Source organism: Lissotriton helveticus, chromosome 10, assembly GCF_964261635.1.
Source record: "Lissotriton helveticus chromosome 10, aLisHel1.1, whole genome shotgun sequence".
Classification (NCBI taxonomy): Eukaryota; Metazoa; Chordata; class Amphibia; order Caudata; family Salamandridae; genus Lissotriton; species Lissotriton helveticus.
Window position 1 is genome coordinate 1,217,329,235 of NC_136071.1, and position 144,179 is coordinate 1,217,473,413.

A 144,179-nucleotide genomic window follows, 5' to 3' on the forward strand; every position below is an offset into this window, starting at 1 on the left:
ATATGTGTACATTTGCCGTTTTGATATGTTTAGTCCTATAATTGTTTGTACATGCATAAATATTCTCTGATATGATCTAAAATTTGAAAAGCCTAACTAGTGAAGAAAATAAAAATTTAACTAGTGACGTAAGACAAAAACGGACCGTTATGTTTCATTCATAAAGGTTAGTACCTGAATATTTTAAATCAGGTCCAGTATTGGCCACTGTATTGTTCTCTTGTGTATTCCTAAGTGCCGTGTATTTGTAAGTGCCGTGTATTCCTAAGTGCCATGTATTCCTAAGTGCTGTGTATTCCAAAATTCCATGTATTCCTAAGTGCCATGTATTGCTAAGTGCCGTGTATTCCTAAGTGCATGTATTCCTAAGTGCCGTGTATTCGTAAGTGCCATGTATTCCTAAGTGCCGTGTATTCCTAAGTGCATGTATTCCTAAATCCCCGGTATTCGTAAGTGCTGTGTATTCGTAAGTGCTGTGTATTCCTAAGTGCCGTGAATTCCTAAGTGCTGTGTATTCCTAAGTGCATGTATTCTTAAGTGCCGTGTATTCGTAAGTGCCGTGTATTCCTAAGTGCCATGAACTCGTATGTGCTGTGTATTCCTAAGTGCCGTGTATTGCTAAGTGCCGTGTATTCCTAAGTGCATATACTTCTAAGTGCCGTTTATTCATAAATGCCATGTATTTCTAATTGCTGTGTATTCCTAAGTGCCGTGTATTACTAAGTGCTGTGTATTGCTAAGTGCAGTGTATTCCTAAGTGCATGTATTCCTAAGTGCCGTGTTGTTCATAAGTGCTGTGTATTCCTAAGTGCTGTGTATTCCTAAGTGCCGTGTATTCCTAAGTGCATATATTCCTTAGTGCCGTGTATTCTTAAGTCCTGTGTATTCATAAGTACTGTGTATTCCTAGGTGCTGTGTATTCCTAAGTGCCGTGTATTCCTAAGTGCCGGGTATTGCTAAGTGCCGGGTATTGCTAAGTGCCGGGTATTGCTAAGTGCCGGGTATTGCTAAGTGCCGAGTATTCGTAAGTGCCGTGTATTCGTAAGTGCCGTGTATTGCTAAGTGCCGTGTATTTGTAAGTGCTGTGTATTCCTAAGTGCCGTGTATTGCTAAATGCCATGTATTCCTAAGTGCCGTGTATTCGTAAGTGCTGCATACTCGTAAGTGCTGTGTATTCGTAAGTGTCGTGTATTCGTAAGTGCCGTGTATTTCTAAGTGCTGTGTATTCGTAAGTGCCGTGTATTCCTAAGTGCCGTGTATTCCTAAGTGCATGTATTCCTAAGTGCCGTGTATTCATAAGTGCCATGTACTTGTAAGTGCTGTGTATTCCTAAGTGTTGTGTATTCCTAAATGCCGTGTATTTCTAAGTGCCATGTATTCGTAAGTGCCGTGTATTCCTAAGTGCCGTGTATTCCTAAGTGCATGTATTCCTAAAAGCCGTGTATTCGTAAGTGCCGTGTATTCCTAAGTGCCGTGTATTCATAAGTGCATGTATTCCTAAGTGCCGTGTATTCGTAAGTGCTGTGTATTCCTAAGTGCCGTGTATTCCTAAGTGCCATGTATTCCTAAGTGCATGTATTCCTAAGTGCTGTGTATTCGTAAGTGCCGTGTATTCCTAAGTGCCGTGAATTCGTATGTGCTGTGTATTCCTAGGTGCCGTGTATTGCTAAGTGCCGAGTATTCCTAAGTGCATGAACTCCTAAGTGCCGTTTATTCATAAGTGCCATGTATTTGTAAGTGCTGTGTATTCGTAAGTGCCGTGTATTGCTAAGTGCCGTGTATTCCTAAGTGCATGTATTCCTAAGTGCTGTGTTGTTCATAAGTGCTGTGTATTCCTAAGTACTGTGTTTTCCTAAGTGCTGTGTATTCCTAAGTGCTGTGTATTCCTAAGTGCATATATTCCTAAGTGCCGTGTATTCTTAAGTCCTGTGTATTCGTAAGTACCGTGTATTCCTAAGTGCTGTGTATTCCTAAGTGTCGTGTATTCCTAAGTGCCGGGTATTGCTAAGTGCCGTGTATTCGTAAGTGCCGTGTATTGCTAAGTGCCGTGTATTCCTAAGTGCCCACTGCAGTTGGGAGTGTACGGCAGTCATAGAACCCCCGCTGCACCGGGGGGTGCACTCGATGCACTCCTGGGGTTCCTCGGGTGTCGCTATATCAAGAGGGGCAATGGTTGCTACTCATTGGGCCCAATTTGCCGTGTATTCCTAAGTGCTGTGTATTCCTAAGTATTGCTAAGTGCCGTGTATTCCTAAGTGCATATATTCCTTAGTGCCATGTATTCTTAAGTCCTGTGTATTCATAAGTACCGTGTATTCCTAGGTGCTGTGTATTCCTAAGTGCCGTGTATTCCTAAGTGCCGGGTATTGCTAAGTGCCGTGTATTCGTAAGTGCCGTGTATTCGTAAGTGCCGTGTATTGCTAAGTGCCGTGTATTTGTAAGTGCCGTGTATTCCTAAGTGCCGTGTATTGCTAAATGCCATGTATTCCTAAGTGCCATGTATTCGTAAGTCCTGCATACTCGTAAGTGCTGTGTATTCGTAAGTGTCGTGTATTCGTAAGTGCCGTGTATTTCTAAGTGCTGTGTATTCGTAAGTGCAGTGTATTCCTATGTGCCGTGTATTCCTAAGTGCATGTATTCCTAAGTGCCGTGTATTCATAAGTGCCATGTACTCGTAAGTGCTGTGTATTCCTAAGTGTTGTGTATTCCTAAATGCCGTGTATTTCTAAGTGCCATGTATTCGTAAGTGCCGTGTATTCCTAAGTGCCGTGTATTCATAAGTGCATGTATTCCTAAGTGCCGTGTATTCGTAAGTGCTGTGTATTCCTAAGTGCCGTGTATTCCTAAGTGCATGTATTCCTAAGTGCCGTGTATTCGTAAGTGCCGTGTATTCCTAAGTGCCGTGAATTCGTATGTGCTGTGTATTCCTAGGTGATTCAGAAAAGGGGGTGGTGATGAACAGAGTGTCTGAATTAAGCAGACCACTCTTACCCAGTCCAAAGATCAGGGCTTGATCCATCACCGTTATTTATCTCACTGCCCCATCCCAGCTCAGAACCTGGCTATATGCAAATTAGTCTGTCCCTGGCCCAGTGCATCATGGGAACAGGGCAGACCAAACTACCAAGCCAATTCTTCACCAGAAAGGAGACAAGCTACCGGGGACCGGTTTCTGGCATTTCAGACTCTTCGGCCCGGCTTGCTTGAATCCTGATGGAGCAGTGAGAAAGGGACTCATGTCTGAGTATAGCATAAGCGTGGAAGGGTATACTCAGATGTGAGTCCCTTGCTCATTGCACCATCAGGATTCAAGCAAGCCGGGCCGAAGACGCCTGAAATGGCAGAAACCGGTCCCCGGAAGCTTGTTTCCTTCCCAGTGTAAGAATTGGCTTTTGTAGTCTGGTCTGCCCTGTTCCCATGATGCACTGGGCCAGGGACAGACTAATTTGCATACAGCCAGGTTCTGAAACTGGGATGGTGCAATGAGCTAAAAAACGGTGTTGGATCTAGCCCTGATCTCTTGACTGGGTGAGAGTACTCTGCTTAATTCAGAGACTCTGTCCATCACCACCCCTTGATGTAAATTAGTGTATTCCTAGGTGCCGTGTATTGCTAAGTGCCGGGTATTCCTAAGTGCATGAACTCCTAAGTGCCGTTTATTCATAAGTGCCATGTATTTGTAAGTGCTGTGTATTCGTAAGTGCCGTGTATTGCTAAGTGCCGTGTATTCCTAAGTGCATGTATTCCTAAGTGCTGTGTTGTTCATAAGTGCTGTGTATTCCTAAGTACTGTGTATTCCTACGTGCTGTGTATTCCTAAGTGCCGTGTATTCCTAAGTGCATATATTCCTAAGTGCCGTGTATTCTTAAGTCCTGTGTATTCATAAGTACCGTGTATTCCTAAGTGCTGTGTATTCCTAAGTGTCGCGTATTCCTAAGTGCCGGGTATTGCTAAGTGCCGTGTATTCGTAAGTGCCGTGTATTGCTAAGTGCCGTGTATTCCTAAGTGCCCACTGCAGTTGGGAGTGTACGGCAGTCATAGAACCCCCGCTGCACCGGGGGGTGCAGTCGATGCACTCCTGGGGTTCCTCGGGTGTCGCTATATCAAGAGGGGCAATGGTTGCTACTCATTGGGCCCAATTTGCCATGTATTCCTAAGTGCTGTGTATTCCTAAGTATTGCTAAGTGCCGTGTATTCCTAAGTGAATGTATTCCTAAGTGCCGTGTATTCATAAGTGCCATGTACTCGTAAGTGCTGTGTATTCCTAAGTGTTGTGTATTCCTAAGTGCCGTGTATTTCTAAGTGCCATGTATTCGTAAGTGCCGTGTATTCCTAAGTGCCGTGTATTCCTAAGTGCATGTATTCCTAAATGCCGTGTATTCGTAAGTGCCGTGTATTCCTAAGTGCCGTGTATTCCTAAGTGCATGTATTCCTAAGTGCCGTGTATTCGTAAGTGCTGTGTATTCCTAAGTGCTGTGTATTCCTAAGTGCCGTGTATTCCTAAGTGCATGTATTCCTAAGTGCCGTGTATTCGTAAGTGCCGTGTATTCCTAAGTGCCGTGAATTCATATGTGCTGTGTATTCCTAGGTGCCGTGTATTGCTAAGTGCCGGGTATTCCTAAGTGCATGAACTCCTAAGTGCCATTTATTCATAAGTGCCATGTATTTGTAAGTGCTGTGTATTCGTAAGTGCTGTGTATTGCTAAGTGCCGTGTATTCCTAAGTGCATGTATTCCTAAGTGCTGTGTTGTTCATAAGTGCTGTGTATTCCTAAGTACTGTGTATTCCTAAGTGCTGTGTATTCCTAAGTGCCGTGTATTCCTAAGTGCATATATTCCTAAGTGCTGTGTATTCCTAAGTGCATATATTCCTAAGTGCCGTGTATTCTTAAGTCCTGTGTATTCGCAAGTACCGTGTATTCCTAAGTGCTGTGTATTCCTAAGTGTCGTGTATTGCTAAGTGCCGGGTATTGCTAAGTGCCGTGTATTCGTAAGTGCCGTGTATTGCTAAGTGCCGTGTATTCCTAAGTGCCCACTGCAGTTGGGAGTGTACGGCAGTCATAGAGCCCCCGCTGCACCGGGGGGTGCAGTCGATGCACTCCTGGGGTTCCTCGGGTGTCGCTATATCAAGAGGGGCAATGGTTGCGACTCATTGGGCCCAATTTGCCGTGTATTCCTAAGTGCTGTGTATTCCTAAGTATTGCTAAGTGCCGTGTATTCCTAAGTGCATGTATTCCTAAGTGCTATGTATTGCTAAGTGCCGTGTAGCTTGCAGCTACATCATCCAGTGCCTAAAAAAGAGTCCATCATTAACCTTAGGACATATATATATATATATATCCGAAGAAAAGTAAAAAGAAATGAACCACACTGAAGTTTAAATTTGATTAAGGCCCTGCGCCAACAATATCCTAAGGAATACAACATTTTCTAGCTATCGCAACAAGAATTTTAGATTCTATTAAGGACACGAAGGCGAGGATTATGCTTTTTCATTTCTTTACTGCAAAACACAGCAGCCAATGAAATGAAAACTATAGTATTGAAAAACTACAATACCCGTGAGGCTTTGAACCACGCCTCTATCACAACAACCAATCACAGTGTACATTAAGCATACAAAGCAGAGAGACACTAATCTGGCCTCCTCTTTCTTTGCGCGAATCAGTCCAAGAATAAAATCCTAAACTCTCAACGGAGAGGTAAACTGTTCCAGTTATAAGTTCTCAACGGAGAACAATCCCAAACCAGCGAAGGCGTCCGCTTCCATCGTGAAGACACAGCCTCTCCATCCGGAGAAGGCACTCAAGCTTTGTTGGAATCATTTCCTACAACAGAAAAACAAAATTGAGAAAGTGAGCCCACAACTACATTTCTCCTTGGGTGGGCATAAAAGTTGTTAAACAACATAACATCCAAACAACTTCACAGTTGCATAACTGTCCCAACGGGTGGGATAATCCTCGCCTCCGTGTCCGTAATAGAATCTAAAATTCTTGTCGCGATAGCCAGAAAATGTTGTATTCTACGGCAGGACCGGAGGCTTCTGATTATGCTGGTTCAAAGCTCATCAATCACAGCATCAGAAACATGAGAATAGGTTTGTAATAAAATACTTTAAACATTGAGTCCGATGACCAATCAGCTGCTTTAAGAATGTCCTCCAAACGGGACCCTAATAAATAGGCTTTAGAAGCCATAGCTCCCCTAGTAGAGTGAGCTCCATATACCGAGACATCAATGCCAGCTTCTGACATAATCCATCGAACCCATCTATTTAGAGTAGCAGCAGCAACTGGTTTGAAAGGCTTTTGCACAGCAATCAACAACCGGCCTAAAGGATCAGCCCTGTGTGAAACAGTATGTTCTTCGTAACATTTTAAACACTGCAAAACGCATAAATTGTTATTATGTGGAAAAGCAGGGTACTCCACTGACCGATACATGGTCTTAGTCCGTCTTGTGATTACGAAAGAAACACCCTGCGGAGAAAACATCCTACCAGCCAGGTCTAAAGCTCTAACATTGTCGCAGGGTTTCTGTTCTCACACAGAACTGTGCACAGAGGAGTGGAACCTCGGCAAATTAGGGTGTCCCAAAACTCACCTTAGCAACCAACTCACCCCTTACCGAGCTAGCTACAGTGTCTCATTGGACATATCAAACTCCCAATGTTTAGACAAACCAGAACATGAACTTACAGTACGTCAGGGTACGTGGGACTCATGAACACTCTTTCGTTATATTATCATTACAAACCAGAACATGGAGTAAAGAAGACACATGTGCATTTGAAATGTTTATTTACAAATGCCGTCTTCTCAGGCGCAGTATCTTAGATAATACAAGTATACTTATTATTAGTAGCAAAATTATCAGCATAGTTACTAAGACATAAAAAGCGAATGGTGACAGCATGTTAACATACTGTAATGAATAAGAGTTAACAACACTTATATCTCACCCTCCCTAACACATATATTATATTATTAGCTAAGAAGGTCTCTTTGGGTTGTTTCAGGGCGGGCCCATACCTTAGTGTCCTAGCATGAAGGAATCACATCAGCATACACCAGCTCTCTCTGCATGTGCACCGCATCAAGTGTGTTCTATGTGCCTCGTGCAAAGCAATATCAATCCCGCCTGAAGCCAGAGTTGGCAAAGGCTGCACTTGTGTTATGACTATGAAGGCGTGGAGATCAGACCTCATAACAATTCCATATCGTGTTGTTCCTGAAACTTCAGCACTCTTCGTGCAGACATAGTTTATTAAGCAAAGCTGATATCAGAGCAATAACATATTATTCTCAAATACACCACGGCAAACTACTAGGTTGAAAGCTAAGTCAACAATTAAGTGTCGTGTGCAGAAGTTGCAAGAAAGAAAAATGGCGTTTAAACCTCAAATGTACCTATGCTAACTTAACACGATATAAGGATATACAGGAGCTATATGACACCCCCCCATGATCCGAGAACGGACTAAATATGATAACAGAAGTGCCATCTCATGAGAGCAGAACTCAACAGTAAACGAGCATGAATTGAAACTAAAGATCAAAAAGGTAATGCTAAAAAATAGCCCAAAAATATAATGTGGCTCAAGCCAATAGGCAAGAAAAATTAAAAATTCATGACAAATAAGTCAACGAAATGCTATAAATCAGCAAGTCAAATCGAAGCAGTGTCTATGACAAAACTGTATATGAAAAATAAGTAGCAACAGCCTCCAATATGAAGTCACTGTCCTCATCCGAAAACAGTTCAGCCATCCAATTTAAAAGATGAAAGGAACATACGTGTTCCTCCAGCACCGGATCCTCTATAACCATCAGAGGACAGCTCGGTGGGTTTTCAAGAAAACTCAGTTCCAAGAAATTCCGTGCTGCCGACAACACATCCCAGGGACCAATTAGTCCATGCGCCACTGCTAAGGCCATAATCCTCTCGTCAGAACAAACCAACTCGTGAGCAATGATAGGACTCATCAGTTGATTAAAATCGACGTCAGGAGAAACCGGTCCGCAGAGACACAAATCAATGGCCCACTGGAAATCACAGGTCAGGCAGTGAAATACAGGCTGGACACAGGTGAAGTAGGAGAATCGAAAAGATAATCCATATGCCGTGCTCAATGTCGCCAACGGCAGTGTGCCATAATATTCAAGCATGCGGTTGCGAAACCGCGTCAGTAGCTGTTGCGCGGGGTCTTGCACAGGATGGACATCCATATTTAAAGAGACAAAAAACCACTAGCGCGCCAACTGCTAATGCAAGTAAAAACGGGAACCCTCCAAACAAGGATGAAAAAATAGAATGGAAGAAAGCAGGGATGACTCCAAAAATCTTTTCAAAGGAAGTCACGAGACCACTGCTAACAACTTTAAAAAAATGTGCAAGGCCTTTTGTGGAGGATGCGTTAAAGATAGTTCGAACCATCGCTCCGAAATGCAAAGGCAAATCAGTATTCAAAAGAGCCTGAACCTCTGTACGGGTGTTTGCAATGTGAAGCACGAAAGTTTCACGGGCCGAGCTCAAGGCCACCTCTTTCTGGGACAAAAGAGCCCTTATTCTTGCCATGCCGCTGAATTCTGCTCCCAAGGTTGGTATCTGTGGCCAGATGGAAGACTCCCTATGTTCACGTGTGGGAGGATAAAGCACATTTCTGCAGCAAAAAACCCGCTCACTTACTGTAACTATGAAAGCTATACCTTTAATTAACCCACAACAGTTTTCATTATTGAGCATTAAATAACTACCATTCTCTAATAATTTAAACGTGGGGATGATAGCAGGAACTGGCGTGCCTTGTAAAACGCAAGCCATATTCGGTCGGTCCTTGTTGCATGAACCGTGTAACTGTATGTGTCTACACATTAAAGAATGATCTGGCGTCTCAGTGCACTCCTCCCCTGTCAGATAAACTTCCTGGTCATCCTTAAAACATCTGTATGTGTATGGGAGTGACCAGACTTCATGAAGGAAACCGCTACCTAAAGGTTCATAACGACCTATGGGTACATATTTCATGCAATTTGAAAACTTATATAAAGCAAAAGGCAGCGTTATTAAACCGTGGATAAGCCACGTTGCAGCAGTGGCTTCAGCCACGGAAAAAGGTAAAGATTCTAACCTTTCAATATGTAACATAGAAAAGGAAGCATCACGCATTGAAAGTAAGCGTTGTTTGTCAGTCAAATTAAACGGTGCAAATAAAGAAGAAACGTTCATGTACCCCCAGGGAACTTTACCCATTTTCAGTGTTTGAAGGGTCCATGCAAACTGCATGATTGATCGTAATTGATTTTGACCATGGTATAATACTGACACTTCATCATGTATAATATCGACGACTGACGACACAATATTATCCAATGTGTAAATTCTAGAGGAAAGCACATTAATGCTATTGTCAACAACTGCAAGCACTTTCTCAAGATTTGCTTGATCAATGGCCCTAAGGCGTGTAGCAGCCTCAATCTGTGATAGCTTCCAAATTTCATTGTAAACCCCATATAACCACCTTTTCGACCTGCCACTAGCCGGGCCTTTAATGAAATCATTCAAGTCCACGTCTGCATTTAGTTTAGAAAGGTGATTCTTAACCGCAGGTAAAGTTGAATGTTTCAGCCAGTTTTGACACAATTTGCCTACAGAATACGAGGTGACAGTATGACCTAAGTCAAAACGGGGATCAGATCTAACAGTTTTGAAACCGTCAGTTAAATTCAAAAATCTATGTTGGCAAGAATCAGCACTACGGTGCCAAAGCAGCCAACCCTTAGGATTCACACTGGAAATGTTAAAGGAGGAATTAAGAAGTAGAGTCTGTAAGTCTCTAATGGACAACTGAGTAAAATTACTCCAACCATCATATTCCTCCAACTCCGGGAAAGAAGGAGCGTTTAATTTTTTAGAAGTAGCCAATCCAAAGCATGTGGTCTGGGAAATTGTTTCATTCAGAAACAGCATATGATTCGGGATGAGACATGCACGGTGCAAAGCCTCAGTGCCTTGTACCTGCCAGGCCTTTGAACCCCAAACTGATTTAAGGTCTATCGTATCCTTCCATAACTCATAGCCTCCAGAAACTAATTGATCAAGGAAGGACTTGGAATACAACAATTTAGTATCGGTTAGTCTAACCCTGGACATTGGCATTTTTCGAAACCTAAAATAAAAGGACTCGGGATTGGACTGATTAAAGTCAGTGAAGTAAGAATACTTTCTCAGAAATGTTTCAGAACTCCCCTGATGAGGCGCTGGGCAATGTTCCCACTGAGTAAAGTTAACAGCATCCCTTCTGGATGATGTTTTGTGTAAGAAGTGATTGCCATAATGTTGGTAACAGAATAATTCACCATAATTAGCAGATTCTAAATATAAATCCTCAGCATCAAATGCAGCATAGTATCGCAAATCAGAAAATAAACTTTCAACAGCATTGACATCCCAGTCATCAGAACGAATGTTTTGTTTCACCACATCCCCCATATTCACTCTAAGTACATTAGGGACATTAACGACTTCCGTTGGGCCATGAATCTGACACCGAACTGCATCCCACACGATACCATCAAGGACAGGCCAAGCTGTGATGTTAACCAAAGTCAAGTCTCTTCTTAATCTATGTGTAGAATGTGAAGAGGAAAGTGGGGCCAAAGTTCCATTTAAATGAGTAATGCAAGTTCTCTCCTCGACATAGTGTCCATTCATAATTCGAAAAAAATAAAACACAAAACCAATTGACATAAAAAGGTAAACTGAAAAAAGGACCAGCCAAATGTAAGTCCAAGGGGGTATCAAAAAATGTTTTTTACACAGGCTAGCATAAACTGCAATTCGAGAGGGTTTCTTCGAGGCAAGGGAAGCAGAGTCAAATGAAAATCTGGATTCCGTGGCTAAACGAGCTTGCAGGTCAGGCATGGACAAATCAGTGGGGTAGGTATAGTCTATCTCATCAATGTTAGTTCCGGGTAAATTATTTAATAACGGACTGGAAACAGCAGGTAATTCGATGGCCACTTCAGGTTCAATATTAGAAGCAGTGGGCATAACTGAATTCCTCACAATGGAAGGACAGGAAACAGCCGGTGTCATGCTAAGAAGAATCGGCCACTCTGTGTATCTTGACATTGTCAATTGAAATAAACCTGTTTTCCTTACGTCCAGGAAGTGGTGGTAAAATGACAGTTCTTGTGCCTTTCACTCCAAGGACTGGAACCGGAGCTCGATAGGAAGGACCAAATTCTTTCTTGTTATCGATCTTCTCCCGAACCAGTTCTCCAACTTGGGGTAGCCAGCCAACTACCGGGATCTGCAACGCATCATCCGACGTGGAGGGCAAATGTTCCTTTGCAAGACTGTCTCTTGTCTTTTGTAGATTCTGTAAAACATTGCAATGTTCATCTGCGTCAAAGGAAGTGGCGCGAACCACATAGTCTAGACCGTCAAGGTCAGGGACGTACATCTTGATGCCAAAGAGCATTTTGTATGGGGTCCGCCCACCCAGAGACCTTCTAGGGAGATTATTAAGAGCACGCTGCACGCCATAGAGGTGAGCCAGCCAGTTTCTGCCAGTGCCTATAACTCGGGCTGTCAAAGATTGCTTTAAATCACGGTTCATTCGCTCAACTACACTATTACCCTCAGGTCTGTAGGGAGACGAAAACTTGACTTGGACCCCCATCGAAGTCATGGCATCCTTATACGCCTTAGAGGCGAAAGCCGGACCCTGATCCGAATGGAAAGTACCACAGGCAAAAATCCCTATAAAGACACGCAAATCTCTAATGACAGTCCGTGAATCAGCGCTGCGATGTGGCCATACCCACACAAAGCGTGTGCATGAGTCAACTGCTACTAAGATGTACTTATACGCAGTATCAGATGAAAAAGGACCGCAGTGATCTAAATAAACACAACCTAGTGGTTTATTAGAAATGTACAACTGAGTCTGTGGCGGACGCGTAGCAGTTGAAGGTTTAATCTGCTGGCATATGTCACAAAGAAGGACATAATCACGAGTCTGTTTGTACAGTCCCCGCCACCAGAAACGTTGTTGTAATTGAGTTACAGTGGCCGAGACGCCCGCATGCGCAGACGCCACACCTTCATGTGCTGCTGTAATCAAGTCTGCTCTGCGATCCGAGTTGGGAATCAGCCGTTCCCCAACGTCAGGAATTGTCACAAAAGGAACCTTATCGGGACTTAAGTGGTATTTGTACTTCGAAGGGAATCCCGCAGGATGTTTACTTCCCTTCTCAGAGGCAGCAACTGCCGCCAAGATGTCGCTATCAATCTTGGTTTTTGATCTAGTAACCGCTGCAACTAAGTATGTAGATACTGCAGATTTCGCTGCTTCATCAGCAAGCGAATTGCCAACAGCGTGTACTCCCACGCGCTGATGACCGAGAGTATGAATCACATAAACGAGTGGCAACATAGCCTTAAGCTCTGCCACTCGAACCCAGATCATTTTATGTTTTATTGCGCTACCCTTGGAATCATGAAAATCATTTTGAATCCAAAAGAACAAGTTTTCATTGTAAGACTGGACACAGTAGTAAGAATCACTTACAATCAGAGTAGTCACACTAGAATCTGCGTACCCCAACGCTAGTAAGAGAGCACGAAGCTCCGCCAATTGTGCTGTACAATCGCCCAGGGGCAAGGTGTGCACTTCCCTGGAAATGAACTCATCATTCAACATAGCACCGACCACAATGGCGCATGCGGAAACGTAGGCATGTTTAGAGCCATGCGCAACCTGCGCCGACCCATCAGTGTAAATGATGCAATGGAAGTCCTCCAAAGGTCGCATAGCCAGAGGAGCAGGATGAACAAACTCATACTGCAAGAACTCTTGCGACCGTAAGGAAGCGTCAAAAATGAACGTGACATCCGTGGATGTCAATGACGCAGCCCACTGAATCCACCGAGGGTGCAAAGCTTTAGAATTTGGTACACTGGCTTTCGTGACTGCCTCCAAATGAGGACAGGGTGTTACCACTAACATGCGTTTCCCCTGCGACAGTGCTCGTTCTTTAAGAATCGCCATCTGTACAGCAGTTAAAACTTTCTCCACAGTGGGAAACCGCAATTCAGCCGAAGTATACAAGTGTGACTTGTAAGCAATAGGTACTGTGTCACCTTCATTAAAAGTCAAGTACGTGAAACCCACCGCCCCTGGAATTATTCTTATCACCAGGTTGGTGTGGTTATCACGAGTCAGTAAGTATTTAGAAGCGAGCAGATCGGCCTGCAAAGATTGCAAAATGGCCGAATGCTCAGGCAGCCAGCATGATTTTGAAAAAGTTGGTTGTATCAAAGCATACAAAGGCTTGATACGCTGGGCATATTCCGGAACATAAGTTCTGCCGAAATTCAAGAAGCCCAGTAAAGACTGTAATTTCTTCAGTGTTGTAGGAGTGCGCAACTGTGCGCATTTCTCCAGGAAGTGAGGAGCCAATCCTCGACCTTCATTGTTCAGCTCATAGCCGAGGAACAACACTGTGTGTTCTGCAATGTGCGATTTTGCAAAATTAAACTTGTAACCCATATCAGCAAAGTTACAAATTATTGAATTCACCCGACACAGATGCATCCAAATTTCGTCGTCTGTGAGATAAATGTCATCCACATAAGAACATGCATCTGGATTGATACTCTCCAATATAGTGACTATTCTTGAGGTGAAGACTCCAGGACTATTTTTGTAGCCCATTGGAAGTCGCCGGAAGCGTTTTTGCACACCAGCGGACGTAAAACTTGTCCATTGGGAGCTGAAGCTATCCAGTCTGTGTGCATAAAAACCGTTAGATATGTCAAGCGTTGTCTTGAAACGCTTACGCACTAGACTATCCACTAGCGCAGAGCCGTGAGTATTCTGTACCGCACAGTTACGGCAATGCGAGTTCAAATGACAGTAATCCAATACCAAACGATATGATCCGTCAGGTTTGGTCACAGTAAAAAGGGGATTATTCATCGGTGACACACACGTTTCAATAACTCCCTGATATTCCAATTGTTCAAGGATTTCTGCGACGGCAGCTTTAGCTTCACGCCGCATGGGATATTGAGGCTGAGGCTGAGGCTCAGACCGCAAAGGAATTTCGTGGGAAGGAGACAATTTATCCTAACCACATTGGTTGCGGTACAGAGCCGGTGCAAGAGCCCGAGCCCACTCTTCTGCAAAATGCTGCGCATGCTCAGTCGAGACAGTGTGCGCGAAACTGGGAAGGATTACCTCCTCCCCTCGCGGCGCTGCGAGCACAAAAGGTGGGGGCCAGTCAGCCTCAGAAAGCAAAATGTCGTACGTAGACGAAAGGTTCTCCCAAAATACCCCTCTGACAGTACGCTGTATGTCACCTTCAATTAACAGGACAATTTCAAAAAGTCTTTCAGGGGGAGCCAGTCTTGTATCGGCTGTTTCAATTACAACGAACACTTCAGTCGCTGTCACCCTCAGTAGTGGACGCAGCGCCTCTCTGACTATGGTTATCTCCGCCGCGCTGTCCAGCAAGGTCAGAGCCCACGTCAGATTCCGAAGCCGCGTTGTTAGACGGACCGGGAGGGTCGGCCGAGGATAAGGGGAGAGGTCTCCGGGGAGATCCGTCTCCAGCAATCGTACAGACAAATAACTTCCCCCCCACTGACGTACACCACACAAGGATAAGGTTCAACTTTACTTTATAAGCAATTCTTTAAGTACGGTGAGGTGGTACAAGGAGGTCTGGACTCCGGGGTCCCCTCTATTCTAGTCTCTTGGTTGGGTAAGGGGGTAGCGGGACAGTCTCGTTACCACTCTGGGGGATGTGGTGGTAGATGAATTAGCTCACAATCCTCGAGCTCGGCGTTCTAGATGATCGGGCCGCAGCGGAGCCAGCAGGTCCCGGGATGGTTGAAGGTAGTGACGGTCCGCGGCGGAGCCAGCAGGTCCCGATGAAGATGGGTGCAGAGAGCCGCGGCAGCGCCAGCAGGCAGGTCGGTAGTTCGCAAGGCAGGGCTACGGCAGCGCCAGTAGTCCGTCAAGGATGAGTTCTTTACTGCGTCTCTCGACTCCAGGATACAACTGCCTTCCTGCTCTGGAGCTGCGCCAGTTATAGGTCTGGCGCCCTTTGATGTCCGGACCCTCGCACTGGGAGGTCGGGAGGTCCGGGATGAGGGAGTCCAGACACCCAGCAGGGGGGTGGAGCCAGCGCCCGGGGGAGCTGGGGGCGATCGGCACCTGGCGGGGGAGAGCCATCGACACCTCTTTCTCCCATTGACCTGCCAAGTAGTCCGTTCACCTCCTGGGTGGATGGTGGTGCCGGGATGTCGGGGCCTGGCCAGGCCCAGGGTTAGGGTTGATCGGAGGCCACGCGGCCTCGTGGTGCCGTGTCCAAGATGGCGCCCAGGCCGGGCGAGGGGGCCGGTAGGGAATCGGGCCCACGATGTGGAGATGTTCAGGGGCAGGGGCCCTATAGGAGACGGGAAACGGGTTGTTGTTGCGGGTAACGCCTGAGGAGCGGGGCTCGGGCCTGGTCGTGCGGGGAGGGAGCAAGCCTTACACGTGGCCTGTCCAACACGCGTTCTCACTATCTGTGGCATATCGATGCGCTGTTAAGGCTGCGACTTTCTTTTTCACAAACTGCGGCCTTTTAGGCGTAGAATCCTCCTGCTTCACTGCGCCGTCAGCTTGGCGGGACTGACCACGTCCCTGTTGGCCACCACGTCCACGTCCACCCCCTCCTCCACCGGTCTTCGGGGCCGATGTTTCCTGTAAGGAACGAGGAGAGCGTTGATCAGAACCCTGAAAACGATCAGGTGATTTAATCATCGCGCGATCGCGCAAATCATATACTTTCTCTGTCGGCGCAGGAGCCTGAAGCGCAGGAAAAGAATCCTGAGTCTGCTTATATTGCTTCCCCTGTGTCTGTTTTTTAGGCCAATTCTGTTTTTTGGACTTGGGCGGGACATCTGCAACTGCAGATTGTCCCTGAGGTTGTTTTTTCTCCTTTACTGCAAAATATTTCAGACCTCTACTTGTGCGGCCAATTGTCTTATAAGCGGCCACTACAATTTTTGCCAACTGACGGGGTTTGTCGGCATCGGGCAGAGCAGCCAAAGCATTCGACACCTGAAAGTTAACTGCATCTCCTTTAACATTGGAGAGAATGAGATCACATACAATCTCAAAAGAACCACACAGGCGCATACCCAATTCAACCGCTGCCTCTGGACCGTGATCATTCTGAACACGTCTAATGATGTCAGGCAGGGCAGTCATAGACGGGGTGCCGAAGCACCTTGTATAAACTGCCGCAAATGTTTTTCCCCAGCTTTCACAGTCAACAAGTTCAGGAGTTAAATCCTTCGGTAAAGTAATCGTCAACATTCTATGCTTATCAGCAGGAGTAGAATTCGGAAAAACCGCCTCCAGTTGATCAAACTTCTCTGCTAGCCAGAATGGGAAGTCATCGTTGTCAACTGGACGAGCACCAAAAACCGAATTAACCATCACTGGATTGAGACGCATTCCGCCTCGATCCATGGGAACGGCCGCACCCCCCTGGGGACCACCAGGTAGGTGGCGACCGATGTATTGCACTAATGCACGAATCACGGAAATGGAAACAACATGCAGCCTACGAATTTCCTGCAGGGTACAAGCGCCGTGATTCGGGTGCGGGGTAAAGCCACCCAACGCAGGCCAATTTGTACCTGGAATTGAGAGTGGACCTAACCTCGCAGCGGACAAAGAGTGGGGGAGGGCGCCATCAAACCAAACTCGATGCTGCCAATGATCAATAGGTATTTCCAATGCCCTGTACGGTGTATACTCAGCCGGGACAGCCGAGGCGGTGTAGGAGTGGAACAAACCAGAATTAGCGTCCACAGCCGGAAACGTAACCCAAGAGTAAAACAACTCGTAAGGGAACGCCGGATCTGCACACACCACGAAAATCACAGCCATCCCATCCACCGGTACTTGGTACGTCTGAAGATGGTTGCGCACCGCCACGCGACTATGCTGCGCAATGGCCACCGCCGCCATGACAACACTGGAAACTAGAAAACACAAAGAATACTTTGTAGCACAACTGGGTAGTAATTCAAAGAAACCGTTTAAGAAAGAATCAAGCTTGAAAAAGACCTATCTCAAAAAATAGGTAGGTTTCACCGACACCCCGCTTTCCGGAAACGGAGGTGAAGGGGTTAAGGTATGAACGATATACTACTCGAGTGTCATGATATAAGACCACCGAAACCGTTGGGCGCCATGTCGCAGGGTTTCTGTTCTCACACAGAACTGTGCATAGAGGAGTGGAACCTCGGCAAATTAGGGTGTCCCAAAACTCACCTTAGCAACCAACTCACCCCTTACCGAGCTAGCTACAGTGTCTCATTGGACATATCAAACTCCCAATGTTTAGACAAACCAGAACATGAACTTACAGTACCTCAGGGTACGTGGGACTCATGAACACTCTTTCGTTATATTATCATTACAAACCAGAACATGGAGTAAAGAAGACACATGTGCATTTGAAATGTTTATTTACTAATGCCGTCTTCTCAGGCGCAGTATCTTAGATAATACAAGTATACTTATTATTAGTAGCAAAATTATCAGCATAGTTACTAAGACATAAAAAGCGAATGGTGACAGCATGTTAACATACTGTAATGAATAAGAGTTAACAACACTTATATCTCACCCTCCCTAACACATATATTATATTATTAGCTAAGAAGGTCTCTTTGGGTTGTTTCAGGGCGGGCCCATACCTTAGTGTCCTAGCATGAAGGAATCACATCAGCATACACCAGCTCTCTCTGCATGTGCACTGCATCAAGTGTGTTCTATGTGCCTCGTGCAAAGAAATATCAATCCCGCCTGAAGCCAGAGTTGGCAAAGGCTGCACTTGTGTTATGACTATGAAGGCGTGGAGATCAGACCTCATAACAATTCCATATCGTGTTGTTCCTGAAACTTCAGCACTCTTCGTGCAGACATAGTTTATTAAGCAAAGCTGATATCAGAGCAATAACATATTATTCTCACATACACCACGGCAAACTACTAGGTTGAAAGCTAAGTCAACAATTAAGTGTCGTGTGCAGAAGTTGCAAGAAAGAAAAATGGCGTTTAAACCTCAAATGTACCTATGCTAACTTAACACGATATAAGGATATACAGGAGCTATATGACAACATCAGAAACTCTACAACATGATATGAGACAGAGCAACATTGTAAGCTAAGCAGAAAGCTGCTTTAAGGACAGATCACTGTTCTCGGGCCAGGATTCCAAAAGATTAAGGGGCATATTATCAAGGGGGTTTATCTCCGCTTTTTTGGCTTTAAAAGCCAAGAAAGCGGAGATAAAATTATCTCCCTATGACCTAGCTGTCGCTAACACCAGTTAGAGACAGCTAGTAGGAGATAGCGACCATCTTGGGCCCCACTTTGCATGTCAGTGATATTTATCACTAATGACATGCAAAGTGGGCGTGCCAAGATGTTAGCCACTGGAAACAGTCGCTAACATCGCTATCTCCTATTACCAACTTTTGGAGATATTCGCGCTAAGCGCGAATATCTCCAAAAACTAACACCTGCCCTGAGCAGTTCTTAGCCATGTTATCCAATGGGAGGTGGATAACATGGCTAAGAGCATTAGCTCGATAATGCATGAATATCGCTGATTTTTCAGCGATATTCATGCATTGCGGCCGATTTTTATCGCATTTGCGATAAACCTTGATAATAGCAAGGTTAATCTGCGACAATTTCTGACGATGCTTAGCGTTAAAAAATTCGTTGCTAAGCATCGTTAGCGATAAATATCGTTTAACGTTGGTAATATGCCCCTAAGAACCTTCGTAACATCCCATAAGGTGGAATACCTGGGCCGAGGGGGATTAGCCACACGAACCCCTTTCAGCAATTTGCAGACCAGGGGATGCATCCCCACAGGCTTACCATCGACCTGATCATGGCCAGCAGAAATAGCAGACCTGAAATTATTAACTAACCTGTAGGCACGGCCTGACTCTGCACGTTCAGACAGGAAATTCAACACATCAGTTATAGATGATCCCACGGGATCCACCTGTTTTGAAAGGCACCAACCCACCCATCCCTTCCAGGAAGCAGAATATCGTTTCCAGGTGGAAGGAGCCCACGCTTGGTGCATAAAGCTGGCAGCAGCTTGTGAAAGTCCTGCAATGCTCTCATGTCTCCTGAGAGCGTCCACACCATCAAGGTTAGTTGGTTCTGCAGGACCAGTGGGTGGCACGACCCCACTGGGTCCTGGAGAAGCGTCGGGAAAGTTGGAAGCAGGAAGGGGAGGTTGACAGACAACTCCAATAGAGTGGGAAACCATGACTGAGTTGACCAAAACGGGGTCACTAACACTAGTGAAGCCCTCTGGCGCCGGACAAAGGACGCCACCCTCGGGATCAATGCAAACGGAGGAAAAGCATAATTTCTCTGCAAGCCCCAATGTTGCAGGAACGCATCCGTCCCCTTCGCCATCGGGTCTGGTCTCCAGCTGAAGAACAGGGGAAGCTGGGCATTGAGGTGAGAAGCAAACAGATCTATCTGACATGGTCCTCGCATAACCATGATCTGAGCAAACAGCGAGGGATGGAGTCTCCAGTCGCTGTAGTCCCGAAGGAAGCGGGAGTTACAATCCGCTACTTGATTGAACTTCCCTGGGAGATATTCTGCCACTACCGAGATCTTGCGATCCAGGCAGAAATGCCAAAACTCCTTCACAATTTGAACTAACATGCGGGATCTTGTCCCCCCCCAGACGGTTGATGTATCTCACCGCTGAAACATTGTCCATTCGAAGCAGTATGCAACAATTGCTCTTCAGCGGCGAGATAGACTTGATGGCAAAGGATCCTGCCAGCAACTCCAGACAATTTATGTGTAACTTTAGTTCTTCTGCTGACCATCGTCCTCCTGTGGTAAACTCCCCACAGCAAGCGCCCCAACCCCACTGACTGGCGTCTGACTCGACAACCACATCTGGAGCGGTCCTGAAGATTGCTCATCCCTTCCAAACAGTCATGTGCTCCAGCCACCACTGAAGCTCCTCCCAAGCTTCTGGAGATAGGGGAATGAGATGGTCGTAATGAAACTTCCTCTGGAGGTAAAAGATTTTTAGCCTCTGAAGGGCCCTGTAGTGTAATGGGCTCGGGAAGATAGCCTGGATCGAGGATACCAGAAGACCCACAATCCTCGCCAGGACTCGCAAGGAAATCATCTCCTTGGACAACGTGGTTCTGATTTCCCTCTTTATGGATCTGATTTTACTCAGTGGAAGAAGGAGTTGTGCTGTCACTGAATCTATCAGGAAACCCAGAAATTCCATTTGTTGGTTCGGTAACATCACAGATTTTTTGGTATTGATAACAAACCCCAGATTCTGTAACAGGGACGTCGTCCACTCCAAATGCGCGAGGAGGAGATCCCGATCCTGTGCCAGAATTAGAATGTCGTCTAGATACACAATGAGTCGCACCCCCATCTCCCGGAGACGAGAGACCACAGGGGAGTGAGCGATACCGGTACCATTGCCCTTTCCATGGAAACTGCAAGAATTTTTGATATGAGGGGCAAATAAGGACCGTGAGGTAAGCATCCTTTAAATCTAGGCGGACCATCCAGTCCTTCTCCAGCAGGAGGTCTCGCAATAGGTGAATACCCTCCATCTTGAAGTGGCGATACACCACAAAGGGGTTGAAATCTCATAAATTGAGTACCAGGCGTTGACCGCCACCTTTTTTCTGCACCAAAAAGACGTTGCTGCCAAATCCTTCCGGAATGAAGGGTCCCACAGCAATGGCTTGTTTGGCCAACAACTCTTCCAGTTCCGAGTCTATAAAACTCTGCTCTAGATGGAAAAAAGGAGAGGATGAGGAGGACAAACCTGACGGGGGCTCTCTACCATCTCTATCTGGTAGCCTTGCACTGTCTGAAGGACCCAAGCATCGGAAGTGAGGTTTACCCAATTCACTACAAAATGCTGTAACCTTCCCCCAAGAGGAATGACAGGATGCACCAGACTTACCAGAGGATTGAGCGTCGAAATTCTTGTAACCTCTGTTGACACCCCGATTAAAGCGGCCCCTGAAGCCACGGGATCTGGACGGGTAAAAACCTGCCTGGTCAGGCTCCTGGGCGTACCCTCTGCCACGTCTGGGTGCGTATCCTCTCTGAGGACTGGTGTTGGAGAAGCGGCCGGTCGAGCGTCCTCTGCCACGCTCGGCCCTTCCAGAGACCTGATGTAAGACTCTCTTCAGTGAAGCCTGAGACTCATCAAGGGAAGCAAAGGTGCTAACGAATTTTGCAATGTCCTTAACAAATTTATCACCGAACAATTGACCTTCAGCCAAAGGTCCTGGCTCCGATGAGGCCAGCTCCACTCACTGTGGGTCGATGCAAAGAAGGACGGATTTCCTCCTCTCAGAGGCAAAGGCGCAATTAGCGTTCCCAAGTATGCAGATGGCGCGCTGCGCCCAGCCCGCCAGAACTTCGGGGTGAATGACGTCGCCAGTTTCTTGAGCTGGGAGGGCCAGTTCAATTATCTTAGCTAAAGGGCCCGAAAGGTCGAGGACCTTGTCCTGGCACGCTCTGAGCGCACGGTCAATCCCCTTTTTGGGATCCTTTTTGTATTTTTTGAGGAAGGTGGTCATGGAGGTGTCAATGTCGGGGGTAATGGCCACCTTGTGGGCTAGGTCTGGGCGTGGGCATTCGGACTTTAGGCGGGCTCTCACTTCTTTGTCAAAGGCCTTGCGCAGGTTAGATTCTAAGTAACTAGCAACTGCCGGGGGTGGAACCCAATTAGAAGATCTAGGGTGGACAATGTCCATCGGGTCAAACGTGAAGGGGGACAAGGTCACAGGTGAGGACTCATGTTTGCGCTTCTTTGCGCGTTTGCGCGCCTTGGATGACTGGGATGAATCTGTGTCTGTACCTGTAGTGGTATCAACCACAGGGACAGGAGAGGACCGGGGCAAAGGAAGGGTTTGGGCGACATCACGGGCGTCTTCTTTAGTTTTGTAAAGCTTAGCATAGGAATGTACATGAGGCCAAGGGGATCCTGAGGGGCCACTGGGCAGAGGAATCAGGGGTTGGGCAGAACCAGATGGAGGGGTATTTTTGGGACCGGACGGGACAAGCAACTCCAGTTTCTGGGTTAAGGGTAACAAGGCTGAAGATAAAGCTTTGTCTAGTTTAGCATCAAGCTTCTTACCTATAAGGTCCTCCATGGACTCATCATTGTAATACTCCTCGTCACCCTGCTCACCAACAGCGTCAACTTCCTCCTGATAGCAATCAAATTCTGCCATCTTCCAAGTAGAAATAAATTCTAATCAAAATATCCCCAGAGGGAAGCTTAATTATCAGCCCTAGAAAAAGGGCGTTGGTTGGGAGAGTGCCTGGCGCAGGAGTCAAAGAAACAGTACCAAACTGAAAGTCACAGTCTCTGCAGTCCTATTCTAGGACTAATGGAGGGTGAAAAGGCCCCAACTGCAACAGCAGGGGGACCGTCCAAATATTGAGGTAAATAGAGGTCCTGGCACCTCGAGCGTTAATTTCTGTGCATCAGCTCCGTAATCGGCATCTAACGCTGCCTGCAGTTGAAATCAGGCCCCTTAATTGACTCCTGGCCGCGCTGCGGTGTCCCCTCTTCAGCCCGGGGCAATGGCGTCTGTGATCGGCACTTCACAGGTGCTGAGCACGTCGGAGGACGCGCGGCCCCAGAGACGCACGCCGGGCAACCGGGAAGGGCCCAACGTGCTCTCACTCCCAGTGGTGGGGGCCCCTCTCCTCCGGCTCGCAGACCGCGAGCGCAGAAGCGGTGGTGCCGGCGGCCGGTGGAGAAAAACCAGGGGCAGAAAAACAAAGCGCAACACGCGCTGAGAAGGCACACAACGGGAAGCGGAGCGGGCTCGAAGAAGCCACGCTCCGATTACCGACAGGGATAAGCGCGCAGCGCAACCTGCAAGAGGAATAACAAAGCCCCTGAAAACAATCAAATGATCGTAATAAAGCACAAATATAGCGTACAGTGTATGTACATAAATCAATCAATGTAAGTGTCCAAACACCATAACTAGTGCATATAAAGTAAAGAGGCACTTATCTGGGCTGCGGAGCAGCAAAGAAAGAGGAGGCCAGATTAGTGTCTCTCTGCTTTGTATGCTTAATGTACACTGTGATTGGTTGTTGTGATAGAGGCATGGTTCAAAGCCTCATGGGTATTGTAGTTTTTCAATACTATAGTTTTCATTTCATTGGCTGCTGTGTTTTGCAGTAAAGAAATGAGAAAGCATAATCAGAAGCCTCTGGTCCTGCCATAGAATTCTGCCTCTTGGCAGGAGATTTGAATGTTTCTGCTCGGAACATCCCACACATCCTCAGAGCAGCAAGAAAAGGACAAACAATTGAATATTCCGGAGACTGTTCAGGGCCCGAGATGAACCCGGCCAGAAATGCGCCCCCTTTAAAAGCCCTGGACCTACGAACCTTAACCGGAAGTGGAAGCAAGGATCAGCGGCCGCTCAGACTCACACAACTCATCTCTCTCCAATCAGCGGCCGCGCTTCCCTTCTGTGCTCCATCCACAGAGACCTTGAAATGACCGCAGCGCCATGAAGGTCACAGAGGAGCCCCCGCGGAGGACACAGAATAAAGGGGCATATTACCAACGATTAGCGATATTTATCGCTAACGAGGCTTAGCAACAAAGTTTTTAACGCTAAGCATCGCCGGAAATTATCACAGAGATAACTTGCTATTAGGAAGGTTTATCTCAGAAGTGATAAAAATCCTCGCGCTAACTGCTAAATGAGAGATTATCGCTGGAAAACCAACGATACTCTCTCTAAATTTGGAGTTAGCTTGATGATAGGGGCTCACAAACTTAGCCATGATATCCACCTTCCATAGGATATCATGGCTAAGTCAGGAGAATACCAGGTGTAAAAAAAGCAGTGCTAACCGCGGTTAGAGTTGCTTTTTTTTATCACTAACAGGGTTAGCGAAATCCTTGATAATAGGAGAAATGTCGCTTAACAATATTTCTCCTATTATTTTTCTCTGGAACGCCCCCTTGCATCTCATTGGAGATGCCAGGGGAAGCGTAGAGAAAAAGGGTGCTAGCATGCGAATTTGCGTGTTAGCACCCTGTTGCTGACAGGGAGATCATTTTATCTCCGCTTTCTTGGCTTTTAAAGTCAAAAAAGCGGAGATAAATCCCTTGATAATATGCCCCAAAGTGTCTGCGACTCCGGCCCCGAAAGAACTGCAAAGCAAAGCATCAATACACGGAACTCCCTCGCTGAGGTGCAAACTCTGAGTAAACTACCAGCAACATGGTCACACAACCCACAACCAACAGCTAGAGCGCACTACAAAAATGAAACAACAGGCCCATATTGTGGCCCTAAAAACGTGAACTAAAAAAGGCTGATCCAAAGAGCGTGCCAACGGATGGGAGGCCAGGACGATGGGCAGACACAAAGAAAACACCAGAGAAGGCCAAGCCTGGACAGACACAAAGAAGAGACCAGAGAAGACACCAGAGAAGGCCAAGCCTGGACAGACACAAAGAAGAGACCAGAGAAGCTCAAGCCTGGACAGACACAAAGAAGAGACCAGAGAAGCTCAAGCCTGGACAGACACAAAGAAGACACCAGAGAAGCTCAAGCCAGGGCAGACACAAAGAAGACACCAGAGAAGCTCAAGCCTGGACAGACACAAAGAAGACACCAGAGAAGCTCAAGCCTGGACAGACACAAAGAAGAGACCAGAGAAGCTCAAGCCAGGGCAGACACAAAGAAGACACCAGAGAAGCTCAAGCCTGGGCAGACACAAAGAAGACACCAGAGAAGCTCAAGCCTGGACAGACACAAAGAAGAGACCAGAGAAACTCAAGCCTGGACAGACACAAAGAAGACACCAGAGAAGCTCAAGCCAGGACAGACACAAAGAAGACACCAGAGAAGCTCAAGCCTGGGCAGAAACAAAGAAGACACCAGAGAAGCTCAAGCCTGGGCAGACACAAAGAAGACACCAGAGAAGCTCAAGCCTGGACAGACACAAAGAAGACACGAGAGAAGCTCAAGCCTGGACAGACACAAAGAAGACACCAGAGAAGCTCAAGCCTGGGCAGACGCAAAGAAGACACCAGACAAGGCCAAGCCTGGACAGACACAAAGAAGACACCAGAGAAGCTCAAGCCAGGGCAGACACAAAGAAGACACCAGAGAAGCTCAAGCCAGGGCAGACACAAAGAAGACACCAGAGAAGCTCAAGCCAGGACAGAAACAAAGAAGACACCAGAGAAGCTCAAGCCTGGACAGACACAAAGAAGAGACCAGAGAAGCTCGAGCCTGGGCAGAAACAAAGAAGACACCAGAGAAGCTCAAGCCTGGGCAGACACAAAGAAGAGACCAGAGAAGGCCAAGCCAGGACAGAAACAAAGAAGACACCAGAGAAGCTCAAGCCTGGACAGACACAAAGAAGACACCAGAGAAGCTCAAGCCAGGACAGAAACAAAGAAGACACCAGAGAAGCTCAAGCCTGGGCAGACACAAAGAAGACACCAGAGAAGCTCAAGCCTGGACAGACACAAAGAAGACACCAGAGAAGCTCAAGCCAGGGCAGACACAAAGAAGAGACCAGAGAAGCTCAAGCCAGGACAGACACAAAGAAGAGACCAGAGAAGCTCAAGCCAGGGCAGACACAAAGAAGACACCAGAGAAGCTCAAGCCTGGACAGACACAAAGAAGACACCCGAGAAGCTCAAGCCTGGACAGACACAAAGAAGACACCAGAGAAGCTCAAGCCTGGACAGACACAAAGAAGACACCAGAGAAGCTCAAGCCAGGGAAGACACAAAGAAGAGACCAGAGAAGCTCAAGCCTGGACAGACACAAAGAAGACACCAGAGAAGCTCAAGCCTGGAGAGACACAAAGAAGAGACCAGAGAAGCTCAAGCCTGGACAGACACAAAGAAGACACCAGAGAAGCCCAAGCCTGGACAGACACAAAGAAGACACCAGAGAAGCTCAAGCCTGGACAGAACCAAAGAAGACACCAGAGAAGCTCAAGCCTGGACAGACACAAAGAAGACACCAGAGAAGCTCAAGCCTGGACAGACACAAAGAAGACACCAGAGAAGCTCAAGCCAGGACAGACACAAAGAAGACACCAGAGAAGCTCAAGCCAGGACAGACACAAAGAAGACACCAGAGAAGCTCAAGCCTGGGCAGACACAAAGAAGACAGCAGAGAAGCTCAAGCCTGGGCAGACACAAAGAAGACACCAGAGAAGCTCAAGCCTGGACAGACACAAAGAAGACACCAGAGAAGCTCAAGCCTGGACAGACACAAAGAAGAGACCAGAGAAGCTCAAGCCAGGACAGACACAAGGAATAGACCAGAGAAGCTCAAGCCTGGACAGAACCAAAGAAGACACCAGAGAAGCTCAAGCCTGGGCAGACACAAAGAAGACACCAGAGAAGCTCAAGCCAGGACAGACACAAAGAAGAGACCAGAGAAGCTCAAGCCAGGGCAGACACAAAGAAGAGACCAGAGAAGCTCAAGCCTGGACAGACACAAAGAAGACACCAGAGAAGCTCAAGCCTGGACAGACACAAAGAAGACACCAGAGAAGCTCAAGCCTGGACAGACACAAAGAAGACACCAGAGAAGGCCAAGCCTGGGCAGACACAAAGAAGACACCAGAGAAGGTCAAGCCTGGACAGACACAAAGAAGAGACCAGAGAAGCTCAAGCCTGGGCAGACACAAAGAAGAGACCAGAGAAGCTCAAGCCTGGACAGACACAAAGAAGACACCAGAGAAGCTCAAGCCAGGACAGACACAAAGAAGACACCAGAGAAGCTCAAGCCAGGGCAGACACAAAGAAGACACCAGAGAAGCTCAAGCCAGGACAGACACAAGGAATAGACCAGAGAAGCTCAAGCCTGGACAGAACCAAAGAAGACACCAGAGAAGCTCAAGCCTGGGCAGACACAAAGAAGACACCAGAGAAGCTCAAGCCAGGACAGACACAAAGAAGAGACCAGAGAAGCTCAAGCCAGGGCAGACACAAAGAAGAGACCAGAGAAGCTCAAGCCTGGACAGACACAAAGAAGACACCAGAGAAGCTCAAGCCTGGACAGACACAAAGAAGACACCAGAGAAGCTCAAGCCTGGACAGACACAAAGAAGACACCAGAGAAGGCCAAGCCTGGGCAGACACAAAGAAGACACCAGAGAAGGTCAAGCCTGGACAGACACAAAGAAGAGACCAGAGAAGCTCAAGCCTGGGCAGACTCAAAGAAGAGACCAGAGAAGCTCAAGCCTGGACAGACACAAAGAGGAGACCAGAGAAGCTCAAGCCTGGGCAGACACAAAGAAGACACCAGAGAAGCTCAAGCCTGGGCAGACACAAAGAAGAGACCAGAGAAGCTCAAGCCTGGGCAGAACCAAAGAAGACACCAGAGAAGCTCAAGCCAGGACAGACACAAAGAAGACACCAGAGAAGCTCAAGCCAGGGCAGACACAAAGAAGAGACCAGAGAAGCTCAAGCCTGGACAGACACAAAGAAGACACCAGAGAAGCTCAAGCCTGGACAGACACAAAGAAGACACCAGAGAAGCTCAAGCCAGGGCAGACACAAAGAAGAGACCAGAGAAGTTCAAGCCTGGGCAGACACAAAGAAGACACCAGAGAAGCTCAAGCCGGGGCAGACACAAAGAAGAGACCAGAGAAGCTCAAGCCAGGGCAGACACAAAGAAGACACCAGAGAAGGCCAAGCCAGGGCAGACACAAAGAAGAGACCAGAGAAGCTCAAGCCTGGACAGACACAAAGAAGACACCAGAGAAGCTCAAGCCTGGACAGACACAAAGAAGACACCAGAGAAGCTCAAGCCTGGACAGACACAAAGAAGACACCAGAGAAGCTCAAGCCAGGACAGACACAAAGAAGACACCAGAGAAGCTCAAGCCTGGACAGACACAAAGAGGACACCAGAGAAGCTCAAGCCTGGACAGACACAAAGAAGAGACCAGAGAAGCTCAAGCCTGGGCAGACACAAAGAAGACACCAGAGAAGCTCAAGCCTGGACAGACACAAAGAAGGCACCAGAGAAGCTCAAGCCTGGACAGACACAAAGAAGAGACCAGAGAAGCTCAAGCCTGGGCAGACACAAAGAAGACACCAGAGAAGCTCAAGCCGGGGCAGACACAAAGAAGACACCAGAGAAGCTCAAGCCTGGACAGACACAAAGAAGACACCAGAGAAGCTCAAGCCTGGACAGACACAAAGAAGAGACCAGAGAAGCTCAAGCCTGGACAGACACAAAGAAGAGACCAGAGAAGCTCAAGCCAGGACAGACACAAGGAATAGACCAGAGAAGCTCAAGCCTGGACAGAACCAAAGAAGACACCAGAGAAGCTCAAGCCTGGGCAGACACAAAGAAGACACCAGAGAAGGCCAAGCCTGGGCAGACACAAAGAAGAGACCAGAGAAGCTCAAGCCTGGACAGACACAAAGAAGAGACCAGAGAAGCTCAAGCCTGGACAGACACAAAGAAGAAACCAGAGAAGCTCAAGCCAGGACAGACACAAGGAATAGACCAGAGAAGCTCAAGCCTGGACAAAACCAAAGAAGACACCAGAGAAGCTCAAGCCTGGGCAGACACAAAGAAGACACCAGAGAAGCTCAAGCCAGGACAGACACAAAGAAGAGACCAGAGAAGCTCAAGCCTGGGCAGACACAAAGAAGAGACCAGAGAAGCTCAAGCCTGGACAGACACAAAGAAGACACCAGAGAAGCTCAAGCCAGGACAGACACAAAGAAGACACCAGAGAAGCTCAAGCCAGGGCAGACACAAAGAAGACACCAGAGAAGCTCAAGCCAGGACAGACACAAGGAATAGACCAGAGAAGCTCAAGCCTGGACAGAACCAAAGAAGACACCAGAGAAGCTCAAGCCTGGGCAGACACAAAGAAGACACCAGAGAAGCTCAAGCCAGGACAGACACAAAGAAGAGACCAGAGAAGCTCAAGCCAGGGCAGACACAAAGAAGAGACCAGAGAAGCTCAAGCCTGGACAGACACAAAGAAGACACCAGAGAAGCTCAAGCCTGGACAGACACAAAGAAGACACCAGAGAAGCTCAAGCCTGGACAGACACAAAGAAGACACCAGAGAAGGCCAAGCCTGGGCAGACACAAAGAAGACACCAGAGTAGGTCAAGCCTGGACAGACACAAAGAAGAGACCAGAGAAGCTCAAGCCTGGGCAGACTCAAAGAAGAGACCAGAGAAGCTCAAGCCTGGACAGACACAAAGAAGAGACCAAAGAAGCTCAAGCCTGGGCAGACACAAAGAAGACACCAGAGAAGCTCAAGCCTGGGCAGACACAAAGAAGAGACCAGAGAAGCTCAAGCCTGGGAAGAACCAAAGAAGACACCAGAGAAGCTCAAGCCAGGACAGACACAAAGAAGACACCAGAGAAGCTCAAGCCAGGGCAGACACAAAGAAGAGACCAGAGAAGCTCAAGCCTGGACAGACACAAAGAAGACACCAGAGAAGCTCAAGCCTGGACAGACACAAAGAAGACACCAGAGAAGCTCAAACCAGGGCAGACACAAAGAAGAGACCAGAGAAGCTCAAGCCTGGGCAGACACAAAGAAGACACCAGAGAAGCTCAAGCCGGGGCAGACACAAAGAAGAGACCAGAGAAGCTCAAGCCAGGGCAGACACAAAGAAGACACCAGAGAAGGCCAAGCCAGGGCAGACACAAAGAAGAGACCAGAGAAGCTCAAGCCTGGACAGACACAAAGAAGACACCAGAGAAGCTCAAGCCTGGACAGACACAAAGAAGACACCAGAGAAGCTCAAGCCTGGACAGACACAAAGAAGACACCAGAGAAGCTCAAGCCTGGACAGACACAAAGAAGACACCAGAGAAGCTCAAGCCTGGACAGACACAAAGAAGACACCAGAGAAGCTCAAGCCTGGGCAGACGCAAAGAAGACACCAGACAAGGCCAAGCCTGGACAGACACAAAAAAGACACCAGAGAAGCTCAAGCCAGGGCAGACACAAAGAAGACACCAGAGAAGCTCAAGCCAGGGCAGACACAAAGAAGACACCAGAGAAGCTCAAGCCAGGACAGAAACAAAGAAGACACCAGAGAAGCTCAAGCCTGGACAGACACAAAGAAGAGACCAGAGAAGCTCGAGCCTGGGTAGAAACAAAGAAGACACCAGAGAAGCTCAAGCCTGGGCAGACACAAAGAAGAGACCAGAGAAGGCCAAGCCAGGACAGAAACAAAGAAGACACCAGAGAAGCTCAAGCCTGGACAGACACAAAGAAGACACCAGAGAAGCTCAAGCCAGGACAGAAACAAAGAAGACACCAGAGAAGCTCAAGCCTGGGCAGACACAAAGAAGACACCAGAGAAGCTCAAGCCTGGACAGACACAAAGAAGACACCAGAGAAGCTCAAGCCAGGGCAGACACAAAGAAGAGACCAGAGAAGCTCAAGCCTGGACAGACACATAGAAGACACCAGAGAAGCTCAAGCCAGGGCAGACACAAAGAAGAGACCAGAGAAGCTCAAGCCTGGACAGACACAAAGAAGAGACCAGAGAAGCTCAAGCCAGGACAGACACAAGGAATAGACCAGAGAAGCTCAAGCCAGGACAGACACAAAGAAGAGACCAGAGAAGCTCAAGCCAGGGCAGACACAAAGAAGACACCAGAGAAGCTCAAGCCTGGACAGACACAAAGAAGACACCAGAGAAGCTCAAGCCTGGACAGACACAAAGAAGACACCAGAGAAGCTCAAGCCTGGACAGACACAAAGAAGACACCAGAGAAGCTCAAGCCAGGGAAGACACAAAGAAGAGACCAGAGAAGCTCAAGCCTGGACAGACACAAAGAAGACACCAGAGAAGCTCAAGCCTGGACAGACACAAAGAAGAGACCAGAGAAGCTCAAGCCTGGACAGACCCAAAGAAGACACCAGAGAAGCCCAAGCCTGGACAGACACAAAGAAGACACCAGAGAAGCTCAAGCCTGGACAGAACCAAAGAAGACACCAGAGAAGCTCAAGCCTGGACAGACACAAAGAAGACACCAGAGAAGCTCAAGCCTGGAGAGACACAAAGAAGACACCAGAGAAGCTCAAGCCAGGACAGACACAAAGAAGACACCAGAGAAGCTCAAGCCAGGACAGACACAAAGAAGACACCTGTGAAGCTCAAGCCAGGACAGACACAAAGAAGACACCAGAGAAGCTCAAGCCTGGGCAGACACAAAGAAGACACCAGAGAAGCTCAAGCCTGGGCAGACACAAAGAAGACACCAGAGAAGCTCAAGCCTGGACAGACACAAAGAAGACACCAGAGAAGCTCAAGCCTGGACAGACACAAAGAAGAGACCAGAGAAGCTCAAGCCAGGACAGACACAAGGAATAGACCAGAGAAGCTCAAGCCTGGACAGAACCAAAGAAGACACCAGAGAAGCTCAAGCCTGGGCAGACACAAAGAAGACACCAGAGAAGCTCAAGCCAGGACAGACACAAAGAAGAGACCAGAGAAGCTCAAGCCAGGGCAGACACAAAGAAGAGACCAGAGAAGCTCAAGCCTGGACAGACACAAAGAAGACACCAGAGAAGCTCAAGCCTGGACAGACACAAAGAAGACACCAGAGAAGCTCAAGCCTGGACAGACACAAAGAAGACACCAGAGAAGGCCAAGCCTGGGCAGACACAAAGAAGACACCAGAGAAGGTCAAGCCTGGACAGACACAAAGAAGAGACCAGAGAAGCTCAAGCCTGGGCAGACACAAAGAAGAGACCAGAGAAGCTCAAGCCTGGACAAACACAAAGAAGACACCAGAGAAGCTCAAGCCAGGACGGACACAAAGAAGACACCAGAGAAGCTCAAGCCAGGGCAGACACAAAGAAGACACCAGAGAAGCTCAAGCCAGGACAGACACAAGGAATAGACCAGAGAAGCTCAAGCCTGGACAGAACCAAAGAAGACACCAGAGAAGCTCAAGCCTGGGCAGACACAAAGAAGACACCAGAGAAGCTCAAGCCAGGACAGACACAAAGAAGAGACCAGAGAAGCTCAAGCCAGGGCAGACACAAAGAAGAGACCAGAGAAGCTCAAGCCTGGACAGACACAAAGAAGACACCAGAGAAGCTCAAGCCTGGACAGACACAAAGAAGACACCAGAGAAGCTCAAGCCTGGACAGACACAAAGAAGACACCAGAGAAGGCCAAGCCTGGGCAGACACAAAGAAGACACCAGAGAAGGTCAAGCCTGGACAGACACAAAGAAGAGACCAGAGAAGCTCAAGCCTGGGCAGACTCAAAGAAGAGACCAGAGAAGCTCAAGCCTGGACAGACACAAAGAAGAGACCAGAGAAGCTCAAGCCTGGGCAGACACAAAGAAGACACCAGAGAAGCTCAAGCCTGGGCAGACACAAAGAAGAGACCAGAGAAGCTCAAGCCTGGGCAGAACCAAAGAAGACACCAGAGAAGCTAAAGCCAGGACAGACACAAAGAAGACACCAGAGAAGCTCAAGCCAGGGCAGACACAAAGAAGAGACCAGAGAAGCTCAAGCCTGGACAGACACAAAGAAGACACAAGAGAAGCTCAAGCCTGGACAGACACAAAGAAGACACCAGAGAAGCTCAAGCCAGGGCAGACACAAAGAAGAGACCAGAGAAGCTCAAGCCTGGGCAGACACAAAGAAGACACCAGAGAAGCTCAAGCCGGGGCAGACACAAAGAAGAGACCAGAGAAGCTCAAGCCACGGCAGACACAAAGAAGACACCAGAGAAGGCCAAGCCAGGGCAGACACAAAGAAGAGACCAGAGAAGCTCAAGCCTGGACAGACACAAAGAAGACACCAGAGAAGCTCAAGCCTGGACAGACACAAAGAAGACACCAGAGAAGCTCAAGCCTGGACAGACACAAAGAAGACACCAGAGAAGCTCAAGCCAGGACAGACACAAAGAAGACACCAGAGAAGCTCAAGCCTGGACAGACACAAAGAAGACACCAGAGAAGCTCAAGCCTGGACAGACACAAAGAAGAGACCAGAGAAGCTCAAGCCTGGGCAGACACAAAGAAGACACCAGAGAAGCTCAAGCCTGGACAGACACAAAGAAGGCACCAGAGAAGCTCAAGCCTGGACAGACACAAAGAAGAGACCAGAGAAGCTCAAGCCTAGGCAGACACAAAGAAGACACCAGAGAAGCTCAAGCCGGGGCAGACACAAAGAAGACACCAGAGAAGCTCAAGCCTGGACAAACACAAAGAAGACACCAGAGAAGCTCAAGCCTGGACAAACACAAAGAAGACACCAGAGAAGCTCAAGCCTGGACAGACACAAAGAAGACACCAGAGAAGCTCAAGCCTGGACAGACACAAAGAAGACACCAGAGAAGGCCAAGCCTGGGCAGACACAAAGAAGACACCAGAGAAGGTCAAGCCTGGACAGACACAAAGAAGAGACCAGAGAAGCTCAAGCCTGGGCAGACACAAAGAAGAGACCAGAGAAGCTCAAGCCTGGACAGACACAAAGAAGACACCAGAGAAGCTCAAGCCAGGACGGACACAAAGAAGACACCAGAGAAGCTCAAGCCAGGGCAGACACAAAGAAGACACCAGAGAAGCTCAAGCCAGGACAGACACAAGGAATAGACCAGAGAAGCTCAAGCCTGGACAGAACCAAAGAAGACACCAGAGAAGCTCAAGCCTGGGCAGACACAAAGAAGACACCAGAGAAGCTCAAGCCAGGACAGACACAAAGAAGAGACCAGAGAAGCTCAAGCCAGGGCAGACACAAAGAAGAGACCAGAGAAGCTCAAGCCTGGACAGACACAAAGAAGACACCAGAGAAGCTCAAGCCTGGACAGACACAAAGAAGACACCAGAGAAGCTCAAGCCTGGACAGACACAAAGAAGACACCAGAGAAGGCCAAGCCTGGGCAGACACAAAGAAGACACCAGAGAAGGTCAAGCCTGGACAGACACAAAGAAGAGACCAGAGAAGCTCAAGCCTGGGCAGACTCAAAGAAGAGACCAGAGAAGCTCAAGCCTGGACAGACACAAAGAAGAGACCAGAGAAGCTCAAGCCTGGGCAGACACAAAGAAGACACCAGAGAAGCTCAAGCCTGGGCAGACACAAAGAAGAGACCAGAGAAGCTCAAGCCTGGGCAGAACCAAAGAAGACACCAGAGAAGCTAAAGCCAGGACAGACACAAAGAAGACACCAGAGAAGCTCAAGCCAGGGCAGACACAAAGAAGAGACCAGAGAAGCTCAAGCCTGGACAGACACAAAGAAGACACAAGAGAAGCTCAAGCCTGGACAGACACAAAGAAGACACCAGAGAAGCTCAAGCCAGGGCAGACACAAAGAAGAGACCAGAGAAGCTCAAGCCTGGGCAGACACAAAGAAGACACCAGAGAAGCTCAAGCCGGGGCAGACACAAAGAAGAGACCAGAGAAGCTCAAGCCACGGCAGACACAAAGAAGACACCAGAGAAGGCCAAGCCAGGGCAGACACAAAGAAGAGACCAGAGAAGCTCAAGCCTGGACAGACACAAAGAAGACACCAGAGAAGCTCAAGCCTGGACAGACACAAAGAAGACACCAGAGAAGCTCAAGCCTGGACAGACACAAAGTAGACACCAGAGAAGCTCAAGCCAGGACAGACACAAAGAAGACACCAGAGAAGCTCAAGCCTGGACAGACACAAAGAAGACACCTAAGAAGCTCAAGCCTGGACAGACACAAAGAAGAGACCAGAGAAGCTCAAGCCTGGGCAGACACAAAGAAGACACCAGAGAAGCTCAAGCCTGGACAGACACAAAGAAGGCACCAGAGAAGCTCAAGCCTGGACAGACACAAAGAAGAGACCAGAGAAGCTCAAGCCTAGGCAGACACAAAGAAGACACCAGAGAAGCTCAAGCCGGGGCAGACACAAAGAAGACACCAGAGAAGCTCAAGCCTGGACAAACACAAAGAAGACACCAGAGAAGCTCAAGCCTGGACAAACACAAAGAAGACACCAGAGAAGCTCAAGCCTGGACAGACACAAAGAAGAGACCAGAGAAGCTCAAGCCTGGACAGACACAAAGAAGAGACCAGAGAAGCTCAAGCCAGGACAGACACAAGGAATAGACCAGAGAAGCTCAAGCCTGGACAGAACCAAAGAAGACACCAGAGAAGCTCAAGCCTGGGCAGACACAAAGAAGAGACCAGAGAAGCTCAAGCCTGGACAGACACAAAGAAGAGACCAGAGAAGCTCAAGCCTGGACAGACACAAAGAAGAAACCAGAGAAGCTCAAGCCAGGACAGACACAACGAATAGACCAGAGAAGCTCAAGCCTGGACAGAACCAAAGAAGACACCAGAGAAGCTCAAGCCTGGGCAGACACAAAGAAGACACCAGAGAAGCTCAAGCCAGGACAGACACAAAGAAGAGACCAGAGAAGCTCAAGCCTGGGCAGACACAAAGAAGAGACCAGAGAAGCTCAAGCCTGGACAGACACAAAGAAGACACCAGAGAAGCTCAAGCCAGGACAGACACAAAGAAGACACCAGAGAAGCTCAAGCCAGGGCAGACACAAAGAAGACACCAGAGAAGCTCAAGCCAGGACAGACACAAGGAATAGACCAGAGAAGCTCAAGCCTGGACAGAACCAAAGAAGACACCAGAGAAGCTCAAGCCTGGGCAGACACAAAGAAGACACCAGAGAAGCTCAAGCCAGGACAGACACAAAGAAGAGACCAGAGAAGCTCAAGCCAGGGCAGACACAAAGAAGAGACCAGAGAAGCTCAAGCCTGGACAGACACAAAGAAGACACCAGAGAAGCTCAAGCCTGGACAGACACAAAGAAGACACCAGAGAAGCTCAAGCCTGGACAGACACAAAGAAGACACCAGAGAAGGCCAAGCCTGGGCAGACACAAAGAAGACACCAGAGAAGGTCAAGCCTGGACAGACACAAAGAAGAGACCAGAGAAGCTCAAGCCTGGGCAGACTCAAAGAAGAGACCAGAGAAGCTCAAGCCTGGACAGACACAAAGAAGAGACCAGAGAAGCTCAAGCCTGGGCAGACACAAAGAAGACACCAGAGAAGCTCAAGCCTGGGCAGACACAAAGAAGAGACCAGAGAAGCTCAAGCCTGGGCAGAACCAAAGAAGACACCAGAGAAGCTCAAGCCAGGACAGACACAAAGAAGACACCAGAGAAGCTCAAGCCAGGGCAGACACAAAGAAGAGACCAGAGAAGCTCAAGCCTGGACAGACACAAAGAAGACACCAGAGAAGCTCAAGCCTGGACAGACACAAAGAAGACACCAGAGAAGCTCAAGCCAGGGCAGACACAAAGAAGAGACCAGAGAAGCTCAAGCCTGGGCAGACACAAAGAAGAAACCAGAGAAGCTCAAGCTGGGGCAGACACAAAGAAGAGACCAGAGAAGCTCAAGCCAGGGCAGACACAAAGAAGACACCAGAGAAGGCCAAGCCAGGGCAGACACAAAGAAGAGACCAGAGAAGCTCAAGCCTGGACAGACACAAAGAAGACACCAGAGAAGCTCAAGCCTGGACAGACACAAAGAAGACACCAGAGAAGCTCAAGCCTGGACAGACACAAAGAAGACACCAGAGAAGCTCAAGCCAGGACAGACACAAAGAAGACACCAGAGAAGCTCAAGCCTGAACAGACACAAAGAAGACACCAGAGAAGCTCAAGCCTGGACAGACACAAAGAAGAGACCAGAGAAGCTCAAGCCTGGGCAGACACAAAGAAGACACCAGAGAAGCTCAAGCCTGGACAGACACAAAGAAGGCACCAGAGAAGCTCAAGCCTGGACAGACACAAAGAAGAGACCAGAGAAGCTCAAGCCTGGGCAGACACAAAGAAGACACCAGAGAAGCTCAAGCCGGGGCAGACACAAAGAAGACACCAGAGAAGCTCAAGCCTGGACAGACACAAAGAAGACACCAGAGAAGCTCAAGCCTGGACAGACACAAAGAAGAGACCAGAGAAGCTCAAGCCTGGACAGACACAAAGAAGAGACCAGAGAAGCTCAAGCCAGGACAGACACAAGGAATAGACCAGAGAAGCTCAAGCCTGGACAGAACCAAAGAAGACACCAGAGAAGCTCAAGCCTGGGCAGACACAAAGAAGAGACCAGAGAAGCTCAAGCCTGGACAGACACAAAGAAGAGACCAGAGAAGCTCAAGCCTGGACAGACACAAAGAAGAGACCAGAGAAGCTCAAGCCAGGACAGACACAAGGAATAGACCAGAGAAGCTCAAGCCTGGACAGAACCAAAGAAGACACCAGAGAAGCTCAAGCCTGGGCAGACACAAAGAAGACACCAGAGAAGCTCAAGCCAGGACAGACACAAAGAAGAGACCAGAGAAGCTCAAGCCAGGGCAGACACAAAGAAGAGACCAGAGAAGCTCAAGCCTGGACAGACACAAAGAAGACACCAGAGAAGCTCAAGCCTGGACAGACACAAAGAAGACACCAGAGAAGCTTAAGCCTGGACAGACACAAAGAAGACACCAGAGAAGGCCAAGCCTGGGCAGACACAAAGAAGACACCAGAGAAGGTCAAGCCTGGACAGACACAAAGAAGAGACCAGAGAAGCTCAAGCCTGGGCAGACACAAAGAAGAGACCAGAGAAGCTCAAGCCTGGACAGACACAAAGAACACACCAGAGAAGCTCAAGCCAGGACAGACACAAAGAAGACACCAGAGAAGCTCAAGCCAGGGCAGACACAAAGAAGACACCAGAGAAGCTCAAGCCAGGAGAGACACAAGGAATAGACCGGAGAAGCTCAAGCCTGGACAGAACCAAAGAAGACACCAGAGAAGCTCAAGCCTGGGCAGACACAAAGAAGACACCAGAGAAGCTCAAGCCAGGACAGACACAAAGAAGAGACCAGAGAAGCTCAAGCCAGGGCAGACACAAAGAAGAGACCAGAGAAGCTCAAGCCTGGACAGACACAAAGAAGACACCAGAGAAGCTCAAGCCTGGACAGACACAAAGAAGACACCAGAGAAGCTCAAGCCTGGACAGACACAAAGAAGACACCAGAGAAGGCCAAGCCTGGGCAGACACAAAGAAGACACCAGAGAAGGTCAAGCCTGGACAGACACAAAGAAGAGACCAGAGAAGCTCAAGCCTGGGCAGACTCAAAGAAGAGACCAGAGAAGCTCAAGCCTGGACAGACACAAAGAAGAGACCAGAGAAGCTCAAGCCTGGACAGACACAAAGAAGACACCAGAGAAGCTCAAGCCAGGACAGACACAAAGAAGACACCAGAGAAGCTCAAGCCAGGGCAGACACAAAGAAGAGACCAGAGAAGCTCAAGCCTGGACAGACTCAAAGAAGACACCAGAGAAGCTCAAGCCTGGACAGACACAAAGAAGACACCAGAGAAGCTCAAGCCTGGACAGACACAAAGAAGAGACCAGAGAAGCTCAAGCCTGGGCAGACACAAAGAAGACACCAGAGAAGGCCAAGCCTGGGCAGACACAAAGAAGAGACCAGAGAAGCTCAAGCCTGGGCAGACACAAAGAAGACACCAGAGAAGCTCAAGCCAGGACAGACACAAAGAAGACACCAGAGAAGGCCAAGCCAGGGCAGACACAGAGAAGAGACCAGAGAAGCTCAAGCCTGGGCAGACACAAAGAAGACACCAGAGAAGCTCAAGCCGGGGCAGACACAAAGAAGAGACCAGAGAAGCTCAAGCCAGGGCAGACACAAAGAAGACACCAGAGAAGCTCAAGCCTGGGCAGACACAAAGAAGACACCAGAGAAGCTCAAGCCTGGACTAACACAAAGAAGACACCAGAGAAGCTCAAGCCAGGGCAGAAACAAAGAAGACACCAGAGAAGCTCAAGCCTGGGCAGACACAAAGAAGACACCAGAGAAGCTCAAGCCTGGACAGACAAAAAGAAGACACCAGAGAAGCTCAAGCCAGGGCAGACACAAAGAAGACACCAGAGAAGCTCAAGCCTGGGCAGACACAAAGAAGACACCAGAGAAGCTCAAGCCTGGACAGACACAAAGAAGACACCAGAGAAGCTCAAGCCAGGGCAGACACAAAGAAGAGACCAGAGAAGCTCAAGCCTGGACAGACACATAGAAGACACCAGAGAAGCTCAAGCCAGGGCAGACACAAAGAAGAGACCAGAGAAGCTCAAGCCTGGACAGACACAAAGAAGAGACCAGAGAAGCTCAAGCCAGGACAGACACAAGGAATAGACCAGAGAAGCTCAAGCCAGGACAGACACAAAGAAGAGACCAGAGAAGCTCAAGCCAGGGCAGACACAAAGAAGACACCAGAGAAGCTCAAGCCTGGACAGACACAAAGAAGACACCAGAGAAGCTCAAGCCTGGACAGACACAAAGAAGACACCAGAGAAGCTCAAGCCTGGACAGACACAAAGAAGACACCAGAGAAGCTCAAGCCAGGGAAGACACAAAGAAGAGACCAGAGAAGCTCAAGCCTGGACAGACACAAAGAAGACACCAGAGAAGCTCAAGCCTGGACAGACACAAAGAAGAGACCAGAGAAGCTCAAGCCTGGACCGACACAAAGAAGACACCAGAGAAGCCCAAGCCTGGACAGACACAAAGAAGACACCAGAGAAGCTCAAGCCTGGACAGAACCAAAGAAGACACCAGAGAAGCTCAAGCCTGGACAGACACAAAGAAGACACCAGAGAAGCTCAAGCCTGGACAGACACAAAGAAGACACCAGAGAAGCTCAAGCCAGGACAGACACAAAGAAGACACCAGAGAAGCTCAAGCCAGGACAGACACAAAGAAGACACCTGTGAAGCTCAAGCCAGGACAGACACAAAGAAGACACCAGAGAAGCTCAAGCCTGGGCAGACACAAAGAAGACACCAGAGAAGCTCAAGCCTGGGCAGACACAAAGAAGACACCAGAGAAGCTCAAGCCTGGACAGACACAAAGAAGACACCAGAGAAGCTCAAGCCTGGACAGACACAAAGAAGAGACCAGAGAAGCTCAAGCCAGGACAGACACAAGGAATAGACCAGAGAAGCTCAAGCCTGGACAGAACCAAAGAAGACACCAGAGAAGCTCAAGCCTGGGCAGACACAAAGAAGACACCAGAGAAGCTCAAGCCAGGACAGACACAAAGAAGAGACCAGAGAAGCTCAAGCCAGGGCAGACACAAAGAAGAGACCAGAGAAGCTCAAGCCTGGACAGACACAAAGAAGACACCAGAGAAGCTCAAGCCTGGACAGACACAAAGAAGACACCAGAGAAGCTCAAGCCTGGACAGACACAAAGAAGACACCAGAGAAGGCCAAGCCTGGGCAGACACAAAGAAGACACCAGAGAAGGTCAAGCCTGGACAGACACAAAGAAGAGACCAGAGAAGCTCAAGCCTGGGCAGACACAAAGAAGAGACCAGAGAAGCTCAAGCCTGGACAGACACAAAGAAGACACCAGAGAAGCTCAAGCCAGGACGGACACAAAGAAGACACCAGAGAAGCTCAAGCCAGGGCAGACACAAAGAAGACACCAGAGAAGCTCAAGCCAGGACAGACACAAGGAATAGACCAGAGAAGCTCAAGCCTGGACAGAACCAAAGAAGACACCAGAGAAGCTCAAGCCTGGGCAGACACAAAGAAGACACCAGAGAAGCTCAAGCCAGGACAGACACAAAGAAGAGACCAGAGAAGCTCAAGCCAGGGCAGACACAAAGAAGAGACCAGAGAAGCTCAAGCCTGGACAGACACAAAGAAGACACCAGAGAAGCTCAAGCCTGGACAGACACAAAGAAGACACCAGAGAAGCTCAAGCCTGGACAGACACAAAGAAGACACCAGAGAAGGCCAAGCCTGGGCAGACACAAAGAAGACACCAGAGAAGGTCAAGCCTGGACAGACACAAAGAAGAGACCAGAGAAGCTCAAGCCTGGGCAGACTCAAAGAAGAGACCAGAGAAGCTCAAGCCTGGACAGACACAAAGAAGAGACCAGAGAAGCTCAAGCCTGGGCAGACACAAAGAAGACACCAGAGAAGCTCAAGCCTGGGCAGACACAAAGAAGAGACCAGAGAAGCTCAAGCCTGGGCAGAACCAAAGAAGACACCAGAGAAGCTAAAGCCAGGACAGACACAAAGAAGACACCAGAGAAGCTCAAGCCAGGGCAGACACAAAGAAGAGACCAGAGAAGCTCAAGCCTGGACAGACACAAAGAAGACACAAGAGAAGCTCAAGCCTGGACAGACACAAAGAAGACACCAGAGAAGCTCAAGCCAGGGCAGACACAAAGAAGAGACCAGAGAAGCTCAAGCCTGGGCAGACACAAAGAAGACACCAGAGAAGCTCAAGCCGGGGCAGACACAAAGAAGAGACCAGAGAAGCTCAAGCCACGGCAGACACAAAGAAGACACCAGAGAAGGCCAAGCCAGGGCAGACACAAAGAAGAGACCAGAGAAGCTCAAGCCTGGACAGACACAAAGAAGACACCAGAGAAGCTCAAGCCTGGACAGACACAAAGAAGACACCAGAGAAGCTCAAGCCTGGACAGACACAAAGAAGACACCAGAGAAGCTCAAGCCAGGACAGACACAAAGAAGACACCAGAGAAGCTCAAGCCTGGACAGACACAAAGAAGACACCAGAGAAGCTCAAGCCTGGACAGACACAAAGAAGAGACCAGAGAAGCTCAAGACTGGGCAGACACAAAGAAGACACCAGAGAAGCTCAAGCCTGGACAGACACAAAGAAGGCACCAGAGAAGCTCAAGCCTGGACAGACACAAAGAAGAGACCAGAGAAGCTCAAGCCTGGGCAGACACAAAGAAGACACCAGAGAAGCTCAAGCCGGGGCAGACACAAAGAAGACACCAGAGAAGCTCAAGCCTGGACAGACACAAAGAAGACACCAGAGAAGCTCAAGCCTGGACAGACACAAAGAAGAGACCAGAGAAGCTCAAGCCTGGACAGACACAAAGAAGAGACCAGAGAAGCTCAAGCCAGGACAGACACAAGGAATAGACCAGAGAAGCTCAAGCCTGGACAGAACCAAAGAAGACACCAGAGAAGCTCAAGCCTGGGCAGACACAAAGAAGAGACCAGAGAAGCTCAAGCCTGGACAGACACAAAGAAGAGACCAGAGAAGCTCAAGCCTGGACAGACACAAAGAAGAAACCAGAGAAGCTCAAGCCAGGACAGACACAAGGAATAGACCAGAGAAGCTCAAGCCTGGACAGACACAAAGAAGAAACCAGAGAAGCTCAAGCCAGGGCAGACACAAAGAAGAGACCAGAGACGCTCAAGCCTGGACAGACACAAAGAAGACACCAGAGAAGCTCAAGCCTGGACAGACACAAAGAAGACACCAGAGAAGCTCAAGCCTGGACAGACACAAAGAAGACACCAGAGAAGGCCAAGCCTGGGCAGACACAAAGAAGACACCAGAGAAGGTCAAGCCTGGACAGACACAAAGAAGAGACCAGAGAAGCTCAAGCCTGGGCAGACTCAAAGAAGAGACCAGAGAAGCTCAAGCCTGGACAGACACAAAGAAGAGACCAGAGAAGCTCAAGCCTGGGCAGACACAAAGAAGACACCAGAGAAGCTCAAGCCTGGGCAGACACAAAGAAGACACCAGAGAAGCTCAAGCCAGGACAGACACAAAGAAGAGACCAGAGAAGCTCAAGCCTGGGCAGACACAAAGAAGAGACCAGAGAAGCTCAAGCCTGGACAGACACAAAGAAGACACCAGAGAAGCTCAAGCCAGGACAGACACAAAGAAGACACCAGAGAAGCTCAAGCCAGGGCAGACACAAAGAAGACACCAGAGAAGCTCAAGCCAGGACAGACACAAGGAATAGACCAGAGAAGCTCAAGCCTGGACAGAACCAAAGAAGACACCAGAGAAGCTCAAGCCTGGGCAGACACAAAGAAGACACCAGAGAAGCTCAAGCCAGGACAGACACAAAGAAGAGACCAGAGAAGCTCAAGCCAGGGCAGACACAAAGAAGAGACCAGAGACGCTCAAGCCTGGACAGACACAAAGAAGACACCAGAGAAGCTCAAGCCTGGACAGACACAAAGAAGACACCAGAGAAGCTCAAGCCTGGACAGACACAAAGAAGACACCAGAGAAGGCCAAGCCTGGGCAGACACAAAGAAGACACCAGAGAAGGTCAAGCCTGGACAGACACAAAGAAGAGACCAGAGAAGCTCAAGCCTGGGCAGACTCAAAGAAGAGACCAGAGAAGCTCAAGCCTGGACAGACACAAAGAAGAGACCAGAGAAGCTCAAGCCTGGGCAGACACAAAGAAGACACCAGAGAAGCTCAAGCCTGGGCAGACACAAAGAAGAGACCAGAGAAGCTCAAGCCTGGGCAGAACCAAAGAAGACACCAGAGAAGCTCAAGCCAGGACAGACACAAAGAAGACACCAGAGAAGCTCAAGCCAGGGCAGACACAAAGAAGAGACCAGAGAAGCTCAAGCCTGGACAGACACAAAGAAGACACCAGAGAAGCTCAAGCCTGGACAGACACAAAGAAGACACCAGAGAAGCTCAAGCCAGGGCAGACACAAAGAAGAGACCAGAGAAGCTCAAGCCTGGGCAGACACAAAGAAGACACCAGAGAAGCTCAAGCCGGGGCAGACACAAAGAAGAGACCAGAGAAGCTCAAGCCAGGGCAGACACAAAGAAGACACCAGAGAAGGCCAAGCCAGGGCAGACACAAAGAAGAGACCAGAGAAGCTCAAGCCTGGACAGACACAAAGAAGACACCAGAGAAGCTCAAGCCTGGACAGACACAAAGAAGACACCAGAGAAGCTCAAGCCTGGACAGACACAAAGAAGACACCAGAGAAGCTCAAGCCAGGGCAGACACAAAGAAGAGACCAGAGAAGCTCAAGCCTGGACAGACACAAAGAAGACACCAGAGAAGCTCAAGCCTGGACAGACACAAAGAAGACACCAGAGAAGCTCAAGCCAGGGCAGACACAAAGAAGAGACCAGAGAAGCTCAAGCCTGGGCAGACACAAAGAAGACACCAGAGAAGCTCAAGCCGGGGCAGACACAAAGAAGAGACCAGAGAAGCTCAAGCCAGGGCAGACACAAAGAAGAGACCAGAGAAGCTCAAGCCTGGGCAGACACAAAGAAGACACCAGAGAAGCTCAAGCCGGGGCAGACACAAAGAAGAGACCAGAGAAGCTCAAGCCAGGGCAGACACAAAGAAGACACCAGAGAAGGCCAAGCCAGGGCAGACACAAAGAAGAGACCAGAGAAGCTCAAGCCTGGACAGACACAAAGAAGACACCAGAGAAGCTCAAGCCTGGACAGACACAAAGAAGACACCAGAGAAGCTCAAGCCAGGACAGACACAAAGAAGACACCAGAGAAGCTCAAGCCTGAACAGACACAAAGAAGACACCAGAGAAGCTCAAGCCTGGACAGACACAAAGAAGAGACCAGAGAAGCTCAAGCCTGGGCAGACACAAAGAAGACACCAGAGAAGCTCAAGCCTGGACAGACACAAAGAAGGCACCAGAGAAGCTCAAGCCTGGACAGACACAAAGAAGAGACCAGAGAAGCTCAAGCCTGGGCAGACACAAAGAAGACACCAGAGAAGCTCAAGCCGGGGCAGACACAAAGAAGACACCAGAGAAGCTCAAGCCTGGACAGACACAAAGAAGACACCAGAGAAGCTCAAGCCTGGACAGACACAAAGAAGAGACCAGAGAAGCTCAAGCCTGGACAGACACAAAGAAGAGACCAGAGAAGCTCAAGCCAGGACAGACACAAGGAATAGACCAGAGAAGCTCAAGCCTGGACAGAACCAAAGAAGACACCAGAGAAGCTCAAGCCTGGGCAGACACAAAGAAGAGACCAGAGAAGCTCAAGCCTGGACAGACACAAAGAAGAGACCAGAGAAGCTCAAGCCTGGACAGACACAAAGAAGAGACCAGAGAAGCTCAAGCCAGGACAGACACAAGGAATAGACCAGAGAAGCTCAAGCCTGGACAGAACCAAAGAAGACACCAGAGAAGCTCAAGCCTGGGCAGACACAAAGAAGACACCAGAGAAGCTCAAGCCAGGACAGACACAAAAAAGAGACCAGAGAAGCTCAAGCCAGGGCAGACACAAAGAAGAGACCAGAGAAGCTCAAGCCTGGACAGACACAAAGAAGACACCAGAGAAGCTCAAGCCTGGACAGACACAAAGAAGACACCAGAGAAGCTTAAGCCTGGACAGACACAAAGAAGACACCAGAGAAGGCCAAGCCTGGGCAGACACAAAGAAGACACCAGAGAAGGTCAAGCCTGGACAGACACAAAGAAGAGACCAGAGAAGCTCAAGCCTGGGCAGACACAAAGAAGAGACCAGAGAAGCTCAAGCCTGGACAGACACAAAGAACACACCAGAGAAGCTCAAGCCAGGACAGACACAAAGAAGACACCAGAGAAGCTCAAGCCAGGGCAGACACAAAGAAGACACCAGAGAAGCTCAAGCCAGGACAGACACAAGGAATAGACCGGAGAAGCTCAAGCCTGGACAGAACCAAAGAAGACACCAGAGAAGCTCAAGCCTGGGCAGACACAAAGAAGACACCAGAGAAGCTCAAGCCAGGACAGACACAAAGAAGAGACCAGAGAAGCTCAAGCCAGGGCAGACACAAAGAAGAGACCAGAGAAGCTCAAGCCTGGACAGACACAAAGAAGACACCAGAGAAGCTCAAGCCTGGACAGACACAAAGAAGACACCAGAGAAGCTCAAGCCTGGACAGACACAAAGAAGACACCAGAGAAGGCCAAGCCTGGGCAGACACAAAGAAGACACCAGAGAAGGTCAAGCCTGGACAGACACAAAGAAGAGACCAGAGAAGCTCAAGCCTGGGCAGACTCAAAGAAGAGACCAGAGAAGCTCAAGCCTGGACAGACACAAAGAAGAGACCAGAGAAGCTCAAGCCTGGACAGACACAAAGAAGACACCAGAGAAGCTCAAGCCAGGACAGACACAAAGAAGACACCAGAGAAGCTCAAGCCAGGGCAGACACAAAGAAGAGACCAGAGAAGCTCAAGCCTGGACAGACTCAAAGAAGACACCAGAGAAGCTCAAGCCTGGACAGACACAAAGAAGACACCAGAGAAGCTCAAGCCTGGACAGACACAAAGAAGAGACCAGAGAAGCTCAAGCCTGGGCAGACACAAAGAAGACACCAGAGAAGGCCAAGCCTGGGCAGACACAAAGAAGAGACCAGAGAAGCTCAAGCCTGGGCAGACACAAAGAAGACACCAGAGAAGCTCAAGCCAGGACAGACACAAAGAAGACACCAGAGAAGGCCAAGCCAGGGCAGACACAGAGAAGAGACCAGAGAAGCTCAAGCCTGGGCAGACACAAAGAAGACACCAGAGAAGCTCAAGCCGGGGCAGACACAAAGAAGAGACCAGAGAAGCTCAAGCCAGGGCAGACACAAAGAAGACACCAGAGAAGCTCAAGCCTGGGCAGACACAAAGAAGACACCAGAGAAGCTCAAGCCTGGACTAACACAAAGAAGACACCAGAGAAGCTCAAGCCAGGGCAGACACAAAGAAGAGACCAGAGAAGCTCAAGCCTGGGCAGACACAAAGAAGAGACCAGAGAAGCTCAAGCCAGGGCAGACACAAAGAAGACACCAGAGAAGACACCAGAGAAGCTCAAGCCTGGACAGACACAAAGAAGACACCAGAGAAGCTCAAGCCTGGGCAGACACAAAGAAGACACCATAGAAGCTCAAGCCTGGGCAGACACAAAGAAGACACCAGAGAAGCTCAAGCCTGGGCAGACACAAAGAAGACACCAGAGAAGCTCAAGCCAGGGCAGACACAAAGAAGACACCAGAGAAGCTCAAGCCTGGGCAGACACAAAGAAGACACCAGAGAAGGCCAAGCCAGGGCAGACACAAAGAAGACACCAGAGAAGCTCAAGCCAGGGCAGACACAAAGAAGAAACCAGAGAAGCTCAAGCCAGGGCAGACACAAAGAAGACACCAGAGAAGCTCAAGCCGGGGCAGACACAAAGAAGAGACCAGAGAAGCTCAAGCCAGGGCAGACACAAAGAAGACACCAGAGAAGCTCAAGCCTGGGCAGACACAAAGAAGACACCAGAGAAGCTCAAGCCTGGACAGACACAAAGAAGACACCAGAGAAGCTCAAGCCAGGGCAGACACAAAAAAGAGACAAGAGAAGCTCAAGCCTGGGCAGACACAAAGAAGAGACCAGAGAAGCTCAAGCCAGGGCAGACACAAAGAAGACACCAGAGAAGACACCAGAGAAGCTCAAGCCTGGGCAGACACAAAGAAGACACCAGAGAAGCTCAAGCCAGGGCAGACACAAAGAAGACACCAGAGAAGCTCAAGCCAGGGCAGACACAAAGAAGACACCAGAGAAGCTCAAGCCAGGGCAGACACAAAGAAGACACCAGAGAAGCTCAAGCCAGGGCAGACACAAAGAAGAGACCAGAGAAGGCCAAGCCTGGGCAGACACAAAGAAGACACCAGAGAAGCTCAAGCCTGGGCAGACACAAAGAAGACACCAGAGAAGCTCAAGCCTGGGCAGACACAAAGAAGACACCAGAGAAGCTCAAGCCTGGACAGACACAAAGAAGACACCAGAGAAGGTCAAGCCTGGACAGACACAAAGAAGACACCAGAGAAGCTCAAGCCTGGACAGACACAAAGAAGACACCAGAGAAGCTCAAGCCTGGGCAGACACAAAGAAGACACCAGAGAAGCTCAAGCCTGGACAGACACAAAGAAGACACCAGAGAAGCTCAAGCCTGGGCAGAAACAAAGAAGACACCAGAGAAGCTCAAGCCTGGGCAGACACAAAGAAGAGACCAGAGAAGGCCAAGCCAGGACAGAAACAAAGAAGACACCAGAGAAGCTCAAGCCTGGGCAGACACAAAGAAGAGACCAGAGAAGCTCAAGCCAGGACAGACACAAAGAAGACACCAGAGAAGCTCAAGCCTGGGCAGACACAAAGAAGAGACCAGAGAAGCTCAAGCCTGGACAGACACAAAGAAGAGATCAGAGAAGCTCAAGCCTGGACAGACACAAAGAAGACACCAGAGAAGCTCAAGCCTGGACAGACACAAAGAAGAGACCAGAGAAGCTCAAGCCTGGACAGAACCAAAGAAGACACCAGAGAAGCTCAAGCCAGGACAGACACAAAGAAGAGACCAGAGAAGGCCAAGCCTGGACAGAACCAAAGAAGACACCAGAGAAGCTCAAGCCAGGGCAGACACAAAGAAGACACCAGAGAAGCTCAAGCCTGGACAGACACAAAGAAGAGACCAGAGAAGGCCAAGCCTGGACAGAACCAAAGAAGACACCAGAGAAGCTCGAGCCAGGGCAGACACAAAGAAGACACCAGAGAAGCTCAAGCCAGGGCAGAACCAAAGAAGACACCAGAGAAGCTCAAGCCTGGGCAGACACAAAGAAGACACCAGAGAAGCTCAAGCCTGGACAGACACAAAGAAGACACCAGAGAAGCTCAAGCCTCGGCAGACACAAAGAAGACACCAGAGAAGCTCAAGCCTGGACAGACACAAAGAAGACACCAGAGAAGCTCAAGCCAGGACAGACACAAAGAAGAGACCAGAGAAGCTCAAGCCTGGACAGACACAAAGAAGAGACCAGAGAAGGCCGAGCCTGGACAGACACAAAGAAGAGACCAGAGAAGCTCAAGCCTGGACAGACACAAAGAAAACACCAGAGAAGCTCAAGCCTGGGCAGAAACAAAGAAGACACCAGAGAAGCTCAAACCTGGACAGACCCAAAGAAGACACCAGAGAAGCTCAAGCCAGGGCAGACACAAATAAGAGACCAGAGAAGCTCAAGCCAGGACAGACACAAAGAAGACACCAGAGAAGCTCAAGCCAGGGCAGACACAAAGAAGAGACCAGAGAAGCTCAAGCCTGGACATACACAAAGAAGACACCAGAGAAGCTCAAGCCTGGGCAGACACAAAGAAGACACCAGAGAAGCTCAAGCCAGGGCAGACACAAAGAAGAGACCAGAGAAGCTCAAGCCAGGGCAGACACAAAGAAGAGACCAGAGAAGCTCAAGCCAGGGCAGACACAAAGAAGACACCAGAGAAGCTCAAGCCAGGGCAGACACAAAGAAGACACCAGAGAAGCTCAAGCCAGGACAGACACAAAGAAGAGACCAGAGAAGCTCAAGCCACGGCAGACACAAAGAAGAGACCAGAGAAGCTCAAGCCTGGACAGACACAAAGAAGACACCAGAGAAGCTCAAGCCTGGGCAGACACAAAGAAGACACCAGAGAAGCTCAAGCCTGGGCAGACACAAAGAAGACACCAGAGAAGGCCAAGCCTGGGCAGAGTTGTACAAGGCACAAAAGCAAAGAACCGAACACAATGTGGGTCTCCTCTTGAGAAAAAGTAAATTAAAACAATGTGAAGATGTTTCCAGCGGCGTCCGCAGAGCAGTGGAACCATCACACCCATCATCGATATAACCTTGAGGCTTCTTTTGAAGAGTTTCGGAGGACACCGGCACATTTCAAAGTACATTTCACATTCACTTTGGATTCAATCAAGCGCTCCTCAGCTGCTTCAGAGCTGGGGGGCCCCTGGCCTGAACGCCCTCCCCCCCATAGATCTTCAAAGATGCAGCGGGGGCCGATCTGCTCGGGCCCCTCTTCAAAAACTGCTTCATGGAAAACACAGTCCCGGAGAACTGGAGAGGAGCCATACTCACCCCAATCCAGAACAAGCAGTGGCATAGCCAATCGGTCTCGCCTTTGGGACCCTATAAGTATTTAGTTATGCAGCACAATATCCTTGGCGCAACAACATCAAGTGTTGCATGGCTGAACACTTATAAGGTCCCAAAGGCGAGCCCTATCAATCAAGAGTATTTGTATAGCGCGCTACTCACCCGCTAGGGTCTCAAGGCACTGGGGTGGGGGGAGCTGCTACTGCTCGAAAATCCAGGTCTTGAGTTGCTTCCTGAAGGAGAGGTGGTCCTGGTTGAGTCGCAGGTGGGTGGGGGGGGTGTTCCAGGTCTTGGCCGCCAGGTAGGTGAAGGATCGTCCTCCGGTGGTGGTTCTGCGGATCCGTGGGACGGTGGCGAGGGCAAGGCTGGCGGAGCAGAGCTGGCGGGTGGGTGTGTAGAACGTGAGGCGGTTGTTGAGGTATTCGGGCCCCAAGTCGTGGAGAGCCTTGTGTGCGTGGGTGAGGAGTCTGAACGTGATCCTTTTGCTGACGGGGAGCCAGTGCAGGTCCCTCAGGTGGGCGGAGATGTGGCTGTGTCAGGGGATGTCCAGGACAAGTCGTGCTGAGGCGTTCTGGATGCGCTGGAGTCTTTTCTGTAGTTTGGCGGTGGTCCCAGCGTAGAGGGCGTTCCTGTAGTCCAGGCGGCTGGTGACGAGGGCCTGGGTGACCGTTTTCCTGGTTCCAGTGGGGATCCAGCGAAAGATCTTACGGAGCATGCGGAGTGTATTGAACCTATTGGCTATGCCAATGCTTGTTACTACATCCCAGCTCTAATTGCAGCCACATGACATCCTGCCTCCCTGCCACCATCCCTTTCCTTTCTCTCTCGCTCCCTTCCCACGCCTCACTTTCTCTTCTAACCAGTGCCCCTACCCAGGGCTCTTGAAACGATGCGGTTCTGCAGGCGCTGCTTTTTTAGCCATAGGTATACATACTTACTTACTTACTTACTTACTTACTTACTTACTTACGTATGGGTTGCCACATTTACCACATAATACATCATCTGCTGCATAAATCTGCAGATTTTAACAAAATAAAAATGTTTTCCAGCTCAAACAGATCAAAAGTGACTAAAACTGTGGCGTCCTGTCTGTGTGCAGTAGAGTGCCCTCTGCAAAGGGTAACTGGTCACCTTTCAGTTGTGTATTTCTGCATATGGGTGTTAAACTGGCACTAATTATATGACCTTTGCCCAGACAGTTTTACTAGATGTAAAAAATTAAAAATAATGAAGCAATACCACGAAAAGTGCCGCATTTTGCCCCGTAGTTTGCCTTTTCTTGCTGCATAGTTTAGTGGAACCTGCCACGTAATTCAAGTGGCCCTAACACACTGCCAACGCCCCCGACCAACCTTACTCCACTCTGGTGCCTGCCTCCTGGGGCACTGAGGGCGGCAACCTGTTGGTGTGTAAGTCCCTGAGTGGCCCCTGCCTTGCCCCGGACGCCCCCGGGCACTGCCGTTGTGACCCCCGGGCACTGCCGTTGTGACCCCTGGGCACTGCCGTTGTGACCCCCGGGCACTGCCGTTGTGACCCCTGGACACTGCCGTTGTGACCCCCGGGCACTGCCGTTGTGACCCCCGGGCACTGCCGTTGTGACCCCCGGGCACTGCCGTTGTGACCCCTGGGCACTGCCGTTGTGACCCCCGGGCACTGCCGTTGTGACCCCTGGACACTGCCGTTGTGACCCCCGGGCACTGCCGTTGTGACCCCCGGGCACTGCCGTTGTGACCCCCGGGCACTGCCGTTGTGACCCCCGGGCACTGCCGTTGTGACCCCCGGGTACTGCCGTTGTGACCCCTGGCCTCAGAGGAGGCAAAACGAGGCCAAGAACAGAAGCAAAACAGCTGCTGAGATACGCATGGGTTACTCTCTGCAGCTCCGACTGCGACACCGGCCATTAAACACTGAACTGCTCTATGCGTTTGCTGAACAAAATGAGGAAATGAAATCAAAAATAGATATGTTGAAACAGGTTTTCATTATCACAAACTCATAGAAAATGATGTGTTTGAATAGAAGTCTTACCTTTGTGCTTCAGTGAGTGATAATAAACGTAAACAACTGCTATTGTGTTGTTAACTATTTTTTTCCCATCTTGTACATTTTATGCTTGGGGTATGCACTAGGAGCAGTGCTTAATTTGTATAAAGATGTGCCAGGGCCGTCGTCAGGAGTCCATTGCACCTTGTACCACCCATTATTGATGCCAGCGCTGCCCAAGACAACCGCTGCCCATCACCTCGGACCAGTGTGACAGTCCGGTCTATTCGAGTCCATTGGATTCCATCCCGCTGCCCTTCAGACATTCCTCTGACGCTGGACAGCCTTAGCTCTCTCTCCCCCTCAGCCCCCCCCCCCTCTCGCCAATCTCAGCCTCCGACTCTTCTCCCCCACCTACCGCTCCCTACTCCTTTTTCTTTTTTTTCCTTTTTATTTCTCTTTTCAATCTGTAAATATGTGATATATACTTGTCCAAGCCGAATCGCTGCTAAAATGGAATCCTGAACAAATCTATTTGTATATATATGTATATAGAGATAACTCTAATCACTAGTATATGTGTAGACCCTTGTACTCTCTTCCATTCCTATGTGACTCTTAGAGTATATCCATTCGTATCCCTTCCCTATGTATATAGAGATAACTCTAATCACTAGTATATGCAGTAGTCCTTTGTACTCTCTACCATTCCTATGTGACTTAGAGTATATACATTCGCATCCCTTCCCTATGTATATAGAGATAACTCTAATCACTATTATATGATGTAGACCTTTGTACTCTCTACCATTTCTATGTGACTCTTAGAGTATATCCATTCGTATCCCTTCCTTATGTATATAGAGATAACTCTAATCACTAGTATATGCGTAGACCTTTGTACTCTACCATACCTATGTGACTCTTAGAGTATATCCATTCGTATCCCTTCCCTATGTATATAGAGATAACACTAATCACTAGTATATGCGTAGACCTTTGTACTCTCTACTGTTCCTATGTGACTCTTAGAGTATATCCATTCGTATCCCTTCCCTATGTATATAGAGATAACTCTAATCACTAGTATATGCAGTAGTCCTTTGTACTCTCTACTGTTCCTATGTGACTCTTAGAGTATATCCATTCGTATCCCTTCCTTATGTATATAGAAATAACTCTAATCACTAGTATATGCAGTAGACCTTTGTACTCACTACCATTCCTATGTGACTCTTAGAGTATATCCATTCGTATCCCTTCCCTGTGTATATAGAGATAACTCTAATCACTAGTATATGCGTAGACCTTTGTACTCTCTACCATTCCTATGTGACTCTTAGAGTATATCCATGTGTATCCCTTCCCTATGTATATAGAGATAACTCTAATCACTAGTATATGCGTAGACCTTTGTACTCTCTACCATTCCTATGTGACTCTTAGAGTATATCCATTCGTATCCCTTCCTTATGTATATAGAGATAACTCTAATCACTAGTATATGCAGTAGACCTTTGTACTCTCTTCCATTCCTATGTGACTCTCAGAGTATATCCGTTCGTATCCCTTCCCCATGTATATAGAGATAACTCTAATCACTAGTATATGATGTAAACCTTTGTACTCTCTACCATTCCTATGTGACTCTTAGAGTATATCCATTCGTATCCCTTCCCTATGTATATAGAGATAACTCTAATCACTAGTATATGCGTAGACCTTTGTACTCTCTACCATTCCTATGTGACTCTTCGAGTATATCCATTCGTATCCCTTCCTTATGTATATAGAGATAACTCTAATCACTAGTATATGCAGTAGACCTTTGTACTCTCTACCATTCCTATGTGACTCTTAGAGTATATCCATTCGTATCCCTTCCCTATGTATATAGAGATAACTCTAATCACTAGTATATGCGTAGACCTTTGTACTCTCTACCATTCCTATGTGACTCTCAGAGTATATCCATTCGTATCCCTTCCTTATATATATAGAGATAACTCTAATCACTAGTATATGCGTAGACCTTTGTACTCTCTACCATTCCTATGTGACTCTTAGAGTATATCCATTCGTATCCCTTCCTTATGTATATAGAGATAACTCTAATCACTAGTATATGCATAGACCTTTGTACTCTCTACCATTCCTATGTGACTCTTAGGGTATATCCATGTGTATCCCTTCCCTATGTATATAGAGATAACTCTAATCACTAGTATATGCGTAGACGTTTGTGCTCTCCACCATTCCTATGTGACTCTTAGAGTATAGCCATCCGTATCCCTTCCCTATGTATATAGAGATAACTCTAATCACTAGTATATGCAGTAGACCTTTGTACTCTCTACCATTCCTATGTGACTCTTAGAGTATATCCATGTGTATCCCTTCCCTATGTAAATATAGATAACTCTAATCACTAGTATATGCAGTAGACCTTTGTACTCTACCATACCATTCCTATGTGACTCTTAGAGTATATCCATTCGTAGCCCTTCCCTATGTATATAGTGATAACTCTAATCACTAGTATATGCAGTATATCTTTGTACTCTACCATTCCTATGTGACTCTTCCAGTATATCCATTCGTATCCCTTCCCTATGTATAGAGAGATAACTCTAATCACTAGTATATGCAGTATATCTTTGTACTCTACCATTCCTATGTGACTCTTAGAGTATATCCATTCGTATCCCTTCCTTATGTATATAGAGATAACTCTAATCACTGGTATATGCAGTATATCTTTGTACTCTACCATACCTATGTGACTCTTAGAGTATATCCATTCGTATCCCTTCCCTATGTATATAGTGATAACTCTAATCACTAGTATATGCAGTATATCTTTGTACTCTACCATTCCTATGTGACTCCTAGAGTATATCCATTCGTATCCCTTCCCTGTGTATATAGAGATAACTCTAATCACTAGTATATAAATAAATACTCTAGGTATAGAATAATCATCAGAGCAAGGCAGTTTCAACCAGCCGGCAAATTATTTAGCGCCAAGACACCCCAGGGTATAAGCTGCGCTTTACAAATGCCAATAAATAAATAAATAAATAAAATAAATATATGCGTAGACGTTTGTACTCTCTACCATTCCTATGTGACCCTTGAGTATATCCATTCGTATCCCTTCCCTATGTATATAGAGATAACTCTAATCACTAGTATATGCATAGACCTTTGTACTCTCTACCATTCCTATGTGACTCTTAGAGTATATCCATGTGTATCCCTTCCCTATGTATATAGAGATAACTCTAATCACTAGTATATGCGTAGACCTTTGTGCTCTCCACCATTCCTATGTGACTCTTAGAGTATATCCATTCGTATCCCTTCCCTATATATAGAGAGATAACTCTAATCACTAGTATATGCAGTAGACCTTTGTACTCTCTACCATTCCTATGTGACTCTTAGAGTATATCCATGTGTATCCCTTCCCTATGTAAATATAGATAACTCTAATCACTAGTATATGCAGTAGACCTTTGTACTCTACCATACCTATGTGACTCTTAGAGTATATCCATTCGTATCCCTTCCCTATGTATATAGAGATAACTCTAACCAATAGTATATGCAGTAGACCTTTGTGCTCTCTACCATTCCTGTGTGACTCTTAGAGTATATCCATTCGTATCCCTTCCCTATGTAAATATAGATAACTCTAATCACTAGTATATGCAGTAGTCCTTTGTACTCTCTACCATTCCTATGTGACTCTTAGAGTTTATCCATTCGTATCCCTTCCCTATGTATATAGATATAACTCTAATCACTAGTATATGCAGTAGACCTTTGTACTCTCTACCATTCCTATGTGACTCTTAGAGTATATCCGTTCGTATCCCTTCCCTATGTATATAGAGATAACTCTAATCACTAGTATATGCAGTAGACCCTTGTACTCTCTACCATTCCTATGTGACTCTTAGAGTATATCCATTCGTATCCCTTCCCTATGTATATAGAGATAACTCTAATCACAAGTATATGCGTAGACGTTTGTACTCTCTACCATTCCTATGTGACCCTTGAGTATATCCATTCGTATCCCTTCCCTATGTATATAGAGATAACTCTAATCACTAGTATATGCGTAGACCTTTGTACTCTCTACCATTCCTATGTGACTCTTAGAGTATATCCATGTGTATCCCTTCCCTATGTATATAGAGATAACTCTAATCACTAGTATATGCGTAGACCTTTGTGCTCTCCACCATTCCTATGTGACTCTTAGAGTATATCCATTCGTATCCCTTCCCTATATATAGAGAGATAACTCTAATCACTAGTATATGCAGTAGACCTTTGTACTCTCTACCATTCCTATGTGACTCTTAGAGTATATCCATGTGTATCCCTTCCCTATGTAAATATAGATAACTCTAATCACTAGTATATGCAGTAGACCTTTGTACTCTACCATACCTATGTGACTCTTAGAGTATATCCATTCGTATCCCTTCCCTATATATAGAGAGATAACTCTAATCACTAGTATATGCAGTAGACCTTTGTGCTCTCTACCATTCCTGTGTGACTCTTAGAGTATATCCATTCGTATCCCTTCCCTATGTAAATATAGATAACTCTAATCACTAGTATATGCAGTAGTCCTTTGTACTCTCTACCATTCCTATGTGACTCTTAGAGTATATCCATTTGTATCCCTTCCCTATGTATATAGAGATAACTCTAATCACTAGTATATGCGTAGACCTTTGTACTCTCTACCATTCCTATGTGACTCTTAGAGTATATCCATTCGTAGCCCTTCCCTATGTATATAGTGATAACTCTAATCACTAGTATATGCAGTATATCTTTGTACTCTACCATTCCTATGTGACTCTTCGAGTATATCCATTCGTATCCCTTCCCTATGTATAGAGAGATAACTCTAATCACTAGTATATGCAGTATATCTTTGTACTCTACCATTCCTATGTGACTCTTAGAGTATATCCATTCGTATCCCTTCCTTATGTATATAGAGATAACTCTAATCACTGGTATATGCAGTATATCTTTGTACTCTACCATTCCTATGTGACTCTTAGAGTATATCCATTCGTATCCCTTCCCTATGTATATAGTGATAACTCTAATCACTAGTATATGCAGTATATCTTTGTACTCTACCATTCCTATGTGACTCCTAGAGTATATCCATTCGTATCCCTTCCCTGTGTATATAGAGATAACTCTAATCACTAGTATATGCGTAGACATTTGTACTCTCTACCATTCCTAAGTGACCCTTGAGTATATCCATTCGTATCCCTTCCCTATGTATATAGAGATAACTCTAATCACTAGTATATGCATAGACCTTTGTACTCTCTACCATTCCTATGTGACTCTTAGAGTATATCCATGTGTATCCCTTCCCTATGTATATAGAGATAACTCTAATCACTAGTATATGCGTAGACCTTTGTGCTCTCCACCATTCCTATGTGACTCTTAGAGTATATCCATTCGTATCCCTTCCCTATATATAGAGAGATAACTCTAATCACTAGTATATGCAGTAGACCTTTGTACTCTCTACCATTCCTATGTGACTCTTAGAGTATATCCATGTGTATCCCTTCCCTATGTAAATATAGATAACTCTAATCACTAGTATATGCAGTAGACCTTTGTACTCTACCATACCTATGTGACTCTTAGAGTATATCCATTCGTATCCCTTCCCTATGTATATAGAGATAACTCTAACCAATAGTATATGCAGTAGACCTTTGTGCTCTCTACCATTCCTGTGTGACTCTTAGAGTATATCCATTCGTATCCCTTCCCTATGTAAATATAGATAACTCTAATCACTAGTATATGCAGTAGTCCTTTGTACTCTCTACCATTCCTATGTGACTCTTAGAGTATATCCATTTGTATCCCTTCCCTATGTATATAGAGATAACTCTAATCACTAGTATATGCGTAGACCTTTGTACTCTACCATTCCTGTGTGACTCTTAGAGTATATCCTGTGTATCCCTTCCCTGTGTATATAGAGATAACTCTAATCACTAGTATATGCGTTGACCTTTGTACTCTCTACCATTCCTATGTGACTCTTAGAGTTTATCCATTCATATCCCTTCCCTATGTATATAGATATAACTCTAATCACTAGTATATGCAGTAGACCTTTGTACTCTCTACCATTCCTATGTGACTCTTAGAGTATATCCGTTCGTATCCCTTCCCTATGTATATAGAGATAACTCTAATCACTAGTATATGCAGTAGACCCTTGTACTCTCTACCATTCCTATGTGACTCTTAGAGTATATCCATTCGTATCCCTTCCCTATGTATATAGAGATAACTCTAATCACAAGTATATGCGTAGACGTTTGTACTCTCTACCATTCCTATGTGACCCTTGAGTATATCCATTCGTATCCCTTCCCTATGTATATAGAGATAACTCTAATCACTAGTATATGCGTAGACCTTTGTACTCTCTACCATTCCTATGTGACTCTTAGAGTATATCCATGTGTATCCCTTCCCTATGTAAATATAGATAACTCTAATCACTAGTATATGCGTAGACCTTTGTGCTCTCCACCATTCCTATGTGACTCTTAGAGTATATCCATTCGTATCCCTTCCCTATATATAGAGAGATAACTCTAATCACTAGTATATGCAGTAGACCTTTGTACTCTCTACCATTCCTATGTGACTCTTAGAGTATATCCATGTGTATCCCTTCCCTATGTAAATATAGATAACTCTAATCACTAGTATATGCAGTAGACCTTTGTACTCTACCATACCTATGTGACTCTTAGAGTATATCCATTCGTATCCCTTCCCTATATATAGAGAGATAACTCTAATCACTAGTATATGCAGTAGACCTTTGTGCTCTCTACCATTCCTGTGTGACTCTTAGAGTATATCCATTCGTATCCCTTCCCTATGTAAATATAGATAACTCTAATCACTAGTATATGCAGTAGTCCTTTGTACTCTCTACCATTCCTATGTGACTCTTAGAGTATATCCATTTGTATCCCTTCCCTATGTATATAGAGATAACTCTAATCACTAGTATATGCGTAGACCTTTGTACTCTCTACCATTCCTATGTGACTCTTAGAGTATATCCATTCGTAGCCCTTCCCTATGTATATAGTGATAACTCTAATCACTAGTATATGCAGTATATCTTTGTACTCTACCATTCCTATGTGACTCTTCGAGTATATCCATTCGTATCCCTTCCCTATGTATAGAGAGATAACTCTAATCACTAGTATATGCAGTATATCTTTGTACTCTACCATTCCTATGTGACTCTTAGAGTATATCCATTCGTATCCCTTCCTTATGTATATAGAGATAACTCTAATCACTGGTATATGCAGTATATCTTTGCACTCTACCATTCCTATGTGACTCTTAGAGTATATCCATTCGTATCCCTTCCCTATGTATATAGTGATAACTCTAATCACTAGTATATGCAGTATATCTTTGTACTCTACCATTCCTATGTGACTCCTAGAGTATATCCATTCGTATCCCTTCCCTGTGTATATAGAGATAACTCTAATCACTAGTATATGCGTAGACGTTTGTACTCTCTACCATTCCTATGTGACCCTTGAGTATATCCATTCGTATCCCTTCCCTATGTATATAGAGATAACTCTAATCACTAGTATATGCATAGACCTTTGTACTCTCTACCATTCCTATGTGACTCTTAGAGTATATCCATGTGTATCCCTTCCCTATGTATATAGAGATAACTCTAATCACTAGTATATGCGTAGACCTTTGTGCTCTCCACCATTCCTATGTGACTCTTAGAGTATATCCATTCGTATCCCTTCCCTATATATAGAGAGATAACTCTAATCACTAGTATATGCAGTAGACCTTTGTACTCTCTACCATTCCTATGTGACTCTTAGAGTATATCCATGTGTATCCCTTCCCTATGTAAATATAGATAACTCTAATCACTAGTATATGCAGTAGACCTTTGTACTCTACCATACCTATGTGACTCTTAGAGTATATCCATTCGTATCCCTTCCCTATGTAAATATAGATAACTCTAATCACTAGTATATGCAGTAGTCCTTTGTACTCTCTACCATTCCTATGTGACTCTTAGAGTATATCCATTTGTATCCCTTCCCTATGTATATAGAGATAACTCTAATCACTAGTATATGCGTAGACCTTTGTACTCTACCATTCCTGTGTGACTCTTAGAGTATATCCTGTGTATCCCTTCCCTGTGTATATAGAGATAACTCTAATCACTAGTATATGCGTTGACCTTTGTACTCTCTACCATTCCTATGTGACTCTTAGAGTATATCCATTCGTAGCCCTTCCCTATGTATATAGTGATAACTCTAATCACTAGTATATGCAGTATATCTTTGTACTCTACCATTCCTATGTGACTCTTCGAGTATATCCATTCGTATCCCTTCCCTATGTATAGAGAGATAACTCTAATCACTAGTATATGCAGTATATCTTTGTTCTCTACCATTCCTATGTGACTCTTAGAGTATATCCATTCGTATCCCTTCCTTATGTATATAGAGATAACTCTAATCACTGGTATATGCAGTATATCTTTGTACTCTACCATTCCTATGTGACTCTTAGAGTATATCCATTCGTATCCCTTCCCTATGTATATAGTGATAACTCTAATCACTAGTATATGCGTAGACGTTTGTACTCTCTACCATTCCTATGTGACCCTTGAGTATATCCATTCGTATCCCTTCCCTATGTATATAGAGATAACTCTAATCACTAGTATATGCATAGACCTTTGTACTCTCTACCATTCCTATGTGACTCTTAGAGTATATCCATGTGTATCCCTTCCCTATGTATATAGAGATAACTCTAATCACTAGTATATGCGTAGACCTTTGTGCTCTCCACCATTCCTATGTGACTCTTAGAGTATATCCATTCGTATCCCTTCCCTATGTATATATAGAGATAACTCTAACCAATAGTATATGCAGTAGACCTTTGTGCTCTCTACCATTCCTGTGTGACTCTTAGAGTATATCCATTCGTATCCCTTCCCTATGTAAATATAGATAACTCTAATCACTAGTATATGCAGTAGTCCTTTGTACTCTCTACCATTCCTATGTGACTCTTAGAGTATATCCATTTGTATCCCTTCCCTATGTATATAGAGATAACTCTAATCACTAGTATATGCGTAGACCTTTGTACTCTACCATTCCTGTGTGACTCTTAGAGTATATCCTGTGTATCCCTTCCCTGTGTATATAGAGATAACTCTAATCACTAGTATATGCGTTGACCTTTGTACTCTCTACCATTCCTATGTGACTCTTAGAGTATATCCATTCGTAGCCCTTCCCTATGTATATAGTGATAACTCTAATCACTAGTATATGCAGTATATCTTTGTACTCTACCATTCCTATGTGACTCTTCGAGTATATCCATTCGTATCCCTTCCCTATGTATAGAGAGATAACTCTAATCACTAGTATATGCAGTATATCTTTGTACTCTACCATTCCTATGTGACTCTTAGAGTATATCCATTCGTATCCCTTCCTTATGTATATAGAGATAACTCTAATCACTGGTATATGCAGTATATCTTTGTACTCTACCATTCCTATGTGACTCTTAGAGTATATCCATTCGTATCCCTTCCCTATGTATATAGTGATAACTCTAATCACTAATATATGCAGTATATCTTTGTACTCTACCATTCCTATGTGACTCCTAGAGTATATCCATTCGTATCCCTTCCCTGTGTATATAGAGATAACTCTAATCACTAGTATATGCGTAGACGTTTGTACTCTCTACCATTCCTATGTGACCCTTGAGTATATCCATTCGTATCCCTTCCCTATGTATATAGAGATAACTCTAATCACTAGTATACGCATAGACCTTTGTACTCTCTACCATTCCTATGTGACTCTTAGAGTATATCCATGTGTATCCCTTCCCTATGTATATAGAGATAACTCTAATCACTAGTATATGCGTAGACCTTTGTGCTCTCCACCATTCCTATGTGACTCTTAGAGTATATCCATTCGTATCCCTTCCCTATATATAGAGAGATAACTCTAATCACTAGTATATGCAGTAGACCTTTGTACTCTCTACCATTCCTATGTGACTCTTAGAGTATATCCATGTGTATCCCTTCCCTATGTAAATATAGATAACTCTAATCACTAGTATATGCAGTAGACCTTTGTACTCTACCATACCATTCCTATGTGACTCTTAGAGTATATCCATTCGTATCCCTTCCCTATGTATATATAGAGATAACTCTAACCAATAGTATATGCAGTAGACCTTTGTGCTCTCTACCATTCCTGTGTGACTCTTAGAGTATATCCATTCGTATCCCTTCCCTATGTAAATATAGATAACTCTAATCACTAGTATATGCAGTAGTCCTTTGTACTCTCTACCATTCCTATGTGACTCTTAGAGTATATCCATTTGTATCCCTTCCCTATGTATATAGAGATAACTCTAATCACTAGTATATGCGTAGACCTTTGTACTCTACCATTCCTGTGTGACTCTTAGAGTATATCCTGTGTATCCCTTCCCTGTGTATATAGAGATAACTCTAATCACTAGTATATGCGTTGACCTTTGTACTCTCTACCATTCCTATGTGACTCTTAGAGTATATCCATTCGTAGCCCTTCCCTATGTATATAGTGATAACTCTAATCACTAGTATATGCAGTATATCTTTGTACTCTACCATTCCTATGTGACTCTTCGAGTATATCCATTCGTATCCCTTCCCTATGTATAGAGAGATAACTCTAATCACTAGTATATGCAGTATATCTTTGTACTCTACCATTCCTATGTGACTCTTAGAGTATATCCATTCGTATCCCTTCCTTATGTATATAGAGATAACTCTAATCACTGGTATATGCAGTATATCTTTGTACTCTACCATTCCTATGTGACTCTTAGAGTATATCCATTCGTATCCCTTCCCTATGTATATAGTGATAACTCTAATCACTAATATATGCAGTATATCTTTGTACTCTACCATTCCTATGTGACTTCTAGAGTATATCCATTCGTATCCCTTCCCTGTGTATATAGAGATAACTCTAATCACTAGTATATGCGTAGACGTTTGTACTCTCTACCATTCCTATGTGACCCTTGAGTATATCCATTCGTATCCCTTCCCTATGTATATAGAGATAACTCTAATCACTAGTATATGCATAGACCTTTGTACTCTCTACCATTCCTATGTGACTCTTAGAGTATATCCATGTGTATCCCTTCCCTATGTATATAGAGATAACTCTAATCACTAGTATATGCGTAGACCTTTGTGCTCTCCACCATTCCTATGTGACTCTTAGAGTATATCCATTCGTATCCCTTCCCTATATATAGAGAGATAACTCTAATCACTAGTATATGCAGTAGACCTTTGTACTCTCTACCATTCCTATGTGACTCTTAGAGTATATCCATGTGTATCCCTTCCCTATGTAAATATAGATAACTCTAATCACTAGTATATGCAGTAGACCTTTGTACTCTACCATACCTATGTGACTCTTAGAGTATATCCATTCGTATCCCTTCCCTATGTATATATAGAGATAACTCTAACCAATAGTATATGCAGTAGACCTTTGTGCTCTCTACCATTCCTGTGTGACTCTTAGAGTATATCCATTCGTATCCCTTCCCTATGTAAATATAGATAACTCTAATCACTAGTATATGCAGTAGTCCTTTGTACTCTCTACCATTCCTATGTGACTCTTAGAGTATATCCATTTGTATCCCTTCCCTATGTATATAGAGATAACTCTAATCACTAGTATATGCGTAGACCTTTGTACTCTACCATTCCTGTGTGACTCTTAGAGTATATCCTGTGTATCCCTTCCCTGTGTATATAGAGATAACTCTAATCACTAGTATATGCGTTGACCTTTGTACTCTCTACCATTCCTATGTGACTCTTAGAGTATATCCATTCGTAGCCCTTCCCTATGTATATAGTGATAACTCTAATCACTAGTATATGCAGTATATCTTTGTACTCTACCATTCCTATGTGACTCTTCGAGTATATCCATTCGTATCCCTTCCCTATGTATAGAGAGATAACTCTAATCACTAGTATATGCAGTATATCTTTGTACTCTACCATTCCTATGTGACTCTTAGAGTATATCCATTCGTATCCCTTCCTTATGTATATAGAGATAACTCTAATCACTGGTATATGCAGTATATCTTTGTACTCTACCATTCCTATGTGACTCTTAGAGTATATCCATTCGTATCCCTTCCCTATGTATATAGTGATAACTCTAATCACTAATATATGCAGTATATCTTTGTACTCTACCATTCCTATGTGACTCCTAGAGTATATCCATTCGTATCCCTTCCCTGTGTATATAGAGATAACTCTAATCACTAGTATATGCGTAGACGTTTGTACTCTCTACCATTCCTATGTGACCCTTGAGTATATCCATTCGTATCCCTTCCCTATGTATATAGAGATAACTCTAATCACTAGTATATGCATAGACCTTTGTACTCTCTACCATTCCTATGTGACTCTTAGAGTATATCCATGTGTATCCCTTCCCTATGTATATAGAGATAACTCTAATCACTAGTATATGCGTAGACCTTTGTGCTCTCCACCATTCCTATGTGACTCTTAGAGTATATCCATTCGTATCCCTTCCCTATGTATATATAGAGATAACTCTAACCAATAGTATATGCAGTAGACCTTTGTGCTCTCTACCATTCCTGTGTGACTCTTAGAGTATATCCATTCGTATCCCTTCCCTATGTAAATATAGATAACTCTAATCACTAGTATATGCAGTAGTCCTTTGTACTCTCTACCATTCCTGTGTGACTCTTAGAGTATATCCTGTGTATCCCTTCCCTGTGTATATAGAGATAACTCTAATCACTAGTATATGCGTTGACCTTTGTACTCTCTACCATTCCTATGTGACTCTTAGAGTATATCCATTCGTAGCCCTTCCCTATGTATATAGTGATAACTCTAATCACTAGTATATGCAGTATATCTTTGTACTCTACCATTCCTATGTGACTCTTCGAGTATATCCATTCGTATCCCTTCCCTATGTATAGAGAGATAACTCTAATCACTAGAATATGCAGTATATCTTTGTACTCTACCATTCCTATGTGACTCTTAGAGTATATCCATTCGTATCCCTTCCTTATGTATATAGAGATAACTCTAATCACTGGTATATGCAGTATATCTTTGTACTCTACCATTCCTATGTGACTCTTAGAGTATATCCATTCGTATCCCTTCCCTATGTATATAGTGATAACTCTAATCACTAATATATGCAGTATATCTTTGTACTCTACCATTCCTATGTGACTCCTAGAGTATATCCATTCGTATCCCTTCCCTGTGTATATAGAGATAACTCTAATCACTAGTATATGCGTAGACGTTTGTACTCTCTACCATTCCTATGTGACCCTTGAGTATATCCATTCGTATCCCTTCCCTATGTATATAGAGATAACTCTAATCACTAGTATATGCATAGACCTTTGTACTCTCTACCATTCCTATGTGACTCTTAGAGTATATCCATGTGTATCCCTTCCCTATGTATATAGAGATAACTCTAATCACTAGTATATGCGTAGACCTTTGTGCTCTCCACCATTCCTATGTGACTCTTAGAGTATATCCATTCGTATCCCTTCCCTATATATAGAGAGATAACTCTAATCACTAGTATATGCAGTAGACCTTTGTACTCTCTACCATTCCTATGTGACTCTTAGAGTATATCCATGTGTATCCCTTCCCTATGTAAATATAGATAACTCTAATCACTAGTATATGCAGTAGACCTTTGTACTCTACCATACCATTCCTATGTGACTCTTAGAGTATATCCATTCGTAGCCCTTCCCTATGTATATAGTGATAACTCTAATCACTAGTATATGCAGTATATCTTTGTACTCTACCATTCCTATGTGACTCTTCGAGTATATCCATTCGTATCCCTTCCCTATGTATAGAGAGATAACTCTAATCACTAGTATATGCAGTATATCTTTGTACTCTACCATTCCTATGTGACTCTTAGAGTATATCCATTCGTATCCCTTCCTTATGTATATAGAGATAACTCTAATCACTGGTATATGCAGTATATCTTTGTACTCTACCATACCTATGTGACTCTTAGAGTATATCCATTCGTATCCCTTCCCTATGTATATAGTGATAACTCTAATCACTAGTATATGCAGTATATCTTTGTACTCTACCATTCCTATGTGACTCCTAGAGTATATCCATTCGTATCCCTTCCCTGTGTATATAGAGATAACTCTAATCACTAGTATATAAATAAATACTCTAGGTATAGAATAATCATCAGAGCAAGGCAGTTTCAACCAGCCGGCAAATTATTTAGCGCCAAGACACCCCAGGGTATAAGCTGCGCTTTACAAATGCCAATAAATAAATAAATAAATAAAATAAATATATGCGTAGACGTTTGTACTCTCTACCATTCCTATGTGACCCTTGAGTATATCCATTCGTATCCCTTCCCTATGTATATAGAGATAACTCTAATCACTAGTATATGCATAGACCTTTGTACTCTCTACCATTCCTATGTGACTCTTAGAGTATATCCATGTGTATCCCTTCCCTATGTATATAGAGATAACTCTAATCACTAGTATATGCGTAGACCTTTGTGCTCTCCACCATTCCTATGTGACTCTTAGAGTATATCCATTCGTATCCCTTCCCTATATATAGAGAGATAACTCTAATCACTAGTATATGCAGTAGACCTTTGTACTCTCTACCATTCCTATGTGACTCTTAGAGTATATCCATGTGTATCCCTTCCCTATGTAAATATAGATAACTCTAATCACTAGTATATGCAGTAGACCTTTGTACTCTACCATACCTATGTGACTCTTAGAGTATATCCATTCGTATCCCTTCCCTATGTATATAGAGATAACTCTAACCAATAGTATATGCAGTAGACCTTTGTGCTCTCTACCATTCCTGTGTGACTCTTAGAGTATATCCATTTGTATCCCTTCCCTATGTAAATATAGATAACTCTAATCACTAGTATATGCAGTAGTCCTTTGTACTCTCTACCATTCCTATGTGACTCTTAGAGTATATCCATTTGTATCCCTTCCCTATGTATATAGAGATAACTCTAATCACTAGTATATGCGTAGACCTTTGTACTCTACCATTCCTGTGTGACTCTTAGAGTATATCCTGTGTATCCCTTCCCTGTGTATATAGAGATAACTCTAATCACTAGTATATGCGTTGACCTTTGTACTCTCTACCATTCCTATGTGACTCTTAGAGTTTATCCATTCGTATCCCTTCCCTATGTATATAGATATAACTCTAATCACTAGTATATGCAGTAGACCTTTGTACTCTCTACCATTCCTATGTGACTCTTAGAGTATATCCGTTCGTATCCCTTCCCTATGTATATAGAGATAACTCTAATCACTAGTATATGCAGTAGACCCTTGTACTCTCTACCATTCCTATGTGACTCTTAGAGTATATCCATTCGTATCCCTTCCCTATGTATATAGAGATAACTCTAATCACAAGTATATGCGTAGACGTTTGTACTCTCTACCATTCCTATGTGACCCTTGAGTATATCCATTCATATCCCTTCCCTATGTATATAGAGATAACTCTAATCACTAGTATATGCGTAGACCTTTGTACTCTCTACCATTCCTATGTGACTCTTAGAGTATATCCATGTGTATCCCTTCCCTATGTATATAGAGATAACTCTAATCACTAGTATATGCGTAGACCTTTGTGCTCTCCACCATTCCTATGTGACTCTTAGAGTATATCCATTCGTATCCCTTCCCTATATATAGAGAGATAACTCTAATCACTAGTATATGCAGTAGACCTTTGTACTCTCTACCATTCCTATGTGACTCTTAGAGTATATCCATGTGTATCCCTTCCCTATGTAAATATAGATAACTCTAATCACTAGTACATGCAGTAGACCTTTGTACTCTACCATACCTATGTGACTCTTAGAGTATATCCATTCGTATCCCTTCCCTATATATAGAGAGATAACTCTAATCACTAGTATATGCAGTAGACCTTTGTGCTCTCTACCATTCCTGTGTGACTCTTAGAGTATATCCATTCGTATCCCTTCCCTATGTAAATATAGATAACTCTAATCACTAGTATATGCAGTAGTCCTTTGTACTCTCTACCATTCCTATGTGACTCTTAGAGTATATCCATTTGTATCCCTTCCCTATGTATATAGAGATAACTCTAATCACTAGTATATGCGTAGACCTTTGTACTCTACCATTCCTGTGTGACTCTTAGAGTATATCCTGTGTATCCCTTCCCTGTGTATATAGAGATAACTCTAATCACTAGTATATGCAGTAGACCTTTGTACTCTCTACCATTCCTGTGTGACTCTTAGAGTTTATCCATTCGTATCCCTTCTCTATGTATATAGAGATAACTCTAATCACTAGTATATGCAGTAGACCTTTGTACTCTCTACCATTCCTATGTGACTCTTAGAGTATATCCATTCGTATCCCTTCCTTATGTATATAGAGATAACTCTAATCACTAGTATATGCGTAGACCTTTGTACTCTCTACCATTCCTATGTGACTCTTAGAGTTTATCCATTCGTATCCCTTCTCTATGTATATAGAGATAACTCTAATCACTAGTATATGCAGTAGACCTTTGTACACTCTACCATTCCTATGTGACTCTTAGAGTATATCCATTCGTATCCCTTCTCTATGTATATAGAGATAACTCTAATCACTAGTATATGCAGTAGACCTTTGTACTCTCTACCATTCCTATGTGACCCTTAGAGTATATCCATTTGTATCCCTTCCTTATGTATATAGAGATAACTCTAATCACTAGTATATGCAGTAGACCCTTGTACTCTCTACCATTCCTATGTGACTCTTAGAGTATATCCATTCGTATCCCTTCCCTGTGTATATAGAGATAACTCTAATCACTAGTATATGCAGTAGACCTTTGTACTCTCTACCATTCCTATGTGACTCTTAGAGTATATCCATTCGTATCCCTTTCTTATGTATATAGAGATAACTCTAATCACTAGTATATGCAGTAGACCTTTGTACTCTCTACCATTCCTATGTGACTCTTAGAGTATATCCATTCGTATCCCTTCCTTATGTATATAGAGATAACTCTAATCACTAGTATATGCAGTAGACCCTTGTACTCTCTACCATTCCTATGTGACTCTTAGAGTATATCCATTCGTATCCCTTCCCTGTGTATATAGAGATACCTCTAATCACTAGTGTATGCAGTAGACCTTTGTACTCACTACCATTCCTATGTGACCCTTAGAGTATATCCATTTGTATCCCTTCCTTATGTATATAGAGATAACTCTAATCACTAGTATATGCGTAGACCTTTGTACTCTCTACCATTCCTATGTGACTCTTAGAGTATATCCATTCGTATCCCTTCCTTATGTATATAGAGATAACTCTAATCACTAGTATATGCGTAGACCTTTGTACTCTCTACCATTCCTATGTGACTCTTAGAGTTTATCCATTCGTATCCCTTCTCTATGTATATAGAGATAACTCTAATCACTAGTATATGCAGTAGACCTTTGTACTCTCTACCATTCCTATGTGACTCTTAGAGTATATCCATTCGTATCCCTTCTCTATGTATATAGAGATAACTCTAATCACTAGTATATGCAGTAGACCTTTGTACTCTCTACCATTCCTATGTGACCCTTAGAGTATATCCATTTGTATCCCTTCCTTATGTATATAGAGATAACTCTAATCACTAGTATATGCAGTAGACCCTTGTACTCTCTACCATTCCTATGTGACTCTTAGAGTATATCCAGTCGTATCCCTTCCCTGTGTATATAGAGATAACTCTAATCACTAGTATATGCAGTAGACCTTTGTACTCTCTACCATTCCTATGTGACTCTTAGAGTATATCCATTCGTATCCCTTCCTTATGTATATAGAGATAACTCTAATCACTAGTATATGCAGTAGACCTTTGTACTCTCTACCATTCCTATGTGACTCTTAGAGTATATCCATTCGTATCCCTTCCTTATGTATATAGAGATAACTCTAATCACTAGTATATGCAGTAGACCCTTGTACTCTCTACCATTCCTATGTGACTCTTAGAGTATATCCATTCGTATCCCTTCCCTGTGTATATAGAGATACCTCTAATCACTAGTATATGCAGTAGACCTTTGTACTCTCTACCATTCCTATGTGACTCTTAGAGTATATCCATTCGTATCCCTTCCCTATGTACATAGAGATACCTCTAATCACTAGTATATGCGTAGACCTTTGTACTCTCTACCATTCCTATGTGACCCTTAGAGTATATCCATTCGTATCCCTTCCCTATATATAGAGAGATAACTCTAATCACTAGTATATGCAGTAGACCTTTGTACTCACTACCATTCCTATGTGACCCTTAGAGTATATCCATTTGTATCCCTTCCTTATGTATATAGAGATAACTCTAATCACTAGTATATGCGTAGACCTTTGTACTCTCTATCATTCCTATGTGACTCTTAGAGTATATCCACTTGTTTCTCTTCCTTGAGTGACTTTACAACTTGTACATTTGCAATTTATTCTGTTTGCATCTTTTATGTAACTCGTGTAATTCTAAATCCTTATGTATCACAACAGGTTCTTATGTAAAGCGCTCTGACACCTTCGGGTAATGTTCGCGCTATATGAAATCGCCTTAAAAAAATAAAAAAAAATAACCACCTTAATGTATATTGAATGAATAAACAACTGTCGTTGTCCTCATCTCTAAATAAGACAAACAGCGCCACCATGTGTTACACTGTCAGAAGTGTTGGTGTTGACAGCTTGTGGTATACATAATTTGGCTTCCTGGTTTTGTTTTGTGTTTTTTTTGTGGCACTATATATTCTCCTCGTACAATAAACACATTATTTTTTCATTAAAAAAGAGACGTGTAATGTTTCTAGTATTTAGCATCCTATTTAAAATGTAGGTGGTAAATAAAAAGGGACATTTATCTGTCAGCAGCTGTTTTATTACATACTGCTTAAGAGGCTCTTAACTTCTGCACTGCCAGTTACTGTGATGTCATCAGGATTAAGTTCGCATGACAACACTATCTGGGACGATTCAGTGTCAAAGATCACGTGACGTCATTTCCTGTCATGTCATTGGATCATAGGGTGGGCCTCTGATGTTATTTCTGCTGCCCAGACCATTTTAGAAAATTGTCGCCCCTGACAGCGTCTCTTTTAGGGCGCAGCAGATTGAAATTATCCTGAACAGTGAATGCAGTTTGATTTTTTTTATTTTATTCACGGGACTCCAGAATTAACACACATCGTTGGTAGGGAATTTTCCTTCCTAAATAAACAAGCATTTGCAATGCAATAGGTCTCACATTAGGAAAGTTTGAGCTATTGGTCTTGTAAATGATTATTTTTTTATTTATGTGTTGGTTTTGAAAATAGCGAAATTACCAACTTTGTCATTTACAATGCCACTAGTTATAACTTTCGCAATTGTGACACCTATAGCATTTGTAATGCAATATGTGTTGTATTTACGTGACTTGGATGTATTGATAATAACAATGGCTTTTAATTTTTTAAAATATTTTATTACTTAAATAAAAGTGATTGTAATTTATAATGGCAATAGCTTAAACTTTTATAAATATCTTTTGTGAAGATTATGTTCAGTGTATTTTATTGGGAAGAAAATCCAAGAACAGAAGTGAAATATTAACATCTTTTTGTGACATTTGCAATAAAGCTTGAAACATTGAGAGAACATATTTGAACCAGTTGTTGAATGGTTGCACAGATTGATGCTGTGGTGGTGCTGAGTGATGTTGTGGTGGCGACGAGTGATGCTGTGGCGTTCAGTGATGCTGTGGTAGCGCATAGTGATGCTGTGGTGCCCCTGAGTGATGCTGTGGTGGTGCTGAGTGATGCTGTGGTGATGCAATAGATAGAGAGAGTGAGTGCAATAGACAGATAGAGTGAGGGCGATAGAGGGAGGGCGATAGATAGATAGAGGGAGGGAGATAGATAGATAGAGGGAGGGAGATAGATAGAGTGAGGGTGAAAGATAGATAGAGTGAGGGCGGAAGATAGATAGACAGATAGAGTGAGGGCGATAGATAGATAGAGTGATGGCGATAGATAGAGTGAGTGCGATAGATAGACAGACTGAGGGCGATAGATAGATAGACAGATAGATAGAGTGAGGGCGATAGATAGAGTGAGGGTGATAGATAGATAGACAGATAGAGAGAGGGCGATAGATAGAGGGCGATAGATAGATAGAGTGATGGCGATAGATAGAGTGAGGGCGACAGACAGATAGAGTGAGGGCGACAGATAGAGTGAGGGCAATAGATAGAGTGAGGGCGACAGATAGATCGAGTGAGGGCGATAGATAGATCGAGTGAGGGCGATAGATAGATCGAGTGAGGGCGATAGATAGATAGAGTGAGGGCGATAGATAGAGTGAGGGCGATAGATAGAGTGAGGGCGATTGATAGATAGATTGAAAGAGTGAGGGCGATAGATAGAGTGAGGGTGATAGATAGATAGATTGATAGAGTGAGAGGCAATAGATAGATAGAGTGAGGGCGATAGATAGATAGATAGATAGATAGATAGATAGATAGATAGATAGATAGATAGATAGATAGATAGATAGATAGATAGATAGATAGATAGATAGATAGATAGATAGATAGATAGATAGATAGATAGATAGATAGATAGATAGATAGATAGATAGATAGATAGATAGATAGAGTGAGGGGCGATAGATAGAGTCAGGGTGATAGATAGATAGATAGATAGATAGATAGATAGATAGCTAGATAGATAGATAGATAGATAGATAGATAGATAGATAGATAGATAGATAGATAGATAGATAGATAGATAGATAGATAGATAGATAGATAGATAGATAACTAGATAGATAGATAGATAGAGTAATTATATGGCGTGTAATTATGTGGCACTGCGTGGTATTTGGAGTGTATGTTGCGTTGAGCGCAGTGTAAAGATGTAGCATATAATTATGTGGCACTGAGTGGTGTTTGAAGTGTATGTTGTATTGAGTGCAGGGTAATTATGAGCCGTGTAATTATGCGGCACTGGGTGGTATTTGGAGTGTATGTTGCATTGAGTGCAGTGTAATTATGTGGCGTGTAATTATGTGACACTGAGTGGTATTTTGAGTGTATGTTGCATTGAGTGCAGTGTAATTATGTGGCATGTAATTATGTGGCACTGAGTGGTATTTGGAGTGTATGTTACATTGAGTGCAGTTTAATTATGTGGCTTTTAATTATGTGGCACTGAGTGGTATTTGGAGTGTATGTTGCATTCAGTGCAGTGTAATTATGTAGCATATAATTATGTGGCACTGAGTGGTATTGGGTGGAATGTATGTTGTATTCAGTAGAGTGTAATTGTGTGGCGTGTAACTATGTGGCACTGAGTGGTATTGTTAGGATTGTATGTTGCATTGAGAGCAGTGTAATTACGTAGCATATAATTATGTGGCACTGAGTGGTATTGTGTGGAGTGTGTGTTGCATTCAGTGGAGTGTAATTATCTGGCGTGTAATTATGTGGCACTGAGTGTTATTTGGAGTGTATGTTGCATTGAGTGCAGTGTAATTATGAAGCGTGTAATTATGTGGCACTGAGTGGTATTTGGAGTGTACGTTGCACTGAGTGCAGGGTAATTATGTGGCGTGTAATTATGTGGCACTGAGTGGTATTTGGAGTGTATGTTGCATTCAGCGCAGTGTAATTATGTAGCATATAATTATGTGGCACTGAGTGGTATTGGGTGGAGTGTATGTTGTATTCAGTAGAGTGTAATTGTGTGGCATGTAACTATGTGGCACTGAGTGGTATTGTTTGGAGTGTATGTTGCATTGAGTGCAGTGTAATTATGTAGCATTTAATTATGTGGCACTGAGTGGTACTGTGTGGAGTGTGTGTTGCATTCAGTAGACTGTAATTATGTGGCGTGTAATTATGTGGCACTGAGTGTTATTTGGATGGTATGTTGCATTGGGTGCAGTGTAATTATGTTGCATATAAATATGTGGCACTGAGTGGTATTTGGAGTGTATGTTGCATTGAGTGCAGTGTAATTATGTGGTGTGTAATTGTGTGGCACTCAGTGGTATTTGGAGTGTATTTTGCATTGAGTGCAGTGTAATTATGTGGTGTGTAAATATGTGGCACTGAGTGCTATTTGGAGTGTATGTTGCACTGAGTGCAGTGTAATTATATGGTGTGTAATTATGTGGCACTGAGTGGTATTTGGAGTGAATGTTGCATTGAGTGCAGTGTAATTATGTGGCTCAGAGTGGTATTTGGAGTGTATGTTGCATTGAGTGCACCGTAATTATGTGGCGTGTAATTATGTGGCACTGAGTGGTATTTGGAGTGTATGTTGCGTTGAGCGCAGTGTAATTATGTAGCATATAATTATGTGGCACTGAGTGGTATTGTGTGGAGTGTATGTTGTATTCAGTAGAGTGTAATTGTGTGGTGTGTAATTATGTGGCACTGAGTGGTATTGTTTGGAGTGTATGTTGTATTGAGTGCAGTGTTCATTGCGCACACATAGCGCCGCGGTTTGGTAAAGTGAAAGTGCCAAGGAGATGTAAAAAGTCACGTACCAGGCGCACACAAACACACAATGGCGAGATGGCAAGTGTAAAGGATATATATGTGTGTTGAGCACTGGAAGATTAAGTGCCTTGTCCGAATAATTACAAATGCTTTATCAACATTGGGAGGCTGATAAACCAAGCGGACTAGCACAAATTTGAGCCTGTGACTATTGGGTGTGGCACATATTCCTGCAGTTCGTAGGCACACTAGTACGCTCAGCTATCAAACCAGAATATAAAGCGCCGCAATGTACATCATTGCGCACACATAGCGCCGTGGTTTGGTAAAGTGAAAGCGCCAAGGAGATGTAAAAAGTCACGTACCAGGCGCACACAAACACACACCTCTTTACATTGCTACCTCTAAAACATTGCAGAAGCGCCCGGGAACGATCGGGCAGATGTGGCCTCTGGCTGTTCCCCCCTGCGTGGTATGGTAATTATTGTATATATCTACACTATAGCGTAACATCATGGCGCACACCTAGCGCTGCGGTTTAATGAAGTGACCAGGGGCTTGCTCGTATTCTGTACATCTGTACCCCGTGTGCTTGTCAGAACTTGCATTCCATTTGCCTTTTTGTAGCACCCCCTAGTAAAGAGCTATAATATTTACTGGCTAGCCTATAAAAAAATAGTTGATGAATAATTCGAAAATACATTTAAGAAGAATCTCCTGAAATAGGTCGTAAATTGGCGGGGATGGGGGGCATTACGTGCCACATTTGTGGTATGACATTCGGGGTAAAGCTAGTGAAAGCGCCAAGGAGATGTAAAAAGTCACGTGCCAGAATGTAAAGCGCCGTGATGTAAATTTGTGCGCACATATACCACCGTGGTTTGGTAAAGTGAAAGCGCCAAGGAGATGTAAAAAGTCACGTACCAGGCGCACACAAACACACCACTTTACACTGCTGCCTTTAAAACATTGCAGAAGCATCCGCGAACGATCGTGCAGATGTGTCCTCTGGTCTTTCCCCCCTGCGTGGTATGGCAGTTATTTTCGAACCAAAACAAGGTGTGGCAGCCAGAAAGTGACGGAGGTAAACGGTTTGTTATTACACATTGGTGCGGCAGTGACTTCTCTGCGGAGAACACTAAGGGCCGGATGTAGGTCGGTCGGTAACGGCCGAAAATCGGTATTTTCGGCCGTTACCGACCGGTATTCACGAAATGGTATGTAGGGCCACATATTTTACAGATTCTGTAAATTTACCGATCGGTAAATTTACCGAATCTGTAAAATACCGATTCGGTATTTTTTACCTATTCGGTAAATTTGATATGTAGGTGGGACTCTTCTGAGTCCCACAACCCTTACCGAATCGGTATTTTACCATCAAATATATTTGATGGTAAAATACCGATTCCGGTGTGCATGCACATGTGTGCCTGCACACCTGTGCCATATGACAGGCAGACCTGCCCTTAGGGCAAGGATGCCTGCCACATGGCACCCGAGCCTCTTTTGGGGGTGCCAGAGGGTGTCAAAGTGACACCCCCTGCACCCTTGTGGAATTCGGTATTTACCAATTCGGTAAATACCGAATCGGTAATGCCCATTCATTCCTATGGGCTTCAAAGCCCATAGGAATGAATGGGCATTACCGGTCGGTATTTACCGAATCGGTAAATACAGATTTTCTACCGATTCGGTAAAAGGAACATCTGGATGTTCCTACATGTCCCCATTCTTATTTACCGATTTTTAATTACCGAATCGGTAAAATTCGGTAATTAAAAATCGGTAAATAAGTCCTACCTACATCTGGCCCTAAATGTTACTGCTTTACAAGAAACAGCAAGGTCAGGACATACACCAAGTGGGAAGAAGGGAACTTAATGTCGATGGGGATAACTAACTAGCTGTTTGCTGTTTGTAATTGTAATGGAAGCTTACGGGGACGGGCAACAGCGCAGCATGTGGTACATGAACCTGGGTCTGTTTTTAGAGGCTGTTTTCAGCGGCTAATTGAGGGCGACAATAGATGGTGTGGTAGATTAGGGTAAGGGATTTTTCTTGGAGACAGTAAACAGTGCTTCAGGGCATGAGTCTGCTATGCGGAAGCATATAGCTAGCTAAAGGCTTTTCCGCTAGTGCATTAGAAATTACGGAGTGCAGTGAAGGGGCTTCAGATGTCCCACAGCTCCGATGTATGACAGCCGGGTCCTTGGGGTTTAATTTTTCTTCAAAAGACACGGACGGTCATATGTTCTCGTCTGCGTCTTTCCATCCCGTGTTCATGGAGTTAGTGATGCGTGGGAGGGGGTGGGGCGGGCCCCGCCGCAGACCTCCCAGCGCGAGCCGCCTGCAGTCGACGCTCATATCTTTCAATAAACCTCCACGGATGGCATGGTATAGAAAAACATCAAGCGCGCGCTGATTATATACTTTGTGCGTCAGTCATATCAAAGTGTCTCTGGTCAATTGGAAACAAATGGCGGAGTCATGAGCGCGCGCGCGCGCACACAGGCATGTTGCTGTGAAGCCAAGCGTGATGTTTACGAAAAATAAACCATCTATTAGCAGGTAACGTCGCAGCTGTTTGAATACCTGGCCAGCCTCGTTTTGATGTCATTGTGTGTTTGTGGTTTTAGAGCTTTTTCACCACTGCAGTCGACTTTAGCGGAGAGCCTGCTTTTGCAAACGAGCCGGGCAGGTGATGGTGCTGAAGGCCGCGGCAGAAACAAGCTCTTGGCATTGCTGTGATTAGGGGGGGAGGAGAAATGTGGCTCGGGAGCAAATGGTAACGAGCGCGTGAATGGGAAGAGCGGCCGTGGGAGGTGGGAGGGGAAGTCGGAGAGTGCGAAGAGCAGGCGGGGGACGGGAAGCGGAGATTTTGAAGTGTCGGTTAGAGTTGCATCAGGAAAGCTAAAGCAGCAGGCGGATGCGCGTTCACGATCACATGCACCTGTGGAAATCCGCCGGCTGGTTTAGCTTTCCTGATTCAACACTAAAATTCTCCCCTATCCATTCCTGCGGAATGGGATAGGCTCGAGCTAAAAAGAGGGCATTCTCAGCCAAAATCTAGCACCAGAAGAACGAATTTAAAAGAAAGTTCGTACATGTATTTATTTATTTATTTATTTATTACATAAATGCCAGATCACTGAGCCGACTTTGACGGAGCTATGCATTCAAAATTGTTGCATTTTAAAAAGTCACATTTTACCAGAGGTAGGAGGTCGCTGGGCTGGAGGCGACACCCCACAAGGGCATTTCCGCCAGACAAGGGAAAATCTGCAAGACTGAACAGACTGTGCCAAGTCAGAGGCGATGCTCCACAACAGACGAGAGAAGCGATGGACCAGGACACTGCGAGTTAAAAGAGATTACTTTTTTTTTGCATAGTTTTATATAGCGCAAACTTGACCCGAAACGGGTATCAGAGCGCTTTACATAGCACCAGTTACGTTACATGAGGACACACATTCATTTTTGTTAGGCATGGGGAGATTAAGGGGCACATGCATCAACCTATTTAGGAAGTGCAAACGGTGCGAATCGGTAAATTCGGCCGTTTGCGCTTCCTAAATACGTTTTTGGGATGCATGAAACAGAGTTTCAAAATTCGCTATTTTTTGCATTTCTTAAAAATGCGAATGCATTTAAGGAATCGCATTTGTGCGATTCCTTAAATGCAATGCATCAATTTTCAAAAAATTGCGAATTTTGAAATAGGAAGTGCAAATTAACACGAGGTTGACCCTCGTGTTAATTTGCGAAAATCTTTAAAAAAGCAAAAAAATGCATTTTTTAAACTTTCATGTTACAGACACACATGTCCTTAGGATTTTGAAGTGTCGGTTAGAGTTGCATCAGGAAAGCTAAAGCAGCAGGCGGATGCGCGTTCACGATCAAATGCACCTGTGGAAATCCGCCGGCTGGTTTAGCTTTCCTGATGCAACACTAAAATTCTCCCCTATCCATTCCTGTGGAATGGGATAGGCTCGAGCTAAAAAGAGGGCATTCTCAGCCAAAATCTAGCACCAGAAGAACGAATTTAAAAGAAAGTTTGTACATGTATTTATTTATTTATTTATTTATTTATTTATTTATTTATTACATAAATGCCTTAGGACATGTGTGTGTGAAACATGAACTTTAAAATACATTTCAGGGGTGCAGGGGGGGGGGTGCTTTGGACCCCCCTCTGCACCCTTGCAATGCATCAACAAATTGCGAGTGCAAAAAAAAAAAATGCTAAACGGCATTGATTCCTATGGGCCTCTAGGCCCATAGGAATCAATGTAACGCCATTCCTTAATTGCGATTCGCAATTAAGGAATCGCAATTTCCGAAAATTAAGAAATCCTAAAAACTTTTAGGATTTCTTGATGCATAGGATTTTGCAATTCCTAAATTGCGATTCCTTAATTTTCGCAATTTAGGAAGTGCAAAATCCTACAATGATGCATGTGGGGGTAAGTGATTTGCCCAGAATCACAGGATGTTTGTTTAGCGTCGTTTCCGAGACTCGAACCCAGATCCCCAGGTCCGAGGTCGAGCGCCCTGGCCAACTCCTGCGCCAGAAGAAGGTAGACCAGTCAGCCAGGTTGATTAAATCAAGGAAAGAGTAGAGCGCCAGATTAAAGATGCTGCACAAAACAACTTCACGCTTTCGACTGAGGCAACAACTGCCCGCGTTAATCTTTTTTGCAGATTGTGCAAAATATAAGGCGCACACAGGTTTCGTTGACTCCTCCCACCGTTTTTGCACCGGCTGTGGATGCAGCTTGCATAGTTGACAAACCTTGTGCTAAAAGTGGGAGGGGTAGGGGGGTGTGGCCCAGAGCACACACAGCGTTTCCCTTGCGGGAGCGAGCCAGGGGCACCATGTATTTGCACGTTAATTACAAACATATAGGGGCCCATTAGGATGGCGGGTGGATTGCCCCTGCCAGGCTGGCGGTAGCCACCGCCAGCCTGGCGGGGGCAATCCGCCCGCCATCCTCACCTAAATGACCCCCCGCCATATTAGGATGGCGGGGGGACCGCAGCGGATGGAAAGACCGTCCGCCGCTTTCCCGCCCCGGTCGCAAGGCGACCCGGGCGGAAAAGGTCCAATATGGTGGTGGTGTCTAATAGACACCGCCAGCCATATTAACATGTGTTAGATTTGGGGGTCTCTGGTTGGCACAGGTATGCACTTGTGACAAACAGGGACCCTCTCCTCTAGTCAGGGCAAGGGACTTAATCCTGAAAATAATCCCTGCTCACCCTCTGGGTAGTGTGGCGCAAGCAGACAAGGCTAAACTTCAGGGCGTTCAATGGTTAAGCATTTATGATCATACACAGTAATCAAAATGACCCACCACAAATGGACACCAGTCTATGTTTTTATAAAAATATGCAGACTTGATATAAATATAGATTTCTTATGCAGGTTTAAGTACAAGACCATAAATAACGTTTTAAATGCATACAATACTGTTTGGGGTCAAGAGGGCTTGGCAAAAATATGCTTAATGTTAAATTCTGTACTTGAGGTTCAGTTCGGTGCGCCTCGCACTACTGGTGCGACTCTTAGATGGTTAAAAAATGAGCAACAACGAGTCAAACAATGGTGCGGATTCTCTGGTCCGAGACGTGCACCCTTTGGTGCGATGCGCACAGTACCTTTTGTGGAGGATTCGCCGTGGACAATGCGGGGGGAAGCAGCGTGTTCGGCAGTGCCTCTGAAACTGGTCCAGCTCGTGGCGGGCGTCAAGACGTACGGCGCTGGAGCGGGACCTCAGAAGGGTGCTGCGAAAGGTCCGGGTGGCTGGTGAAGTCCGGGCGTAGGCGTCCCTTCGAGGCGAAGCTGTGATGACAGAGGCGGCAATGCAGCACAGAGCGGCCTATACGCGACGTACAGCGTGGCTCTCCCTGTGCGGCGCAGCCTCTGTGGGGTGAGACACGGAGAGGTAGGATTCAGTATGCTTCCGGCGTACGGGCCGCACCTTCGTTCCTTGGAGCGGCCGCCTGGCACTTCGACTCGTAGTACGAGTCGTACTGGGCAGAGATTGAAGGCGGTGTGGCTCCGGGGGTTTCAAAGGGCAGTGCGGGTCGGTACACTTCAGGCGTATGCACCGTACCACTCTGGGCAATTGCGATGCAAGGTCGTGGGGGATGTTGGCAGTGGTGGTGTGGCTCCGGCCATAAAGGGGGCCCAAGTCAGGTGCGGGGCGATCCCGGGGTGACTGGGTGTGGGCACGGCTGCATTCAGCGGGGGCACACGGTGTCGGGCGGCAACGGCATGGACTCGGGGCAATTTAGGGACCAAACAAGAGTTAGGAGGCACACTCAGCGACGGCGTCTCAGCAGGGCACGAGTGTAGGCAGCCCAGCAGCTCGTCTATGAAGGGGGGAAAGAGCCCAATGGTCCTGGGGCTCAGTTCAGGGGGCAAGCTCGCTTCCAAGCCCTTGGAGATCGTTTTGAGCACAAGTTCTTTTTAGAAAAGTAAAAGCAAGTTTTTGAAAAGGGGTTTCTTCCTCTCCTGTGGCAGCAAGGCAACCACTGCAGGCCAGTCCCCCAGGATAGGGACAGTCTTCCTCCTTAAGCTTTCCCGGTTCCTCCTCCTCAGGCAGAGAGTTATTCTTGGTTCAAAAGCAGGATCTAATTTCTTGGGAGCAGGGCTCCTACTTTTATACACCATATCTTTTGTTCTTGCAGGCCAGGGGTGCCTTCGCCTAATCCAGTCCTGGCCCCCAGCACTTTGTTTTGCAGACTCTGGCTTCTCCTTTCAGTGAGCAGGGCAGGAACATCAGACGCTCCGCAGGAGGTGGAGCTAGCATTGTGGTGACAAGTACAGTCTAGGAGCACTCTGTTGACAGTCTTCCCCTCTCTCTTCACAAGGTGCAGGGCAGAGTCATCAGTCGCTCCCCAGGGGGCGGAGCCAGCATTGAGGTGACAGAGCACAGCCCTATTCAAGGGGCACTCCCCCACCCATCCTGGTGTAATCTCTCTATTCACCACCTGTCAGCCCCAGCCTGTCTCCTGGAATTCCCCAGCCCAGTCACACACAGAAACCAGACAGCAGATACACATCAGAGCAGGGGCGGGCTAAAATGGTTAGGCAAGCAAATACTAACTTTCTAAAAGTGGTATTTGCAAACACAGGATATTAAAATAAACTTTACTAAAAGAAGTATTTTATTATTCTGAGTTCAGGCATACTAAACTTGACTTTCTACCATGCTCTCTGAGTCTGTTAGGATTATAGAGTGTAATAATTCCAGCAGCCCATTCTGGCCAATGGAGAGCAGGTAGCCTTACAATAGTGAAAAACGAAAATCGCTGTAATTCACTATTAGGACATGCCACACACATCAGGGCTTGTCCTACCTTATGCTTACAATGCACCCTGCCCTGAGGCCTACCATAGGGGTGACTAATATGAAGTTAAGGGAAGGCTTAGGGACTGGCAAGTAGGTGCACTTGCGCAGTCAGCATGACAGTACCAGACTGCACGCAGGTTCTGCAATGCCAGACCTTAGGCACATTTTAAAAGGCTGCTTCTGTGGGTGGCACTACCAGCGCTGCAAGCCCACCAGCAGCATTTGTATTTACAAGCCCTGGCACTCCTGGTGCACTTTACTGGGGTCTGACAGTAAACCAAATAAGCCAAACATGGAATCCAATCAATGAATACACTTTTCATAGGGAGCACTTGCACAGTGGCACTGATTGGCAGTGGCACAGTGCCCTGAGCAGCTAACACCAGCAAAACACATGAGGCATATCAGCAAAGAGTGGAAGGGAGACTCATGCCACGGTGCCAGGACTAACACGTGTCCCCTCCAGCTGAAATGTGGGGAGAACTACCCTACCCCAGGGAGTTCCTGATCACTAAGGCGGAAAAATCTGGACAGACCGTCAGCATTGGCGTGATCTGTGCCAGGGCGATGTTCCACCGTGAAATCCATTCCCTGTAGGGAAATTAACCACCTCAACAGCTTTGGGTTCTCACCCCTCATTTGCATCAACCATCTGAGGGGCCTGTGGTCTGTCTGAACCCGGAAGTGAGACCCAAACAAGTAGGGTCTTAGCTTCTTCAATGCCCAGACCACTGCAAATGCTTCTCGCTCAATCGCACTCCACCTCTGTTCCTGTGGAAGTAACCTCCGACTGATGAAGGCTACAGGTTGGTCCCAGCCCTCCTCAGTCATCTGTGAGAGAACCGCCCCTACACCATGCTCTGAAGTGTCTGTCTGAACTAGGAATTCTTTGGAGAAGTCAGGAGCCAGGAGCACGGGAGCCGTGCACATGGCAGTCTTCAGGGTGTCAAAAGCTTTCTGACAGGTGTCAGTCCAGATCACTTTCCTGGGCTGCTTCTTAGAAGTCAGCTGTGTCAAGGGTGCAACAATGTTGCCATACCCCTTGACAAACCTCCTGTAGTACCCAGTAAGTCCTGGAAAGGCCCTCACCTCTGTATGGGTCTTGGGTGGCTCCCAAGCCAGGATGGTTTCAATCTTGGGTTGCAGGGGTGCCACCTGGCCGCTCCCCACTTGGTGTCCCAAGTACACCACGGAACCCTGCCCGATCAGGCACTTACTTGCCTTGATCGTGAGGCCTGCCTTGCGCAGTGCCAACACCACTTCCCAGAGGTGGTGCAGATGTTCTTCCCAGGTGACACTGAACACTGCTATGTCATCCAGGTAGGCAACACTGAATTCCTCCAGCCCAACCAACACCTGGTTGACCAACCTCTGGAAGGTGGCAGGGGCATTCTTCATCCCAAATGGCATAACCCGGAACTGGAAATGCCCATCTGGTGTGGAGAATGCGGACCTCTCCTTTGCCCCCATCAGTCAGGGCGATCTGCCAGTACCCAGACGTTAAATCAAATGTGCTGAGATACCGGGCAGCCCCTAGCCGATCAATGAGCTCATCAGCTCTGGGGATAGGGTGCGCGTCAGTCTTGGTGACTGAATTGAGTCCTCGGTAGTCCACACAGAACCGGAGTTCGGGTGTGGCACCCGGCGCTGCAGCCTTCAGGACCAAGACCACTGGGCTGGCCCAAGGACTGCTGGAGGACTCAATCACCCCAAGAACAAGCATCTTTGAGACCTCCTCTTTGATGCAGGACACCGACCCTGTCAGTTACCCTGTAAGCCTTGTGCTTCACAGGTAAGCTGTCTCCTGTGTCCACATCATCGGTTCACCAATCAGTGATACTAGGGACCAGGAAAAACAGGTCAGAGAACTGTCCCAGCAACTGGCGGCAGTCCTGCTGTTGTTCAGGGGTCAGGGTGGGTGAGAGGTTAACTCCATCCACTGACCCGTCTTGCTCTCTGGCTACCAGGAGGTCAGGAAGAGGCTCAGTCTCCTCCTCCATTCCATCATCTGTGGCCAAGAGCATGCCCACTTCGGACCTCTCCAAGTGGGGCTTAAGGAGGTTGACATGCAGGACCCTCAAGGGGTTCCTGGGAGACTGCATGTCCACCAAATAGGTAACTGGACTCTTGCGCTCCACAACCTCAAAGGGGCCTGTCCACTTATCTTGGAGCACACAAGGCTCTACGGGGGCCAAGACGTACACCTTCTGACCAGGCTGAAGCTCAACCAGAGTGGCATTCTGGTCATACCACCGCTTCATCTCCTCCTGGCTGGCTTCCAGATTTGCCTCAGCAAGTGCTCTGAAACACCTAGTCTGGTTCCTGAAGGCCAGCATGTAACTGTATACATTCTGGGGAGGTTTCCTGGGAGATTGCTCCCAGCCTTCCTTGACCAGACTTAGAGGTCCTCTGACTGGTTGACCATACAGGAGCTCAAAGGGGCTGAACCCTAGAGACTTCTGTGGCACCTCACGGTATGCAAAGAGAAGGCATGGCAAGAGGACGTCCCACTTACGCCTCATGGGTTCCTCAAAACCCATAATCATGCCTTTTAGGGTTCGGTTGAATCTCTCAACCAACCCATTTCCTTGGGGGTGGTAATGGGTGGTGAACTTGTATGTTACACCACACTCCTGCCAAAGGGATTTCATATACTTGGAAATTAAATTGGTGCCCCTGTCAAACACCACCTCTAGAGGGAATTCCACTCTGGAGAAAATTCCCATCAGTGCCCGTCTCACCACGGGGGTCATCACTGTCCTCAGAGGGATGGCTTCAGGGTACCAGATGGCATGGTCCACCAGGACAAGGATAAACCTGTTGCTCATGGCTGTCCTGGGGTCCAGTGGCCCCACAATGTCAATTCCCACTCGCTGGAATGGGGTACTGATGACGGGGAATGGCTGGAGAGGAGCCTTTTGCTTCCTCCCACTCCTACCACTTTCCTGGCAAGTCTGGCAGGTCCTACAATGAGCATCTGAGCTCCTATGCATTTGAGGCCAATAAAAGTGGGTGACAAGCCTTTCATAGGTCTTGTCCTGCCCCAAATGCCCTGCTAATGGCACATCGTGAGCCAGCCCCAGTAGGAAGGCTCTGAACTTCTGGGGTACCACCAGTGCATGGGCTGACCCAGGTTCAGCAACCTTAGGCTCTGAATACAGGAGGTCATTCTCCCAGTAAATAAAATGTGTACCGGACTGGTCACCATTGGCTTGGTCTGCAGCCTGCTGCCGCACACCCACGAGAGAAGGGCATTCTTTCTGCTCCCTGCAGAATTCCTTCCTGGAGGGGCCTCCTTCCTGCTGCCAATGGGTCAGCTCAGGCAGGTCCCCCAGTTTGGCTATCTGTTCCCCGGTAGGCTCCAGGGCATCTCCCTCAAGGTCTGCTTTCTCCTGGGCCGTGGGTACTTCAGGGGCCGGTTTCCCGCGCCCCCTGCGCCCTCCCTCTAAGGCCGGTTCCTGGGCATCTCCTTCAGGCTCCAGGATCTCTTAAGCACCCCTACTGGCTGCCATTGACCGGGTAGTCACGCACGCCCAGTCGGGTAAACCCACCATCCTCAGGTGAGTTGTCTTCTCCACCTTTTCCCAAGGGGAGCTCTCCAAATCATTTCCTAGCAAACAGTCTACAGGCATGGCGGGCCTCACAGCTACTTGCAGAGTACCAGAGACCCCCCCCACTCAAAGGGAACCTGAGCCATTGGACAACGACTCTCTGTGTTGTCAGCATTGACAACCCTACAGTAGGCATGGGGTACAAACTGCTCTTGAGACACCAGGTGCTGCCTCACTGCAGTCACACTGGCTCCTGTATCTCTAAGAGCCTCCACCCTTTGGCCATTGATGGTCACCCACTGCCCATACTTCTGAGTGTTAGGGGGCAGTTGGTTCTCAGGGACCATCTCACTGTCTCCTAAAGAGACCAGGGTCATCTGAACAGGATCCCACCCACCTTGGACTTCTACCTCCTCCCCAAAGGCTACACTAGCCATCTGCCGGGGCAGAGCACCAGTGGGTGCTGGTTTACCAAAAAGGCGATACTTGAGATCATTGGCAAAATGACCCAGTTCACCACACTTGTAACACTTTGGGGGCCCTCTTTTAACAGGATTACCTGTCGGGGCCCCGGTCGGTTTCTGGGGTGGGGGAGGCTGAGAACCTTTCCCTTGGTTCCCTGGGGGATTACTTTGGGGCCCTCTTTGGAACTCCTTCTGTTTACCCTTGTCCCCCCCACTCTTCTGCTGGGGACCCTGCCCACCCCTGGCGGAGTCTCTCACGTGACACTTGCACTGTGGCACTGATTGCCAGTGGCACAGTGCCCTGAGCAGCTAACACCAGCAAAACATATGAGGCACATCAGCAAAAAAAAAGTGGAAGGGAGACTCACACCAAGGTGCCAGGTCTAACAACATGGGCTTTTTTAGATGCCTGAGGCCGGAGTTCGTGGGCCTCACCTGTAGATCTGTCAGGAAGGCATGCGGTTTTCAGTTTGGGGGCCCCCTGTGGACCCCCATAGTCAAGGAGAGATGGGGGTGCACACGGGGGGGGTACCTGTGGTACCCCCTGCATTTGCATAAAGAAAGCAGCATGCAACGCGCGGTGCCTGCCGCTTTGTTTATACAAATGCATATGTGCATTTTTAGTATTGTGGCGGGTGGTGCTGAGAGCACCGCCCACCACAATGCTAAAAATGCAGGATGCGCCCGCCACAGTGGCGGGCGCATCATAATACCCCCCACGGGACCCCCGCCCTTATGGCGGGCGATCCCAATAACCGATAGGATGGCGGGCGGACTAAGTCCGCCCATCATCCTAATGACCCCCATAGTGTCAAAGCTCCCTCCCGCAAGGAAATCGCCAAACGTGCACGTGTTGCCATTGAAGGCAATGCAATGCTTGCACGTTTTTGGGCGAAAAAGGGAACCGATGGCTAAAGGTCTTTTTCGTAGGCGAGACCCAAAAAGGGTCCATGGGATACCCTGGCCAACTTACAACTCATTGCCCTACTGGATGCAGATGGCAAATGGTTCGCAAAAATCTTAAATAATGAACTGGAAGAATGGTCCCGCTCCAAGGCCCTTATTCCAATCACCAAAACCGGCGATAGGAGCGGACATGGAACCAAAGATAACTTGATGATTCTCGCTGCGCTCATCAAAACTGCAAACGCTGTTAGTTCTTCACCGCTATACGTGGCATCTATTGATTTTAAAACTGCCTCAGATAGAAGGGATAGAGGGAGATTATGGAAAAAGTTGTCGATGTGGGGTATATCCAAAGGCCTCCGACACATGGGTAAAAATAAAAGTAATTCCTGATTGAGCCACTACTCATAAAATTAAGACCTCCAAGGCTGCATTTTATCGCCATTGCTGTTTAATCACTATCTGGCTGAGATTAACAAAGCATTAGAGGCCGCTAATGCAGAACCCCTGTTTGCTAGGTGTGAGAAGTTGGCCTGATAGGTGATGTTTCCAATTCTGGAACCACCTATTATCAGACCAAACAATCCCTTATGGTGTCAGGTTGTAAGTCAACCTTGTTAGACAAGCTATCCTAGGGGTAGCATGGACTAAGCAGCCTAAAGGCTTAACTTAAGAGGTCGTGTTAAGCGAGCTGTTTTACCACATACAATCCTGTAATATCAAATGAAAGGTCACCACACAAGTATATATTATAAAAATATATGTATTTATTACTAAAAACAATCCCCAGTATTCTTTATGAATAAAGGGGCACAAGCGTTAAATCAAAAATTTGGGGTGACCATAGGATAGCAGACCCTACTCTCCTACACAACCCCCCCCCCCCAAACGCAGGGACATTAAAATAACCTTGACCAGATAAGTCTTCATGTTCTAAGTGGAAGTACCTGGAGAGACCATCTGCATTACCATGGTCAGTCCCTGGGCGGTGCTCCACTGTAAAGTCCATCCCCTGTAGGGAAATGGACCACCTTAGCAGTTTGGGATTTTCACCCTTCATCTGATTGAGCCACAAGAGGGGCTTATGGTCTGTCTGAACTAGGAAGTGAGTTCCAAACAAGTAGGACCTCAACTTCTTCAGGGCCCAAACCACAGCAAAGGCCTCCCTCTCAATGGCTGACCAACGTTTCTCTCTAGGGGTCAGCCTTCTGCTAATGAAAGCAATGGGCTGGTCTTGACCATCTTGATTAAGTTGTGAGAGCACAGCTCCCACCCCCAACTCAGAAGCATCTGTCTGTACAATGAACTGTTTGGAGTAGTCAGGACTCTTCAGGATAGGTGCAGAGCACATGGCCTTCTTCAGGTCATCAAATGCCTTTTGACAGCTAACTGTCCACTGAACCTTTTTTGGCATCTTCTTGGATGTCAAGTCATTTAATGGTGTCACTATAGACCCATAGTTTTTCACAAACTTTCTGTAATACCCAGTCAGGCCCAAGAAGGCTCTGACTTGTGTCTGGGTAACTGGAGGAGCCCAGTCCTGTATGGCCTGGATTTTGCTCTCCAGTGGCTGAACCTGACCTCCACCTACTAGGTGGCCCAGGTATACAACCTTACTCTGCCCTATCTGGCACTTGGTGGCCTTGATAGTCAGGCCTGCCTTTTGCAGGGCCTCCAGAACTTTCTTCAGGTGGATCAGGTGATCCTCCCAGGTGGAGCTAAAGACAGCAATATCATCTAGATATGCTGCACAAAAGTCATCCAACCCAGTAAGGACTTGGTTCACCAACCTTTGGAAAGTGGCAGGTGCATTCTTCAAACCAAAGGGCATTACCACAAACTGATAATGTCCACTAGGGGTAGAGAATGCTGTTTTGGCTTTTGAGTCCTCAGCTAGTCTGATTTGCCAGTAGCCAGCTGTCAGATCAAATGTGCTCAGAAACTTGGCAGAAGCCAATCTGTCAATGAGCTCATCTGCTCTTGGAATGGGGTGAGCATCTGTCCTAGTGACAGCATTGAGACCCCTGTAGTCCACGCAAAATCTCATTTCTCTCTTTCCATCTTGGGTATGAGGTTTTGGCACAAGGACTACTGGGCTGGCCCATGGGCTCTCTGATGGCTCAATCACTCCAAGCTCTAACATCTTTTGCACCTCAGCCTTGATGCAATCCCTGACATGGTCAGGTTGCCTGTAGATCTTATTCTTCACAGGCAGACTGTCACCAGTGTCCACTACATGGGTACACCAGTCAGTCTGGCTGGGTGTGAGTGAAAACAAATGCCTGTGGGCCTGCAAAACTTGTCTGCAGTCCACCTGTTGCTGGTCAGTGAGGCTGCCTGCCAAGGCTACTCCATCAACTGAACCATCATCAGGGTTCTGAGAAAGCAGGTCTGGGAGAGGGTCACTCTCTTCCTCCTGATCCCCATCTGTGGCCATGAGCAAGCTCATGTCCTCCCTGTCCACAAATGCTTTCAAACGATTCACATGGATTACCCTGTGAGGGCTCCTGGGTGTTCCAAAGTCAACCAAGTAAGTGACTTCTCCCTTCTTCTCAATGATAGGATAGGGTCCACTCCATTTGTCCTGGAGTGCTGCTGGGGCCACTGGCTCCAGTACCCACACCTTCTGTCCTGGTTGGAACTCTACCAGTACAGCCTTTTGGTCATGCCAAGCTTTTTGTAATTCTTGGCTGGCCTCCAGGTTTTTGGATGCTCTTTCCATGTATTCAGCCATCCTGGAGCAGAGACCAAGTACATAGTCCACTATGTCTAGCTTAGGCTTTTTGAGAGGTAACTCCCATCCTTCCTTCACCAAACACAATGGACCCCTTACAGGGTGGCCAAACAAAAGTTCAAAAGGGCTGTAGCCAACCCCCTTCTGTGGGACCTCTCTGTAAGCAAAGAGCAGGCAAGGTAAAAGAATGTCCCATTTCCGCCTGAGCTTCTCTGGTAATCCTTTTATCATGCCTTTAAGGGTCTTGTTAAATCTCTCCACAAGCCCATTGCACTGTGGATGGTAGGGGGTGGTAAACTTGTAGTTTACCCCACACTCCTTCCACATTGCTTTCAGATAGCTGGACATAAAATTGGTGCCCCTACTGATAACACCTCCTTTGGGAAGCCCACTCTTGAAAAAACTGCAATGAGGGCTTTTGCCACCACAGGTGCTGTGGTGGTCCTCAGGGGAATAGCCTCTGTATACCTGGTGGCATGATCCACTACCACCAGTATAAATCTGTTCCCAGATGCTGTTTGGGGGTCCATTGGACCCACACTATCAATTCCAACTCTTTCAAAGGGAACCCCCACCACAGGTAGTGGTATTAGGGGGGCCTTTGTTGTGCCACCTGACTTACCACTGGCTTGGCAAGTGACACAGGAGCGACAAAACTCCTTGACATTTTCTGACATATGAGGCCAGTGAAAGTGTGAAACAAGCCTGTCCCACGTCTTGTTCTGGCCTAAGTGTCCTGCAAGGGGAATATCATGGGCCAAGGTAAGGAGGAACCCCCTAAACTTCAGAGGTATAACCAACCTCCTGGTCATGCCAGGCTTGGGGTCTCTAGCCTCTGAGTAAAGGAGTCCATCATCCCAATACACAGTATGGGTACCTTGGGCATCCCCAGCAGCCTCAGCAGCAGCCTGCTGTCTGAGGGGTTCAAGGGAAGGGCAATCTAATTGAGCCTGCCTCAGGTCTGCCCTTGAGGGTCCCCCTGTCCCCAGAAACCCAACCTGGTCAGGTTCAAGTTCCTCAGAGACAGTCTCCTCTTGGACTGCAGAATCAGTTTCCTCTGAAACTTGATCCTCAACCTGGGGCAAGGTGGAAGGCTCAGCCTTTCCTCTCTTGCTCCTTCTCTTGGGTTGTGGTTGGTCTATTGTTCCAAGATCCACCACTGGTTCAGGAAGGCACTTCTTAGCCTGAGCCCTTGTCATGGCAAGGACATGCTCTGAAATCCCTAGCATTTCTGCATGAGTCCTGTACTCCACTTCTGACCAAGCTGAGCTTTCAAGATCATTGCCTAACAGACAGTCTACTGGTAGGTCTGCACTCACAACAACTTTCTTTAGGCCATCTACCCCTCCCCAGGAGAAGTTCACAACTGCCACACTATGGGAAGTAGTGGAGTTGCTTGCATTGGTCACTAGGTAACTCTCACCTAGTACAATCTGTCCAGGGTCCACAAAGTCAGGTGTCACCATTGTGACACTGGCACATGTGTCCCTGTAGGCTTGAGCCAGTTTCTCATTAATTAAGGGAGTCTGCCTATATTTTCCCAGGTTACTGGGACTTACTGCAGTGGGCAAATCTATGTCCACATCATATAAGAGAACTGCCTGTGTAGGGGTTCTGACTAGGCCAGATCCTACTTCAATACCCAGGGTCAACCCAGCTACACCCTTGGACTGTGTTCCACCACTGCTTACTGTACTAGGGGTTGCAGTTGCTTTAGGAGCTGGAGTGGTGGAGACTGGATTTGCCTTAGTGCATTCACTGCCCCAGTGTGAAACTGATTTGCAGGTATTACACCAAGGTGTCTTTGGACCTTTATTCTTCTTCTTCTTGTTTCCATTTTGGGAACCACCCTCCTTACTACTAGTTTGGGGGCCTGAAGACTTCTGGTCTTTTTCTTTATCTTTATCTTTCTGATTTCCACCCTTCTGGTCTGTTTTCTTCTGGTCACCACCTTGGTTCTGGGGTTTCTGCTTAATCCTTGTTCTGACCCATTTGTCTGCCTTCTTTCCCAATTCTTGGGGAGAGGTCAGATCAGAGTCAATAAGGTATTGATGCAACAGCTGGTTTGTACAGTTATTAAGGATCTGTTCTCTCATTATAAGATTGTACAATCCTGTATAGTCTGAAACTTTACTTCCCTGCAACCAACCCTCCAAAGCCTTAGTGGCACACTCAACGAAATCAGTCCAGTCTTGAGTCTGTGCTTTTTGGGTGTCTCTGAACAACAACCTGTATTGCTCAGTGGTTAGGCCAAACCCTTCAATAAGAGCACTCTTCAAAACAGAGTAGTTTTTGGCATCCTCAGGTCTAACTGTGAGGAGCCTGTCCCTCCCTTTCTCAGAAAAGGAGTACCATAAAATTGCAGCCCACTGATCCTGAGGAACCTGCTGTACCATGCAGGCTCTCTCCAGAGCAGTCATCCATTTGTGGATGTCATCCCCTTCCTTGTAGGGGGGCACAATTTTTGTCAGGTTTCTATTATCATAGCCCCTGTCTTTTTCTTTAGGAAGATTGCTGCCACCAGTGGCATCTAAGCCACTCAATTTCTGCTCTCTTGCCAAGGTAAGTCTAGCTTGAGCCAAGGTAAGTTTAGCTTGAGCCAGGGCTACCTCCTCCCTCTCTATCTGGAGTCTGACAGCCCTCATTCTGGCCCTATGCTCAGTCTTTTGAGAGGCAGTCATACCTCTCTCAGATTCTCTTGAGGCACTAGAAATATGAGAGTCCCCTGAGGGAGATCTCACTCTTCTGTTGCCTGGGAGAATGCTATAGGATCTGGGGAGGTGCTGGCCCTCTCCATTCCCTAGTAGGTTTAAGTTGGCCTGGCTAAGCCTGGCAACTCCAACCTGGCTACCCTCCTGACCCTGGTCTTCTGTGTCCTCAACCTCTGAGTCCTCATCCCCCTCTTCTCCTTCTTCTTCCTCCTGAGGGGTACCAGTTACAGGTGGGTTCTCTCCATTTCCTGACCCTAGGGGAATTCCCTTCGCCCTTTCTAAGTCATCCTGTTCTAGAATGGCTATCAGGATTGGACAGGTGGGGCTTCTGCCCCTTTTTAACCCTCTTGATTTGCACAAGGCAATCAAGTCCTTTCGGGTTAGTTTGTCATAGCTGGAAGTTGCCTGGGTAAGGTCAACTGTCACAGGAGTAGACCCTGAGGCTTTTCCTGTGTCAGACATGACTCTAGTGTGGTGTTAGTGATGCACCTACCTACACTAAGTGTTTTCCTACTGTACCTTACTAGTGAGTTGTAGTCAGGGTGTGCTAATCCCTTTAATCTACAACTACTAAGTTCAGTAGAACTTAATATGCTAAGCTTTTGATTTATATGTACCTAGAGGTACTTGATGTGATCTTTCAATTTGATAAAAGATTGCAATGGTAAAACAACAGCAAGCTCAAATCCGCACCGCTGCTCACCAATGTGAGAAGTTGGCCTGATAGGTGATGTTTCCAATTCTGGAACCACCTATTATCAGACCAAACAATCCCTTATGGTGTCAGGTTGTAAGTCAACCTTGTTAGACAAGCTATCCTAGGGGTAGCATGGACTAAGCAGCCTAAAGGCTTAACTTAAGAGGTCGTGTTAAGCGAGCTGTTTTACCACATACAATCCTGTAATATCAAATGAAAGGTCACCACACAAGTATATATTATAAAAATATATGTATTTATTACTAAAAACAATCCCCAGTATTCTTTATGAATAAAGGGGCACAAGCGTTAAATCAAAAGCACAGTTTAAACATACAAAGTTGCACAATTATGGATGAGGGCGGGTGGCCACTCAAACCATATACTAAACAAGTGGTATAAGAGATACCAATCGAACAGTGGTTAGGCCTAGGGCCTAGGGAATCGCTGGGAGCAGTCAGGACAAGCAGTGCTGAAGTCGGGAGAGGCCCACGGGATTCGGGAGCAGTGCGGAAAGCGCACGCATGCACCAATGTTAACCAATGGTGCGTAAAAATGACAAAGTTAGAGTTTAAGGACACTTCCGCTGAACCTAGAGGAACAAAACTTAAGACACTGACCCTAGAGGTGTGCACCAGTGTGGGAACACCGGCGGAGCAAAGTTACCTCACCCACAGGAAGCGGGTGCACAGGGTCGAAGTTGAGTCGGGTTTCGTCACGCAGGCTCTTGGTGCTTGAAGCTGAAATGGCTGCAGGCGGGGTGAAAGAGAAGTGTCCGGTGGAGTCCAAGGGTGGACTCGAGTCGAAAAGTACCTGAAAGCAGAGGGGACAGAGTCTGGGTCACTCAGCAGTGACCAGGGTGGAACCAGGACGGAACCAGGCAATGTCGGGCGCAATCAGGTGGTCGTCGAGGAGCTTCTCTCCGCTGTCACGTGGGCTCTGGGGCATCTGCGACGTCCAGGAGCAGGTCACGATCTGTCCCACGCAGGCTCTCACCGTCGGCGCTGTCGGCTTCAAGATTGGAGCAAATAACACTTGGCAAGAGCAATCCACGCGGAACCGGGAGATTGCTTCTCACTCGAACCAGGAAGGTCAGAGTGGGGGCTCCTTTTTAGGGGAGCTGGTGCGGATCTGGAGCAACCAGATTCACAAGTCGGTTTCAAGTTTTCGTCGGCATAGGGGCCACTAGCCGGCTGGCAAGTGACCGGGCCAACGCGTTGAGCCAAAAGTAGCAGAAGGGCCCCACGCAGCACTCGATGAGTGTAGAGGGGTGAGCTTCGGTGCAAGAGTGGCTCAGGGTTGGGGCTTCTCAAACCCCGGTGCACAGCTTCGAGGGTCACTCGTGGGCTGCACGGTCAGCGTCTCGTGGTCAATTCAAGATGGCGTGCCCCACGCTTCCGGTCGCCTCCACGGGTCTCAGCTCTGCAGGGACTGTGGATCGGGCTGTTGGAAGGCAGGCAAGCTTGATCTCGTTGATCTCTGTCGCTCGCGTTCCGGCGGGAACTGCAACAAAGTAGACGTCGAGGGCTGGATGGTGCCTGCTGGTGCAGGGTGGTCACTCCTTGACCACAAGGGAGATTCTTCGGGCTTCCACGTTGAGATGGAGGTCCAAGGGTCCAGAGTTTTGTTTCTTATGTTTCTTTCAGGAAATCTGATGTGCATTGGCACTGCTCCCACTCTTATTCGAATCTGGGGGGCGTGATTACCTGCTAGGTCCCCCCCTATGGGTGGGACCCAGGAAGTGGGTGGATACACCCCCTTCCTTTGATCCAGGCCGCCCTGGCACGAGGGCTGGAGTGCCCCAGAACCGGTTTGGCCGGATTATGCAAGGGGCAGCCTTGTGCGCCCCAAGCAGTGTCTGGTTTCTTTCAAACCTCCCTGCTACAATCCACTATCTCCTGTCTGGGGGGGTGGGACACCTCCCTGTGACAGGAAACCCTTTGTCCAGGCCCCATTTGGCTGAGTTTCGGTCAGCTGCAGGGGTCCAGACTCTTGTCTGTGGCAGAGGCATCCATTTTGTGGATCTAAGGTCTTTGTAGAAATTAACCGCATTTAAGTAAAGCAACATGTCCTACCCCTCTAGAGGGGTGGAATGCTATCCCCGTCGCCAGAACTGGCGAGGGGATAGTGTTCCAAATCGTATGACACCTTACACGACATGTTTTGATAAAGCCAAACCAAAGTTGCTAAATAACCGCGAGGATTATAAGGCACTTAAGAGTATATGGTATGGCATTATCCTGAAACAGCTTAGGGAGTTGTTCCCGACAGCTGCAGACAGGCTCAGCTCATGCTAGAGCTCCATCTCACATGAAACCACGCACTCTGCCTCCAGGATTGATGAGGCCTTCCATAGGAGTGGCTCACAGGTTTATATGTGTCCAGATATAGGTTTAGATATAGGTATACTATATCTAAGTAAGGGGTGATTACACCACCTTACCCCAGCTGAGTGATCAGCCAGTTGTGTCAATTTAAGAACCAGCCAGGGGTGGCAAAAGATATGCTGCAGCCCCTGGTAGGCCTTGGTGGCCCCTATGCCCTGGGCACCTATAGTGCATTATACAGGGGCTGACAAGGAGTCTATTTCCAATTGTGGTATGTGCCTATAGCACATGTATCATTAATTTAGTGAGAGAACAGCAGGCTGGGGGTCTGATCAGCAGGCCCACAGCCTCAGTAGTCGAAAACCAGTGAAGCAAAAAGCAAAAATTTGGGGTGACCATAGGATAGCAGACCCTACTCTCCTACACTAGGCATCACATACATTGTCTCCAGTATGCAGACGGCACTTTGCTTTTCGATCACACAGCCGGCGGACTGTAGCGTTCATTGGCGGCCCTCGTGGATTACTGTGTAGAGAATACGCTTGAAATCAATTATTGCAAAACAAAAATAATGGTCTGTGGTCTGAGGGAAAAAAAGGCAGGCTAAATTCAATCTCAGTATAAACAACGCAGTGCTCGAACAAGTAACCAGTTTAAAATACTTGGGCCTGTATTTCAACCCCCCCTTGGCTCACATGCTACGCAGAGAGCACCTGAAAATATGCGCCTTGTCAATGATAATGGGTTTTAAAAGGCTAGCTTCGTCACTTAATGAGCTAGATCTCACGGGCATTTGCAATATAATTAGGCTTTCCTGTTTTCAGTTTCTATTCTTGGTAAATTCTGGTGGTGTTTTTTCAGTGTTTTCCAGTGACTTCCAAACCTTAAAAAACCAGTGCTTTTCAGTGGTTACTCATTTTCGCGCCCAAAAAATCAACTGAAACAGTGTTTTACCGGTGTTTGTGGAACGCTTCACTTTTATTATTACTTTTTCGGTTTTCTTCAGAAATGGTTTACTGCTCTACATTTTAGAAGTTAATACAGTCATGAAATACTTTCCATTGTCCTTTGATTCTGCAGCTCAGATTTAACAAGCATTTACAATGCAATAGGTCTCGCATTTAAGCGAGTTTAAGCGATTGGCATTGTAAAGGACAAAGCCTTTTATTTATGTTTTAAAAACAAAAATAAAAGGCATTGTTATTTGCAATGTCAACAGCTCAAACTTGCTTAAATGCAAGACCTATTGCATTGCAAATGCTTGTATTAAATGTAAGCGTGAATTGGTCACTCAGCGTTTGTCAATAAATATACGTAGAGAATTTATTTAATTGCAATGATGAAACTGCAGTGTGGCGGAAGGGGCATATGCAAGTAAAAAAAATGGGGTTAAGAAAAAGACGTCCTCTAGCAAAAAATAATAAGTATGTGGGGCTTTGTTTTTGCACTTTATTGTTTTTGGCCAACAGTGATGGTAGCTTTTGCTTTTTTGACTGCTCTCCAACAGGATTGTGTAGCAAGTGCTGAAATGCAATAAGGTACTGTTAGGTGCACCATGCCAATAGGTCTAACCTTTGGGACCTTATTATTTAGTTATGCAGCACAATTTCCTTGGTGCAACAACATTAACTGTTGCATGGCTAAACACTTATAAGGTCCCAAAGGCCAGACCTATTGGCTATGCCAATGCTGGTTTTTAATCCATGTTCTTGTTGCTTGCCCAGTCGTTTTCTGGCTGCCGATATACGCTGAGTGTTATACATGGAGATGTTACTTTTGAGCCAAAGTCAAATGTGATGTAACACAACATACGTATACAATCCCGCTGCCTACCTCATTTGATCCCAACACTAATCAATAACACATTAATTTGTGAATCTCAGAAAGAAAAGAACGAAAATAATGTATAATTGTACGCAAATAAAACTACTTGAATGTTAAAAAAACAGCAACACTTTGCAATTTACGTGGTGCTTGTTTGTGTAATTAGCCATATTTTTAAAGCGGAAAGTAGCCAATGTAATCACATCGGCCCAACTCAACAGTGCTCATTTTTATCGACTTCAGAAGGATGAAGGGTGGAATCCGCCTTGTGGTGGTTGCTGCTGTGGCCTAACTCCGGAACCCGCGTGGGAACATTTAACTGGTTTCTTGCCTGTGTGGCAGTTTGCATTCCTATCAATAACAATTACAATCCCTTAAAATGTTAGTTACATTTAAACACTCACACTTAGTTGCAGGAGCACTGTTCGTTTGATTACAAATGTGACCATTTCTGTTCAATCATAAAGCAAACCCTCTTTATTTTTAAATCCTCTGCCCCATGGTCCCAAGACGGGAAGGAGGAAGGGAAGTGTGGCACTGTTCATCACCCCTAGGACAAGGGGAAAAGGCAGTGCTAAGGGTACCTAAAGACAAGCAAGAGTTAGCAGTTGCAACTCCTGGCCAACCATGACTATAGTGCTGCTGTTGGGGGCCTTGTACACTGAAACACGTCAAGAGGGGGCCTTGGTTAATGTTATGCAGCTAGTGAGACGTCTCGAGAGCACAGGCATCAAAGTAATACCAATACTACGAGAGAGCAGAAAAAATGTAGGATGAAGACAAAGATAACCAGCTATACAGGTGTACTGCTTTTTTAAATAAAGACGATTATGCGGCTTAAAAAAAAAGAAAACAGAAGTAGTGCAAACGTTCTTTTAAGTTAGATGGGAAAGCAGAAGTTCGCTGTATGTCCTCCACAAAAAAATAATAGATTTCAAATAGAAGCCTGGGTGGAACTAGTTGGCAGAAGCGGGAGGCTGGGAGAGGGCATCTATGGGAAGAGGGTGGGGGAGGGGAAAAAGCAGCGAAAGTCACGTCAAGGGAGATGGCACCACAGCCAAGCAACAGGACATTGGGCACAAGACGCCGTAGAATTCGTCTTCCATCACTCCCTCTCCTTCCTTCCTACCACTCCTCGAAGAACTACGTACTGAGAAAAAACTGTGGAAAAAAACAGCCACTGCCATCTTAAAAATAAAACATGCAGATCACGAAAAGGAATGAACTACATGAGGGAGAGAAACAAGCTCACGTAGCTCATCGTGTTTAATAATTTGGAATAAAAGGTGCGCTCCGTTTATCCAGCGTGGGGTCAGGGCATGCCGGCATGGGAAGCGCACACGTGCGATGGTCAGAAGTACACATGGCTAGATGCATGACACTTGAACAAATGAGAGATGGTACCAATTTTATTTCATAATGCAATAAAATTTCATTATGCACTTTTCGTGGTCGTAAACTGGTCCCAGCCAGAGGTGTTAGGGTGCTGTGGGAACAAACAGACATTGCACACTCTCTACTCCACCATGCTGTCCACTCTCTCTCACTCACGCACCTTTATTAAGAAGCCATGCGAATGTGGGCAGAGCTCTGTGGCTCCACATGCTAGAGTTTGTTTGCACGTGCAAAAGGTCTGCGCGCTTAGGGAGGATTTCCAGCTGTGATGCGGTGTCCCCTCTACAAGAAGTGGCATAGAAGGATGCCTAGGTGAAAGGGATCGGAGAGGACGCCCCCAGGGATGTCGGAGTAGGACTCAAGGCAGCAGCCGTTCATTGGCTGCGCACACACCACGATTGGTGACTGACCGGGCTTATTTCGAAATCATCTCTAAGACCGTTTGAGAAAAGTATGTCTCCATGTCGTGATAAAAGTGCCCCTATGTTTAAACTCGCCTCCTCTCACACATTGGCTGGCTTCCCACGCACCTATGGGAGCCGGTGCAAAGGGGAGAAGTGGGGGGGTGTTCTCCCCTCTCAATTACAGCCCCTGCCATCTACAGGACTGCTGCAGTAACAAAGGCCTCCTCGTAAATCAAGGCTGCGTGCAAACTCACCCTGCCCCCACCATCGAACGACCCCCCCTGGCTTGGAGCCTCCACTGCCCCCCCCCCCCTCATTCTGTCACCCGGAGACTGGGACATGACCGCAAGGTGTCTAGTCACAGAACTTAAAAATAAGGCAGGAAGGTCCTATTGTGTGAATGAAGAGCCCTCACCGAATCATCCTTTCAGCACCGGTGACCTGGTTTCAACTGTCCTATAAGAGTACGCGTCAACAGGGGAAGGAAGAGCTATATAGATGCTATTACAATGTGATACAGTAAGAAGTATGTGTAAAAGGGGCTGAACTGCGGGAAAATGCAACCTCCAAATATATGGTAATAACAGCCCCATACTTCCCCAGTGCCCACCCCTTTGCCCACTTCTTTGTTAACCACATCAAAGCCCTGCTAATTAAGTAAATGGTCTTTTTAAAGACCTGTTAAGTATTCGGGTGCGGCTGGCCCCAGTAAGACAGCCGAGCACAACAGCTCCTCTCCCCCCAAGTGAGCCAGGCAGGGGGCCTGGTGTTGCTCTGGCCCTTGGGCCATTCACACCACGGGCCATTCACACCACGGCTCCCCATGTGTGGACTGGCCCAGAAGCACTGTTTTCCCCCCACACCTCCTCGCCAGGCACCACAGTTTATATTGCTTTGGCTCCCTCAAGGGGCCAAGTGCTGCAACAGCATGAAAATCAGTGACACTCGGTTTAAACAGGGTCAGCTGATTTTCATCCTGTGGGGTATTGTCGTTTAGAATCGGTTTAAACCGAATTCCGAACAGCCTAAATATAATGAATGCCAAATTCATACCCACTCTCACGTAGGGAACCCTGATTTTTAATGACAACATTTCCGTCTGGCTGGAGAAAGCTGAACTGAGGTGAGACACACGCCTTTTTAGGTGGAGCCTAGAGCAGCGCATGCGCTGCTTGCTCGACTTTAGTAAGGGGCTTTTCAAAGTGCTACCCGCTGGCCACCAGCTTGCGGTTACATGCACACGCACGTGCGCCTGGCTCCGCCTCTCCAATCATTGCTGCGCGCGCATCACTCGCATGGGTATGCATTCTCTAATTCCTCTGGAATTCTTCTTTGTTAATTAGCTTTCCTGTGACCTCTCCTTGTCTTAGTCGTTCTTTCTTGTTTTAATTACTAAATGATAAAAAAAGCCCCCTAATGAAAGTGCTATAAATAAGGCCAGTTGTGCTCTTTCTGCGGGCAAGTTTTTATTTAGCTGCAGATTTAAAATAATCATGATAATCCGGTAGAGGGCGCCGCATCCTCACATTTGGCAACACGGCGCGGCAGATCGCTAAATCACAGATAGTCGGAATTGAAATGTTTTAAGCCCTTTCACTGTGAAAGAAAAGGAATTTTAAAATCTGTCAATCAGGGTATGCAGGACAAATACTGTCAAACAAATAGATGCCGCTGTTATTTATACATTTTCCGGTCAGACGTTTCTGTTGCAGCCAGAGCAGTGTGTAGCGGGTGTAGGAGAGTGGGGTCTGCAATCCTATGGTCACCCCAGATTTTTGCTTTTTGCTTCACTGGTTTACGACTTTCCCTGGCTGTGGGCCTGCTAATCAGACCCACAGCCTAGCTGTTCTCTCTCTAAATTGACAACCATGTACCCTAGGTGCATTTACCAATTGGTACTGGGCCACCTTATCAGTCCCTGTACAGTGTACCTTAGGTATCCAGGGCATAGGTGTACCCAGGGCCTACCCGGGGCTGAAGCATGTATTATGCCACCCCTGGCTGGCCATCTAAACACACACAACTGGCTGCACGACAGCTGGGGCAAGGTGGTGTAAACACCCTTTGCTTTAGATATAGTATACCTATATCTAACCCTAAAATGGACACATATATTCCTATCAGTCACTCCTATGGCAGGCCTTATCAATCCTGAAGGCAGAGTGCTTGGAATTATGTGAGATGGTGCTCTGGCATGAGCTGAGCCAGTTTGTAGCTTGCGGAACCAAGTCCTAATAGCTGTTCCATGATAACGCTATACCATATACTCTTAAGTGCATTATAATCCTCGCGGTTAAATGCTAACTCTGGTATAACATTATCAAAACATGTCGAGTAAGGTGTCATACGAATTGGAATACTACCCCCTCGCCAATTCTGGCGACGGAGGTAGCATTCCACCCTTCTAGAGGGACACGACATGTATGTAACTGAGAACCCCGGTTAAAGTTAACTCGAGCCTTGGCATCACAAAATGGATGCTGCCACCACAGACACAAGTCTGACCTCCTGCTGCTGGGAGTCCTTCCAGCGAGGACGGCTTGGACAAAGGGTTTCCTGCCTTGGGAGGTGCTAGCACCACCCCAGACAGGATTTTGTGTATTGGGTAGGGTAGGCTTGAAAGGAATGAGACATGCCTGGGGCACACAAGGTGCCCTGTGCATACACCGGTTCAGACCAGTTGCTGGGACACTCCAGCCCCAGCTCTGGCGGGAAACCGGACAAAGGATAGGGGGTGTAACCACCCCCCTTCCTGGTCCCACCCAGGGGAGGGACCTAGTCAGTAGTGCAGCCCCCTTTAGCAGGATAAAGGTAGGAGCTGGTCCCATTCCAAATCAGATTATCCTGAACAACTTTACAAGAAGAAACTCTGGACTTCGACGTTCTGCTCCACAGAAGACTGAAGAATCTCCCTTGTGGGCAAGTAGTGTCCACCCTGCACAAGCAGGCACCATCAAGCGTCCAGCGGCTTCCCTTTGTCGTCTTCCTTCCAGGATCCAGACTTCAGAGCCCGACGAGACCCGGATTCCCAGACCTCTCCGACCTCAACCAACATCTGCAGCAAAGCTGAGACCCGTGGGTGTGACGAGACACGTGGGACCAGCCATCTTGGAAGAAACTGCACTTCGCTTCCAGCACGACTCCCGAGGTAAACTCGACCAAGTGCTTTGGGGACTGAGAAGCCCTATCCCGGAGCAGCCCCTGCACCGAAGATCAGCCCTCCAGCGTCCACGAGATCTGCGTGGGGCCCTTCTGCTTCGTTGCTGCTCGACGCGTTGTCTGGTCACTTGCCGGCTGGCTAGTGGCCTCCTAGACGACGAACCTTTGAATCTTTGCTGCTGGTATGGTTGCTCCAGAATGGCCCTTGCTCCCTTCCAAAAGAGGGGCACCCCGGACTCTCCTAGTCCGCACCAGACGCTTTCTCCACTCACCGCGTGGGTTGCCTTTGCCAAGGCCTGTTGACGCCAATTCCGGATCCAACACCGCCGACAGCGAAAGCCTGCGTAGGACAGCTCGTGCCTCCATCCTGGTCGTCGAAGACACCTCCTGGTCCACGTGGCTGCAGAGTCAAGCGTCCACTGTTCACCTATTCGCGATGACGACATCTGGTTCCTTCCTGGTTCCACTCCAGTCACTGGCTAGTGACTGTGAATATTGTCCCCTCTGCGTTCAGGTCTCCTTCTTCAACAATCCACCCTTGGACTGCACCGGACATCTTCCTCCTGGTCGCCTGCAGCTTCTTTTCTTTCAGGCTCCATTGACTTCAACGCGAGAACCCGACGCACTTTGAACCCTATGCACCCGCGGCCCGTGGGTGAGGTAACAAGAGCATTTCGGTGCTCAAGGGTAGTTTAACTGTCCTAGTGTCCAGTTCCACAGTCGTTGTTGTCCTACCTAGTCAGGATTGTCCGTACTCACCTTTAACTTGAACTGTACTGTCCATAGACGTTGTTACGCATCTCGCGTGTGAGTTCACACTCTGCACACGCGTCCCGTGGGCCTCCTATTACTTACCTAGTGTTAGTGTAGTGTGGTCCCATCGATCCTACAGCCTCTGGACAGCTCCATTCCTTCTATTGACTTTCACATTCCACTTACTTAGTATATGGTTTGTCGTGCCCCTAGGGCACCATTGTGATTCCGTGCAACTTATCGTATTTTTCCTAAGAGATTGTCATGTGCTTAGCCCTCTGACCTCATAAAGAGTTCAGAGGAGTTGTTATTAATAAATATACTGTTTATTTTCATAACAACCTGTGTGGTGTCCTTTCATCTGGTATTCAAGGGGTTATATTGTGGTAAAACAGCTGGCTTCACATGCCAAAAGAGTTTAGCCTAAAGACTGCTTTGTCCATGCTACCATTAGGATAGCTGGTCTATAAGGTTGACTTACAACCAATCACCATAAGGGTTGTTTGGACTGATACAAGGTGATCACTAGAACTAGTGAGCATCATATATCAGGCCAACTTCTCACAGCGGGGGATTGTCACAGGGGATGTGAGAGCCACAGCACTAAATCACCCCAGCAGTGGGCCCGGGACCATCCATCTTACTTCAAATAAAGGTAGGGGGACCAGGCGTCCCCATTTTGCCAGGACAGTCCCCGTTAGCTCATGTCCCGGTTTTTAGAGGGTCGACTGAAAACGGTGAGAGGTGTTTTTTATGTTTTACAAAGTAGGGGAAGTTAGCAGTTGTTTCAAGAAAGCAATTTAATGAACAGGCAAGCTACTGGGCTTAAAAATTACATTTGATGTATGTTATGGACCCTGAGAAATGCGGCTGCCCGAGGCCACCCGGTGGCCATCCGGAGGGCGGGCCCCTGTAAATGTAAATGTGGGATACTTGTAAAGCGCACTGTTACTCTACCCGAGTGTCCTGGCGCTGTAGACCGCTGGGGAACCCGTCCTGGTTTTCCCTGTGAGATGGTCCCTTTTTTGGGTATCTCCAGGGTGAAACCAGGCATCCCCGGCGTCTGTGGGGGGCCGTTGTAGAGATGAGGCAAGCTTAATGCCCAGAGTTACCGAGTGTGTTCCCTGGTTAGAGTAGGCAATGAGGCGAGAATTATCGAGTCCGTTGACCCTGGTCCAAGATCCTGCCGCGTCGGGAATTGAACCCTGGTCCTGGGCCGTTCTCTGCTTATAGGTCTGCCGCCTCTAACCAGTGAGCCACACCTCTCCTCCTTAGTCCCAGAGGGCAAGTCCCCTTGCCTGTGGTCCTCCACTCCTCCACCGGGCAGGGGGAGCCTAGTAGGCTGTGACGCGCGTCCGGGGCAGCAGGCAAGGCGAGGGGGTATATATCTATCTCCCCCTCGCCATTTTAGCTGCCTCTTTGCTGCTCCGGACGTCACGCGTCGTGCATCAGGACACTCTTTTCGTCTGCCCTCCCGGCTGCTCTTGTCCGGTCCCTGTACCGGTCGTCCGGTGCCTGCCTGCCCCGCTGGAGTGCCCTGAAGTGCTGCTCGATTTCGGTGAGTTTGTACCCCCCCCGTGCTCGCTCCCCCCCCTTTCGGGGGTTGCAGCTGGGCCAGGCGGCCTGCTTAGCTGCGGGCCGCTGAGGCTGGGGCAGGCAGGCGGAATGCGTGAGGGCCCTATAGGCCCGCGAATCGGGTTATCAATTACCTCGCCCCCCCACATGGGCCATGCCCGGGAGGGATCCCTTCCCAATTACTGGTGCCGGCCCAGCCCCCGCTAGGCCCGGGCCAGACTGCCAGGTGTGGCTGGAGGCTTGGCATTGGGACTGGGTGCAAGGCGGGAAGGGGTGTTGTGTGTCCCGTTGGCTACTCCCTCGAGGTCTCGGGCCTCTGGTGCGTGCCGAGAAGTATGTGGAAAGAGCTTCATTTATTAACGTTTCCCACAAGAGGAAATGTGAGTCGCGAGTGAATATATAGCATCACTTCAAATGCAAAGGTGCTGAAGGCTTGCAGGCTGGGAATCTTTCTTTGCATCATGTTTTGGTTGTAGATTCACTTGCACTGCGCAGGGAAGTGAGAATGTGGTTTCGGCGTGAAATGACCCTTTGCAAGTGTTTTTCTTCTAACGCTACCGCTGCAGCTCACAAACAATTCAAAAGTGATGTTATGCCAGTCGACGTTATATCTTAATGCCCTGCTGACATCCAGCGTATTCAACATTTTAAAATGGGGCCTGCGAAGGGACACCAGGTAATCATTTGCTTAAGTTGATATAACATCTGGGGATGTATGACGTTACAACGCATACTTTTACAACGCCTACCTTTACAACGCGGTTTTTACCACACATACCATTACAACGCATAGCGCTTTGGGGTGCTGGATAGTGAATAGTTTAATTTACTATTCCAAATCCAGGCCCCGTGGATAGTAGGGAAGGTTATTGGATAGTAAATTAACATATTCCCTATCCTAGAGCGCCCCCCAGAGCAATGCGTTGTAATAGTTTACGTGGTAAAAGTTGCGTTGTAATGGTAGGTCGTTGTAAAAGTTTTGTTGTAAAGGTTACATACCAACATCGGGTAATAACCTTGGAAAGAACTTTCCGGTTGTTGGCTTAATAGTACACTGCATCTTTGGAAGCCTGAGAAGGCCAGCATGCGGCGGGGTCTGGGGCACGATCACCTCGGGCCCCACGTGGCACCTGGCAAAGAAGCATGACTATCAGGTGTGCAGTTTCCCTCGGAAGATTATCCCGGGGGTGGGGGAGAGCAGCTGCTCTGTTTAGCCCTTGTGCGTTTCCCAAGGTGGCTTTCAGGGGACTCTGGTCACCTTATTCGAAGTCCGTTAGGTGCGGTCAGCCATGGATCCCTTTCCCCTTACTTTCTGTGGCTCGCGACGGGCATTCCTCGGAGGGTAATCGCGGAGGTGAGGTATATCTCCTCATGACCTGATCCAGACTGTCCTCCCGCATGGCACACGGCGGGTGGTGCTTTCACGCGGTCATAGCGGGTGGATAGTAGTCTTTTCCGACACTTGGCAGCAGCGTTTACACAATTTGGCACGACTACTGTTTTTTCGAGGCCTGGCGTAGCTGTACGAAGCTTGTAGCTCAGTCAACGAGCGTTGGGCTTTAGTGCTCTGTCTACATTTGGTGGGGTTCGATCCTCCTATCTCTGACACGTGGCAGCATCGTTTACTTTTAAATATTTACGGTAAACTCTGGGGCATATTACCAAGCAATAGTGATAATTATCGCTATTGCTTGGTTAGAGACAAAAATTTACTGCTGAGCTGCGGCAATTTTTATCGCAAATAAACCCTGGTATTACCAAGGTTTATCGCAAATGCGATAAAAAACGGCCGCAATGCATGAATTTCGCTGAAAAGTCAGCGATATTCATGCATTACCGAGCTAATGCTCTTAGCCATGTTATCCGCCTCCCATTGGATAACATGGCTAAGAACTGCTCAGGGCAGGTGTTAGCTTTTGGAGAAATTCGCGCTTAGCGTGAATATCACCATAAGTTGGTAATAGGAGATAGCGATGTTAGCGACTGTTTCCAGTCGCTATCATCTTGGCACGCCCACTTTGCATATCATTAGTGATAAATATCACTGACATGCAAAGTGGGGCCCAAGATGGTCGCTATCTCCTACTAGCTGTCGCTAACTGGTGTTAGCGACAGCTAGGTAATAGGGAGATAATTTTATCTCCGCTTTCCTGGCTTTTAAAGCCAAAAAAGCGGAGATAAACCCCCTTGATAATATGCCCCTCTATTCCTTTGAATGACCTCAGCGCTGGCTTGAGGGACAACAACAGCAGAGTTTATATTTAAATAGTTAGCAACAGCTGGCTGAAGGAGTCCTTTATACTGATTTGCGCAAGCTGGCGGCAAATGCTTTTCAAGTAAGAACACTCAGTGCAGGTTAAATGTAAGTAACTGCGATTGACACTCTTCTGTTCAACAAATGCCAGACGCTTCTTCTTATATATGCAGCGGATCGATGAATTATACAGGCTATACCCTACCGCCACCTAGACCCGGCAAATCCGGGGTTCTGGATACACAGGCATGGAAAGAGGAAGCCATGACAGTTATAAAATTGGTGTGATTGTGCAAGGTTTCCAAAAGACATTTTGGCCTACTCTTGCTGACTTAAGTGTATCACCTTATCCGATTGAAGTTAATTTTAAGGTCCGAATTATTACTTTTCAATTTCCGCACACTGATGGTACAGCAGACAATATGTTGCACTGGTGAGCGCGCACGCGGGACGCGCGCGGGACACAGCCCGGGACACAGCCCGGGCAAAGGGCGGGCCCTCTGAGGCCCTCCGAGGACCGAAAGGACTGGACTGGCGGTAACCCCTATTGTATTATTAGACTATTGCTGTTGCCACAAAGCCGCTATATTTGTTTTGGTTGTTTTGTTTAGCTCTTGTCATTGATAGTGCATTGGTTTATCGTAGGATTATTGTGATTTATAGGGGTTAGTATCTAAGCAGTGGTCCTCCACCTTTTTTGCCTAGAGTATTACCGACAGTAAAGTGTTGGATTTATTAATGTCTTCACAGACAACTCGAAGCCAGGTGGGGGCAGGGATAAAAAATATCAAAACTAAAAAATTGACTAATACACTGGATAGTTTTATCCTACGCACTAACACTCTAATTGACGAAGGTATCATTTTGATGGAACGGAGGGTTTCCCAAGATTTGCTTCATGCCAAAAGATCGTCATTGGGTAATATAGCCCTGGCTCGTACTCCGACTAAAGACTTGCCCTTACCAGTCACGCCTCAATTAAAACCTACTCACGTGACACCAGTACTGACTATGGCCCAGCCCCAATGCATAAATAAACCTTCGGTTCCTTTATCACTAGTATCCCCAATCGAGTCTGTTACCCCCTCTACTTCACTGGTTACCGATGTTATTATACACACAGTTCCTCTAGAGTTACAAGGGCTTCCTGTAGTAGGCTTAATATCCTCCCCAAAATTAACCGCCCCTGAGGTGCTTAGTGATATTGTACCCTGTTTGGAGAATATAGCTTGCATGGGAACCGGTGCACAGGAGGGAGGGTTAGGTGTGGATGCTACAGTTGATACAGCTAGGATACATCGTGTATCGCACCCCCTGCCCCTAGAGTTGCCTGATGTAACTGTATCGGATTCTAGCATAGATAGCATTCTTAATAATGGTAGCCCTGATGTGTCTGCAGAGAGTGAAGAGGATGCGGACGCGCCCTTTTTTGATTCCCTAGCGGATCTTATTAGGTCTTTACTTTCGCCCCTTGAAGTCAGACTCCAGGGCATAGAACAACAACTTGGAATTATATCAAAGGAGTTGGAATGCAAGGGGGGGGATAAAACTCATGTAATCCAGAAGAATACACTCGGTATATCGGGAACTTTATTGCCAGTGGTCAAGAATCCTTTAATAGTACCTACCCAGCAAACCAAGACCTGTCCATCTGCCTCAATTGTAGAGAAGGTTGGTAAAGTGGTCACTAAACCAGTCTCTGCAGAAGTTAAAAAAACCCCGGTGAAAGTAGATCCTATCGCACCCAGCGCTACTCCTCTCCTACCCTCTGTAAAGACACCAAGGGCGCGGCGGAATATTAGTTTACCATCTGACGCATGCCCATTTGTGATTGTGCTAATTGGTGTCCCTGAGCTAACCCCTGACACCCCTGAAACTTTTTGGGGCCTTAAAAATAAAGTTTGTCACTGGCTGGATAGGAACTTTCCACCACCTCCAAATATTAATAAAAATATTCTTATGGTAGAGAGAGCTCCATGGGTTGGTGAAAAAAAGAAACATCTCAAAGGCGATTGTGTGGTGATCACATTTGAAGACCCTTGCATAGTAGAGTTTATTTCTTTAGGGCATCACCGTAACACTGATTCAGGGATTCTTGTCAAACCTCTGTCATATTTCTATATGCCTGCGGGTAATCACGATAATAGATGGAGTTGGCTTAGGGCTACCACGCATGAAACTGGTTGGAGGAGACCTGAAACTCAAGGGAACCAGCGCTATAACAACTGGGGAGGGGCTGCTAGCGGCGACTGGCAAGAAGTACGTAGAGGGAGAGGTAGAACTTATAATGGGGGAAATAGGTTCAAGGAGGGATGGCTGGGTCCACAGCTTGATTATCCTATCCAATGTTATAACCGCTTCAACGGCCTGGAGGAAGTCGATTGACTTACTAACGGGTCCATTGAGCGTTTGGGAAGAGGGGTGTTGCATCCCTCACTGGAAGATCAAGCAAATCTGCCTGTAGATATAGTGGCTAACGCTGGCTTTAGTTCAGACACAATTGAATCCCTGGTAGTAGCTGGTAACTGTACTCAGGATATAGTCTCCACAGGACAATTGGAAATTAAGGCACTGGGTTCTTCACTTAATATTTTATCATGGAACATTGCTGGCTTAAAGAAAAACGTAGCAAATCCTGATTGGAACATCTTTATTAACCAATATGATATTTGTATGTTTCAAGAAACATGGTGCAAACTCCCTGAATACATGAATGGTTATTCTACCTTTTATGTTCCAGCTGTTTCATTGGGGAGAGGGCGCCCTTCTGGTGGGTTACACATTTGGGTAAAAATATCTCTGAACTGTAGTGTCACCTCCAACAAGTATGTTTCTAATGACATCTTGCATATCACTTTAAAGAACAGTGTAGGAGGTCACAGTTATGAAATCTTCTGTATCTATGCTAGAGGTCTCCAGGGAGGGCTTGCCTCTCCAGTATTAGAACTGTTGGATGAGGAGTTGTCCAAACTCCCGGCCAGATCCAAAATAATAGTCGGGGGAGACTTCAATTGCACGTTCGAACCGTTAGATATGGAAGAAGAATCAGGTCCCAATGTAGTAGTAGGAAGACCATTTATACCCCCCCTAACTCTTAGCCCAATCAAGAAATGGTCATCTAGGGTCATTCAGTTGAATGCCTTGGTGTTAGATTACAATCTTTGGGCTCTTAATGGCCGTACAAACTCTGATCGCGAAGGAGCGATGACTTTTAATAGGCTGGGGTGCCCCTCTCGTATTGACTACATCCTTTTAGATGAATACTCCTGGCCTGACTTAATCGATATGGTGGTTAGGGAGTCTTCCTATAGTGACCACAACCCCTTATGTATGCAACTTAAATGGGTAAGTGGCCAGAACTCTAGACAGGAAGCGGAGATGATAACCAAAGAGGTCTTCCCTGTAAATAATAATCGGAAGCTAAAATGGAATGTGGTCAAATGCGACGAGGGGAAGCTACAAAATATCAAAGACTTGGTATCTAAAGAAATTAGTAGTTTGGCAGCCTTAGAGTCTGTTCCAGTTAATCTAGCCGATCCTAGTTTGTCGGTCTCCTATAGTAATTTAAAAGGTAAAGTGGGAGCCCCCTTTTGTAAGAAGCAACCGGAAAAATCCCGCCCTAACGGTACCAAACCAAATAGTAATCCATGGTATACGAGTAATTGTAGAAGTAAAAGGGAAGCAATTACTAAAGCAATACGTAGTAAGGACTCGGTGGCCGTCCGGTTAGCCAGGAAAGATTATGCGTGCAGTATAAAATCTGCCAAAAGAGAATGGGAGGAAGAGCATTGGCAACAGTTGAAAGAAGCAGCCCGTGGGAAAAACACTGTTGCCTTTTGGAAATTAATTAATGCTCTAGATAGAAAGGGAGTAGGTCCCATTTTAAATCATATTACGGATCAGGAATGGTATTCTCATTTTTTAAAATTATATTGTGAGGAGAATGTGGATAGCTTGACATTATTATCAGCTAATATCCCCGAAAGTATGCCTCGTGGTAATTTTATTTACAACACAGATCCATTTTCCCAGAGAGAAGTACTAGATGCTATCTCTAAATTATTGCCTGGGAAGGCCCCAGGCCAAGATGGTCTTCCAGGGGACTTGTTAAAGTACGAACCGAATGTGTGGGCTAAATACATATCTAATCTGATGAATTTGATTCAGTCTGGTCACTCTGTTCCTGACTCCTGGAAAGGTGCTGAGGTAATAACCATTTATAAAAAGGGCGATAGGGACGACCCTTCCAATTACAGACCGATAAGTCTGATAGACATTATTCAGAAGGTGGTTGGAAGGGTGATCATAAACCGTACAGAAGTATGGCTTGTGGATAAGAGTATTTTGTCCCATTTCCAGGCCGGGTTTAGAAGCAATATAGGTGCAATAGACCAGGTCTTCAGATTTTGTGCAGTCTGTTGGAAGTCAGTGTTAATTACAAAGGGCAGTCTATACCTGGCTTTCATAGACTTAAAGACAGCATTTGATGTGATTCCACGGAATAAGCTCTGGTCGGTCTTATCCGATATGGGTTTTCCTAGTTACCTCCTACAACTCATTATTAAACTCCATGAGGGGAACTATGCCAGGATCCGCTGGGGATCCCAGGGTCAACTGACGGAGAAGATTCCGGTAAATAGGGGAGTGAGACAGGGGTGTGTGATGGCTCCAACCCTGTTCTCCCTCTTTATTAATGGGGTGGTAGACCATTTGAGGGAGGACCCGGCTGATGCCCCCGTCCTTGCAGGAGAGAAAACACCCACTCTCCTCTTTGCCGATGACACTCTTCTCATGTCGAAATCCCCCATGGGTTTGCAAAAACTGCTCGATCGTTTTTGCAGTTTTTGTATAGATAGGGGGCTGTCAATAAACACTTCAAAAACAAAGCTGATGGTGTTAACCTCTAAAAAGAAACACAGGAAGGTTAACCTCTGATTGAATGGTACCTCGCTGGAGGTGGTAGAAGAATTTGATTACCTTGGGGTGAGACTTTGTAATAACTTGAGTTGGTATGCCCACATCGCTAAAATGGTTTTAAACCTCAAAAGGGTTGCAGGAGTAATTCTTAAGAACCAGCGACGATCTTTCAGTCGTCCCATAGCCCCTACCCTGGCAATTTATGAAGGGAAAGCATTGGCAGCGGCAGTTTATGGTTCAGAACTTTGGGGGGCGGAAAATACAAAAGGTTTAGCGGTGGCCGAGAATAAGTTTATTAGAGATATGGTCTCGCTACCCTTATCGTCCCCTCTGAAACCTCTTTTTCTTGACATGGGTAAAAAATCGGTTGTTGATCTAGTGCAAATTCGCCCCTTGTTATTCTGGGTTCGTCTTAGAAGGACCCCAGAACTTTATAATTATGCTCAGGTTCTGGATGAGCTGATTAGTCTAAACGTAGCAAATAAAATCAAATGGCTCAACAATTTAAAGAGGCTGGTGAAATCAATAGGTCTGGAGGAGAGTTGGATCTCGCAACTGCCACCCCCAAAAGCAATTGTCAAAAAACTTTATTGGGATTGGGTTGTTGCCAAAGAACACAGGAATCCAAACTGGGGTCATCTAACTAGTACCTTCCTTGATCACAAGCCCCTTAGGAAGTTAGAGCCCTTCTTGGATTTTATCCAGGTCCCTCGTGATAGAACATTGTTTCTGAAACTCCGATATGGTATTCGACCCCTTAACACATTCAAGGCAGGTTGGAAGGGATATAGAGGAACAGAGTACAAATGCCCAGGTTGTTCCTGCCCAAAAGAATCCTTGGGCCACTTCCTATTTGCATGTGTAGCCTACAAAATACCTAGAGGAAGGTGGTTGAAACCTGTCTGTAGGAACCTAGGGGTGAGGGATCATAGATTAGCTATGCGTATTTTTTTAACAGATGTTTCTTCAATGTATATGGTCTGTGGGGTGGCTAAATATGTGGCGAATGCTTGGCTCATTAGGTCAAAACTTGTACCCATTGTCTGAATTGTTTTATGATTTGTTTTATGTACAGTTTATTATGGATTTATTATGGATACTGCATATGTACTTTTATGAAATTTTGTTTCGAATAAAGTATTTTCAAAGGAAAGTTTCACTGGAAGGGCTGCCGGCCTGGTGCCTGAGACCAGGGTTCGAGTCTCGTGGTGGCGTCCACATCCAGTGGTTCGGGGCTAATCACTTAAACTCCCCGTGCCGGAAGGTGTCATGTAAATATGGGGCCTTATTTATGAAGGCCCTGCGCCGCCGGTGCGTCACTTTTAACATGGGAAAAAGTGACGCACCGGCGGCGCAAGGCCTTCATAAATAAGGCCCCAGGGTTCGAGTCTCGTGGTGGCGTCCACATCCAGTGATTCGGGGCTAATCACTTCAACTCCCCGTGCCGGAAGGTGTCATGTAAATATGGTACTCAGTTATGCGCTCCGATGCCTTCGGGTCAGGTTTGCGCTGTGGTTGTTTAATGTAACACGATGCTCGTGTTTGAATTACCACCCGTGATCCCGGCGGAGTTGAGGGCACAGGTCAACAAAATACACGAGGTAGCAAACAGAGCAGTACAGGAGGAAAAAGTGACGTGTGCAGGTTCAGAAGCGTACAAAGTGAACATAGTGGTATAATACTGCATTATATGGAGGACACTCACGCACAAGAGCAAACGTTACGTAGGCACTGGTGGCACTGGTGCAGATGTCAAAACTCCGAAATGTAAGAGGAGCAAACAGTGTGTGTTACAAGAGAAAGTGAGGGGCGCATGTTACTCACGAGTCCCAAACACATAGAAGGATAATACTGCAACTATGGCAGCCCCTGTAGTGGCTTCCTTTGCCCCTGCGGGTAAGGGGGGCCGCGTAGAAGCCCGTGGCAGTGGGCAGATGTGAGTTTAGTGCCTTGGGCCGCGCCAAGCACTGGAACCCCTCCCCCCTGCCTGATTGGTTGCAACCGGTGCTCAAGTTAAGCGCGGGTCGCGTCACGCTACGTCACCAACAAGTGGGGGCTACTTGGATCCAAAGCTCATTTCTTATAGCACGAATGTCGGGCTAAAGGTTGTTCGTCTCAGGGACAGTTGAAGACGTTCAACACTTATCGAACGAATACGTAAAAGGAAGCGGGAAATCAAGATATACCTGAAGGTGTAGGCAACCGGCGCTCAGAAGCGCGCCAGGACCTCCAGGCCGCGTGGCGCTACATAAATAAGGATATAGCGCGCAGGCAAATACAAGTGCCCGAATTAGCTCAGTTCAGAGAGCGTTAGACCAAAGAGTTATAGGTTCTCGGTTCCATCCTGGGCGTTAGTGACCAACACGCAGCATCAGCACCAGGGGAAACGTACGAATGGAGCTTACACTTTTCACGTGACGGAATGTGTAGGCATCTCTGCTCAGGCAAAAGCGCTCCAAGATCTTCTTTCTAATTTGCGCTATATATTTATGCAAATTGCAGAATGCTAAGCACGTAATAGCTCCATGCCTGGGGAGAGGCTCATCCCATTAATGTTTGTGTGCCTCCTGGTGTTGGTTTCTCAATAACAGCCGCCCGTTCTTTTAGGTCGCAAGGTGATCATGGGTAGTGATACCCCACTCATGACTGGCCCCATTCTTTCGGGTTGAGTTCGCGTTGGATGACTAGTGGTTTCTAGCTTCTGGGCCGCTTTCACAGGCAGGGATTTTGGCTTAATAACTTCGTTAGTGTTGAGTGCGTGCTGGATAACTAAGGGTGCGGCTGAAATAGCGGTTTCCTGTCTCAGGATCGCATTCACATGCAATGATGTGGGTCAAATCGATTCGTTTGTGCCAAGTTTGCGCTGCTTAATTATGGTTTCCTGCCGCAGGATCGCGTCACATGCAGTGAATTTGGTCAAATCAATTAGTTTGTGCTGAGTTCGCGCTACTTATTTAAGGTTCTTGTAGCAGGATCGCGTCACTTGCAGTGATTTCGGCCAAATCATCTGTTTGTGCTGAGTTTGCGCTGCTTTAATAGTGGTTCCTGACGCAGGATCGCGTTCACACGCAGTGACTTCGGTCAACCCATCTACCTTGCATGTGCCTTGGATTGATATGAATTATTGCACATAAGCGCTCCTTCTTCTGGGCGAGCTCGCACTTCCGACGCGGGGGCTAGAACCAGGTTTCGAGCTTAGGGTCGCCTCCAATTAGGTGATCCTGGACTAAGTGCGTTCACATGCATGGGTTTTCGGGCAAATCAGTTAGTTTGTGCTGAGTTGGCGCTGCTTTAATAGTGGACTTTGGCCAAATCACGTACCTTGCAGGTACCTGAATTGGTAAAGAATTACTGCTCATTTTAGCGCTCCTTATTTCTGGGCCGAGCGCGCGCTCCCGACGTGTGCTAGAACCTGGTTTCGGGCCCAAGGGTCGCGCCCAATTAGATGATTCTGGACAGAGCGCGTAACGCGCATGTGCCGGAAGGTATAATGTATAACCTGAGCACCTGTCCCTTCAAACAGAGCGCACCGCTGTTTACTTTGGCTCAGTCATAACACAGGGTTGGTCCTTCCTTGCCCGTGTAAATAGTGGCATGTTACATATTGCAGCGCTTATTCTGGGCCACGCATCCACGTGCTACCGGGCAGGCACTCATTAAGAGGCTACACACTTAATTGCAATTTCCTGGGTAAAGACCTGTCCTTGCAAACGCCTTCTCGGAGCCAAGTCTGTAGAAGAGCGCTTGAAGATTACGCGTTACATCTAGAGGCAAGCACATAGTTCCCACCTTCACTGAGTCGGGGGAGAGCACAAAAGGTTCAGACACGAGCTGTCCGAGCTAGGTGTCTGCCTCCCATTTAACCATAGGAAATGGCGACGCTTTGCATCCTCCTATTGGAGGCAGTACAGCGTCACGTGCAGCGTGTAGTTTGTGTAAATAAGCTATTGGAATTGCCTTTTCAGCTATTGTGGCACTCTTCAATTGCTGTGCGAAAATTCTCCTGGGCACCTTAACTTATACAATGTACAGATTTGCTGTCTGGGCTTACTCCTGTGGCGCTCAAGGGGGAGGGGCCCGCACTATTTTCCCCGCTTAGTTTTCGGGGGTTCTCACTGATCTATCTGGTGACCCAACATTCCTTTCCCCAATGTGAGAAGTTGGCCTGATGATGATGTCTCCTCTCTCGGGGCACCTTGTAGCAGTCAAAGCAATCCCTTAGGGTGGTGGTTGTATGTTAACCTTATAGTCAAGCTATCCTATTGGTAGCATGGGCTAAACAGCCTTGAGGCCAAACTCATGAGGGCTTTGTGAAGCCAGTGTTTTACCACTGCAATCCTGTGATATCAAATGTAGGGACTCCACACTTAGTTATTTATTATAAAATATATGTAATTTTCACTAGAATGATCCCCTGTACTCTTCGAGTATGGAAGCTCAAGCGTTTAATCAGTAGCACTTTTTACTGATTACTCGGGGGACCGCGTTACGGCAGTAGTTGAAACTTACCGGGGTGTAGTCTGCTGACGCTTTGTGTAGGTGTGTGGTTGGGTCTCAGTGGCGTGCTCTGGAGCTCCTATTGTACAGATTACAGGAAGCGCTATCAGCAATGGGGGCCCCTCCTCAGCGCTTGGTCCTTCACCTGGGGGTATGACCCCACGTACCTGGGACGGTCTACTCTAATCCTGTAGAGGCATTTAGACCCGGGGGTAATCTGCAGTAGTGACAGAGGGGCTTTGGTTCGTCAGGCATGTGTTGATTCAGGACAGGATCAGGTCACTTTGAAGTGGAAGGGGTCCAACTCTCTCCTGTCGGTTTGACTTGTTCCTATTGGACTGACGAGAAGCTCTGCAGAGCAAGGGTTGCAGGTTTCCCTAAGAAGCGAAGTAGGGGGGGCCCGGACGGCGACGGTGGCCGCCGGCGGGCTGTGGCGGAGTTACAGGGCGATCCGGAAGCGGAGAGGTGCAACACTGTACTTCAGCGGGCACATAGGGGTGCCAGAGCCTAACCTGGAACCTCATGGGAGGTCCGGGAACCCGTGTCGGCGCCCCAGTAGTCCTTCGGGCGGTTGTGGGCCTGTGCAACCGGGGGTTTGCCTAGATACGCCCCGGAAGGGGCGTGAGTAGTGTGATTACCATAATGGCGCAGCAGTTGGGTGGTTCGCCACGGTGCTGCTTGGCTCATCAGGCGGGCAGGTGGCGAGAATGTGGCCTGCCCTTGGATCGTCCGTAAAATAACCCACCGTGATTACATAACGTTGTATGTAATAAACCTGCAGCAACTTTTTCCCAATCTTAACACTTGTGTCTGTGTGTTATTTGCGGGATGTTGGGTATGTTGGGGGCGGGGGGTTCTGTTGACCTGATGGGACTAAGCCTGACGCTGTGCTCCTGAGGGGAGCGCCGCTGTGTGAGCCGCTAACCGCGTGGCGGGTTACAGTGGGTTTAGTAACAATAAACAAGTGAACTGGAAGCAGCTGAAGGCTGAAGTTCCACTGAAAGCATGTCTGCCACAGGCCTCCAGCACCGGTGCTCCTGCCAGCACCGCTGATTGAGGGAATGACCCGCTGCGGCATCCGTTGTGCATCCCTGGACAGCCCAATCCCAAAGCCGCGTGTTCTTCGTAAACGTCAGATGCTAATAGACACCGTGTGTGTGTGTGTTTGGAATTCCCGCCCTTGCAGGCTACTTGCCTGTGCTGAAATCACCGGCCAGCTGTGCAAAGTAACATGTGCCAGCGGTGACAGGGCAGCTTGTTTTTACACAAGAACTGAATGGCGTCATTGCTTGCTAATCAGACCCCAGTGATGCAAACAGCTCCCATGGGGGGGGGCCCTTGCCCCAGGTTCATTGTAACCTTTCTTCTCCACATGCAACGAGGTGTGGGGCCTGTTTGCATTGCCACAGGAGGTTTCAGGATATCTTCCTTCCTCTCCACAGACCTCCAAGGCACTCTGCCTGTAGGGTCCCCTTACTCAAGCCACCCTGGACACCCCTCTCCTACTCTGCGCTCCCTCGCGGAGCTGCTTGTGTGGCTGAAGCAGTCAAGATGCTTACCTCTGATGCTGGTACCCACGACCCACCCCCAGAGGATGCTGGCACGGCCAGTGCAGCTGTGCGGGGTCTATGCTGCTGCCCCTAGTTCACACCAGAGCACCCGGACGTTTTTGTGAGCCAAAAAATTCTTTGTTTCAGCTTTCCTGCACTAAGAAACCCTCCAACAAGTTAATGGGGAAATAAATCCACCCTTTTTAATTTAAATCTGCCTCTTCTCAGTAATCCTGTTCCATCAAAGCCTTCAGTGTCTTAGCAGCTGGGGCAGGGACAGGCAGGCAGAGAAGTCTGCACTGAGGACAGATTTCGTAGTCCAGGCCTGGTTGGCAGCTAGGAGGACCATTGCAGTCCTTCAGCAGTGCTCACTGGCACTCAGCAGTCATGGGTCATTAGATGGGGACCCCCCTGTTTCATACTGTGCATCACTTGCCATTCCTAAGACCTTACTCAACATGGACCTGTCCGTAGCCCACGCAATGCCCACCACAAGGGTGGCACCATAGTGCCATCCTTCCGCACACTGACTGCTAGCCTGTAACTAGGTTAACCAGCATGGCAAGCTCCAGGCTTCTGTCCACCGCCTGTGGCCCTCCGTAGAGCCACCCTGCAGGTGATACAGCTGTCTGCGACTGTCAGCGGATGGAGCGGGGTCTGTCATCCAATGCTGGACCTTGGACCATGGAGTACCGGAGTGTGGGGTTGGCGGTTTGCTTTAAAGGAAGAGACGCCGAGTCGGGCGGATGGGCCCCGCTGTACGGCACGTCGAATGATGGGTCCAATAGAAATACGGACAATTATTGAAATTGATCACTGAATCAGGACGTTATATTCGCGAAGTGAATTGTGTTTGGAGTGAAAATATAAAGTCAATATGTCAGAAACAAGATTACATGACACATAAGAATCACCCACTTGACATTATATCTGCGCCTGTGGAAAGTATATATGCCCTGAAGAAGTTCTGGTTTCAGAACGAAACGCGTTGGCTGAGCTTCATTGAAAAAGAACAAAAAACAATGAAGAAGAAATTTCATTTATCAGATGGACTTAATATGAACTTATTGGATAAATATATAGATTTCAAAGTGGTGCAATTTTAATATAAATTACAAATAATGTTGATCCTGAGGAAAGGGCGGTGCTCTTGGAGAGAGAGTGCTGTTGAGGTTTGCAGACAGAAACATATGCTCCATGTTAATATATTGGTAATACTTCTGACTTTGGTGCCTGTGTCAACAGATTGGTCCACTGTCCAGTCTTTGCGTATGCAATACTTCTGGTGAGGGGAGCATTATTTGGGAGGCATGCTGGCGCTTCGATAAAAGATGAATGAAGAATAACCCCTGGCCTGGTCCCTGGCTTGAGTATCTGGGACAGTTTTTTCCAGTCTTGGAAACTGAGGCAGGTGGTTCTGATAAGATCCGAGCTGTTCAAGCAGAGGAAAGTACTCAGCAATACAATAAGAGGGAAAGAGACCCCTGTTTGTCAAATGCAAGAGGTTAAGACCCACACACCCCTGGTGCAACCTTACAACCACCTCCGGCTCTGAAGACATAAGGAGAGGAGACATAAGCAGGAGTCTTGGTGGACGCGTCACTTCCTGTATCCGGGCCGAGGGCACCGGCGAGTGCTGCCTGCATCAGTTAGTTCAGGATTGTTGGAGCAGTACACTCAACAAGCATTGCTACTGGTGAAAGGTGAGGACATGAGGGCTGCAGAGCGGCCGTAGTTATAATTGATCGAAAAGGCCTCTCCCAAAAGGGAATTCGTAGGTAAATCTTACTGATGGCAGCGGATATAGGAATTGACTTCCTCCAGGCAGGACATGCTTTAAAAGATTGACAGAGCATGGGAAACCCGGCACATACATGTAAGCATTGTTTTGCTTCGCTCCAGTAAAAAAAATATAATGTTAAGGACTCAAAAGTGTTCATTTTATCAGTCCTTAGACGCAGCAAATTTTTGCATATAAAGAAGAGTTCAGGGCCTCATTTATGAAAAGTGACGCATCGCTGCGTGAAAACAGCGATGCGTCACTTTTCACTGCGCCCTCCTTGCGACACCAATGATGCGTCATATTTACAGTATGACGCCCCCCCCTGCATACATTACACCTGGTGCAGGTATAATGTACCACAGGGGTTTACAAAGTGACGCATCTACCTAGATAAAGTAAAGTCCACATTTGTAAAGCGCACAATCACCCGTAAGGGTCTCTAGGCGCTGGGGGCCGTCGGGAAGATTAAGTGAGCTATTGCCCAGAGTCACATGGTGCCGGGCTAACCTGCCGCCGGAGCCGGGGATCGAACAGAATCGAACCGTGGTCCCCAGATTCCAGCGTCAGTCGCCCTGGCCGCGGCGCCACACCTCTTCCCGAGATGCGTCACTTTGTAAATATGGTGCAAAGAGGCACATTTTTTACGCTGCTGGTGCGTCACAAAAAGTGACGCACCGGCGGCGGAAAAGTGACGCACGGCCTCATAAATGAGGCCCCTGGAATTCAAGAGCCCTGGGATCGATTAATCCCGTCTGCTCCTGTGCCTGGAATAGTCGATGAGCTCCTGGGGTCTGAGGGAAAGGGAGACATTCACACGGTCAAGACCCTTCCATAAAGACCCTGTCTCTCGCATGTCTGTGCTCTTCACAGTCCTGTCATTCAGAGCAAAACTGCCGCCATCCAGCTTAAGCTGCTCTGAATCCTTAACATTGTATTTGTGAATGGAGCTGAACCTGTCCTCTGGTGCTCAGCTGGCCAGCGGCTCGGTCTGTCCTGAGGTCATCCCTTCCGGCTAATGCAACGAGCCAATTTATCTTTATTGTGACTCAAATATATATGCTCCGTCCATCACCACCCCCTTTTGTATCAAATATATATGCGGCCTTTTCTTTGCCCCTTCTATCTTTCTTTCTAGATGTATTTAGTGATCTGTGGGAGTACTGATACTTTCAGGTGAAATAAAGGTCTGAAGGCGCGAAAGAGAGGCCGCGGCGAGGAAGGGTGGACCTCGATGTCTGGGGGAAAGGCCGCGGCGAGGAAGGGTGGACCTCGATGTCTGGGGGAAAGGCCGGGGGTGGAAAGAGCTTCTCTATTCAGTCGACCAATAGAGATTGAATGGCTGGACTCAGTGGGCCTCATTTATGAGGCCTTGCGTCAGTTTTGTGCCGCCGGTGCGTCACTTTTTGTGGGGCATCAGCAGCGTAAAAAATGTGCCTTGTTGCACCATATTTACAAAGTGACGCATCTAGGTAGATGCGTCACTTTGTAAACCCCTGCGCCACATTATACCTGCGCCAGGTATAATGTATGCAGGGGGCGTTCCAACGCAAGAAAGGGTCGTAGAAGTGACGCAGTGAAATCTGTGATATTTCACTGCATCACTTTTAGGACGCCTTTGCGTCAAAATCTTGCGCCTGCCTCACAGCAGGCGTAAGACTGATGCAGGCCCTTTCACATGGGGCTTGCCCCATGTGAAAGTACACATTGCTGGAGTTGCGTCACTTTTGTGACACACTCCAGTAATGCATCACTTTTGCGCTTACAGATACGTCAGAAATACTGACGTATCTGTAACTCCTTGCGACATGATGCGTCATACATTAAATATGACGCATCATTGGTGTCGCAAGGAGTGCGCAGTGAAAAGTGACGCATCGCTGTTTTCACCCAGCGATGAGTCACTTTTCATGAATGAGGCCCTGTGTTTGCAACTAACCTCCGAGAGCCTAGAGCGGCCCTGTCCATCGCCCTCTTACAATTACCAGAAGAAGAATCAGGTTTGCATTGTCTGGACACCTTGAAAAAAATCTAAATATTCATAACTCAAAATTTCACAAATTCTTTACATTTATTGCATTACTTGTTTTTCAAATGTATGTTATTTCCCCAAATTACAACATTAAAAAGACGATCCCTAGGCTTTAGCCTACACGTTTCACATTGTATTATTCTTCCCCAGGGCTTCTTAATGCAATTCAAGAGTTCATGTATGGACATATTACAAACAAGCATTGGCATAGCCAATAGGTCTCACTTTTATTTATTTATTTATTTAACATTTGTATGGCGCAGCGAATCATCCCCGAGGGGATCTCTCGGCGCCCAGCAAAACAGAGAAGCAGGCCCCTTGGACGGCCTAGGCTACGAAAACATCCAGGTCTTTAGGCTCTCTTTGAAGTGTGGCAGGGATGTGCAGCCACGAAGTGATTCCGGTAGCCTGTTCCAATGCAAGGGGGCTGGATAAGAGAAAGCCTGCCCGTCCATTCTCACTTTCTTGATTTTGCACGGGGCCAACAAATTTTGGTTGCTGGATCTTAGTTGACGCCCGGCACATATGCTCTTACCTTCTTTTTTAGGTAAGCCGGACCCAGGCCCTGCCTAGCCTTAAACACCGACTGCTCTCCTCTTCACGGGTAACCAATTTATTTATTTATTTATTTATTAAGAGTTTTGTATAGCGCGAACAAGACCCTTGGGTATCAGAGCGCTTCACATTACATGAGGTAGTTATAGTCCTGCATTGTTATCGTAATTTTCACAATATTCTGAGGTAGGTACATATATGATACAAAAGGCGACAATATCAGTAAAATTTCTACAAGAGTAATAGCATATAGTATGACACAAATTTTTGTAAATAGTAACATATATTGTGTAACAGAGTCGATCGATCCTAAGGGTCTATTTCCTGTGTATGTTTCAGTTCCAGTCATTGAACATGAATTCTGTCGTCCCGCGCCTCGTCTATGGGAGGAATTTACTCATTAGGAAGATCTTAGTTTCCCTCTTAAAGGATATTGTGTTTTCAATCTTTCTAACGTTTGAAGGAAGTGAATTCCAGATTCTAGGGGCTGCTCCTGAAAAAGCCCTGTCGTAAGTTTTCTTCTTCCGGAAGATGGCGGGTCTCAGCATTAGCTCTTTTGTGCTCCTGGCTGGTCTGTTACCTCCAGATAGCTTAATTTTCTGAGCTAGGTATTTGGGTGTATTGTGGTGGAGCGCCTTATGGGTTATGCATGCCATTTTCAGCTGGATTCTTGCCTCGAACGGTAGCCAGTTTAATGCCTTCAAGTGTGGTGATATATGGTCAAATTTCCTTGATCCAGTGATCATTCGCGCGGCTGCATTGAGACATGCTTTCAGGGGTGCTGTAGATATTTTTGGTAGACCTGCTAGTGTCGTGCATCCATATTCAATCCTCGCTATAACTAGTGACTGAACTGCCAGTTTGAGGTCTGCTTTGGATATGAATGGTTTCACTTTTCTGATGTAGTTCAGATGGTAGCGGGCGCTTTTTGCCATTGCGTTGATATGGGCTTTCATGTTTAGTTTCTCATCTAGAGTGATTCCTAGTAATTTCCCTGAGCCAACTAGGGTAGGGGTGCAGTTTAATGCTGTGATCATATTGGACCATTCCTTCACTTCTGTGTGTTTCTTTGGTGGAGATATTTGAAAGAATTCAGTTTTTGGTGCGTTTAGTTTTAGATGGTTGTCAGTTAGCCATCGTAATGTCAATTTTAAGGTCTCATTCATTCTCATGATGTCTTCCCTGGATGTGATCTTGATATAAATCTGGGTGTCATCCGCGTACATGTGGTAGGAAATATTTGATTTTCGAAGGATTTCAGTGAGAGGTTCGATGTAAAGGTTGAACAGTGATGGTGATACTGTAGAGCCTTGGGGGACTCCAATTGAATTAGGGCATGCTGGTGAGAGTGTTTGATTGACCAGGAATCTTTGCGTTCTATTCTGCAGGAAAGATTCAAGCCATTTTAGCACATTTCCAGCCATTCCCATCCTGTCATGAAGCCTTTTCAGTAATTTTTCATGATTTACCGTGTCGAATGCTGATGATAGGCCCAGGAGGATAAGTAGACATGTTTAATTACTGTCTAGTGCCTGTAGTGCATCATCGACAATATGCAGGATCGCTGTTTCTGTGCTATGTCCTGTCCTGAATCCTGATTGGCAGTCGTCTAGTAGTGCGAACTTCGCGATGTGTTGACTTAGTTGATTTTGTACGCATTTCTCTATTAGTTTGGCAAGTATAGGGATGTTGGTCACTGGGCGAAAGTTATTTGGATCTGCTGGGTCCGCCGTTGGTTTTTTGATGATAGGGACGACTTGACCTGTTTTTAGGCAATCTGGAAGAATCCCTTGTGATAGGGAGGCGTTTATTATTTTCGTCCAAATGGGAATCACAATATGGTTTATGTCTCTGACGCATACCAATGCAGAGACTGCAGCAGAGAGCGAGATGGAGTACGTCTCGGTTTATTCAAAACCATTCTGGCTGCAGTATTCTGCAGTACCTGGAGCCTATAGAACAGATCTTCTCTGGCCCGACTCGTAGGGAATTTCTGTAGTCCAGTCTACTCACAATCAACGCCTGAATAAGAGTCTTTCTTGCCACCACAGAGATCCAAGGAAAAACTTTCCTTAGCATTTTAAAGATGCCAAAACAAGAGCTAGACAGTTATTTTACATGCTCTTCAGAAGGTAGGTTGCTGTCCAGAAGGAGTCCCAGATTCCTGCCCTCCTCAGTGGGGCGGGGACCCTCCCCCAGTTCCGCCGGCCACCACTCCGGAGTCCATAGTTCGTCCGCCTTTCCAAACAGAAGGATCTCTGTCTTATTAGAGTTCAGCCGGAGGTAATTGTCCCTCATCCAGGCCGCAATGTTCAACATACAGGTCTTGAATTTCATTCTGGTGACCTCGGGATCCGGATCGAATGGGATAATCACCTGTGTGTCGTCTGCATTTGAGATCCTCTCGAATCCAGACGCCCTTATAATTGCAGACACTGGAGCCACATAAATGTTGAACAACGTTGGGCTCAGAATGGAACCCTGCGGCACCCCCTTGTCCACTAGGTTGGTTGCTGACAGAAATGGCTCAGGTTTGACCTGCTGAGATCTCTTTAGCAAAAAGCTTTCCAACCATGCCAGAGCTTGCCCCTCGACACCGATCTCCTGTAATCTGCAAAGCAGGATGGAATGGGAGATGGTGTCGAAAGCCGCCGATAGATCTAATAGTACCAACAAAGTAGGCGTCCCTTTATCCAGGGACATTCTGATTATGTCAGTCACTTCCATCAGGGCAGCCTCAGTACTATGTCCGGCTCGGAAGCCCGATTGGGCGGGATCTAATAATTGGTTCTGCTCCAGATAGCTGTTAATTGTTGGTTAATCAACTTTTCCATCACCGTAGCCCAGTGGTTCCCAAACTTTTTTGACCTGTGGCTCCCTTGACCTAATTGGCAGTTGGCCGTGGCTCCATACCATTTTTTACCCGCACACCGGGGTGCCGCGGCGCACCCTTTGGGAACCACTGGTCTACATGAAGAATCAAGCCTAGACGTGATGAAGGATTCAGAGAGTAGCCATCACTGTCATAAAACCTTATTTGCAATCACAACGATCTTATAAAGTACATCTCAATGCATTCAACACCACCATAGAGTAGTATAAAGCACTCCCACTAAAAGTAACCAGGCTAGAGAAAGGCTCAAGGAGCTCTGTGGCGTTACAAGAAGTTTACGTGAGGTGGGCTCTGATCATGGGCATCCGCAGAAATGTTTTCGGGGGGGGGGGGATTTTTAACTTCATCACCATCCCCCTTGCACCCTTTCCCCCTCTGCCTTACACCCATCTCCCCCTCCACCTTGCACCATTCTACCCCTTCCCCTTGTACCCTACTTCACCTCAGCCTTGCACCCTTCTCTCCTCTGCCTTCCACCCTTCTCCCCTCTGCCTTGCACCCTTCTCCCCTCTGCCTTGAACCCTTCTCCTCTCTGCCTTGCACCATTTTCCCCTCTGCCTTGCACCCTTCTCCCCTCCCCTTGCACCCTTCTCCCCTCTGCCTTGCACCCTTCTCCTCTCTGCCTTGCACCCTTCTCCCCTCTGCCTTGCAACCTTCTACCCTCTGCCTTGCACACTTCTCCCCTCTGCCTTGCACCCTTCTCCTCTCTGCCGTGCACCCTTCTCCCCTGTGCCTTGTACCCTTCTCCCCTCTGCCTTTCACCCTTCTCCTCTCTGCCTTGCACCCTTCTCCCCTCTGCCTTGCACCCTTCTCCTCTCTGCCTTGCACCCTTCTCCACTCTGCCTTGCCCCTTCTCCCCTCTGCCTTGCCCCTTCTCCCCTCTGCTTTGCACCCTTCTCCCCTCTGCCTTGCAACCTTCTACCCTCTGCCTTGCACCCTTCTCCCCTCTGCCGTGCACCCTTCTCCTCTCTGCCTTGCACCCTTCTCCCCTCTGCCTTTCACCCTTCTCCTCTCTGCCTTGCACCCTTCTCCCCTCTGCCTTGAACCCTTCTCCTCTCTGCCTTGCACCCTTCTCCCCTCTGCCTTGCACCCTTATCCTCTCTGCCTTGCACCCTTCTCCTCTCTGCCTTGCACCCTTCTCCCCTCTGCCTTGCACCCTTCTCCTCTCTGCCTTGCACCCTTCTCCTCTCTGCCTTGCACCCTTCTTCCCTCTGCCTTGCACCCTTATCCTCTCTGCCTTGCACCCTTCTCCCCTCTGCCTTGCAACCTTCTACCCTCTGCCTTGCACCCTTCTCCCCTCTGCCGTGCACCCTTCTCCTCTCTGCCTTGCACCCTTCTCCCCTCTGCCTTTCACCCTTCTCCTCTCTGCCTTGCACCCTTCTCCCCTCTGCCTTGAACCCTTCTCCTCTCTGCCTTGCACCCTTCTCCCCTCTGCCTTGCCCCTTCTCCCCTCTGCCTTTCACCCTTCTCCTCTCTGCCTTGCACCCTTCTCCCCTCTGCCTTGAACCCTTCTCCTCTCTGCCTTGCACCCTTCTCCCCTCTGCCTTGCACCCTTATCCTCTCTGCCTTGCACCCTTCTCCTCTCTGCCTTGCACCCTTATCCTCTCTGCCTTGCACCCTTCTCCTCTCTGCCTTGCACCCTTCTCCCCTCTGCCTTGCACCCTTATCCTCTCTGCCTTGCACCCTTCTCCTCTCTGCCTTGCACCCTTCTCCCCTCTGCCTTGCACCCTTCTCCTCTCTGCCTTGCACCCTTCTCCGCCTTGCATCCTACTCCCCTCTGCCTTGCACCCTTCTCCCCTCTGCCTTGCACCCTTATCCTCTCTGCCTTGCACCCTTATCCTCTCTGCCTTGCACCCTTCTCCTCTCTGCCTTGCACCAGGCCCCTGAACCTGCACCCACCCAATGCTCTCCACCAGGCCCCTGACCCCGCACCCACCCGCCCAAAGCTCTCCACCAGGCCTCTGACCCTGCACCCAGCCACCCAACGCTCTCCACCAGGCCTCTGACCCTGCACCCAGCCACCCAACGCTCTCCACCAGGCCTCTGACCCTGCACCCACCCACCCAACGCTCTCCACCAGGCCTCTGACCCTGCACCCACCCACACAACGCTCTCCACCAGGCCTCTGACCCTGCACCCAACCACACAACGCTCTCCACCAGGCCTCTGGCCCCAGCCACCTGACCCTGCAGCCACCCACCCACCCAACAGTCTCCACCAGGCCCCTAACCCTGCACCCACCCAAAGCTCTCCACCAGGCCCCTGGCCCTGCACCCACCCACCCAACACTTTCCACCAGGCTCTTTTGTACCACTGAAACTTATCTATGAAAAGCTCCCCTGTAGGAACTTCAGCAAAAACTCAAAACGTCACCGTTCATGCATTGCTCACACGTCTGTGCCCTGCTCACATGCACACAACCTTCAGCCACTCACAGTTACACCAGGGACCTCACAGTGCCCCCAACTTTCCTCTCTCCCCAAGCACAGCATGCAAGGTGCAAGTGGCAGCTGTATAATACAGCTACATGACCAGCAGATGGCAATGGAGGCCCAGGGGTGCAGCAGGCAGCTCGGGAAGGGGCAGGGAGCATTAGGACTCCCTCTCTCAGCGTGGCGACTGGGCTTGGCCACACAGGGGACAGGCCCTGAGCTGGGGACAGTCTGGGACAGACTGCCACTTGTTCATGCAGGAAACCGGGCGACCCAGAAGAGACAGGGCAGAGCCGACAGCTCATAGAGTGAAGACTGTCCGTGCCAGGGGGCAGGGCACTGCACCTCAACCATAGGTAGAGTGCAAGTGGGTACATGGCAGTGGGACATTCTGCCTACTGTGGACACGGCGCATTCAGACAGGACAGGCTCTTCTTGCAGAAAAATAGGGCAACAGCAGCCTCAGAGACTCACAGAGTGACAAGACAGGAAGACATGTACTGGAATCATTCACAGAGAATCCGGACAGTCAGCTTAACCGGGCTCACAGAAACAGGACAGGCAGCTCCACTGGGCACAGAAACAGGACAGGCAGCTTTACTGGACTCACAGAAAGAACTGCACTGGGGGCAGAGAAACAGGACAGGCAGCGCAATCGGGCTCACAGAAAAGGACAGGCTGCTCCACAGGGTCCTAGAAGCAGGACAGGCTGCTGCACCGGGCTCAGAGAAACAGTCCAGATAGGAGCGAGAAGAAAACACCGGGAGATGCGTGCCCTGGGGCAATGTCTGCCACGTGTGAGAATTAAAGGCTTTCTCTATCAATCACTAATTGAGATGCAGAGTGACCTGGCAGCACAAAGGAGGGGGAGGAATTGCGGCCGCATTTTCCACGACCCACATCCTGCGCCGCGCCGCGGCGCCCCTGGCTACTAATCACGGCGCACCAGGGCGCCGCGGTGCACACTTTCGGAACCACAGCCTTAGCCCCACATGGCAACATGGATATTGGCCTGTAGTTCTTCATTTCCAAGCGGTTAGCTGATGGCTTTTTTAAGAGCGGTCTCACCAGAGCGCTCTTCCACTTATCTGGGAAGGTGGCTGTAGATAGGGAGATGTTACAAACATCCCTCAATGAAGGAGCTAAGGTAGTGGCCAAGGCTGCCATGACAAAAGGAGGAGGGGCACAGTCTGATTCTGCTCCTGACTTGATTGCTTCCAGGGCTACTCCTATTTGCTCAGTTGTAAGAGTGGAAACGGAGTCCAACTTGGGTAGAGAGGAGACCCTCGCCCTTGGATTGGGTGGCTTTATGCTCTTTCCTCCCCCCAGAGAATTATAGATGATATCTATCTTTTCTCTGAAGTGGGTGGCCACCTTATCACATAGATCTTGCGTATGTGGGACCATTGAACTGCTAACAGAGGGGTTTGTGAATTCTTTTAATATTGCAAACAGTTCCTTAGTGGAGTTTTGGGACCTTATAGGTGTTTAGCCACGCAACAGTTGATGTTGTTGCACCAAGGATATTGGGCTGGATAACTAAACACTGATAAGGTCCCAAAGGGGAGACCTATTGGCTATGCCAATGCTTGTTAACCTTCTAATGCTGCGCCGTCGTCACACGTCGTCTGGAGCTCGCGCTTTGCAAACAGATATTAGCAAAAGCCAGATTTCTGGGATATTACGGAAAGCTGAGCACTGCAGACCCAGGGTCATGAAAGGAAAGGCTCCCTCGAGGCATCTCTCATCCATCTCGACCACGGCAATGTTACTTGAGGGAAGCAGTGACGGCTCACGCTAATTTATGCGACCCCCTATATCGAGACCCAGGAAGCTGCATATCCCAAATGAAATTACTAATTAAGAATGAGCTAATAAGACTGAGATGTGGGCTCATCCCTTTAAAGGCCTATACATTCGGAAGACTAACTGGGTCTCTCGATCAACAATGTTGATTATATAACTTTCCAAAGGAAACCCTAGCACACCTGATAAATGTCTGCCCAGTTAAAAAAAAAACCTTAGAGACGTTTTGATGTAACCGCTGTATTGTAATTTAAGCACAATAGACTGTAGCTCCGGTATTCTTGCCTTCCCGGGCGTGACATTTCTCAAAGAAAATCCAAAACGACTTTTCTATCAAATCCCCAAGTATTCTTGTGTTTTTTAAGTATGGGAAAGCTTAAGAACCAGGGGCCAGATGTAGGTATCCAAATACCGGTCGGTAACGGCCGAAAATACCGATTTTTGGCCGTTACCGACCAGTATTTGGATACTGAGATGTAGGGCCACCTAAAATACAGAATCGGTAATTTTACCGAATCGGTAAAATTACCGATTCTTGAAATTACCGAATCTGTATTTTGAGATGTAGGTAGCACTGTAATCAGTGCTACAGGGCTTTAAGAATTCGTTATTTACCATCAACTAGAAGTTGGTGGTAAATGATGAAAAGCCTTGAAAAAGCATTTTTTTGTGCTTTTCAAACGCTGCCATGTTGCAGACATACATGCCCTGAGGGCATGTATGATTGTCTGCAACATGTGCACCCATACACGATTGAGGGGTGCAACAGGGTGTCAAAGTGACACCCTGCCACCCTTCAATGTTTCCCCCAATTACCGATTCGGTAATTGGCATTCATTCCTATGGCCTCCAGGCCGATTCGGTAATTACCAAATCTTACCGATTCAGTAATTTAAAAAGAGAAATTACCTACATCCCATTTACCTACTGTTATGAATCAGTATGATTCGATATTTAAGAGTAGGTAAATCGAGATTACCTACATCTGGCCCCAGATCTTTTAGAAACCGCTTTAATTTATTCACAATCAAAGCATTGGCACTTTATGGAAACCGCTCTTCTTTCCAGCTACTGGACTTTTTTCTCCCAAACCTTCTTTTTATTACGCATTTTAACCAAAACAGGTTGGCTGCATTACACATTAATAAAGAAAGAGCCCTACACCTCCTGATTACAGGTCAAACTGATGAATTACAGTTTCTAGCAATGAGGGGATTGGCCCAATCTCTTCTGTACATGCCCGCTCGTCCTGTCTTACAAGTGAAATTCATCAAACTATCCCAAAAACATTTTGTCCCCCTTCCCCGCTCCTCCCTCCACCAAATAAAAGAAAATATAGAGGATGAATAGTAGAACTTGTGTCTCTAGGTCTAATGGTCATCTCAGGTATTGATTACGCAAACTCCCTGTATACTGGCATACCGGACTACCAGTTACACCGGCTGTAACTAGTCCAGAATCAGGCAGCTAGGCTTATTTACGGCCATCCTAAGCATCGGCACGTGAGACCATTGTTGAAAAGCCTTCACTGGCTTCCTTTACCCCAATTCTGCATGCTGAAATTGAGCTGTACCATCTATAAAGCCCTTTCAGGACGTTGTCTCGCCTTTATCGCCTCAAACATTCAGCGGTACATCCCCTCTTGCGACCTACGCCCCTCAAATAAGAACTTGTTGATCCCCCACACCTTCAAATGGAAAAAACATGGAGGTCTTGGATACGTGACCTTGGCCCCCCAGTTCTGGAACACGCTCCCCCCTCTTCTGCGCACCACCGATTCCTACACCGAATTCAGGAAACTTCTTAAGACCTGGCTATTCACCCAGGCGCGCAACTGAAAACTCATTCACTATCTTGCAACTGCAGCCGTCCTCCCTCAGTGCCAAGAAACCACCTGGTGAACGTGCGCTCTACAAATCACTTTTAACATAACATATGTGTCCATCGTCATTCTGTGCATTACAGGTGATCGGCTGGCCCTGCCGGGTGCTCCCACACCCAGACTAAAACTGAAACCGGTGGATATCACGCAGTGAAGGTGGGCAGACCACTAAGGGGAGACCCTTTGCCAGGAAGGCGACAAGCGGGCCCCATTCATATTAAGTGGTTATACTCCTCCCTGAAGATATCCGCCATCCTTTCCATGGCCAGAATCTTCCAGAGGTGAGGATGCCACCGTGAAAGCTCCAGCGCGGCCTCTTTTTTCCAGGCCGCCTCAATCGTTATATTAGGCTGGTCCCAAGCATGTCCCCATAATAGCCTTTTCCGCTTTGGTACTCTAGCTCTGGACCTCTGAGACCTAGCAGGGCCCCCTCCATGGTTGTTGGAGTAGAGTCTCCAAGCATATCCTTCATATGTGATAGGATCTCCTCCCAAAAGGGACGTATCAACGTGTAATCCCACCAAATAAGACAGAAATCCCATAACAGACCGCACCCTCTCAAGCACAAATCTGATGTCTCTGGAGAGATCTTTTTGAGTTTGGTAGGATATCGGTACCAATCAAAGAGGATCTTGTAGTGAGCTTCCCTCCAATCGAATGAATGGTTGTATTTGGCCATGTCCCCCCACAGTTGCTTCCACTCCACCTCTGAGATCTCTCTACCTGCCCTCTGGTCCCATGTCTGCATGTATCGGGGTCTCGGTGCGTGTCACGTAGTGAAAAGAAGATTGTATAGAAAGGAAATAACTCTCCTCATTGGCCACCCTCTGTATGAATTTCTCTATTGGTGTCTTCGCTCTCGTTGCAGCCTCCCGGACCTGTGATTGTAGTGCCCAGTGTTTAAGTTGAATGTAGTGAAAGAGTTCACTTGGCGGAACGTTAAAATCCCTCTGGCGACTGTCAAACGTTAGGGCATCATAATTATGAACTCGGTGGGAGAGCATCAAGCATCCTCCTTCCCTCCAGACATCGAATGGTCCCTTGTGGAGCGCTGGGGGGAATTTCAGGTTCAAATGGATCGGGGGGTAGGGCGAGGGGAATGACGACCAATCTCGTCCCCTGGACACTTCATCCCAGACCTTGAGTGTGGTGTGTGTGGGGTGCTAAGGTATGCATTTGGTGGTCTATATGTCTTAGGCTTCCATATCACACCCCAGATCCACTATTGCCCTGTTCATGTGTAACCAATGCTTTTCAGATTTCCTCTGTCCGAATTCTTAACTGAGCTGCTTTAAAATATAGCTCAAAGTCTGGGAGCGTCACCCCTCCCTCACTTCTTGGAAGTCATAGTGTGTGAAAGGGAAGCCGCGCTCTGCCTTTTTGCCATATACGTATAATGAGAGTGCATAACCCCCTCTCCAAGTCTAGTGGTAAGGCCTGGAAAATATATAACAGTTTGGGTAGGACAGTCAATTTTATTGCATGGATGCGGCCCAACCATGATATAAAGAGAGGCTACCAACGTTTAAGGTCCTGTTGGATTTGAAGCAAAAGTGGGGGGCGGTTAGATTTAAATAAGCCTTCCAGTCTAGGAGTTAACTGGACGCCCAGGTAATTTAATGAATGCTTGGCCCATTGCAGTGAGGTGAGCTGCCTCAACTTAGCCGTTTCATCCCCTGGGAGTTTAAGGTTCAGGATGAATTACTTTGTCAAGTTCCTTTTAAAGCACGACACCGCCTCAAAATCCGACAGCTCCCATTGTAGTGCTTGTAGTGATTGTGCATGGGAGGTGAGGGATAACAACACATTGTCAGCGAAGAGTGATATCTTATGTTCCTCGCCCCCGAAGTGAATACCTCGGAGATCTGCTGCTGCCCGTACTCGAAGCGCCAAAGGTTCTATGCTCAAAGCAAAAAAGTAGAGGTGGGAGCCAGCAGCCCTGTCTTGTCCCCCTCTCTAGGGAGAAAGGGCCAAGTTAATCCCATTGACCTGGACTCTGGAGCGCGGATGTGCGTAATTACACCTGACCATATCTATGAACGGCTTGCCGAAGCTGAAGTATTCTAGTGTGAGAAAGAGAAACGCCCTATCCACCCTGTCAGCATCCAGACCCACCACAACTGCCGGTATCTTAAATTTGGATGCTTTCTCGATAAAATGGAGGGTCCTACGGATGTTGTCATGAGTCGGTCTGCCCTTTAGGAAGCTGGATTGATATGGGTGGATTAAGCTTGGTAACAGGTTCTCTAGACTCGCCACCAAAATCGAGGAGTATAATTTACTATCCAGGTTCAGGAGCGCTATGGGCCTATACGACGCGCAATTCTGCTGATTTTTTCCAGGCTTGTGGATGACCGAAATAACGGCCTCAGCCATTGATTGCGAGGCATTAAATACTTTTGTAAGCTGTGAGGTGATGTCTGACACAAATGTTTGGTAAAAGTTGGCCGTCAGGCCATTCAGCCACGGTGATTTATTAGATTTAAGAGCTGCAATCGCCTTTCCCACCTCCACTTCTGTGATGGGGGCATTAAGGTTTTCATTCCAGGTCTGGAGGACCTGTGGGAGCTTAAGCGACTGTAAGTAGCAGCATTGTGCCGCCACATCGAGGTGCTCTCCAGTGTTCCGCTCTTTGTAGAAGTCTCCAAAAGCTTTTGCTTGTCCGCGTACCTTAGGATTCCCCTGGAGTCTACTATATCCCCTATGTACTCTTTTTCTCTTTTCCCGTAACTGTTGTGCGAGATGAGAACCGATCTTGTTGCCCTGCGCACAGGAAACATGTTGCATCCGCAAAAGGGTTTACACTGCTCTATTAGCATAGATTGCTTTCACTTACCCCCTTAAGGCACTCAGTTTACATACCAGCAGGCGAGAAGGGTTTGTTTTCCTTTTCCTCAACCTCCAGCTCCGCCTCTAGAGATTCCCTCTCCTTGGCTCTCAGTTTGTTTAGAGCAGAGATAAGCTACATATATTTCCCCCTTATGACCGCCTTGAATGCGTCCCAATTATTTTAGGGAGAAGTATCCTGTGGTTGGTTTATACAAAAGATTTCCGTGATAGCCCCTCGCAGTTCATCCCACCTTAGTTTGTCTCTCATCGGGGACCTGGAAAGTACAATCTTGGAGGTGCTCTTTTCCCAATTTAAACTAATTGCGACTAAGCTGTGATCAGATATAGAGATCAAAGCGATACAAAAGGGGATGATGGACGGAGCGTTTGAGCAAATCAAACACTCACCCCCAGTCAACTGACCTGGGTTTAATCCATCACCATTCTTTAGCCCACTCAGCCACCCCATTTCAGACATGGCCATATGCAAATCAGTCTGACCCTGTGCGTCATGGGAACAGTCCAGCCCGAACTGCCAAGCCATGTCTTCCATGGACCGGAAACAAGCATCCTGGGACCGGTTTCGGATTCATAATCCTCATCAGCCAGGCTATCTTGAATCCAGTGGCCAAGTGAGCAAGGTACTCACGTCTGAGCATACCCTGCCACACTTAAGGCGAACAAAGCGATACAAAAGGGGATGATGGACCGGTCCCAGGATGCTTCGCCTTGAAATGAGGTCCTTCTTGGTGAGAGCCATGGTCATGGGGTCGTCCGCCCGGTCCGGCGGCGCTTCTTTTCGGAAGCAGCGAAATAGCTGGAAATCTTAGCAGGGCCTTTTTTTGGTAGCATAGGAGCAGTCCCCTCACTTTTTCCCTCCGCGGATGGAAGAGCCTTCACCCCTTGTTTTTTGCGTCGCTCCTTCCTTCCCAAAATAATGTTGCTTGTGCCCCTCACCAGGGCTGTTGCAAAGCGTCAGCACTTGCAGCATCCGTCGAGATGAGAGAGATTATAACTCAGGAAGCATCTTCACCTTTTCTAAAAACTTTGATGAGGTTAATAAGTATAAACAGAGTCAATTCCAAGACGATAGAGCTGATTTAAGTTTGATCCACTGTAGCAGCTCTGACTTGTACTCAGTTGAGGATTCTGGACCCAGGCCGGCAGAATGATGTTCTTTTTCCGAAGAAATCCAGCAAATGAAGCTGGGAGAAAGAAAAAATATGCCAAAACAAGGAGGGGTGGGAGAAAAAAGTCGACAATACAAGGATGGGCATCAGAAGTCAGGACAAGAAGAAATAGTTGATTGCAATACAGGGGCATATTATCAAGGGGGTTTATCTCCGCTTATTTGGCTTTAAAAGCCAAGAAAGCAGAGATAAAATGATCTCCCTATTACCTAGCTGTCGCTAACACCAGTTAGCGACAGCTAGTAGGAGATAGCGACCATCTTGGGCCCCACTTTGCATGTCAGTGATATTTATCACTAATGACATGCAAAGTGGGCGTGCCAAGATGTTAGCGACTGGAAACAGTCGCTAACATCGCTATCTCCTATTTCCAACTTTTGGAGATATTCACACTAAACAGTTGGTCGATGGTAGAGACCTTAGTACAAAAGCCCGCTTGGACGGGAGTTAGGATATGGTGTTCGCCCATCCAGCTCTGCAGCCTGGGTAGTAATAGGTGGGTGTAGGAAGGTGGCTACCTGACTATGGTTACCCCAGATTTTTTGCCTGTGTTTAGCTGGTTTTTTGACTTAGTTGACCTGGTTCCCTGCTAATCAGGGCCCCAGGCCATCTGCTCTCTCTGTAAAATGGATTCCATGTACCCTAGGTACATACCACAATTGGAAATGGACCCCTTGTCAGCCCCTGTATAATGCACTATAGGTGCCCAGGGCATAGGGGCCACCAAGGCCTACCAGGGGCTGCAGCATATCTTTTGCCACCCCTGGCTGGTTCTTAAATTGACACAACTGGCTGATCACTCAGCTGGGGTAAGGTGGTGTAATCACCCCTTGCTTAGGTATAGTATACCTATATCTAAACCTATATCTGGACACATATTAACCTGTGAGCCACTCCTATGGAAGGCCTCATCAATCCTGGAGGCAGAGTGCGTGGTTTCATGTGAGATGGAGCTCTAGCATGAGCTGAGCCTGTCTGCAGCTGTCGGGAACAACTCCCTAAGCTGTTTCAGAATAATGCCATACCATATACTCTTAAGTGCCTTATAATCCTCGCGGTTATATAGCAACTTTGGTTTGGCTTTATCGAAACATGTCGTGTAAGGTGTCATACGATTTGGAATACCATCCCCTCGCCAGTTCTGGCGACGGGGATGGCATTCCACCCCTCTAGAGGGGTAAGACATGTTCCTTTACTAAATGCGGTTAATTTCTCCAAAGACCTTAAGATCCACAAAATGGATGCCTCTGCCACAGACAAATGTCTGGACCCCTGCAGTTGACCGAAACTCAGCAGATGGGGCCTGGACAAAGGGTTTCCTGTCACAGGAGGGTGTCACCACCCTCCAGACAGGAGATAGTGGATTGTAGCAGGGAGGTTTGAAAGAAACCAGACACTGCCTGGGGCGCACAAGGCTGCCCCTTGCATAATCCGGCCAAACCGGTTCTGGGGCACTCCAGCCCTCGTGCCAGGGTGGCCTGGATCAAAGGAAAGGGGTGTATCCACCCCCTTCCTGGGTCCCACCCATAGGGAGGGACCTAGCAGGTAATCACGCCCCCCAGATTGGAATAAGAGTGGGAGCAGTGCCAATGCACATCAGATTTCCTGGAAGAAACATTAGAAACGAAACTCTGGACCCTTGGACCTCCATCTCAACGTGGAAGCCCGAAGAATCTCCCTTGTGGTCAAGGAGTGACCACCCTGCAGCAGCAGGCACCATCCAGCCCTCGACATCTACTTAGTTGCAGTTCCCGCCGGAACTCGAGCGACTGAGATCGACGAGATGAAGCTTGCCTGCCTTCCAACAGCCCGATCCACAGTCCCTGCAGAGCTGAGACCCGTGGAGGCGACCGGAAGTGTGGGGCTAACCATCTTGAATTGACCACGAGACGCTGACTGTGCAGCCCACGAGTGACCCTCGAAGCTGTGCACCGGGGTTTGAGAAGCCCCCACCCTGAGCTACTCCTGAGCCGAAGTTCAGCCCTCCACACTCGACGAGTGCTGCGTGGGGCCCTTTGGCTCTATTTGGCTCAACGCGTTGGCCCGGTCACTTGCCAGCCGGCTAGTGGTCCCTGTGCCGACGAACTAACTAAGAAGACTCGTGAATCTGGTTGCTCCAGATCCACACCAGCTCCCCTGAAAAGGAGCCCCGACTCTGACCTTCCTGGTCCGAGTGAGAAGCAATCTTCCGATCCCGCGTGGATTGCTCTTGCCAAGGCTTGTTTGCTCCAAACTTGAAGCCGACTGCACCGACGGTGAGAGCCTGCGTGGGACAGATCGTGACCTGCTCCTGGACGTCGCAGATGCCCCAGAGCCCACGTGACAGCGGAGAGAAGCTCCTCGACGACCACCTGATTGCGCCCGACATTGCCTGGTTCCGTCCTGGTTCCACCCTGGTCACTGCTGAGTGACCCAGACTCTGTCCCCTCTGCTTTCAGGTACTCTTCAACTTGAGTCCACCCTTGGACTCCACCGGACACTTCATCTTTAACCCGCCTGCAGCCCTTTCAGCTTCAAGCACCAAGAGCCTGCGAGTCAGAACCCGACGCCACTTCGACCCTGTGCACCCACTTCCTGTGGGTGAGGTAACTTTGCTCTGCCGGTGTTCCCACACTGGTGCACACCTCTAGGGTCTGTGTGTTAAGTTTTGTTCCTCTAGGTTCAGCGGAAGTGTCCTTTAACTTTAACTTTACAACTTTTACGCACCATTGGTTAACATTGGTGCGTGCGTGCGCTTTCCGCACATCTCCCGAATCCCGAGGGCCATTCCCGACTTCAGCATTGCTTGTCCTGACTGCTCCCAGCGATTCCCTAGGCCCTAGGCCTAACCACTGCTCGAGTGGCATCTCTTATACCACTTGTTTAGTATATGGTTTGAGTGGCCCCCTGCCCTCATCCATAATTGTGCAACTTTGTATGTTTAAACAGTGCTTTTGATTTAACGCTTGTGCCCCTTTATTCATAAAGAATACTGGGGATTGTTTTTAGTAATAAATACATATATTTTTATAATATATACTTGTGTGGTGTCCTTTCATTTGGTATTGCAGGATTGTATGTGGTAAAACAGCTCGCTTAACACGACCTCTTAAGTTAAGCCTTTAGGCTGCTTAGTCCATGCTACCCCTAGGATAGCTTGTCTAATAAGGTTGACTTACAACCAGACACCATAAGGGATTGTTTGGTCAGGTAGTAGGTGGTTCCAGAATTGGAAACATCCCCTACCAGGCCAACTTCTCACAGTGGGCAAATAGTTTCAGTAAGACATCGATAAGACTGATAGCGCGGTAGTTAGCCAGGTCAAGAGGGGAAGCCTTTTTATGGATCGGGATAACCTCGGCACCCAGCCAAGTTCGGGGAATCTCCATACCAGGGAGAATGGCATTAAAATAAAGCCAGATGTAAGGGGCCCAAACCTTCTGCTTGCTCAAAAATAGATCACCCGGTATCCTATCTAGACCCATGGCCTTACCAGAGGATAGACCTTTGAGTGCCACCTGAATTTCAAGTATAGTAAAAGGGGGCAAGTCGGGGATCACAGCGTCCCGTAGTACTCGGGCGGATGAACTCTTCAATGAAGGAACTAAGTCTTCAGAAGATGGGAAATCAGTGTGGGAAAAAAGAGGCTTGAAGTGGGCTATCTAAACCTCTTCGCTCAGGTTGGGAATTATAGCGGACGACCCCTCAACCGAGCTTGATCTAACTAAATTCCAAAAAGCCCTGTAATCACGTCCGTCCAGGGCTTCTTTTATACTTTCCCATCTAATCGCCCCCATTCCTACCTGGACACTAAAATCATGCTTATATAAGTTTGTCTGGCTGCTCTAATGCTCAGCACGGACCCGGATTTAACCTCCCTTACAAGTACACGTTTGGCCGCCCTACAGTTTTTATTATATAATATTGGGCCCGATTTTTATCCCGTGGCTTATTGATGGCTGAGGTATAGAAATAGTCAGCCAAAGTCGAGACGAGGTTGGTGTGAATACACTCTAAATCCTGGAAATAGGGCAAGTCATATTTGTCCGCAGGGAGTTTAAAAGCCTCTGCCAAAGAATGGGCAACGTGTCGATATAGCTCAGCAATTTTGTCAGGGGCTAGCACAAACTGAGCCCACCTGATGCGTCGGTCACCAGCCACTGAGAATAGGTTAAGATCAGCACAGGTCTCCATTACCCCCCTTTCGTGTTGGTGACCCAGGGTAAATTTGAATTCGAGTGACAAAAGATTATGGTCACTATCTACCCTTTGAATAACAGTAAAGGCCTTTAATTGAGACCAGAATTCCACATTGACCATTTATAACTTATATACACTCGTGTAGCTACTCACCAACCCATGCAGCCACTTATACACAAAGTGAGACACTGATACAGACATTTACATATTTAAACATTACTCGCTAATACATGTATTCACTAAGATACACTTAATAAGTCAGTTATACAATGAAATTTACAAAGAAAACATGCTTTTAGACACTTATTTACCCATTTATTCTTCCATCGACCTTTAGATATATATATATATATATATATATAAAAATATTTATTTTTCAGAAAGACACACATTCAGTGGATGATGTCATCAGTGATGTCATGAGTGATGTCACTGACCATGTCATGAGTGATGTTATATGTGACGTCATCAGCAGTGCATTGCGGGCGCGCAAGTTATAGTTAGCTGAGCTAACTATAACGGAGGAATTTCAAAGGTTTTGTATGAGAGAAATGTTCAGGTAACTAGAACGTGTGAAAACTAGGGTTTTTTTCAATGAATTTGCATGTTTTTTTAAATGCTAATTTCTAACTATAACGTGTGTGAAACCTACGGTTTTTTGCAATGAATTTGCAAGGTTTTTTAAATGCTAATTCCTAACTATAACGTGTGTGAAACCTATGGTTTTTTCAGTGAATTTCAAAGGTTTTGTAAATGATAAGTTTTAAATTTATTAATTATTATGTATTTCTTTTTACACTAATTCCTTATATTTTTAATATAAATATTTATATGTATTTAATTTTTTAGATTATATTTCATATTTTTATTATAAAATAATAACAAAACTAAATTGCAAAGTAATTTTTGGATTAATTATTGCTTGACTTCGGTTGCAAGTATAACACAACTCCAGCAATGCTCCGGGGCCCTATGCTCACAAAGCTGTATCAATCCTTACACCTGCTTCAAGCATGTGCAAGGTTATGACGCAGCATAAGCTCAAAAGCTCAAAAGTGACAATGAAATGTTATACATTTCACTCAGTCACTATAGCAGGCGTTTCTGCACCCCCTTCTGCACAGGAAAGCCTCTTCTGGCGCAGGGTTTAACAATGTAATGCACCCTCCAGATGCATCACATTATTAATAGCACACACCATGGCACATCTTTTGCACCACCGCTGTGTCACAAAAGTGACGCAACGGCTGTGTAAAAGAGGCACAAGGGGATTATAAATCCGCCCCTAACACATACAAATTCACCCTGGTAGTTTCAACAGCAGCGCAAATTGATGCATAGACTTCTAACAAATTTATGTATATATGTTACATTCAAGTGCTTCGCACATACTACAGTATACTATAGGTAAACACCTTATAGATTTATACTGTAGCACTTCCTTATAGTTCTGCACTTTCACATTCTCCATACACTAGTAATATATTCTTCATTCATTTATGAACTACACATTCATTCTGACAAACTTTTACACACTAACATAGAAATATAGGGGCATATTATCAAGGGGGTTTATCTCCGCTTTTTTGGCTTTAAAAGCCAAGAAAGCAGAGATAAAATTATCTCCCTATTACCTAGCTGTCGCTAACAACAGTTAGCGACAGCTAGTAGGAGATAGCGACCATCTTGGGCCCCACTTTGCATGTCAGTGATATTTATCACTAATGACATGCAAAGTGGGCGTGCCAAGATGTTAGCTGGGTGTGTTCACAGAAAAATATAAACAAATCATACCTGACTAGCCCCCCTTTTTGTTTAGAATATTGCAGTGGTCCAAGCTAGTCAGAGACTGGACCCAAACCTTCTTCGGTTGCCCTGAGCAGTTCTTAGCCATGTTATCCAATGGGAGGTGGATAACATGGCTAAGAGCATTAGCTCGGTAATGCATGAATATCGCTGACTTTTCAGCGATATTCATGCATTGCGGCCGTTTTTTATCGCATTTGCGATAAACCTTGATAATAGCAAGGTTTATCTGCGATAATTTCTGACGATGCTTAGCGTTAAAAAATTTGTTGCTAAGCATCGTTAGCGATAAATATCGCTTAACGTTGGTAATATGCCCCATAGTTCTTTCTTTGACCAGTGAAGGTAGTTCTAAAAAGAACTGTTTTTTTTGTTTTGTATTTTTTTTGTGTTTTCTCAACAAATTCCAAGCGGAACAAAAGAATGAAAAAAAGAACAACTAATGTCGAGGACAAAAATGATCCTGTATCCTGCGTTTTATCAGGTCGATAGACTGGTCCCCATAACACAAAAGTTTATCGCAATAAATGCAAGGAAATTTAACTTTAGCAAAGTCAGAATCAATATGTGGGTGTGGACTGCTTTCTGAAAATACTGCCGCAGATGATGTGTTTGGTGTAGCAGCAGGTGGGTTCTCGTGCAACCTCCGTCTTTCAGCTCGAGCAAAGTTCTTGGGGTGCAAGTTCTTCACGTGTTGCACCATATTTGCTGTGCCAAAGGAGTATTTTTTACATGGATCACCCCTTGAAAGAGTTGTTTGGCAAATTTTACAGGTTACTTTTGCAGCATTAACCTTTTTTAGACCTTCTGGAAAAGTGAAAAACTTCCAAATTAGAGCTTCTTCCCTCTTCTTTGGAGCTTCTTCAGGAATGAAATCTCCCTCTGAAGAACTGCTGGAAGATAAGTCCATTGCTGTTACTATGCTGACCTTCCTTCCATTTGAGAAGATTCTCACAACAAATGCTTCTTCTTAGAAAGTCAAAGTCGAATAATTATAATGGGACGGAACTTTCAACACTCGCAATGGGAAAAGTTACGAACCAATCAAATCTCTACTTTTAAAGTCACATGGCTTTGCATACGCTTATGATGCGCTTGCACAGCTCTTTCAATACGAGTACGCATGATCTTCTACCGCAAATTGTGTAATTCTTTTTAAAAGTAATATAGGATTATTAAAAGTATTTTTAAAAAATCATAGTTATCCCAAATGTCTGTCCTTAGTATCTACATTAAATACATACATGCTTTAAACCAAGTAGAAACATTGCCCCCTTTCGCGTACAGAACGCCGTACATGACGTCACACCGAAGCTTTAATGCGACTCGTAACGTCAAAGCATATTCGTACCGTATGCGCGGGTACACGCTGAGTATGATAAGCAGTACAAACTATAGTGCGATCACCCTCTCAGTGACAAATCAGAGCTCAGGGCGCGCTAAGAAGAATGATTAGAAGTGCTGACTCATTGCAGATCCGATTCTGGGCCTGCCTCTGCGTACATTATAACACCGCCCCCATCTCTCTCTGTTGTTAATTGTTGGTGCACACACTCATACTTGCACATGCGTGGTGCACGCCCGCCCACACTACCCACATGCCACCACCTAGCATGCTTGCTATAATTTAGCCTGGAAACCAATACATTAGCCAATGTGATGTCCCCCAGGGCCATCATTCTTATAGACCGCGAAAACTCTACCAATAACGGCCCTGGGCTTGGTTTGGTCAGCCCCTGCGGTTCCCATATAATGCGGGCACTGATGTGAGCACGCTCTCTTTTGCCTGCCTCTGCTGCGATGGCAGACAGACTGTTGAAAACACCCCAGACTCAGCGAAGCCGCAGCCTTTCAAGACACGACAAAAGACGACAGAAGCAAAGGTAAGAGAAGACGTCACAATATTAGCCTCCACTGTAAATTGTATATGCATAATACTATTTTTTTATCCATCATATGGCTTTCCTACCCCTCAATGGTTTTAAATTGTACTTACAAAATTGAAATATTTCTTTATAAGTCACAAGGTCCTAAACATCTCTAATCTTAAAAATTGTGCGTGCATAAATTTCTGTGTCGTATTTCTGTACTACGCCACGTGCTTAGGCCTCTATTATTATTAATTGTGCGTCCATGATAGTATTGTTTTTTTCTGCGTCCGGAGGCCGTCCCAGGCCTTTATTAACTTACTGATCTTCCTTTGTTTGCTGGAGTTGCAACAGTCTTAACTACGGAATATTAAGAACCCACATTAAAATTCACTTTTGATAGTAGTTACGCAAATCATTTTACGATGACTAATCAAAACATCCTTTTGTTTCCTTCAGCAAACATCCTTCAGAAGCAAACACGGCCTATCGAGCAACAGCAATGGAATTCTCTGCAACTTATTGAATATACTTTGACGTATAGAGGCAGAGTTCAAGTCGAATGGTGAACTCCGGTGGCCGCACTCTTTATACAAGGTAAGCACAGCAGCCTAGATCTACAAATCCTTCAGAGGAATGCATTAGAAATAAGTCGCCATAACGGACGTCAGTAACGCAGTAGGTACTTCCAAATAGACACCACTTGAACGCGGCACTATAACAAGTAAAATGTACCAGGTGCACTGCACTCGTAAAACTGTAGTGTAACTTTTATTTATGAAAGGAGAGAGGGCCATATTATCAAACCTTGGCAACAGAATTATCGCCACTTTATCAGCAGGAAAGTGCCGATAATGGGTTTGATAATATACTCTATGGAATTCCAATCGAAGCTCATGTTAGATGTGAAGGACATCTGACATGAGCTTAGATTGGAATTCCATAGAGCATATTATCAAACCCATTATCGCCACTTTAGCAACACTTCCCTGCCGATAAAGTGGCAATAATTTTTGTCGTCCAAGCTTGATATTATGGCCCAGAGTGTGTAGTGTACAGCAGCTTCTCTGTAAAATGTATAA